Genomic DNA, 102,181 nt, shown 5'->3' with positions numbered 1-102,181 from the left:
ATCCGACAAAGGCTTAATATCCATAATATATAAAGAACTCACACAACTCAACAACAAAAAAATCAAACAACCCAATCAAAAAATGGGCAGGAGACATGAACAGAAATTTCTCCAAAGAAGATATATGGATGGCCAATAGGCACATGAAAAGATGTTTATCATCGCTGTGCATCAGGGAAATGCAAATCAAAACTACACTAAGATACCACCTTACACCCATTAGAATGACAAAAATAACTAAAACTAATAGTAACAAATGTTGGAGAGGTTGTGGAGAAAAAGGAACGCTCGTACACTGCTGGTGGGAATGCAAACTGGTGCAGCCACTATGGAAAACAGTATGGAGATCCCTCAAAAAATTAAAAATAGAACTACCATATGATCCAGCTATCCCACTACTGGGTATCTATCCAAAGAGCTTGAAGTCAGCAATTCCAGAAGTCCCATACACCCCAATGTTCATTGCAGCATTATTTACAATAGCTAAGACGTGGAAGCAACCTAAGTGCCCGTCAACAGATGATAGGATAAAGAAGATGTGGTATATATATACGATGGAATACTACTCAGCTGTAAAAAAGAACAAAATCATCCCATTTGCAACAACATGGATGGACCTTGAGGAAATTATGTTAAGTGAAATAAGCCAGATAGAGAAAGACAATCTCTGTATGACTCCACTCATATGAGGAATTTAAACATGTGGACAAAGAGAACAGATTAGTGGCTACCAGGGGAAAGGTGGGGTCGAGGGTGGGCACAAAGGGTGAAGGGGTGCACCTACAACACTACTGACAGACAATAATGTACAACTGAAATTTCACAAGATTGTAACCTATCATTAACTCAATAAGAATTTTTTTAAAAAGGAGACCTTTTGAAGGCACCCTTTAAAAATAATGACTTTAAGAATATTTTAGTAAATAAAAATTTCTTCTAGAATTTTAATCCAAAGCTTTTGATCATGTAAAGCAAAATATTACAACCATAAAAAAAAAAAAGTACCTCCTAAAACTTTAAAAAAAGAACTAAATTTATCAACATTTTACCAATTGGATCACTTTTAAAAAAAAATCCCCTGCCTCCCCCCGGATTCACTCTTCTAGCTGAAGTTCATCCTTCAGGTATCTGGGTGAGCATCTGTGAGTAGTAAGCTCTTTCAGTCCTTGTAAATTTGAAAACGGCTTTATTTTTACTTTACTCTTGAATAACAGTTCATACGATTATAAGGTTTTAGTGGCCAGTTACTTCTCCTCAGCATTTTGAAGCTATTGCTCTACCGTTCCCCAGCATCTATTACTGCTAGGAGACGTCTGCTTCAGTCTAATTGTTGTTCTTGTGAAAAGAATGTCATCTTCTTTTTCTTTGGTTTAAAGTTTTCCACTTTATCCTTGATGTCCTGCAGTTTCACTGAGGTCTATTTAGGAGAATTCATTTATCCTGCTTGGAATTCAGAGTGCATTTCTAATCTAAGCACTCACGTCTTTCTTGAATTTTGGAGAATTCTCACTTAGTACCTTCAAATATTGCTTCTCCACCATATCTTCCTATTGGACATATGTTGGAAACTCGATTATCAATTTATCCTTTTCTTAAAAAAAAAAGCTTTTCTGTGCTACACTCTAGGTGCAGTTCTCAGCACTATCTCCTAATTCACTTATTCTCACTGGCTGGATTGAGTCTAAAGTTTATCACACTTGTTCTTTTTCCATTTAAACCTCTGTACTTTGCATTTCTAAGGGTTCTAACTGGTTCTTCATATCCATCTGTTCCTGTTACTTCCTGTTTCATAATTTACTGTTCATTTTTAATAAATGTGAGTTCTTTTTCATTTGAGCATAAAGACACTTAAAAGTCTTTGCTGGATGGTTTCCTAAAGTTATTTACATCAGGATTGAATTCATAATATTATTACGAATCCTAATATTCTTGGTTGGGTTTTTCTGAACACTAGGCCTTTTTCATTCATTTTAGAATTTCAGCTGCAAGCTTATTTCAGAACAAAGGGTTATTTGTTTGGTTTTGCTCTCCATTCCTCCTCCCTCTATGCTTATTCCCTCATACAGCTGCCTCTCCTTTGCCACCTGGGAATGCAGTCCAGAACCAGGACTTATAAAACATAAGTTTGAGCTCTTCTCCCTCAGTGACAGTGGGGCTTATTACAGATCCAGTCAGTGAGCCAAAGTCTGGTTCAGTTTCTGGCTGTAAGACTGTGTCTTCCCACTTCGCTAGGTCTAGCTTCAAGCCATTAGATTCTAGCAGCAGTCAAGAGCAGTTTTATTCAGCCTCCAATGCTTAGGGAATCTCTACCCAAGGCCCTGACTTTAAGCCATAACCTTACTCCAGTCCTCTGTCTTATATGAAGTACTTTTAATCCTCATCACTCAGCAGGAGCCAAATTCTTGGCTGCCACTGCCCACTTCCAGAACAGCTACAGCTCCACTCATCACATTGTGCTTCCACTCTATAGAGACGTTTAACTTATTTATTATTCTGACTACATCTTTTTGGTTTTCTCTTTTTATATTTTATCGATTATTGCCATGTGCTAAAAAATGAACTTAATGTACCATTTTGATCTAAAGCCAATCATGAGTTTTTATTTCCTCAGATGCCCGATGCCACTGTAGTGGACATGACTGGTTGCCTACCTAGAATCTATTCCTGCCTTTTCCTGTCCCATTAGTACCCAGCACTATTACTCTTCACTGCTTTGAAGTGGTCAACCCTGCTTATTTTAAGCCATGGAACATATTACATCCCCCTAACTAGAGAGGTTTATTTACAGGTAGACATGTGACCAGTCCAGTGACTCTTAGCTTGGAATGCTAGAGCGATACATTCTCTTTTTTTCTGAAAATATGTTGTGCAAACACAACATCTAAAATTGCTTTAGGGGCTGGCCCCGTGGCCAAGTGGTTAAGTTCGTGTGCTCCGCTGCAGGTGGCCCACTGTTTCGTCAGTTCGAATCCTGGGCACGGACATGGCAGTGCTCATCAAACCACGCTGAGGCGGCGTCCCACATGCCACAACTAGAAGGACCCACAACTAAGAATATACAACTATGTACCAGGGGGCTTTGGGGAGAAAAAGGAAAACAATAAAATCTTTAAAAAAATTAAAAAGTAAAAAAATACATAAAATTCCTTTAGTTGTTTTGATATATAGACACACACACACATACAGGAAGCACACAGGGTAAAGGCAGACAGAGAAATAGAACCAAACCTTGATTAAACCTCACCTGAAGCTCGTGCTAACTCTGGCCTTTTCAAATACAGCCATCAATAAAGTCACTTTTTTATTAATACAGTTTAAATAAGGTTTTCTGTTACTTAGAACCAAATACTTAAATATTTGACACAGAACCTAAAGTCGTCATTACTACTTGATACCTACTGCTATATACGCCTGTCATTTCTTTCTAAGGAGAAAAATAATATTGCTTGTGTTGCACGTTTCAGCAAAAGACAAAAGTCAAAGGAAGTGTGGGGTGCAATGATACCCAACTCTCTTCAAGAAGTTGAAGTAAGGCCTAAGAAATCTCACATTTAAATGAAAAAAACAGCTCAGGAGATTAGACACTGATTGAGAGCTGGGTAAATTCTAGGAACTGACCAAGAGATAACCTGAAGAACAAGTTAAAAGGATAATCTGAGTAAACAAGTGAGATAAAAATAAGCTAGCTGTGGGACAATTCTTTCATAGACAATACGAGTTTTTGTTTTTCAAAAAAATTGGCTTAACAGTCAACAGGCAAAACACAGCCAAAAGATGGGGAAGGGGCAGAGAGAAATTTAAATGAAATAAGCAGTGTCATTTGGCTACTGGAAAAACTGACTGACATTAGGACTAAAACTGCCACCAAAGTGAAAATGCGTAGACAAACTGTTCCAACAATGTCACACTCAGGACATTTTTTTTTAAATTAAACTTAGGCTACAGGAAAAGAAAACATTATAATGCTACAGGAAAAAAATACAGGCTATCTGGCTAGTTTTTATATACTTAGTTTAAAAAGTAAAACACAGCAGAGTATCTAGTCTCATAAAAGCCCCATGTGGAAAAGGTAGCTACATAAACCATTTGTATTCTGCATTTGTTTCTGACCAACTTGGTATATTCCCTAAATAATAACGTGCATATATCTTTCAACTGATTGTAATTTGCCAAAAAGTACTGCTTATTGGATAGCTTATTGAATACACATAAATATCAGTATTTCTTTGGCATATGTTTGTTTATGGCTACATGACAGAGAGCTAGGGACCAAAAAAATGTCCGTTCTTCAATCAAATGGGTGTATATCTACTGTTTATTGAACAATGTTTTGGTCTTAGAATTGCTTTGTTTCTCTAATAATTACTGGCAAGTCAGAGGTTAAATTATTTAAGATTTCTATACACTGCCTTAGGGGAAGTGCTAACAATCCCGGTGAACAAAGAGAAGCTTCAGTTTCTAAAAAAAGTAAAAGTTTCCACTTCTAGGTATTGAGAAAATTAATAGAGAGAATTCTAATTTAAAATGGAGCCGGTCAGAAGGGAAAGCCTCCATGCAATATCACTGGAGGTCAGTTACAGGAAAGATAGTCAATTACAGACCCCAACAGAAAGACGTCAACAGGAAAGAATCACCAACTACAGGAAGAAATGTACACTGCATCCCAAATAGAAATTGATTACCCCAGGAATTCAGCCAATGAGAATCTATCACCACCTCGAACTCTTGCTTTTCTCCAATGGACTTTCATTCAAAACAAACCCTCCCAATGTCCTCCTTTTTCTCTAGAAAATAATGTTCTCTCCGCTGTTTGTTGGATTTGCCTAAGGCCTGCCATAGCATGCACATCCCAAATTGTGATTCTTTGGCTATTTGCAAATAAATTCAATTTGCTGGTAAAGTAACCGGCTGTTTTATCTTTAAAGTCAACAGCATACATCCACAGGAAATGAAATCACTATCTTGAAAAGACATCTGCACGTCCACTGCAGCAGTATTCACAATAGCCAAGATATAGAAACAACCTAAGGGTCTGCTGACATAAATAATAAAGAAAATGTGGTGTCTATGTATGTGTGTGTGTGTGCGCGTGCATGTGTGTGTGTGTATACACACACATACATAAATGGGATATTATTCAGCTATAAAAAAAGGAAATCCCGCCATGTGCAACAACATGGATGAACCCAGAGGACATTATGCCAAGTGAAATAAGCCAAACACAGAAAGACATACTGTATGATCTCACTTACATGTGGAATTTTAAAAAGTCTTAATTCATAGAACCAGAGAGCAGAACAGTGGTTGCCAAGGACTGGAGGGATGGAGGAAATGGGAAGATGCTGGTCAAAGCATACAAACTTTCAGTTATAAGATGAGTAAGTTGTGAAGATCTAATATACAGCATGGTGATTATAGTTAATAATACCGTATTGTATACTTGAAATTTGGTGAGTAGATCTTAAGTGTTCTTACCACACATACACACACAAAGGTAACTAGGTGAGGTAATGGATGTGTTAATTAACTTGATTGTGATAATCATTTCACAATGTATAAAGATACTAAATCATCATGTTCTACACCTTAAAAAAAATCATGCTGTACAATTTAAATATATGTAATTCTTATTTGGGAATAATACCTCAATAAAAGCTGGAAAAAAAGGAAAAATGAACAAGCATCTATTTAATTTGGAAATTAGCTCTCTGTCATTGATTTTATTCTTATACATAAAGTTTAAGCTAAGTTGATCATTCTTATGTCTGTTTCCTTGTTTGGAAAAAAGGATTTTATTACAAAGGTATAATCATAAACTTAAGTTCTAATAATACTGAAAATGATTTTAATTAGGTAAATCTTTCACAAACACCACAATAGAGTCCTCTATGGAATGTCTACACAAAATTCAATTCTCTAATTACTTTCTTTAAAAGAAATCTAGAGAAAGTCTTTAGCAGAATGGTATTGAGCAAATTTGGTGTGATAAACTCAATAGTACAGTGACAATCTCAAAAGTTCTTTCATTTTTAAAGGATGAATAATAAAAGAAAGTCAACATGGAGTCGATGAAAAAGTCCACCAGAAGAGAAGTTCATTAGCCCTACATGGAGAAAAGCACACCACTGAAAATTATTTACAATAAGATAGAAAAATCCAGAAAAAACTGTGCTTTTAGGAATATACAAAAAAATTAAGAAGTCAGAGAGAGAAAAAAATAGTATTCGAAGAAGACTGGATTAAAAAGGACTATAGTTAAATAAAAACATAGAAGAAATTTAAAATCCAAATTATAAGTAGTAAGGAACAGAACAAATATCACTGGAAATCAAATCAGTGATGGAAAGGCCTAACTTGAGAAGGTATGCAAAAGAAAAAAGTTAAAAAGGATGTGTGAGATGATTATGAGAACTAGACAGCAGAGCCAAAGCATGAAAATTCCGAGTAAAAAACAAGAACAAAACGAAAGGCACAAACTTAAGAAAATACTTTCCACAGCTAAAAAACAGATTTCGATCTGTAGACTGCAGGACCTATCATCTTCTGGATAAAATTAATGGATAAAAAAAAATCAGCAGCTATAACCCTAAACTTCAAAATATTTTATTTAATCACTTTAAATCTTTACAATGCAACAGATGGCTAATTTGCTATGGAAAAAGTACATGACAAGACCATGGAAAGAGCTTACATCTACAGTCAAAATGGTGTAAAATCTAGTTATTCTGTAGACCCTGAGATTATTTTGTATTGGAGTTGAGCATTACCTTGCTGAGGGCAGAAACAAGAACCCAAACTCATGTCTTGAGATAAAAAGTTGCACTCTTTTATACATTCGCTACCTTTTTAAACCATGCTGCCTTATTTAACTCATATTATTTACTCTCAATGAAGTATTAGTCTTAACATTTTATCACTAACAATAGACGAGTACGGTCTTATTGTGCTACTTACAAGTTAATTCTTATAATAGAAATGATGTACAGCAGCACTGTCCTTAATACTGAGAAAGCATACTTCAAAATAAATCCCGGTTCTCAACTTCCGTGTGCATGTTTTTTCGTTTTAAATGCAGTCTGTAGCACCTCTAAGTTAATTTCTCAGCCTAAGGTAAGAACAAAGATAAGTGACAAAGGAACACACTCCACACCCAAGCACTCTTATGAGCCCTGAAATTATGCAAAAAGGACAAACTTCATTGTGTATTGGTTTTCAAGGTTAATAATACTTTATTATCAGTAGGGTAGTATAGTTATTTCCACCAGTCATTGATAAAAATAATCCAACAGTAGTTGCTAAGTAACTGAAGCTGGAAATAAAATTATTTACTGTGGAAATGACTACAGTGGTTTCAAGTAATTTATATATGAAAAAACTATGGTTAACCTCCTCTAAAGAGCTGCCCATACTTGCAGACTCCAACTCCTCTCCTCCTATTCTCTCTTTAAAGCACACCAATCAGGCTTTTCTCCCCCACTATTCTCCTTGCATGGTCACCAATGACCTTCACATTGCTAAATCTAATGGTCACTTCACAGTCCTCATCTTACTTGACTTGTCAAATCAGCAGAAAGAGCCACAGTTGACCACTTTCTCCTCTTGAAACCCTCTCCACTAGACTTCCAGCATGCCACATCCCTACCTTCAAAGGCTTTTCCTCCTCAGTCTCCTTCGTGATTCTTAATCTCTCCAACCTCTGAATATGGAAAATTCCAGTGTTCAATTCTCATTCCTTTAGACTAGATCTCATACAATCTCATGGCTTTAAATAGTATCTATTTGCTCATGACTCGCAAATTTCTATTTTGAGTCAGGACCTTTCCCTTGAACTCCAGCCTCGCATAACCCCATGTGAACAGGCATCTCAAACCTGACATGTCTAAAACTAAACTCTTGATTCCCATTCCACTGACGACCCCATTTCTTTCCACTCTCAAGTCTCCCCCATCTCAGTAACAGCAATTCCATGGTCCCAACAGCTCAGGCCAAAAGCCTTGGGGTCATGCTTCACTCTCTTACTCTCATACTCCACATCAAATCCATCAGCAAATCCTGTCAGTTACATCTAGAATATGACCACTTCTTACTACTCTATTGCTACCACCTGATCTAAGCTGCCATCCTCTCACTTGGATTACTGCCACCTCCTAACAGATCTCCCTGCTTCCATCCTTGTCCCTACAGTGGATTCTGAACACAGGACCCAGAGTGATCCTTTAAAACTGTCAAGTCAGATCCCCTAAACTCCTCTGCTCAAAACCCTTGAACCATCTCCCTCCTCACTCAGAAAAACACCCCAAGTCTTTACCAGGACCAGTTAGCTCTGCAACATCTCTCGCCCTCCCCTCTCCACCTCAAACCCCCTGGCCTCCTTGCTGGCGCTCCACTAAGACTGGCAGTTCCCAGGCTTTTACTTGCCTGGTGTTCTCATCACCTGGAGAGCTGCGTGGCTGTCCCACTCTCCTTCAGGCTGTACTCAAGAGTCTTCTCCATGACACTGCTCCTTCCCTGGTGCTCTCTAGCCCCCTTCACTACTTTATTTTTCTTCTTAGCAACTGTTACCATCTGACTGGATATATTTTACTTTAATTTTTAAAAATTATTTTGTTTTTTGTCTTCACCCCCCGACTTCCTCCAGCAGAATGTCAGCTCTATGAGAACACGGATTTTGTGTTGCACAGTTCACTCTTGCATTCCTAGAGCTTAGAACAGTACCTGGCCATGGAAGGCACTCAATATACAAGTGCTTTATGGATGCTGACTATGCAAACTTTTAAATCCTGATAAAGCTGAGAGATTTAGGACACTATAACATCCAACTTCTTTTCACAATTGGAAATATGATTTCTCTTCTGGCATTGATAGGAACTGGGAAAATTCTTTATCTTCCATAGTAAGTAATTCAACTTGCTCTAATATGCCAAACATCTCTTTATTCCTCTTTACTTTGTCTCTCTCCAATGCCTTTCCTACATCCTGTAAAATATTAACCATTGTTGAAAAATTTTTCATTTCAGCACTATTGTCAAAATATTGCAAAAGCCAAGTGAACTCAATAAAAGTGGTATTGAAATACAGATAATGAAGAAAAGTAAACAAGCTCATTAAAAACCAAATAAACCCCTCTCTGTTTCAAACGAAACTGTCTTGGAGTGGTGAGGGCCCTAGTCCAAGCTTAACTTTATTATCACTAATGAGCAAACATTTTCCCCAGTAACTCCTTTTAAACCAAAAAGGAGTTGGTATAGGACTCTTGCATATAGCCATGAAAATTAAGCCTGAGACAAAGCAGTTCAGGATACAAATCACCTTAATAAACAACAACAACAAAACCTTATACAACATGTTTGGAAAAGTAACAGAAGCAGGGACACTGAAATAAGGAAAGGGAGGCTCAAACTCCATCTCACTCTTTGCTAGCTGTCTAACTTGGGACAAATTTATTTAGACTCTCTCTGCCTCAGTTTCCCTATCAGCAAAATGGAAATGGTACCTCACAGGGTTGCTGCAGGATTAACTAAAGTTCCTAGGTATTCAAAGCACTCAGCACAGTGTCTGACACGTAGTTAAGTACTGAAGAGAGCTATTACTATAACAATCCCTACACCACTGATACTACAGCTTTTTAAGCTAGGAGCTCCTTGACACCACCGTTATTTTTTAAAGAATGAGAAGTGTTACTATTCATTGGTTTATTTACTTCATTATGTTCTGTAGCCAATTCTGAACACTGTGGAATTTTTAAGAATACGTCTTTTACTCGAGGCAGAGTACTGTGGTGAAAAATCTGGGGAGTAAACAATTGGCTTCTTCGCACTGCATGTGAATTAAAGGGCAAATGCTGTCTTTTAACACGGGGACCCGGGGCCATGCGCCATTCCGGACCGTTCACGCACACCTCAACAGCTTCTGTCGCATACACTGCGGGTTCCTGAGGAAGGCCCATGCAGTGTCCGTGCTAACACCACGACAGCACGCTTTCGTCCTGGCCTACCGACGCCGGCTGCGGCCTTCGGCTGGCCCTCTGACCTCCCGATTAACCGCGGGCGCCCGCCACCACCGCAGGCCCGCGGGCTGCGGCCGGCAAACCCCAGCTGGCCCCCCTCGGCTGACAACCAGAGCCTTCCCCCGCAAACACAAGCGAGAACCTCGCTGGCCTTTCCCCAGCCCCCGCGAGCACCGCAGCCCCGCGACAAAGCCACCCCGGACCCGCGAAGCCCGGTCTGGCTCCCTCCGGCCGCCGCGTAGGTGCGGGGAGCCCGGGCGGCCGCGCCCCCCAGGCCCCTCGGCCAGGCCGAGGGCTCTCTGGTGCTTCAAAGCCTGCAGGGGAGGTGTAAGCGCTTTCCACCCTGGGGCCGCCCACCGGCCCGGCCCAGGTACCTTCGAGTCGGCCGAGCAGAGGCGACAGCTGCAGTACCTTCCCAGCGGGGGCGGCAGCAGCGACTGGCGGAGGTGAGGGGCCCGCCACCGAGACCAGCGGAGCCCCCGCTGGGCCAGAGCGGCCTCACGCGGCGGCGGCGGAGCGCCCCCTGGAGGCGGGCGGCCCGCACGGCGGCTGGGCCAGCTCTGAATCGGAAACTCCTACGAGTGGGGTCTGAATTAGGCTGATGCAAAACTGCGGCATGGGGAGTAGGGAAAAACGACCTAAAAGAGGTTTCTGCCGTCTGAGTCCAGGAGCATTTTGCACTTTTCATGCCCTTTTCTAAATATACATCCCTCCTCGTCAGGTAAAGGAAGGCTTCAAAGGCAAGGACAGTGTTATTAACAGCTATAGGCATCAATTAATGGTTGGTTGGCGGTCGCTACGTCTTCTGTATAAGCCAAGTTGATTTATTAGTAATCGCAACTAATGACTGACTAATTCTAAAATATGACCTTGAGTTTTTTTCAAAAATGGCTTCAATATTTACATCCCACTTTTTAGGATTCCCAGACTAAATGCAGCATGTATAGAGTCAAAACTAAAAATATAGGGGCCAGCCTGTGGCCCAGTGGTTGATTAAGTTCATGGCTTGGCTTTGGCGGCCCACAGGTTCTCTGGTTCGGATCCCCGGCCCAGACATGGCACTGTTCATCAGTCCATGCTGAGGCAGCATCTCACATAGCACAACCAGAAGGACCTACAGCTAGAATATACAACTATATACTAGGGGGGTCTGGGGAGAAAGAAGAAGAAGAAAAAATCCCTAAAAATATAGTGGGTGATGGGGTGGCAGGAAGTTCATTTACTGGAAACTTTTTGTTTTTTTAAGTTTACCAACTCTGGACCTACAGCCAAGACTTCCTCTGCACAGTGATCACTTCTTCTGAATTTGAGCATACTTACCCAACCAAGCCACTCTCTAGGATAGCTCATGTCTATTCATTCAAGGCCTATTAATCAGTCTAACAGTTTGTTCTTGCAAATGTCATGTAAATGTTTAGGATTATTGTCAAATTTGAGAAAACTATCCAATTTCTTTCATATAAGAATTATAAGATTTCAGGGCATTTCACATTTGCTTGTGCAGTGACTAATCACAAATATTAAATACTCTTAAAATCGATGACATTAACCGATTTGTTATGGATGTCCTCCTTGTGGTTGTGTGTTGAGTTTATAATATTTTTATTGATGCCTGTAAATTATGTCAAATCAGCAAAGGATTTGAACCTTTTCCCAATGTGTTCATATGATTCACTCCTCTTCATTAATTGGTTTATCAAACAATCTGAGAGCCTATTCAAATGTATCTCTCCATCTTCATGAATTATTGCTTTTGTTTGATCTGAAAAAATGTAGGGACTGTGCAGACAGCTTTTCCTCTGCTGGGATTAAGGGAATGAACTGCATGCTACCATATTCTATGACTCCTTCACGTCACCACACCTGCGGACTTTAACACAGTGGGCATTAGGGGAGTTCATGGAAGCCATCACCACACTCCAGCAATAACGCAATGCTGCATGCAAGTGACCATGAACCACAGGAACATGTCCAACTAAACACAAACCAAAGTATATCCAACTGCATTTCCGCTTAGCTAGAGCCCAAAAAGGTCTGTAACCGCTCCACGCTACTCAACCAGAGGAGAAGAGTGTCTTGGGAAGTCCGAGTGCAAAGAGACAGCAGCCTTAATCAATTATAGTGAAAATATTTTAATTTTGCAAGCTTTACACAAACAACTGACCATGTGAACATACTTCCAGGGTCTTGGAAGGGGTCTACACAAGGGGAGGCTGTATTAGTTCCCCGTTGTCACCATGACAAATTACCACAAACTTAATGACTTAAAACAAGACTAATTAATTCTCTTACAGTTCAGGAGGTCAGAAGTCCCAATCGGTTTCACTGGGCTAAAATCAAAGTGTAGGCAGTGCTGCATTCCTTCTGGAGGCTCCAGGGAGAATCTGTTTCTTTGCCTTCTCCAGAGTCTAAAGGCTGCCCACATTCCTTGGCTCATGGCCCCTTCCTCCATCTTCAAAACTAGCAGTGTAGCATCTTTTCTTCCCTCTGACCTCTGCTTCCATCCTTGCATCTTCTTTCTCTAACTTTCACCTTCCTACTTCCTTATAAGGACACTTGGATTACATTGGGCAAAACTGGATAACCCAGAATAATCTCTTCATCTCAAGGTCTTTAACTTAATCACATCTGCAAAGTCCTTTTTACCATGCAAGGTCACATAGTTACATGTTCTGGGGATTAGGACATGGCCATCTTTGAGGGGATGTTATTCAGCCCGTCCAAGTGCCCTGAACCTTAAACTCCATTTCCTTCAGGTAAATCTGCCTCCTCTTTCTCCTTACCAAAATCTACTTGGTCCTGAGTTCTGATTGTGAGAGTTCCAATGGGGAGGAATATGTGTAACTACAACTGGGATAGGTGTTAAGAAAGAAAGGAGAGATGCTATATGAGGGCAAATAATATGGAACCTAATTTAGACGGAAGAGAGCAGTAATGCCTTTGAATAAGTGAGATACAAAGGATGAGGAGTTAATTATATGATGAACAAAAGAAGTGTTCCAGACAGAGGGGACAGTATGTGTGGCCTGGGAATGATGATGTCAGAAGGTCAGTGCAGCCAAGCTGTATCCCGACCATTGAATCTAGCACTACCACAATGAATGGCTCATAGCAAGTGTTTAAGAATATTCGTTTAGTAGTCCTCAACCCTGGAAGCACATTACAATCACCACAGGAACTTAAAAATACCCATACTCAGGCCCTAACCAAGACCAAGTCAGAATTGTTTGGAAGTACAACCCAGCATCATATTTTTAAAAGCTGCTGAGGGAATTCTAATGTGCAGCCAGGGTTGAGAATCACCGAATTGGAGACAACTGAGTGAATGAATGGATGGATTACAGAAAACGTTTGTTCAGGGTAGGATTTTCTTTTAGGAAGTTTTCCTCTGTTTAAGGAAAAAAGCTTCGGCTTTACTGATTATATATTCAGTCTTAGAAAATGCAAAGACAACTTTCAAAAACATAATTGAATGCTTATCAGAACAGACTCAAAGTGATCTCGCAACCATCCCCGTGTAACCAGTTGTCCCTGTATAAAACAGACGTGTTGGAATGGGGAGGTGTTTAAAAAACACACAGTGCCTACAAAGAAGGAGGTATTCCTTCTTGTTTTTGAGTGCTACTTCACTTCCAGAAGGCATTTTGGTTTTGTGTAGTACTGCAGAATGACCATCAGAGGGAGACATGCTCCTGGAAAGCGTTGCTTCCACAAGCCTCCCATCTCACATACCAGACTGGCAAGAATCAGGCGTCTTAACAACACTGCAAGTTCTCAAGATACACTCATTGAATGAGTAAGTCACAGGTATGAGACAAGTAGCATGTATTTATCTACACCAGCGTTAGATTCATTTCAGTTCCCCAACAGTTTAAACATTTAAACCACCAGAAAAAATGAAGTGTGTATGTGTGTGCCAGACATTGTATTTGGAAACTGTTTGAGGAAAAAAGTTGAAGCCTAGGAACATATTTTCCTCCGGCAACCAGCACAACTAGAAATTAAATATTCAAGCAAAACTTTCAGAAACGGATCTCTCTGCCTTTGCTAATTGCAAAGTAAACATCTTATATGTCCTCGAATTTCTGGAGTTACTAACAGCTGGACTCCTGGAAAAAAAGAAAAGAGTTTGGCTCCTTGTTACGACACCCATTTGTTGTTTTTCTTTACACTTACCCACACATTCCAGAGCCACAGAGATTTTCACACATATATTAGACGAAACAATGTATGTGACAGGACATATTTAGTGCCTAGCCCCGATTAACCGTCCCTTCCAAAAGTTAAGTAACTGATCATTGATAAGGGAATACGTGTTGCACAGGTTTAAGCAAATGCATTGCTTTGCAAAGCCTTTAAAGGTGACTAGTGAGAAGCTGTGTTCAGTTAGAGAAGCAGAACTACTGTGTTATAGGATAACGGATTTATTATAGGCATTCTACCTCACACAGTTGTGGGAGGAGTCCAGGAAGTGAAGGTTTGGAAGGGGATGTTGGAGGATCAGATGAAAAGTCACAGACTAGTGTGTCTGAGGATTCCGGGAAGGCAGGCACGGCTTGGGTCTCACTGAAGTGGGCCCACTGAGGAGGAGCTCGTGGAGAGATCTATGCAAGCTGTTGCCTCTGTGTAGCTACTGCTTCGGTGAGACCCCCACCAAGCCTCTGGTGGTGGTCCTGGGGCTCTGCTGGTCAGCAAGGCCAGCAGACAAGAAGAGCTGGATAAGGAGTGCAGGGGGCAAGAACAAGCTACAAGCAGCTGAGCAGCTGGCATTTGCAAGTCACTGTATCTGACTGTGAAAAGACCTTTGGAAGGTAACAACCACTCCCTTGTTCTGTCTCCCAGTTCTCATGCCAGGTCCTCCTTGTGCTAATTCTAAATTGGACCCACACAGGAGAGGGGACTCTGGGAAACATAGTCCCTGACTTAACCAAGTTGACCAAAAAAAAAATCCAGCATACACATAGGTTCTTACAATTAATTTTATAAATGAGAAAAGTAAGGGCCATATAGTTAGGTAACTTGCCTAAACTCACAACGCTAACTAGAGACAGAAGCCAGCTCAGAATTCAGGTCAGAGGGGTCATTTTCCATTCCACCGTCATGCCTTTCATCCTGTGTGGAACTTAAATGTTCTTAAGTAGTTCAAGAAAATTGTAGAAAAATTTCATGCATCACTTCTGAGTTCCCTTCCTAGGCTGAGTCTCTGAGTAGCCTGTACACCATCACTCTATGTCAATCAGACTATCTTGGTTCCATAATCTCAGGGCACCTGGGTTACAGGGGCTCTTTGCTGAGACGTTATGCCTGTGACTGCCTGATCTCAGCATCACTGAGTAATGAGACATGAGCTGTGAGGCCTGTGAAAGTAGTATCTTCCTTGGGGTGTAGGATTAGGTGAGAACTTGGGTTCCAAAGCACCTAAGAAATGATCTCCCAAACAGCACTGCTGCATATCATCGAAAAAGTCAAGAAAAACTCCCCAAAATACATAAGAAAGAATGATGTCCACATATCCGATCATTTATTTTATACTTCAAAACAAGCACCAGAAACTCAGGAAGTCCATAGCTTTATAAATTTTCTCAGAAGTGGGCAAGGCAAGGCAGCAGGAGATAATGTGGGAAAAGCTCCTAGCCCAGGCTAGCCTTGCCTTCTCTCCATTCCTTTCTGGCCCTAAGCTTCCTTTCTAACTCTTTAATATTCCCACTCCTTAGAGACCATCCCAGTCAGGGTTTAAGTCTGGGCAAAGGAGAAGCTAAGGAGGGGATCATGCTCTCCCAAAAGGCCCTAGGATGTCTGCTTGCCCCAGATAATGAGCAGTTTAGACAACTTTAGCAATCTGGGTTGTTAAAGGGTCTGCTTCACCCATAGAATGGTGCCTAGCTCGCCCCAGGGGCTCAAACTGAACCGAAATTTTAGGCTTAGAGGGATCTTAACTCTCATGTTAGTCTCAAAACACACTCCTGGTGACCATTCAGACACAAGCAAAGCACATCTCCTTCTTAGTCTTGAAATATACTCCAGGAAGTGAACTTTATCAGAACTTGCCTCAACTCTGCTCTCTTCCTCTCAAAACACTGATCCTGTGGTTTCATTTCCACCTTTACAAAATCGTGATACTAAAGTCAGGACAAAGCCTGAGGCTATTCTACTCTGTTTTCTGCAAACACAGTTGGACCAATACATCTCGTGAACTTACACTCCTGACCAACATGAAAGGAAACTTGTGACAATCTCATGGGGAACAAAAAGGTGGACAAGTAATGCAAGTTGCTCTTATCCTATGCATGTGTTTAAGGCAAACAGAATGAGAAAAGATTTACAAAAGACTTCTTTTAAAAATCTGAAAAATGTATTTTACATGTCTATCTTCCAAACTCACGGGTACATTAACAAAAACAAATGGAGTTAGTTGCTTTTTATATTTGCTTTTGTTTTGTTAATCATCCAGCAGGTTTTTTTTTTTTTAAAGTCCCAGGTAAGAGAGTTTGCAATAGGGCAGTAAGGTTTCAGGATTTTTCTACAGTGAATTCACTGCCCAAGATCTCAGCTGATTTTCATCATGATCCCTAGACTGCATGTCGCCCGTCTTAATTTTAAACAAATGAAAAGGGAAAAGAGCTGATGAGGTAAGAAAAAAGGGGAAAAAGAACATCTATGACACAAACAACACATATTTAATTGCAAAAGGCTAATATTTACATATATAATTGACATAAATCCAGTTACCTGTAAGAATCTTAGGTTTAACCACTGTGACGTGTACTCAGTCAACCCGTGAAAATAAACTCTAATATACAATCTTCCTATTTTCTTCCTTAACTTAGTGCTATACAAGAGATGGGGGAGTGGAGCTGCTTTCCTTCTGTGCATAAGTAGGTGTGCTTTGTTGGTCCAGTGCCTCTGGAAAGCCTGATGCTCCACCAGCTATTGTGAAGCACAATCTGGGAATCAACTATACAATTAATTGACTTTTTAATAGAATTTGTCTCCAAGTAGTTGACTTTTGCAACATTTTGCAATTGCCATTTCACGTTTTACTCATCATTTTTATTCTGCTGAAAATCAAATTCTGAACTTCCCTTGATTGGGACCCAGCAGCAGTAGATTTAGACCAACTCTTCCTTTGCACACTAGACTCCATTACGAAAGATTGGAGCTCCCTACAAATTGTGCAGGACCAATTTCCAGTGAGAATAAGAGCACGCGTGTACACAGCAAAGCCAACTCACACGCACCAGTTTCAGTCTGCGGCCTCAAGCGCCTCCACCCCAGACAACTGCTGCACTGCAGAACCCATCAAATATGTGGACAGATGGAAAAGTCATCAGGAAGTACAGCCAACTCTGTGTTCCCACCTTTCCGGGAGAGAAACTACATTTGGTGCAGGAGCAGTGCAAAATCACTAGGGTCAGTGCCTTTAAATCAACTGAATGTCTAACCTCTTCCAAGATATTAAACAAAGCCCATATAGTTAACTAAAGACTTTGCCCTATAGCAAAGTGCATGCGCTAGAGCTAAACCAAAGAACCAAGGCCGCCGTGTACTTTTTCCATAGCTCTATCTAATTTGTCTTATCTGGAAAACTATTATGCAAATGACTTACTTCTTAAGAATACAACAAATAGCTATTATAAAGCAACTTACAAGCAAAGTACAATTATACCTCAATAAAGTGAGGAAAAAGTGCAATTATAAGGCTTAAAAGCCATCTTCTAAGGGATTATTAGTTAGCCATACTTTTTCTAAGTTAACTCAGAATGTCTTACTTCTGGGTGATAAGAACCAGCAAAATCTACCTTTTACTTGATTTGTTTTCTAGGATCACTGATCACAGGATAGAAAGCTGTGAGAAGAGAAGTACTTTCCACTCCATCTCCCACCATCCTGAGTACACACGGGCCCCTCCCTGAGCCTGCCTGGTGGACCACTGTCCACACACTGCGGGAGGAAGGATACTAAAAAGTATCTGGAGAAGAGCTGTCTCCATTGCTGAGTTTTCTTTCATGTTGTATTTTAGGATCACTTGGGCTGCTCTTTTCCCACCGAGACTTGGAACCTATTTGGTTTTCCACAAATTAAGATCACTTAGCTCCTCTCAAATTCACTTTGAGGGTGAACTTAAGGTCATTTCTAACTTACATATTTAGCACAAAATTTGCTTCCCAATTGTCCACATGGGATGTGTGCAAGCTGTGTGCGCACCACATGCTGCCCTAGACTGAGATCTGGCTTTGGTGAGCACATCAGCTCTTCCACAAAGCCTGCAGATGCTTCCCTCCACCGACCCTCAGGGCCTGACCACTATTCAATCAGCTCTGCCTTTTACTCTATTATTTTTGTGAAATTTTCATACTTAAGTGTTTGCCAGTGGGGCACAATGCTTATGCCAGTTATTTTAGAAGTATGAACAACAGTAGAAACAAATATGCATGTCTAGAAGGGGAGAGAAGTGATGTTGGTGAATGTAGCTGTATTGGGAGAAAATTTGGCTGACTGGGGACTCTCTTTACAGGTATATGAGGAGTGAATCTATACACTAAAGCATATGCTGGGAATTTCCCAAGCCAGGCCACACTCCTTAGGAGTTACCTGAAGCATATTAACAGTGGCCTACATTTATAAAGGTCATGCGCTGCTGATGTCCTCTCCTGTGCTGGGCGGCTGTGCTGCTGGGAAGGTCCCACCCCAGCAGCACCTCTTGAAGAGTGAGGTCATCACCCCCAGAAGTGATGAGGGATCTTCTCCCAAGGCCTGCAGCAGGGAAGGCCACTCTAGCAGTTGGAGTTCAGATTTTTTACCCAATGATGAAGTGTGTTGATGCAGAAGTGATTCAAACCTCCAAACTCCTTCTAGATCAAGATAGGCTTAGTAATCCCCAAAGGGGCTCATTACCCCTTCTTCTCTAAGGGGTAAGAAGTATGTCATTTTACAAAGTAAGTTTTGAATTTTGTTTTCTACTATCCCAGTTCCTTTGGTATATACTGTGTAATGTACTTCATCACGTGTATTTTTTTTCTCCTATTCTGATATTGATGATAATCTCAATGTCTTGGGAAAAAACTAATAAATACAATGCTTCTGTTTTTGCCATCCTCATATAAAGGACAAACTGCTCTGCTTATATTATAGGGATGCTGCATTTGTATACACATATATACTGATCCCTCTTCCCTCAGCTTTCTCTCCTAACTGCTTCCTTAACTTAAACCTTTGCTAACACAGGGTGGGTGTGCTCATCCTTTCCCAAACACTGTTCCCATTCTCCCATCAGTGTCTATCCTTTCCTTTCAGCTGCCCCCATCTCTGTCCCCTCTTGGCTCTACTCTTTCTTCAGAGAGTTCCTCTTTCTTCAAAGTCCCTCTTCCCCTCGGGCCTTCCTGACCGGACCCCACAACTTCCTCTGACACACAGGTCCACACTACACATTGGACACGTACTACATGCTGTCTGGGACTACTAGCCCTTATGTATCTGGTTGAAATATATCGAACTGACAACATTCAACTATTTTTTACCTAGATGACAGCAACTGCATATGGTTCAACCTAATAATACGCATCTTCTTACCCCAAATACAAAATCTCTTTGCATTCTTGTGTCTACAATAGTCCTTTACACAGTGTAGGTGTTTGCTATTAAAAAGAAATAGACCTCGACCATTCTTAAGTTGGCAAAATAGCAGATAAGCTTCCATTTTAATCTGAAAATGCATTCTTAATCCATTAATACACTCACTACAGATGATTTGGGATGCTTATGATTCCCCGCTGCCAAAATTTTCTACTACAGCCTAAAATATAAATTTAAAACTTTATGGCACCAGAAGTTATGGCTAGAGGCATTGCTTTATAAATATTATAGGGCTTTAATAGATTCTACACTTCAAAAAGATTATTCACAGAATTTTCATCAGTAAATTCTGTATTCAGTAGAATATATTTCATATTTATAATTAGTTACACAACCCAGTTAGAAAAGAACATTAGAATATTGCACTTTATCTAATTACATTACATAGATTCTTCTGTCCCTCTCCCTTATGACGCCTTAATTCTATATATAATTACATTAATTATCATGATAAACTGAAACTGGATAAGGAATAATCTAGTGAAAAAGTATACATATTTTTAAAGCTCAGAGACATAGTGTCTCTGATATCAAGTGCAGGGCCCCTTTGCTTTCCAAAATAAAAATATTCAAAATAGTATGATGGTTATTGAGCTGAATTCAGTATTTTAAAGACAGAATACAATCAGAAGAGGGGAGAAACAGAATGAGCAGCCTATTTCTTTTAGTACATCCACATTGACAGGCTCCGAATTACACAGGGAAACAAATCAGCAGTTCTTCACCTTCTTGCTCTGGTGCTGTCGATGGATCAGTGAAGCCCAGATTTCTCTTTCGATGATTTCATTTTCTAGACAGAGCCACATTCTCCTCAGCTGATGAGTCATCAGATCTTCAGAACTTAACCCCAAATGGATTTATAGTGTTTTATACTAAGCCTTTCAGTCATGTAATACTAGAACATATAAAAAACTTCATGAAGCTAGGCAAACATCTACTTTAGGAAAATACAAAAGAATGAGCTTCATACTAATTGATTTGGATTTGCCAATTGTCATTTATGAATCACTAAAAACAAACTATGTAACTTTGGTTTGTATTTCTTTTTAATCTTGAGATTAACAGAGTTCTCTTGAAGTAGTCTAGATGAATATGGTCCATCTTAATGTGAAAAAAATGGGAAGAGGTCAAATTTCTTCCACTGATGGTAGGAAGCCCACTTTCAACCCTCAGGCTCTTTCAGTGTAGGGACAGCCTTGGAGGACGCTGACTTTCTCTTCAAAGATCTTCTTCCTTTATGGTCCCAAAAACACAGTCAACTTTCTCTACTTTGATCTTGCTTTTTCTTGGTAGAAAACTAGAATAGTCTTTCTGTTGTGAAGTAAACAGAGGGGTCAGAAATGCATTCAAGAGGAACTAATTTCCATAATGACAACAACAATAAAAAAGTCAAGGATGTTACTATTAAAAAGGCAACAGAAAGTTATATTTGTTTAAGCAACGATTATTTTAAATGGCCTTATCCTGTAGAATCTTCATTTTGGGGGAGGTGTACATCTGTTATGGGGAGAGCGCCCCCTGCTGGTGTGCCGAGGTAGACATGTCCAGAGCACTGTTCCAGGTCACACTTGAACTTGGCCACTCTTGTCCTTTTCCTCTCTCTGAAAGCCATGGGACTTTCAATTTTACCCAAAATCTTTAGTGCCCACTCCACACAAATACAAATTTTTAACAAGTATTATAGGTATTCTAAAATATTTTTAATGGTTATGATTGCTACAAACCCTCAGTGAGTGAATAAGTGGCTTTTGGTATTTATGAAATCTCAAAGACAGGCCACGGAGAGTGGGCTTTGGCTCTGGTGAAATAAAGGTGGGGCATCTCAATGGGCAGATCAGCTAAAAAAATTTTTTTACGAGGGATTTGTCTTGATAGAGAGGCCCTACGGCAAAGTGGTTAAAGGAAGAAATGAACTTTGTTAAACAACAAATAAAGACTGCTTGGGTTTAGATACTGGCTCTGTCGTTTACTAGCTGTGTGACCCTGGGCAAGTTAGTTAACCTTTCTGTGTTTTCAGTTCCCTTGGCTGTAAACCAAGGATAATAATAATACCTGGGCTGTTATGAGGATTAAATGAGTTATATATGGAAAGCAATTATAACAGTGCCTGGCTCAGGATAAGCTCTATATAAAGGCTTACTAAAATAAGTTGGAATTCAATCTAACTGGACACCAGGCCCATTTCTGACAAGCCGGTCCTGCAGAGCATGAGGGAGGTTTGCCTGGTTTTGCCTTGCTGCTCATCCGAGAGGACAGCTGAATTAGCATCACTGTAGATCGCAGCTGAACTGTGTCTTGTGTTGTCTGTTGTTCTAGGACAGGGCTCTCAAACTTGGACATGCATCAGACTCACCTGGAGGACTTCCTAAACACAGGTTGCTGGCCCCTACCTCTAGAGTTTCTGAGTTTCTGGTTTGTGGCCTGAGAATGTGAATTTCTATTAAGTTCCCAAGAGATGCTGATGCTGCTGGTCTAGAGACCACACTTTGAGAACCACAGTTCTAGGAAATAGTTCCAGTGCTGGCTGTACATTAGACTACCTGGGGAGTTCTAAAAATTCTGTTGCCAGGCCCCAGCCATCATTAGTTTTCAGTGCTCCCCAGGTGATTCCAACGTGCAGCCAAGGTTGAGAACCACAGCTCTATGCCATCATCATGTTGCTGAAATGGATCCGTCTGAATGGATTGATTACTACCTACATTTTACAGGAAAAGAAATTGAAGCTTGGTGCAGTGTTTGCCATTGGGGTGCTTGTTATAAGTACCGATTCAGGACCTCCAACTCAGATCTACTGGATCAATCTTTTGGGGGTGAGGCCCAGGAATCTGCATTTATTTTTTGCTGTGGTAGATGTGCCCTAAACTAACATCTGTTGAGAATCCTCCTCTTTTATTGCTTAAGGAAGATTAGCCCTGAGCTAACATCTGTGCCAATCTTCCTCTATTTTGTATGTGGGTCACTACCACAGCATGGCTGACGAGTGGTATAGGTCTGCACCTGGGATCTGAACCCATGAACTCGGGCAGCCGAAGCGGAGTGCCAAAATTAATCACTCGGCCAGGGGGCCAAGCCCCTAGGAATCTGCATTTTAATAAGCACCCCAGGAGTCCCTTATACACACTTAGTTTTTTGATCTGCCTGAAGACCCAGAGCCATTAAATGGTAGAGTTCTCATCTCCTGTCTCTGATCTAAGCAGCCAGAAATGCTGTTATTATGAAAGATGGAAAGTTTTGCATTTACTCTATTTTTAATTTTTTTTCTGAGCTTATCCACTCAGAAACGCCCTTACATGCTTACATATTTATAAATATTGTGTTTATATACCATGGGACATCAGAATTGGTCACCTCAAAATGTGTCTCTTTGCATTGCCTTATTTTTAAGAACAAAAGACTCTGAAAGAAACTTTGACCTTTCCCCAAATGCTTAAAAGAAATGTAAAATAAAGGCTTCTTCCCAGGACAGGACATCACCATAGATAACCTGGTATCCTAGATGTGAGGGTCCTTGCTAAGCCCATTCTTATCTACCAAACATTTGCTTTTCCATTTCCAGGTGAATTGCCTTCCTCCTCTTTGAAGTCCCAAACCACCACCCCAGCACCCTCCTCTGCCTTTAGCTGAAGATGGTATCCAAGGAAACAGCCTCCGCCATTTTAGCCAGTTACTCAGCTTTCCTGGGTTTCTCCCATGTATACATGTTATAAAGCTTTGTTTTTCTCCTCTTATTCGGTCTCATGTCAATTCAATTCATAGACCAGCCCAAAAGATCTAGAGGATAGAGGATTTGTCTTCCCCCCCATAATGCTAAGGACCTTTATATACACAGCAGACCCTGTGACAGAAGCTGGACGAATAACAAATTTCATTCAAATGCTACTTAGAGGACACCTTTGTTTCACTCACCTCCACTGGGATTTGAGCCTAGCAAGGAAGAGTTAGCAAAGGTAGTCAAGGGCACGGCTCTGGAGTCAGACTGCCTGCTTCCTTCCACCACTGATGACTGTGCAACCTGGCACATCACTTAACCTCTCTGTGCCCCAGTTTCCTCAACTGTTTCATATGTTTATGGTGAGGGTAAATGTGTTAATCCACATAAAAGTGCTTAGATCAGTGCCTGGCAATACTGAATGTCAATATGCTATTATGATTTTTACTGTTTTTGTTATCTGCACCTAAATGCTCAACCTAAATGCTCGAAAAAGTATTTCATCAACTTAAAAGTTGTCTTGTACAGAGTTCACTGCAGAAAATCCGTGACACTAAAATAGACAAACCAGAAAGAGGATTTTCCAAAATTGCACAGGGTGTAGAAGAAAATCACTGAAGAATTTTGTGTTCTTGGAAATTTTCTATGTAAAAATTCAGGGGAGCATTTCTCCCAGCCCTATTGGTGCTACAGTTGAAAAAAAAAAAAAAATACTACACTTCTCTGATGGTCTTCCAATTGGCCCAACCAACACGGAGGAGCTTCTGAGAAAGAGAATTCTGGCTTATTCTTGAAAGTAGAATGACTTTGGTTACTTAAAGGGGAAAAAAGGAAAGTTTATCAAAATTATAATGTATCAATTACATAATTTTACTCACAGACCTGGCTTTGTTGAATGTGGTACTTTTTACTTTTGGCTTGTTCCGGAACTTCAATCTGCTAAATGGATTAGTAAAATGTCAGTCAGCACAACCTGGAGAAGCAAGCACACAAATAATCTGTTTAACTAGCACATTTCCCTCCCACAATAATCCTCTTAATGGTCCCGAAGGCTGCCAGGCGGCAGGTACACCTGCTTGTCATCTGCACAGTCCCCCTTCATTTGCAAGAGTCTCAGTGTTACAGAAACTGAGTCCCCAAAAGTGAAGGGAAGCTTAATGTTTAACACTGGTGGTTGCCTATGGATTTTGTGATTTAACACAGCTTTGAAAAAGACTTCACACAGAATGAAATGAACTCCTAAATCCTTAAATAATCCACGGAGCTCCAATCCATCTGCTGAATCAAAGCCAAATGGCGCTTTCATTAATGAAAAGGCATCATTAATCAAGTGAAGAATCAAACGGAAGTTCAAGAGACTTGAATGTACCTCATGTACATAAGGTGAACTTTACAACAGTCAGGGTCCCGGCAGAAAACAGATGGCGCACTCCCGGGGTAACTGAGGAGGACTTTTTAAAGGAACTATTTAATGGAAGTGTAGGTAGGATTAAAGTGAATCCATGAATGGATGCTGGAGCCCCCAGGGGCTAGCAGTAGGGGCTGGGAGGGGTGGGGGTAATTCTTACCACCTCTAGGCCGCAAGGGACAAGGGTAGCAGCTGGTAATGGAATGAGAGAAGTGGTAGCTGCAGGGAGGAGAGGCCACCTACAGGAGGGTGGCCCTCCATACAGGGCTGTGCCAGCCACAGAGACCCAGCAGGGGCAGAGTTGGAGAAATAAATGCCCCAATCTCACTTTTCTCCCACCCTCCAATTTTGCTGAGTTTCCCCATCAGTGAGCCTGGTCAAAGGCTGGAGGTCAGAGGGCAAGGTCGCAGCACACAAAAGTCAGTCTCCAGGGCACAGGGCAGGGTACAGGAGAGTGGAGAGTGAATGTGGAGAGGCAAAGAGTGTGTCAGGCACACCCTGTAAAGGTGACCTAGGGAGCATTTGGGAGAAAGGTTCTTAGACTTCTCATAGGAAAATAACTACTATTAACAACCATGCACTATGTGCATTTCTCTTACCACTCAGTAACTGTAAATGTCTCTGCTAATTGCCTTTCTCCTCCAGCAAATAAACCCCTTGATGCTGGAGCCTCAGTTTCTAGCCATTGAATGGTAAATGTAGGCATTGGTAAATGAGAGAATGAAGGGGTGAATTAATTAAGTTGTTTACTATGGCTTATTATTCATGAGAATATAGAGTGGGACATTTCAAATAAGAGGGATAAATCATATGACACTGCAACAGAGCATTATCTTTGAACTACGTTTAACATAATTTTGTTGTAAAATATATTGCTTTAAAGTATGCATAGGACTTCCCTTAGGTTCTTAGGTTAGTATTCTTAATAGAAAAGTTCATATATTTGAGATCTATCTAAATAATTTTAAAAAGTCAGTTAAGTCGCGGTAAATGAAAAATTAATGCGCCGATGTCTTACGTATTTTGCTATTATTATTTTAAATAATTGTTTACAGAGAATTATATTTACATATAGTTATTATTATATTGTAATATTATAATACATTATAGTTTATAAGTATTGTGCAATGAAATACAGACATTGGAGGAAAAGTCTTGGAATTTTTCTCTCTCCTAGTCTCCTTTCCCTCCCCCTCCCTATGTCAAAATAAATAAAATAGAACCCACTATAAATGTTAAGCAATTTCTGATACAATCTGTTTGGCTTATTTCAATAAGGCTTTAAATATTTTATATACCAGAGGGAATAAAGTTGGGGGAAAAGCTAATCCTTTTTCATAAGGCAGTATTCCTGCACTCTCTCTTTCATCAGTCGAGTAGTTTCTGTTAATAATCTAACCATTTCTTCCTGCACAGTAATTTCCCCCTGGCTCTCTCAAAGTCTGTCCTCCCGCTATGCTCAGGCCATTCTGGTGACGGCTGTAATATGTCTGTACTTCTGTTTTCTGAACTGAACCAGCAACTCAAAGGCTGACGTTCCTGGGACCATACATAGCACTGCCGCGGTGTGTCCTCTCCTCACCACGTAACAGGAACACACTTCAAAAGCTCCCATCTCTGAGCCCAGTGGCCTTTTACATAGTCTAATCTTACCCAAAGTGAAAGAGGAGTGGAGAGAAAAATACAGATGGTGATGGTGGTTGGGGATGGGGGTGAGAGGCATGAGTCAGGCCACAATCAGGAAGCCTTCTTGTTCTTTGCCATTTTTCAGAAAACCAATTTACAGATTCAGACCCAATTTTAAGTAAACCTAAGGAAACAATATACAAACTAATAAAACAATCATACTAGGTATGGAGTTGGGGCCAGCCCTGTGGCCGAGTGGTTAAGTTCACGCACTCCATTTAGGCAGCCCAGGGTTCACCGGTTCAGATCCTGGGTATGGATACGGCAGCACTCATCAGGCCATGCCGAGGCAGTGTCCCACATGCCACAACTAGAAGGACCCACAAATGAAATATGCAACTATGTACTGGGGGGATTTGGGGAGAAAAAGCAGAAAAAAACAAACAACAGAAAACTAGGTATGGAGTATTAAAAATACAAAGTGTTTTTCAATTCAGAAAATTATTCACCAGCATATTCCTGATACTTCTCATGCATTCAGATTACGGTTCAATATACAAAATAATAACAAAATGATACACTTTCAGAAATTCCTTAGGGACACATTTACTACATAAAATACATCTGCTTTCTTTTTTTTGATATCTTTTAGATTTCTTTACATGGCACAGATTGCTGGTAGCCTACTCCATTATCCATTCTGCCCTTCTTAGTAATAATATCCAAATTTATTTGAAGAGATAACATACCCTGCAAAAAGAATATATTTACCAGACTCCCTTGCAGCTAGATGTGGACCTGTTGTGTGATTAACTTTTGGCCAATGAGCTGTAAGCAGAAATTCCATGTGGGACTTCTGAGACCCCTCCTTAAAGAAAAAAGGCGTGATCCCTTCTTCATACTTTGTTCATACTTGCTGCCTAGAATGTGGATGTAATGACTGGAGCTCCAGCAGCCATCTTGGGCATGAGGTAAAAGCCACACGATGAAGATGGCAGAGGTGAAAGATCTCTGGTGACATCATGGAGCCATCATCCCAGCCCTAGACTGCTTACCTCTGGGCTTCTTTTAGATGAGAAAGAAACAAACTTCTATTTTGTCTAAGACACTTATTTTTGTCTTGTTTTGTTTTTGTTATATGCAGCCAAATCTACTCCTAACTAATACACTTTACTAGTTAAAAGTAGCAATTACTAACAAAACTAATTTAGGCTTTTGTGTAGGAGTATAGCTCTAAGTAGCATGTTACACTTTTTTTCCTCTTCTGGTTTGCAGTTAATACTGCCTTTAAAAATTTAACATGATTTTTCTGTTGTGTGTTTACGTTTTCCTTTAGTACACTTGTTTGACTTCAAATTTTAATGATCTCTTCATTAACGGTTTAACTTCTACCTTTTTTGTTCTATTAAAGGTATGCTTTTTGGTGAGGAAGACTGGTCCTGAGCCAACATCTGTTGCCAATCTTCCTCTTTTTCCTTCTTCTCCGCAGAGCCCCAGTACATAGTTGTATATCCTAGATGTAACTCATTCTAGTTCTTCTGTGTGGGATGCTGCCACAGCATGGCTTGATGAGTGGTACTAGGTCCGCACCCAGGATCCAAACTGGCGAACTCCAGACCACCATTGCAGGATACATGAACTTAACCACTCTGCCAGGGGGCCGGCTCCCTAACTCCTACCTTTGAAAGGATTGCCTAAAGCTAACCAAGCTTATTAAGTGAGAGATAAATGTTTTCTTTCACTCCTTCCTTATAACTAGCATAAACCATACTATTTAATCTGCTTCTAGGGGCCATCTGCTTTATTTATGGGGCTCATTTGGTTACAGTTTCCTCACTTTCTCTCCCCCTCCCCAGATTCTTCATGATTATAAAATCTTGAAATCTATTCTGCCTAGCAAAATAGAGACCTCTGTATCTTGGCCCATATAAGCCTATAAGCGACATCAGCTCAGCCTTTATGTGTTTACCTAGAAAATGAGTGAAGGTCACAGTCATACATTTACAGGGCACTTTAAGCTCCACAAGATGACTTCTTCTAGTCAACTTTACTTTGTGAGGAGGCCCAGATCTCAGCTGAAGTTCAAACAGCTGGTCTGTCTGTTTTTTACCTTCTAGGGTACCCAGAGGTTTGTAGATGAAATTCCTGACTGAAATGTGACCGTCCCTACAACATCCTCTTGAAAACGGAGTTTTCAAGGGTCTTAACTTGTCTTTTCAAGAACCAAAATAAGTAAAGAAATAAAATAAAGAGTTTGTGGAAATAAAACTTGTAATGTGTTTGGATAAAGCAATACAAGTACTGGCTAACATGCTGATTTTGGTACCAGCCACAGGGATAAACTATAGATTTCAATTTGTCTGCAAATATAAGAAATGTAGTTAGTGTGGTTGTTTTTCTTGAAAACTTTAAATAAATCAGCACCTTCGCCTAACACTGAGCAAACCCTTTAGCTATTCATTGTCCAAGCATTTCCTGCATCAAGTAGCTTACATTTTATTCAACACATTTGAGGGCTCTTCTCCCTTTTCATGAGGCTACTTCAGTTAATTACTTTTCTCTTTCTTCTTCTTCTTCTTCTTCTTCTACATATAATAATTGGAGCCTAAGGGGCTCCATGCTGCCTAAGAGGTTAGATTTTATTACTCTTTTAAAAAGAGCATCCTTGATTCTTTTATTGCTTTGATTTGGCTACTCTCTAGTACATTTTGAATTGTTGGAACACCAAAGAATTTTCTTTTCCCTGGGAAAATATTTTCAGTTCTAGAAGAAAGAGAAATGCAACTATTTTCTTGGTAAAAAGCTGCAAAATCAAGTAAAAATCAATGTTAGAGATGTCATCTATCCTCTTACAAAGGACTAAATTTAAATGAAAACATTAGAGAAAGTTTCCAAATGTTTTCTCTTGTATTTTTTAAAGATCAGTGTAATATTCTGCATTATGTTTATAAATGTCAACCAGGCATTAGTATTTGTAATCATTTAAAAAAATCAAACTGTACTGTCTCATTTGGGACATGCTGATATCATGATGATGGCAAGTAGAAAAGTTTAAAATCTCAGTAACGGGGGCAAGCCTGGTGGTGCAGTGGTTAAGTGTGCATGTTCTGCTTTGGTGGCCTGGGATTTGCCGGTTTGGATCCTGGGTGCGGACATGGCACCTCTTGGCAAGCCATGCTGTGGTAGGCGTCCCACATATAAAGTAGAGGAAGATGGGCATGGATGTTAGCTCAGGGCCAGTCTTCTTCAGCAAAAAGAGCAGGATTGGCAGCAGTTAGCTCAGGGATAATCTTCCTCAAAAAAAAAAAAGAAAAGAAAAAATCTCAGTAACTCTTTTATATAGCCTGCCATCAATTCTTTCAATGAGTTACTGGCCTTTACTGAAGATGCAGACTAGAAAAACAAAGTTTAATTTCACATTGAGAAAAATGATAGCCTTGAGACTTTCATTCTTTTTTGGTAAGGAAGACTGGCCCTCAGCTAACACCTGTTGCCAATCTTCCTCTCTTCGTTTGAGGAAGAGTGGCCCTGAGTTAACATCTGTACCCATCTTCCTCTATTTTGTATGTGGGACGCCTGCCACAGCATGGCTTGACGAGCAGTGAAGGTCAACGCCTGGGGTCCAAACTCATGAACCCAGGCTGCCAAAGTAAAGTGTGCAGAACCTAACACTATGCTACCAGGCTGCCCGAGAGCTTCTTTTAATCAATGGCTTCTCCCAATAGCTAAAGGCATTTTAATTTGGCACAGTCGAAGTATCAAGAGGCTGCAAGTTCTTTCTGGAGGCAAAACTGTAAAGCTTATTTAAGATCATTGTTGCTGTGTTAAAGACCTCTCAAGATCCTGACTTTATGACAAATCCAGAAGCTTTTATGGTAAATCCAGAATCCTCCATTGGGGGTAATGCAGAAAAACAAGGATACAGAGTAGAGGGTTAGAGAGTGCTCAGCAATCCAAGGACAACTTCCCAGTGGAAAAACGGCTTGAATTCTAGACTGAGCTCAAGGGCAGAGGAGCTCACTCCTGGGGTAGGCAGGGAGGCAGGATTCCTCACCTGAGGCCCAGACTTGCAGGCCCAGGGAATTCATCAGTGTAGTTTAGTGTCAGCTGCTGGTAGGAATTTTGGGAATTTAAAGTGAAAAACATACATAGATTGCAGCACTTACCATTTCTGGATTCTCTGCAACTAGCTTTACCATCTTTTCTGAGATCATCTTTTTCAAGCAGCTGCTCAGCAAGAAAGCCTAAGAAATCCAGAAATAAAGAACGCTCTCAGCTGAAGAGATCTTCATTATCTTCCTTCCCCTCCTTACACCACAAAGCAGATTTTGAGCTCTGCTCTCTCTCCAACAGTACACTGTCAAGTATTTAGATTTCTTCTTTAATTTCCATAAATTTGCATAAGATGTAATTAGCATGTAACCATAAATTTTCTCAATTACAGGAATATATTTATGGTAAATTTTTAAAAGAAAGATGAAAAATGGCCAGGATTTCATTACTAATCTGTTTCCCTCTTAAAACTACCCCCTTGGGGCTGGCTCAGTGGCGTTGTGGTTAAGCTGGTGGGCTCTGCTTCGGCGACCTGGGGTTTGCTGGTTGGGATCCCAGCACGAATCTAGCACCACTTATCAAGACATGCTGTGGCAGGCATCCCACATATGAAATACAGGAAGATGGGCACAGATGTTAGCCCAGGGCCAGTCTTCCTCAGCAAAAAGAGGAGGATTGGCAGTGGATGTTAGCTCAGGGATAATCTTCCTGAAAAAAACCCCAAAACAACAACAAAAAGTCCTCACATTCCATTTTTTTCTATCACTATATAAGCAGCTCATATTTTAAGAGCACAAAATAATAAAAACTGCTTATTGTAACCAAATAAACTGATGATGGTCAATCATATTTAATTGTAAGCATAATTATTGAGAGACCTATCATTAGGCATAAATAGTAATCTGTCTGTTTGAAAGAATATATTAGCACCTTATGACTTCTATGGAACTAAAAAAATTAGTTGTTTTTCTTCACTTTCTTATTTTTCTGGTATCTTTAATCATTCAAGACTGACAGTTGCCCCCAACATCACCTGTGGCTTATTGTTGGCTCATCTTTGTTAGTGCCAAGACACACATAAATGTGTGCTACACAAAAATGGCTTTCTTGTTCCAGGATCTTCATCCCAATTTGCCAAATTTGAGATTCTCTATGATTTCCCATAGGGAAATCTATGGGATTTGCTCCTTTCCCATGAATCCTTTTTCTCTCTTGTCCTGTTCTCAATTCTTGGCTTGCTCTTTCTTCTTCCAGCCCCACTAAGATTGGAGACAACTGAAGCCGAAAACTTGAGGCTATAGGACCTTGGTCTAAGTTTGTGCTCAAGGATGGTCACTGCACTGGGGTGGATGATGGAGAGGAGGAGCGGAGAGAGAGAGAGAACCAGACTGGGGTGGCAGCCAAAGTAGAAAACCCTTGGAGAATAGGACAGAGACAGTAGAATTAGACGGAGAGTGGGCTACATCTCAAAGTCCTGCAGGACTGTGAAGCATGATAGGAATTCATTTTATTTAAGGGAAGAGAGAAGAGAGGTGCTGCCCCTAATAAGGAAAAGAGTAATAGATGTGTGGTTTATACATGAAGACGAACTTTGCCTCCCTGGTTTTGCTAAGAACTAACCCTGTTTATCTGTGCATATGGGTAAACTACACAAACCAGGGTCTGAAATAGACAACAAACCCTGAGCTGATGCAACTCGGAAGGAGGTTTAATGGTATCTCACAAGGTGCAGACTGACTCCATATGCCTATACAACGTACATAGATATGTAGGTTAAGATTCTGCTACAAACCAGGCAAGGTTTATTAACTATAAAGGGACTAAGCTTCTGTTTAAAGAGCCTAGAAAAGATTTAGACCCAAACCCTCATTTGTATTTGCAAGGCACACAAGCCACATTTCTGCCTTTTACAGAAGTACACTTGGGTGCATGTCAATAAACCCACACTCCAAAGGAAATAAGACTTTACTAGGAATCCTTTAAGAGAACATTTATTGCACCTCTCTATAGTGGCTTAAACTCATTTGCTACAGACTAGATTAAAAGACCATAATAAAATTTAACTACTGCACTTAGCATTGAGGGCTAGGGGGTTCAATGCCAAAATCTCTCTGTGTCTCTCCAAGTGACTGCAAATCTTGCTTCAGCAAACCAGCTGACCACTTCCCTAAGGATGTTTCCTATTTAAGCTGAAGCTGAGGAGCCCTTTCTTTAACCTAGGATTTTGGTTTCGTACTTCGTCTTTTTCAGGGGACTCTGATATCTATTATCTCATGATCATAACTGTCCTAGAAGTAGAGATTTGAAAGGGAGCTTTGGTCCCTGAAACCAGAATATCCATGGAACTTAATATGATCACCAGGGACTCAAGTTGAATGTAACATTGATGCAAATATTACTGTTATTTTTATTTCATTTTAGAACATTTGTAGTTTTGATTCCAATTTGAAATAGCTTAAGTTAGTTCAGTAAAAAGAATTTTTCAATTGAATTTGGTTTTAGAAAATTAGATTTTTTTAGGATTTTTATTCCAATTTCAGTTGTAAGCCTGTGGCAGCTGTGGATAGTTTGCTACCCAACATCCTTTCCTCCCTCCTAACAGAACCCTGATTTTGTTTGGGATGACAAAGTGCCCAGCTCCAGGCAAAGACTCATGCTCACTCTAAGCTGATCATGAATCCTGATCCTCTTTGCTAAATACTTGATTCCCAGACTCCCTTGCAGATAGGAGTGGTCATGTGACCCAGTTCTGGCCAATGAGACATAATGGAAAGTCTACTGGGAAGCTTCTAGGATAAAGCTTTTCCTTTCCAGATAAAAGAAATAGCTTTTATCTGCTTGGAAAAGATCAAGACAATGATTGGGATGCCAATCATCTCCAATATTCTTACTAAGTGAGATGATAAAAACCTGTATTGCCAAAGGGGTTGGCAAACAAATCTAGCACCTAACCTGTTTTTATAAATAAAGTTTTATTGGAGCACAGCTGTACCCACCTGTTTACGTATTGTCTGTGGCTGCTTTTGTGCTACAATGGAGGTGAGCAGTTGTGACAGAGACCGTGTCGACCTCAAAACCTAAAATGTTTTCTATCTGGCCCTTTGAGAAAAAGTTAACCGACCCCTGATCTAGCCCCTGGTCCAAGCCACTGTTAGTTGAGTCTTCTGTTATGTGGTAACTAAATTCATTTCTAACTGATACGAAGGCCATAGTGACTAGTAAAATGAAATGAAACAGAAAACAAAAAAAATAAGAGCTATTATAGGCCAAAAGGAGAATGCATAGCATACTCAAGTGCCCTGCTCTGCCTGGGTCAGCGGAATGCACTTTGTCCACCCCAGCAGCAAGACAGATTTCAGCACAGAAGGTTTTCATGCTCTTCCCTGAGAACTCACCTGTTTGGTGTAAATAACAAACCACTGCGAGCGACTATCCTTGCTATACTGAACTCTGAGCTCTAAGTTCTGGTTGAGAGTTCGCTGGGGCCCATCCATATCCAGCAGAGTCCCCTATAGAGGAAAAGATATTATTCGATACTCAACAGAAATTCAAGTGGCTATTATGTGCTGGGCAAAATATCAAAACAAGTCAGACTGTCCCTATTCCCAAGAAGCTATCAGTCTATGAGGAGTCATAAAAGTAATCACCAGAGTTTGCTATATTAAGTGTTGTAAGGGAAGCAAACACAGGTCTATGGAAGTAAACAGGATGGGCACCTAACCCAGACGAGGAAGGTAAAGGGAGGCTTCCTGGAGCGGGTGCCTGAGCAGAAGAAGAAACTAGCCAAGTTTGTTGTGGTGGTCTTGTGGGTTTTTTTTGGGGGGTTGACTAGGGGGAGGAGGTGACAAGTGGTTCCTGGTAAAAGAAATAACAAGCGCAAAGGCACTGAGGCATGAGGGAACCCGACATGTTGGAGATGTGGCAAGGGATGGAGTGTAGCACAGGCTGCAAGGCACGCGGAGTGGTGAGAGGAGAGGCTTAGAGAAGCAGGGTGGGGCCAGGTCCTGAAAGCCTGGTAGGAACACCTGTGGTTTTGCTATACAGCACCTATCCCTTGTTCTCCTAGTAATGGAGTCCAAATTCCCTTGGGAAAACCCTCCCTCTTCCACTGTGGCTACCTAGGCAAGACTATCAGGGAACTCTGCCCTGGGGGAGGATGCAAACCCAAGCTCAGGCCAAGGGGACAAACACTCTCTGTCTCTCTCATGTGATTCCAGAGCAGGGAGACTGAAGGAACAAATCCTGAAAAAGAATTCCTGTTTCCTAGAAACCTTGAGCTCCTCTGGTTCCTGAACTTCCTAAGCCTCTGCTTCAGCTTTTCCTTTAAATAAGTGGGTTATTCCATATCCCTCCAAAAAAATCCCTTTTTTCACTAGAGCCAGAAGTGTTGGTTTCTATTGCTTGCCACCAAAGAGCCCTAACTGTTACAGGTTCTATAAGCTAAGTTAAGGAGTCTAGACTTTATCTTGAGGGAAATAGGCATTCATTAAAAGATTTTAAAAGCTGGATAATAACACAATTAGATTTATATTTTAGAAATACTGGTCTCACAGCATCCATGTAAAAAACAAAAAGGGAAACAGTTGCTTTCAGACATGAAACAGATGATTGTCAGCCCAGAGAGAAGGAAAACAAATGAGGTGAGTCCTACAATTACCCAGCTTACTGCCTGGAGGAGTTTCCAGGATGCAGCATAGAGGGGGGATCCCAAACGGAGCCCAGAGGACTTGCTGAGTTGAGGAGAAAGAGATAAAAGTCTGAAGAAGTTGAGGTTAGAATTTGTGGAGCAGAAGACTAAAGGTGAGGGCTTTATACAGAGAAAGCTTCAGACAGCTCCTTTCAAATCTTTGGCTGAATAACGATCTGTGCATGTGAGGCTGGGGAAAGAACCACTAAAAAGCAGTAGGTTGAACACTTCCAGGAGCTCACAAACCAGGCCAGAAAAGGCCTGTGTTTCTATCAACCAGAGTAGAGAGACCATTATAAACAAGACATTGGGAGAGTCCTAAGAATGGCATCTAATGAGTAAAGGACTAAATTAACACTAAAGACCTGCCTTAAGAAAGCTTGAAAGCAAGCCTAAAGAATTAAAACCAATCCCAAGTAACTTAATTGCATGCCAGAACAAAGTCTACTACTCTTTAAAAGAATAGTATTCAACAATGTAAAATTCACAATGTTCAGCATATCATAAAAAGTTACCTGGTATGCAAAGGAGGAGAAAATCATGCTGTGCAAACAGGAGAAAAATAATCAATAGAAACAGACCCAGAAATGACAGAGATGATGGACCAAAATGGAACTTCTAGAGATGAATAATGCAATACTAGAAATAAAAATACACTGGATGGAAGACACAACATATTAGACACAACAGAAGAAAAGACTGATGAACTTGAAACCATAGCAACAGAAACTACCCAAAATGAAGTACAGAGAGAAAAAATACTGAAATAAATAAAACCACAATGAAATACCACTTCACATCCACTAGGATGGCTGTAACTTTTTTTAACAATCAGATAATAACAAGTACTGGCAAGGATGTGGAGAAATCAGAAACCTCACACACTGCTGATGGAGATGCAAAAAGGAGCAGACACTTTGGAAAATAGCCCAGAAGTTCCTCACAAAGTTGAATAGAGTTACCACTATAGTAGAGTTACCAGCAATTCCACTCCCAGATATTTACCCAAGAGAAATGAAAACCTATGTCCACACAAAAACTTGTATACGAATGTTCACGGCAGTATAATTCCTAACAGCTAAAAGGTAGAAACAACCCAAATGTCCATCACTGAATAAATGGATAAACAAATTTTGATATATCCACACAATGGAATATTACTTGACTATGAAAAGGAATAAATTACTGATACATGCTACAACAAGGATGAACCTTGGAAATACTATGCTAAGTAAAAGAAGCCAGTCACAAAGACCACACAAGATTCCATTAATATGAAATGTTCAGAATAGGCAAATCTATAGAGACAGAAAGCAAATTAGTGGTTTCTTAGAGCTAGTGGGAATGGGAGAATAGGGAGGTGACAGCTAAAGGGCATGGGGCTTCTTTTTGGGTGATGAAAGTATTCTAAAATTGATCATGGTGATGGTTGCATAACTCTGTGAATATAGTAAATGTCATTAAATTGGGCACTTTATATGGGTGAATTGTATGGTATGTGAATTATATCTCCATAAAGCTGTTACAAAGGAAGAAAATGATTGTGTCGTATTGGCGGAGGGACAGATACATAGATCAGTGGAACAGAAGAGAGAATACAGAAATAGATCCATACAAATATGCCCAACTGATATGCCACAAACGTGCAAAAGCAATTCAATTGAGGAAAAAGTGCCTTTTCAACAAATGGTGCTGGAGTAATTGGACTCCACAGCCAAAAAATGGAACCTTGTTCTAAGTTTCACATCATATATGAAAATTAACTCAAAATGCATCAGAGACTTAAATGTATAACATATAACTAGAGACTCTTAGGAAAAAACCCTTAGAAAATTTCTTCAGGATAAAGGTTTGGTAAAGAACGCTTAGACTTAACATTATCGCACATCTATAAAAGGAAAATGGATGAATTAAGACTTCATCAAAATTAAAAACTTTTGCTCTGCAAAAGACCCTGTTAAGAGGATGAAAAACCACAGAGCGAGAGAAAATATTTGCAAACCACATATCCAACAAAGGACTAGTATCTAGAATATATTAAGTATTCTCAAAACTCAACAATAAGAAAGTGATCCATTAGAAAATGGGCAAAAGATATGAAAAGACATTTCACCAAAGAAGATATACAGATGGGAAATAAGCACATGAAAAGATAGTCAACATCATTAGCCACGAGGGAAATGCAAATTAAAATCACCATGAAATACCATTATAGACTTATCAGAATGACTAAAATAAAAAATAGCGACCACGCCAAATGCTGACGAGGATGCAGAGAAACTGGGTCACTCAAGTGTCACTGGTGAGAATGTAAACTGGTACAGCCACTCTTGAAAACAGTTTGGCAGTTTCTTAATAAACATGTGCTTCCATATGACCCAGCAACGACACTCGTGGGCATTTATCCCAGAGAAATAAGGATTTGTATTAAAAAATCTACATATGAATATTTATAGGAGCTTTATTCATAATAGCTGAAAAACTGGAAACAACCGGAAATCTTTCACTGAGTGAATGGTTACACATATTTTGGCTATTCCATACCGTGGAATACTGCTTAGCAATAAAAAGAAACAAACTACTGATACACACAACAATCTGGATGAATTTCCAAAGAATTATGCTCAGCAAAGAAAAGCCAATTCCAAATGGTTACATACAGTATGATTCTATTTATGTAACTAATTAATTAAGGTAATTAATTCTTTGCTTTTATTTACATTTTTATCTCCTAAATATGGTTGATTCTTATTATTCACAGTAGTCATGGTCTATAAAATCACCATAAACACTGCATTACTGAATACGGAATCATTTCCCCAAGGGAAATACAGGGTTAAGTTCCTTTAAAACTCTAGTCACAACATTTTCATCAACTGATCAATACACAATCTTGTTTTACGTGTGTTTCTGGTTTTCTTAAAAGTTTTATTGAGGCATAATTGATATACAAAAAACTGCACATATTTGATGTATACAATTTGAAGAGTTTGGATACATCCATGAAACCATCACCACAATAGAGGTAATAAATAGACCCATCACCTCCAAAAGTTTTATATAACATTCCTGAAATGACACAATTGCAGAAACGGCAAACAGATTAGCGGTTGCAAGGAGTTAAGGATGGGTGGGGCAGGAGAAAGTGGGTTTAGCTATAAAAAGCAAGCACAAGGGGTCCTTGTGGTGATGGAAATGTGACTCTTGCTGGTGGTGATATTATATTACAGTTTTTGCAAGATGTAACAATTAGAGAAAGTGGGAAAAGAGTACACAGGATTTCTGTACCATTTTTTACAACTGCAAGTGGATCTGCAATTATATCAAAATAAAAAGTTAGAAAATAATTAACTATTTAAAGTAAAAATACTTATAATGTAACATGAGGCTTATATATATGTAGAAACAAAGTATGGCAACAAATATCACAAAAGACAGAAAGGGCAAATAGAAAAACACTGTTGTAAGGTTTTGACACTTTTTGTGAAGTGGTATAATTTTCTAAAGTAGACTGCAATAAATTAAAGATGTGTATTAAAAACTCTAAAGTAACCATGAATAAATAAAATAGGTATAGCTAAAAACCAAAAAACAATGGTGCAAATGAATGGAATCATAAAATAGTTAATCAAAAGAAGGCAGGAAAAGAGGGGAAAAACTGAGAAAACTCAAAGAAACAGACAAATCCAGTTATATTTGACTGTCATAATGTTCCTCTTCTCTCAATAACTGATAGAACAAAAGAGAGAAAATATATAAGGATATAGGAGATTTGAACACTATCAACTGCTTGACGTAATTGACATTTACAGAACACTCCACTAATAGTGGCAGAATACACATTCTTTACAAGTACACATGGAACATTTACCAAGAGAGACCAAATTTGGGGCCATAAAACAAATTCCCATAAGTTTAAAAGGACTGAAATCATATGATGTATTTTATCCGACCCCAAGGGGCAAAGAGTGGAGCAGGGAGAAGGGTTAGGAGGCTACTGGATTTCATCCAGGCAGGCAATGTTGAGACAAGCTGTGAGGGTGAAGACAAAGGGAGAGTTCTGAGAGACAGCAGGGTTCTGGAATGGACGGGTCTTCCTCAGCAATTAAACACGCAGGGAAAGAGAGAAAAGTCAGAGATAATTTCAAGATTACAGGTTGTCAATCGGGGTGGGGGGGGGGGGGGGAAGTCCCATTTACCAGGATAGGGATCCCAGGAGGAAGAACCCTAGGATGGGCACGAGAGAGAAAAGATGAGTCTGATTGGGGGAAAGGTTGAGTTTAAGATGTCTGTGAGTAACCTGGGAAGATGTCCAGAAGGCAGTAAGAGATACTGGACCTTTTGAAAAGGATCTAGGTAATTGATTTCAGAGAATATGTAGAGGAAATACGCTAGAAATGGAACCCCAGGAAACACCAGCATTTCAGGAGTGGTCAGAGGGAGAAGCAGCCCACAAAAATAGGGGAGGAAGCAGAGGGAGTTCTGAGAAGGAAGAAATGGTTGACAGCATCAAATGCCGGAGAAGTCTCTTACTAAGCTGGGTAAAACATCCCCATGGATTCCATGGATTTAACAACGGGGTGTCACAGTTGCTCTCATAGTGTTTGTCCTCTACTAATTAACCTCAGTTTCCCGTGTAAAGGGGATAATCCCAACTTAGCTCACTGAGTTATTCTGAGAATTAAATAATACATATGGCAGTGCCTTGTACAGCACTTGGTGCAAAGTAAGCACTCAATAAATCTGGTCATAAGGGTTTCTCTTAGGAGGAGACAGCAGTTTAGGTATGATGCCAGGGATCCTTAAGTACAGCTCTGCTGTCAGCATCCAGTTTCCAAGGGTGGACATCTTGTCAGTACAGAGTACACATTAAGTGCTCAATAAATGGTAGCTATTTCTATATGCTGTTTCACTATGGCCACCCTTCAAGCCCTAGAGAAGCCTGTTGTTGGAACATGGGAACATTGGTGTCATTACTGCTATGAATGGAGAACCTGTATCAGATAACAAATAGGTTTTACCACTAGATGATACTTACTGTGGATCACATGCTAGTCCTCTCAAGGTACTGATTCAAATGGCAGATTTGTCTCTCTACTGCCAGCTTTGTCACCCAAGAACAACGGGATTTTTAAATCATGGATGGAGACTTTAAATCATGGGTAAGGCAGTGCCAAGATACTCACAAGGAAAGTGATCTGCCAGGACTTCACTCTGTTCATCTGGAAAATGACATCCTGGGTCTGGTTATCAGGCAGGGTTATGCAGCAGCTGATCTCATTATTGCCAACGGAAACAATGGCCCCACAGCCCGGTTCTAGGTAGTCACAGGTACAAGGATCCAGCTGCACATATCCATAGTGCTGTACGTCCCGGGACAGCTCCAAAAACTGCTCCAAAGGAGGAGGCAAAGACCACTTACAGCAGATGACAATCTCATGGCAGAAGTCACTGCCATTCTAGAACACAGGGAATTGAGTTACAGTGAAAGTGGTCACTATGAATGAAGACAACGGCCCTTGTGTTCTCTGACAATAAGGCCTGGGGACGTTCACGGTGTGTCCTGCCAGGGCAGGGACCATTTCCGCCCCATTCACCATTGTGTCCTTGCTCCTGCTACAGGGCTTGGTACATAATGGGAATGAAAATATTTGATGCGTGAATGATGAATGAAGAAAAGAGCAGAGTGAATCAAATGAATGAGTAGATCTGATTCTATCACAACAGATAACAGCAAAATAAAATGTATACACTTAGAATGCTGTCTCTTAAAAAATTAAGCTGAGATCTCCATAAGAGGAAAGTAGTTCATTTTTATAGACTGCTTTATATGATGGTGGTATTAATTGTCAGAGAAAGAGATTTTGGAAATGGCAGTGAAATGAGAGTAAGAGTGAGTCTGCTTTTTAAGCAGAGCCCCAAGACAGCCTCAAAGTGCCAAGGCACACTTTTATGTGATGTTTAAGGTTTAGCTTTTCCCTCTGCTTCTGACGTGACTTAAGAACAGAGGACAGGGGCCGGCCCCGTGGCCAAGTGGTTAAGTTTGCGTGCTCCACTACGGTGTCCCAGGGTTTCGCTGGTTCAGATCCTGGGCGCAGACATGGCACCACTCATCAGGCCATGGTGAGGCGGCGTCCCAGGTGACCACAACTAGAAGGATCCACAACTAAAATATACAACTATATACGGGGGGGGGTGGGGGGTGGGCATTTGGGGAGAAAAAGCAGAAAGAAAAAAAAAAAGAAGATTGGCCACAGTTGTTAGCTCAGGTACCAATCTTTAAAAAAGAATAGAGGACAGTTGTTTCACCGTGGTCCTGCCTGATGGTGTGTGAGATGTGTGCGCAGGAAAGGGAGTTCTCACTTTAACACATGGTTAAATCTGAAAGAAGACCACCCAGTGACAACCAGGCTCTTTCTTTCCTGCAGCAAGGTGACTCAGACCTTCCTTTCAGGCACCACATGAAGCGCTCTCTGATAAAGTAAAAAGTGCTGAGACATACGGGGTGAGCGACAGCGGATTGTTGGTACATGGTGGCAGAGGTGTTCCAGGTTACTGTCCCTCCCAGCCACATGTTGTACCAGTTCATTGTACTGCGGCCCATACGTTCAACTTAGGAGATGCTTTAATGCCTTCTGTCGGGTCCGTGGGAAACATCAGAAATGACAGGCTGTGAGCAGATGCTACCTGTGTGGGGGTGGGGGCAGGGGCTGAGTAATCTTACCACAGAGTATACAGAGTAGTTTCATGATCTTGCTACAAAAGTTTCTTATTATAATAAATAAGTATATGGTATAAATCTTTAATTGTTTATTTTATTATTTAGTAAAACTTTAAGAAACGTGTAATAAGTTTGGGCTGCAATGCTCTAAAAGAGATGAAAATATTTGTTTAATTAAAAGTTAAGCTCCATTTCTCAAGAAAGTTGGTGACAAATGTGACGCGCAAAATGCTTGATGGCATTTGTCATTCAACAAGGGGGTGTAGTGACGTTACTGACTACATGAAAACCAGGAGACAGAAATCTGCAAGGATTGTCTATCTGAAAATTAGTTCTTTTAAGAAGACTATAAACAATAATTTAACATGTTTAACTGAAGAAGGCATGTTTATATACTTTCATTTAGATCAGTGGTTGGCAAACTTTTCTGTAAAAGCCATATAGCAAATATTTTCGATTTTGCAGACATATGATCTCTATTAGAATTACTCACTTCTACCGCTCAAGCACAAAAGCTGCCTTAGACAATACATAAATGAATAAGCATGGTGGTGTACCAATAAAACTTTATTTGTAAAAAGAGTGGCCCATGGGTTATAGTTAGCCTATCTCTGATTGAGATCAAATGACTGCTCCTTTAAATTAATTTCACTCATCTCCAATTCCAAGTTTTCTTGGACATGAACGTAAAGTAAAGCAACAGTTGTTAATATGCTGGTTCCAGTAGCAGGAGAAGAACTTCACAAACACTGAAATAATGCTCGTTTTACATCAGAATTCTTAGATGCTTCAAGAGAAAATCAGTTAAATTGAATAATGGTTCAAATTTTTTCATCTAATTCATACACTCAAGACTACTATGACAAATAGTATGATAAAATCAGGTAAAATATTCATCATAGAAAATAAAATTTGTTTTTTGGAAAAAATACAAATTCAAATGTTGGTAGAGCATAGCACATGGTAATAACAATATTCTTACTAAGTTATTAAATTAAGAAGTTTATAGAGCAGAAATATAGTTGGAATTTGTAATTGTATCTAAAGTACCAGCAATATTCTATCTATCAAAATAGAAGATATAATTATCAAAATTTACAAATATACAGAGAAACTGAGCTCCAAAATTTATGTGACAAAGCTGTGGCAGTGGGGCTGGCCTGAGGGCATAGCAGTTAGGTTTATACGCTCTGCTTCAGTGGTCTGGGGCTTGTGGGTTCAGATCCCGGGCAAGGACCTACACACCGCTCATCAAGCCATGCTGTGGCAGCATCTCACATACAGAGTGGAGGAAGACTGGCACAGATGTTAGCTCAGCGACAATCATCCTCAAGCAAAAAGAGTAAGATTGGCAACAAATCTTCCTCACCAAAAAAAAAAGCTATGGCAGAATAACCAAGGAGGAAAAATACTAAATCATAGCAGTACATGCTTTTTCCTTTTTCTTTGTTTTTTCTTTTCTTTTGTTGTAGCTCATCAATAAAATTCTCAAAAGATCACAGACTTTGAAGAATTACTTTCTATATCAACCTAAGTATAAACAAGTCCTCTAAATTTTGTTAGCTATTTCCTCAAAATCAATGAGTTAGTGGTGAACACTGGCAAAGTTTAAAGAACAAAAAAAGACAACACAATGAAGCAGAGGCCATTTCTTCTGTTTAAGTATGTCTTGCTTGTCAAACTCACATACACTGCTTAGGGACAGGGTGTGTGTGAGTTGGTACCACCTTTATAGAAGCTTTAAAAATGGGCAATTTAGAAATACCAAATCCTAAAGAACAATAGAACACATACTCAAAGACAGAAGATATTGGCTGCAGTGTTCAGGGACCTGCAACCAGGAACCGTACCAGGTGTTGGGAACACACAGGGTTTATATAAATTAGACACAGTCCTGGGCCTCATGGTGCTGGCTGCCAAAGTGATTTATAGCAGCAAAAGCTGGAACAATCTGACCTCCAATAATAGAAAATTGGTTAGCTAAATGACAATCATAAAATAGAATACTCTGTGGTCATTAAAAATAATACTGAGGGTCTATACTAATTGACTTGGCAAAGAACTCACGTTACGTTATCTGTATTTTTTTAAATCTTTAAACAATAAGTCGTTATTAATTTTATAACCAGAAAAATCAATGAAGGTATTCTCATTTTTAAAAAGAGCCCCATTTTTAGTGCTTGGTGGGTTTATAAATTATAGAAACAGCTCAATTCCACTATGTTTAACTCCCTCCCAAGGGATTCCTCTTGGTGCAACATTTGACTCACCTGTGTCTGGTTGTCTTCTTTCTGGAGAGCCTCTAATTTCTGCCTCTGCGCAGGTGTGGGTTTGGTCCATCCCTTTTCAATGTCCTGTATTGCCTTAAAACAACATACACTGTAAAATTGACAAACTTAGCAGAAATGAATTAATCTGACAAAAGAACACTTCTGTATGAAAGGCTATAAAAACAGACCTACATAGACATATATAAGAATTTAGCACGTTATGAAGGTTAATTTTTAAATTAGTGGGTGTAGAAAGACATTGTTTAATGGTTTGGGGACAACTGGCAGCACTTAGGAAAGAAAATCAAGGTGCTCTTTCCCCATCCCACTCAATCAAATATTTAAAAGTAAAATTTTAAAAAGATTTAAAAGTAAAATGCCATAAAAGAACCAGAAGAAAATATAGACGAATATTTTTATCTGATCTTGAAGTAGGGAATATCTTTTTACAAAGACAAAATGTCACATAAAGGAATATACAATTACATGAAAACATAAAACTTCTGTACATAAAACCACCAAGAGAAAACTAAGAAGCAAATGGCAAAGCAGGGAAAATGAGTGCATCATATGAAACAAAGAATTAATATTTATGTAAAGCAATAGGAAAACTGTAAACATCACTCATAGGAAAATGGATGAAGGGTATGTATTGGCAACTGACAGAAAGGAATTCCAAATGAAAAATATATGTTGAACCTCACTAGTAGTTAAAAAAAAATTTTGCCACTCAACTTGGCAAAGACTAAAAAATATATAATATTCAGAGTTGGCAAGGGTTTAGGGGAATGGAAAGTTCCATATTGAACTGATGGGGTTTAAATTGGTACAACTTTATGCAGGTGGTTTGGCAATACAGATCTAAAACAACCCAAAGGAATGATAAACATAGACGTGGGGAAATGCATTGATAAGGCTATTACTACTATTGTGTGTAATATTGAAAAATTTAAACTCTTAATAGTGGCAAAACACAGGTATAGTGCTTACTATGTGTCAGGCAATGTTCTAATTGCTCTAAAACAAAAGTCAATCCTAACAGCTACCCTATGAAATAGGTGCTATTATGAAATGCCCCTAATTAGGTGATTGAGTTTGGGTACAACCAAATAATAGGTTATGCTATCATTAAAAATTATATAGAATATTTAACATGGGAAAATTTTGTGATGTTTTGATACATAAAAAAAATTTCAAGTTACAAAATAAGGGCATAGTAGTAGACCCAACTTTTGTGAAATAAAAAAAACATATAAAACAAAACACAGAAAAATTTTGCATGCATACTTATGAATCAAGGAAGTGGATTGCATAGAAATGAAAAATATAAGAAATAAACACACCAAAAAAGTTAAGCATTTATATGTATGACTGATTTGAGATTTGGGGTAACATTTACTTTTGTTTTTGAGCTCTTCTCTATTTGCAAATTTTTTATAAGATGAAAACAAATATTGCAATTTTTTAAAAAAATTAAGAGTGAATACATTGTTGGGCCTTGTCTGCTCAGGTTTGGGTAACTGCTACCAGCGAGTGGTCCCAAACTCCAAATTCATAATGGGTTTCTCAGTTCGTTTCCTACTCCACACTGCAGGTTTAAGCAGAAAAACACTGGGCTCAGAGGCAGAAATCACCTGAGGACAACTGCCCCCTGGATGGCCCAAGCTCTAAGCTCCTTCTTCTGTGTCTTCCCTTCTCCTCCTGGCACCCTGCCTTCCTTCCCCTTTGTCTGGCCTGGCCCCAGGGGAGGCTCTGGCATTAGCTGTCCATCTCATTAGCTGCATACACTTAGCCTGTGCTACTTCGATTTATCATGCTTTAAACGAGTTTCCCATTGGTCCCTAGTCAGACTGTTAACCCCTCAAACGTTGGCCCTGTGCCCTTCACCTCAGTGCATCTTGTCCAACGTCTTACATACAGCAAACACTCAGTAATTCTACCAATTACCAGGCGCTTATTTACCCCCTAGTCGGAATGTAAGTCTATGTGTTACATCCCTCAGTGATATTAGCAGGTTATGCCTTATCTCCAAGAGGAGAATAAATTTTTGACATTGCTGTTTAGATGGGGTGAAAAGGAGATGGGTTTAGAGAGAAGAAAAATAACTAATAGTTGTTGAGAACCTGTTTTAGATAGGTTTTCTCTGACTTTTTCCAAACTATTCTGTGGGATAGGAACATTACCCCCATTTTACGGATGGGTAAATTGAAGCTCAGAGAAGTTATGACTTTCAAGACAACCCAGCAAGTAAGTATCAAGAGTTGGATTAAAAACTGGATCTGACCACTACACCAAACCCTCCTACCCTCGCCCCAGCCACTGAATTCTTAGCATGTAGGCAGCTACCCACCCCAGACTTTCTCCTGGTCACCAACTGTTCTCAAAATTGAATCTAGATACTATACCAGATAGTGTCTGTCTAGATACCAGAATGGAATCAACATGGACACGAGGAATTAAATACCTTTCTCCTTCCTGAATTCTACGTGATGTTAGAGTCCTGTAAGGACTGTTAGCACAGGGCAACAATATCAAAGAGAAAGCATAGCCAAATAAAGAAGATAAACAGCAATCCTGGCAGTAACTACTAACTAACACATCATTCATCACTAGGACATCCAGGGCTCTCAAACACAGAGATTTAAATGTCCTGCAGCAGAGGTAACATAACTCTTTTTGTTTCACTACTTTTTAAAAGATTTGACCCTGATTGTGGGTTCACAAGTCACCACTCAAATACATTATATACAATATGTCGCTTCAGACCATGAGAGAGTCATGTTTAGACAAACGTCTCTACTCAGTTATATGGTTCCCTGAAGACTGGCTGATGGAGACTTATGCAGAGTCTAATTTTTAAAATGGAGTGAAATCATATAAGCCATGGTTTTCATGAGCTTCAATCACACATACTCCGGCACCCTCTGCAGAGGATACAGCGATGAGAAATGGAGAGAACTCTTTAAACAAGGCATTGACCACTCAGCTCCAGCCAGCTGAGACACAGCTGAGCAAGGCCAGGCCTGTGTGAGAAGGCTGGGCTCCCTGCATAAGGGCACTGGGGAATGGGGGTATTAGGAGGCTAATGGTCAGCCCAGGCTCCCCTCACCAAGCGACGGGCCCTGACGTGGGGCTACAGCCACCTGGAGGAAGGGTACCTTTTTCTAATTTTCACAAAGTAACCATACAGGCCAGTCATGGCCCAGATGAAATGCAGGCCCAGAAGTGACAGAGCTTCATTATTTTTGAGAAAATCCAGAAATTTATATTTTAACATGAGATCCTCCATTTTGTTAATGTCACTCAAATTTTAAAGAAGAAAGGAAACACACTGTGGGAGTCTACTTGGCTCCTGGGATATCATTGGGCACATGTGCTTTAGAAAAATCAAAAGGGTCTCCCCTAATAGTTAATTATGATGGCACTGTTATTGATCAGAAGAACCCATAAGAACTTTTTGCAATAACTTTATAAAAGGATGACTGCTTCTCACTCACTCATATATCCTAAGCACCAGGACACAGTCTACCTTTGGCTGTTCTGAATATAGTAAGGGAGATGAGTATTTACAATGCTGAGTGAGAAGTGTCATAACAGAGGGTATAAAAAAATACCATGGGAGCAGAGAGGGAGGGAGGCATTTTCTTTTGGAGGAGCCAAGGAAGGCTTCCCAAAGGAAGCAGCAATTGTGGTCCTGACCCTCCTGCTGACCTTGAGCCCCCATTTGACTTCTCGGCACCTCTGCTTGGATTCAGGGAATAATGATGATGCTGATGATGATAGTGGCACAGATTATTATGACATCAAGTACAATTTTTTGAAGACTTTGCCAGGCAAAAAGCTAAGACTTGAATAACAGTTTATAAAGCTGGGAGAAAACTTACAGACTGTCCAACCTCATTGCTTAACAGGGGGACATGTAGTTGTAGTTCCAGGATGAAATGGCTGGCCCGAGTTACACAGAGAGTGAGCCAGTGGCACAGCAAGGGACAGAATGCATTTCTGAAACTGCAATTCAGTGTGCTTTCCATGAAGCCATCTTTTTTCCGGCTATAAGCAGAGGAAATACCATCCATTTTTCTCTGGTTTATAACTCCTTAATGAAGACAGATAGAAATCATATTATGATGCTGGCAGTTCCTACCTCTTAACACACTATAACCTGGAAACCATGCCATAAGACTCTATATCCCACAGGAGCAATATTAGGATTAGGGACGCATTCTCAATCAAGGATATGATATCAAATAAACCAGACACAACTAATAACGTATCATAACAGCAAGGAGACGATTGCAGTGAGCCTTAGCAAATGTGTAAAATGGTATATTATGTTCCAACTCATATAACACAGGGGTAAGTACACTGAACACGATTATACATGGATCAAAGTATGATACGAAATGAACTCAAAACTATATTCTAGCCATAAAGGTAGTGAACACTAAACATTTAAGAAGTGACATTTTGATTTGCCTCCTTGGAATTTAGAAAAGCTTTGTGGACATGATACATTAGATGGTCTTGGTCTCTTTAAGAGTCCCCTAGGGTGGAAACGGCATTAAGGTTGTGACTCCTCATCTGACAATCTGGCTGCTGGAGCCCATTGTGTCTGCTCAGTCATGCATCCAGGTTCTCGGCCTTGTGCTGAAAAAGCCAAGGTCCCTTCCTGGGGCTGGTGGTATATGGGGGAGATACATGCATAAATGATGCTCTATTTTGACAAAGTAAAGATATCATTGATTCTAAGATACCATGATTTTGTGTGACACTAAGAAAAAACATTGCTAATTCAATTATGACACAGTGCCTCATGACAGTCCCATACAGTGCATGAACCACTCATGCCAGTGTCTCCCGGCTGGTTATTGCTTTCATTTCTTCTGAGGCATTTGGCGATCTCTCCTGCCTCCAGCTGCACCTTTTGCATATATCTTGGTATAAAATAGAGCAGTTTCCTCTCTCCAGGCACATAAAACACCTGGTTATTGCTTTGCAAGAAAATATGGAACTGTGGTCAGTTCTTCAAAGACGAACATTTGCTTTTCTAATATAAAAGGGAACCCTGCTACTCTGTCTTTGCCTTTCCATGTTACTAACTCCCACTCCATGCAGAATCATAGTGTACACTTTCTCAAGTCGTTTTAATAATAATTAGACTCAACACACATAATATATTAACAACACACATAATTCAACTAAAGAGAAAACAATAGGAACAGCTATGTATCAGTTTGCTGTGCTGCATAGCAAACCATTCCAAAAACGAAGACTTGCTTAAAACAATACAATTAAAGCAATGAAATTGCTTAAGACAAAAACAAAAATAAGTAAGCCAAACCATCAAAATCCATCCTTTTTCTTTTCGCTACACCTGCAGTACTACAGTAGGTTCTATTAACGTTTCCTTGGCCCCTTGAAAAGCCCAGTAAAAGCAATGACTGACCCAACACTTCTCCCCTCTCTTCAATTCCTCCCCTCAGTTTATGAAAAGTTACAGAGGGTAGCAGCTTAGAATCACACTCCATTAAAAGCCACCTGTAAAAAGTTTTGTTAAATCCCTTTCTACATCCTCTACCTCCAAGCCTACTCGATCCTTTATCAGCAAACTTTCTGTTTCTTCTTAAAAGTGTGCATGGTACCAACTGCCTTACAGAGTTATTATGAAGTTTAAATTAAACAATGCATTTAAAACAATTAGTACAATGTCAAGCCCACCGCGGGACTTAATGCAACATTGTGTCAGGAAGAATTCTAGTTTCTGGGGATACAGCAGCGAACAAACACACACCTGCTTCCACGGAGAAATCATTCTAGTATGGAGAGAGAAAGCAAACAAATTTTTCAAAATACATATACACCCATATACAAACACACATGCGCACGTGCGCACGCACACACACACAAAATGTCAAGCAGTGGAAATGTTAAGGAGAAAATAAAGCAAGTGCACCAGGATTTGGGGTTTAGTCTGAGCGAGATGGACAGCCTTGGAAGGGTTTGAACAGGGCAAGGATCGGACCTGCCACTCTGCAGTTGCTTGAGAACAGACTGTGGGATATTCTCAGCAAATTCCTTCAAAGAAGTTTTCTGCCTCCCAGAACTGTCAAGCCAGGCCTGGGAAAGGATCAGGCCTCCGACAAGGCTGGCTTGTGAGGGTAAGCCCTGGCAGGGAGCTGGTGAAGCAGGCAGAACTGAGGTGGGGGTAACTAGAGGTGTATCATGGAGGCGGCATCTGCAGACCACTCCACTGCTTACCAGAATCTTCACCACTGAATAGGGAAAGGAAAAGAGGCCAAACTCTAAATTTACTTTTATGGGGGGTGGGGGCTAGGGCTAGACAGGACCAACTACATGATTTGTAGGGTCAATGCAAAATGAAAACGTGGGGTCCCTTGTTCAAAAATTATTAAAAATTTCAAGATGCAATGGCAGAGCGTTAAATAAGGCTTAGGCCCTTCTGAGCACTGGCCCCAGTGCAGCTGCACAGGCCACTTGCCAGTGACGGTGGCCCTGGGGGCGGGTAGGCTGCTTGTTGGCTCAAGGAAAAGAAAATTATGCTAAAATGAGATTTAGGGACTAAGTGTGACTTTAAGTTATCAGAGAGATCCTTTCTAGGCTCATGTAAACTAGATGGCTCATGTAAAGCTAGATGATGGAGTGTCAGCTGCAAATATAGAGAGAGATTGTTAAAATGGAGGTAGAATGCTTTTTTTTCCTCTAAACTCCTCTACTTTTAAAATTTCTTTTACTGTGGTAGAATATATATAACACTTATCATTTTAACCATTCCTAAGTGTACAATCCAGCAGCAGTAAAAACATTTACAATGTTGTGTAACCATCACCACTATCTATGCCTAAGACTTTTTCGTCACCCCTAGCAAAAATTCTGTACTCATTATACAGAATTCCTCTGCCCTCCTGCCCCTAGTAACCTCTATTCTAATTTCTGTCCCTATCAATGTGCCTCTTCTAGATAAGGAGGTAGAATTCTTAACTACGACCAATTTTTTGAAAGTTTCAAACCCGAATGGCCTATAATATACGGTGTTCCGATGGTTCTTGGTCACCCTCACCTGCATATAGATCAAATCTACAGCTGCTCTGCAGTCCATCAGCATGGAATCGAGGGACGGATCCAAGTACCTGCGTAATTCAGGAGCATTAAGTTAATTCACATGACACAGCTAATGGCACACCTGTGAGCATGTGCTCCCTGAAGTGGGGCCCTCTACGCTATGAATCAAGGCCCCTTTCCTAACAAAGTCACACTCCTCTACTTGCCTAGCCTTCCATTTGTCCCTCCAGCTCTTCTGTTTCCTGTTTTCTTTATACCGTAAGCTCTTGCCTGGTGGGCTCTGAGAGTCAAGATGTAAACAAATAAAGCTTTAGGGGAATGGTCTGCAGCCCTGTTCACTCTCAGCCCCACTCTTGGTCACCAAGCCCTGCATGCCCTTCCCCCACCCCACAATACTTAGCACTTTCATCTGCCCCATACCCAAGTCACCCCCACCTCTTGCCTGAGCTGCTCCAGTAACCTCCTCACCAGGATTTCTGTCTCAGTCGTGTTCCCTCCATCCCACATTCCAATGTTCTAACCAGAGTGGTTTTTCCCGAGTAACCTTTCAGACTCTTGTAGTCCAGGAGTTAGATCACTTTCCCTGCTTACTTCCCAGGCCCTTCATGGGACACCGCTGCTTTCATTTCCAGTTCCATCTCTTACCTCTCTTCCTTCCTCCATACTCTACATTCCAACCATGTTTTATCTCCTCCCCCTCTGCCTGGAAGACCATCTCCTTCCCTGACTTATCCACCTCTCCTGCAAGCCTCATCCTCATGTCCCCTCCTCCCCAAGGCTGTGTTAGCAGCCCATCCTCTCTGCTTCCTAGCACCTGAGTTTATCCTCCCCACTGCTCTGATCGAGTGGACCTTGATACCAGGTGTGAAGACCCCTGAGCCCAGGGGCTGGGTCCCATTCAGAGTTGCCCCTCTGGGCCTTGGCAAAGCGACTTGCAAATAGCAGGGCTCCATATCTGTCTAACAGATCCAGAATCACTAGGAAGAACGGAAATTACAGTTACTATATAAGGACAGTACTATATAAGCTAAGAATTGACAGAAACAGTCAGGAAAGGGAGCCCTATGGTTGTCTCTTACCCATCTGAAGGCAGAGGTACACAGAATCACTACATTCAGAAGTGTAAGGTTAACAGACTGATGGAACTAGCTTAGACTAGGAAAAGGATAAAACTGTAGCTTGAAGTTCAACTTCAGGGGGGGAGGCAACTGATGCATTCCTATTTACATTCCATTTAGCTATTTTATCCATGACCCCAGGGGCCCCTGTATTGCAGAGAATAGCAACTGTTACATCAGAGTTAGACAGCCCCCAGGGCAGGCACCCTCTGGTCTGGAAGGAACCTTATCATCATCAGAGAGATGTACCAGGGAATTCACAGACAGAAAATTCCTAAAACTCCGACTAGGACTCACTGTAAGGCCTCACCTAATGGAAGGCCCACAGCTCTTGACAGTCAAGTTAGCCTCCCCGCTCCCACCCAGTAAGACCTCACTCTGGAAAGAGGACTAGGCACCTGTGGGATCCTATTCCAGGCTCCCCTCTTCTGGTGACCTGATCTTCAGCTCTAGCAATCAAAGTGGGACTTCCTTTCTCCCCAGTTCCCATGAGTGAAGGCAACCTGCCTGGCTCTGAGATGCTGGCTTGTAATGGGGTAGACATTTTATCTTGCACCTATGATCTAGAATTTATCTATTTAATGAAGACATAGGCAAAGCCCAATTTCCAAGTCAAGCTTCAAAATGAGGGACAGAATCCTCATCTCCCCTTTGATCTCAAGTTTTCTGGAGAGCTCATGTGCAAAACAGTCTAAGCCCCAGAGAATTTTTCTGTTGTTACTATTATAATTGATATAACAAGAATAAACATGACCAAAATTTATTGAGCATATGGGATTACTTTATTCAACTCTCACTAATTTTATGAGAGAGACTCTATTATTATTATTCCTACTTTACAGATAAAGAAACTGAGGCTTAGGGAGCTTGAATAACTCAGGTAAGGTTTTTAGCTAAACTCTGAGAGAGGTGGGACTTAGATTTACATACGCTGATCTGAAGAACAACCACACCTAGCCAACTTGTTAGACTAAGCAGCTTCCAGAACAGCTACTCTCTAAACTCTCAGAAAGAACTGCGTCCTCTTCCCTTCTCAGGGTTCCAGGCCACAGGTTTTGACCATTTCTCAGAATACTTTTGAATAGCAGTACATGAACTTCTAGGCTTGCTGGGAATATCCTCGCAAAATTCAAAGCTACAGACTGGAGCTCCAACCAGGCATCACCAGGTCAAGATAACGACTATTCCTAGATTTCAAAATGCCTTTTCTTTTAAGCTCCTGTGCTCAGATTACAGAATAACTGGGCTGGGAGGCAGTGAACCAAAGAAGCAATCCAACACAGCCATGGTCATAAACACTGGGAACTACAGGCTATAGGATGGGTGGGGTGGGGCGGGGGGCATGTCCTGCTTCTTGTTATTTCCTGTTTGTTTGCTCCCCAAAGGGCCCCTTGTTTCTGGGGGAAAATGCTAGTATGTTCTGCAGAGACCTTGTATCCTATCAATCTAGGAATATGGCGGGCGCTGGTAAACAAGCATTTATTGTTGGAGTCCTTAGGAATGAAGCCAAATACTGAGAATTCAAATTCTCTGCAAATTGGCTGAGTCCACTCTTTGCCTTTAGGGAATACCACAGTTCAACAGAAGAATCAGACTGGCTTGTAATCATCAACAAATTTCTTCAAAAACTAGATTAGAAATCCATTCCAAAGCAAACCCATGGCCAGTAATTCCTCACCACTACCTGCTTCAATCTCCATCACCAACCCCGACAAAACCTTGTTTTTCAAGCTTTACTTTCATGGTCACCATCCTCATGATAACGTCCCATGAGTATTTACTTGAGACCAGTGAAAGTCATCTTCAACATCCTCTTCTTTAGGACAAATATTCTGGTTCATTCTCCCCCCATCTCTTCTTCATTGCTTTCCTCTTAACCTCCCTGAAGCTCCTGATCTCTCTCTAGCTGTCGGACTGTGTGTCAGACATGGAGAGACTGTCAAGGTCTGATCAGCAACAGTAAGATATCTTCAAATATCTACTGTCACAATAAATGCAACTCACCACTTCCTAAGTCCAACCTTACAGTTTGCCTCTTCAGAACTTCGAAGACTAACATAAGGGAGTTCAAAGTCTGCCAATTTTTTCACAACTAGAGAAAGAGGAAAGTGAGTCTTACTGTTTGAAACAGCACAAATAGCGGTTTGTACAGAGACTTTAAAATGAAAATAAAGCATTACTATTGGAAAGAATAACATCAAAATAATAATATTCACTTGCATTTGTATGTAATTTTTAACTTTCTGAAGTTCATTCAAAAAATAAATAGCATTTGATCCTCATAGAACACCAGCAACTTGAGTAGAGGATATTTTACAGAGTGATACAGATGAAGAAACTGAGGTTCAGAGAGGTCCAGTACCTTCACCAGCATACCACAGTTCCTAATGGCCAAGTCAACACACAAACCCCTTAACTTCCAACTCAAAACCACCTCCCCACAGCTTCTTAAGAACATATGTAAACTACTTTGAGATAATTGATACCATTTCACAACTAAAAAACTTGTAATACCTAGAAATGCACTGTAGAGAAAAAAAGCTATGTGAAGTGTACTTTCACCTTTCATCTTTCACTATCTCATTATATCTTTTTCTTTTTAAGAATCTAAGAACTTATTTATATCATCCACATTTTATAGCAAACATTCCTTAACAAGGAGACATGATGCTGTAATGGGATGTACTGATGCCTGGAGTCTAGCACTCCATTCACAGGGGGTTGGGCATGGCTGGTGGTCAGCAGCCAGGGCACAAGGTAAAGGGGAGATGGACATCAGGATTGGGACTAGTGCACGCACAAGAGGAAGCACAGTTACTGGAAAGACCTGCTGCCTTGCTCCTGACCATGCCACCTCTCTGGAGCTGCTCGCCCCCAGCTCACCCTGAACACAGACGCAACCTACATTCCCCAAACTTTTGATCCAGTTGCTGAGGACAGTAGTAGGGACCGCACACTAGGGAGTTCCCCTGGGGGGTGACCAGCCCCCTAGCTGTGACTCCTGCATTTCCTGGGCTGAGCACCTGCCCATACCTGCCCTCCCCATCTCCTGGCTGCCCTAGATTCTTTCTCTCCTTCTTACCAGAGAACTTGCCTTCCTTGCAAAACTGAATGAGAAATAGGCCGAAGTAGCCCAGGAGCTCCCGACACAGTCCAATTTCGTGTGACACCATCTTTGATCAAAGACAAAAAGGAGGAGTGGGAGTTAGGAGTGTCTACCATGTTTACTGTGACATACAGAATTTGAAATTGCCCATAAACATCAGTAAAAAGTGCTTTAATGGGCTAGTGGACATTAAATGTTTTCCAAATCTAAAAATGGTACATACCCATTTTAGAAAATTTAGAAATTAAAAAAAATTAGAGTGAAAAAAATCAGTCCCAACACGGTGGATATAAACTGGCCTCAGCTGAGGCTGGTTGTCCCATCTTGGATGCGGACGTGCCTCCCCGATCATTTTGGTCTTTATTGTCCACTGGAGGGCAGCAGTCATTCTCCATGGACATCCGTCCTTCTGTAAATCTGCCCCCGGGCCCACATATTCATTTACTTTCCTCTGGGCTGGATTACGAGATATTGGGAAAAGGGACACTCCCCACTGCTTGGCTGGCACATAAAGGTGTACGAGCTACTGTCCGCCTTCCACCTCCCAGGCCTTCTCTAATGTCTCCTATGACGATCAAGACTAAGTTATTTGGCTTTTGCTCAGGGAAACTTCAGATCCCAAGCACTGGCTGCCCTCACTTCATGTTCTTCTGTGCGCTCTGCACCAAATGGCTTTCATTTCAACACCAATGGTTTTGTTATTACCAATGGGTCATGAGCTTGTAACCTCATAACATTTGTATCCATTCACCTTTCCTTAGCAGGAACTTCCACCTACCACAGACCCTCTCCCTCTCTACCACCCAGCCCAACCCCTCTTTATGACTGCGCTCCTGAGTGATGTCTTTGCACGCCTGGTCTGAATTCGCTAGATCACCTCTGTTCACACGTGAGGATTCACCTTTACAGCACTTTAATAACCTCTTCAAGTCTCAAGGTAGCAGTTGTACAAATACCAGGCTCAAAGGAGTACTTTTCTTGTCAGAGAGCTATAAATTACCTCGTGAAACAGTCTCATTAGGTGGATGGTATGGTTGAGCATTCTCAGCATGGCTTTAAAAATAAAGAAGAGCCTGGGAACTTTTCACAACTTTTATTCGATGCTTATCCCCATTCCCATTCTTTCTACCTCACTCTCCTCTCCATGCCCTTGTAAAAAACCCCAAACCAAAACACAGGGCTGTGGGTGTGGGTGAGTGTGTGCTGGTAGGGAACAGATTGTAGAGACATCTTTTCCTAGAGTAAACATCACCTGTGTCCACTCAAATGCAATCTCTCTCTTCTCTGACTCATTCTGTGAAAACAGCAAGCTTACATGCCAAGGCAGAGAGAGGAGGCAGACAAGGGAGGAGAAGCCTTTGTATTTACAAAGACACAAATACAAACACCTTCTTTTGAGAGAAAGACACAATACTATTTCATTCTTAGCAAATGTTAACGATGCTTCAAACACAAACACCACCAATAAAACTACATTAGCACAAATCTATAAAAAACAAAGAAGAGATTTTAGCTTGTTGCTTGTCTTGAAAGAGCCCAGCAGGATGGGGGTAAGGTGGACAAGAGAAGCAAAGTGAGAGCGGTGGTGAGTTGCTTGAGAAGATACAATCATTTTTGATTACAAAATTTAAATTACATTTTTATGCAAGCTAGAGAATTTCCAAGCCCCTGGAAGGGAATTCACGTCTCTGTCTGGCCAAGTGCTCACTTTACCTCTTATGGAAACTCTACCACTTGGAGGGTAGAACCTCCAGGTACACTTAGCTGATGTTAACAATATCAGTGTTGTGGGTTTGAATTCCTCACAAGCCAATGAGGCAAAGAGGGAAAGTACATTTTTCTACGATACAAATGTACCTCATTAAATTTATCCTGTTAGTTACAAGGGGACCTGGACAAAACACATGGTATTGTAGAACCCTAGACTTACCGCCCTACTCAATTCAGCACTCCCTCTGATATCAATACCAACACCAATAAGGATAAATAACCATAACCACCACTGTTGATGGAACATGAGTTACTTATATAACTACTTAGACATTGTCTTGAAAGGTTAAATAACTTACCCAAACTCACACAGCTATGACGTGGCAATGCTGTCACTTGAATCCAGGACTTGTCCTAAACCCAGCAGAGAGGAGCCCCAAACTTCACCAGCAGCCAACTTCAGCTGCAGAAATGTCTAGCTTGGCCAGTGAGCCAGTGTGTGAAAAATATGTCAATAATGATGTCGTCAGGCAGGCAGGTGCCCTCCAGTTCTTCACAGGCCTAACCATCTCCAAATTACCTAACAGCCAGCAGGTGCAGCCCTGAGTTACTTGCCTGGACCCAGAGATACCCAAGTTGTAGCCCCTCCCTCACTTTTCCTGTCCGTCCCCTCCTTCATTTACGTAACTGTCTCCTATTCTGTAGGTCCCAGGAGGGCAAGTGAGGGAGCCATGTTTTTGTGTTTTGTTTTCGTATAAATCCCCTCAAGCATTAAGCATCAGGGCATTTGATGCTTTTGAGAAAGATCATTCTGGAAATCAGCACAGGAAGATTGGAAGCAGGGAGACTAGTTTCGGGGCTGCTGTAGAAATCTGGCTGGGAAATGAGGAAGGCTCGAACTAGGCGGATGAGGACGAAGAGGAGGAAATAGGGAGAAGGGGATGATAGGAGAGAGACTTGGGATACAGTGTCTGTAGGACTGGGAGGAGGGGGGGAGGAGGAGCCCAGGATAACTTCTCAATGGCCTCAGTAACTAGGTGGCTGCTGATACCATTCAACCAGGTCAGCAGTACAGGAGCCAAGAAAAAGTTAGGGTGGGGTGTGTGCAGTGAGTTCACCAGGAAGAAAGGTCAAAAATAATCATTCTTGGGCAAGGCCAAGACCTAAAGAAGGGGCGTTTCCTAATCCAGGTGCTGCTCTTCTGAGGCCAGGAGGGCACGTAGGGCTGGAATCTCCAGGGTGAGAAGAGGAGCCAGGACGCAGGGAGGGAGCTCCTCCCCGTGGCCTCAGGTGAAGGCAGGCTCCAGAGCAGGGAGCCCCACAGAGAGCACTTCGTTGGCTTCCAGCTTAGAAGGCGTCAGATATCACCACCCCAGCGAAGGAATTTTCTGTCCTTGAAAAGGTCCTAGAAACTTTCTGACTTCCTCCTGTTTATAACTTTTTATTCTTCCTAGTATGTTTCTCTGGAGGATTAAAACTAAAGCCCTCCAAAGGAAAGGGGCCCGGGAGCTGACCTTCGGGAGCAATGTGTGGGTGTGAGAAGACAGTGTCCCCTCTGCAGCCCAGCTCAGAGGGAGGAAAGGCCTGAGGGGCAGAGCTGATGGCCACATCTGAAAGAGAGGGTGCTTTCTGGGTCTCATCCTTCAAGTCCTCAGAGAACTGACTAAAGCTCAGGTCTGGCCCCTGGACCCAGAATTAGACCTGCTAGGGCCTTGGTTTCAGGGGTCTTCCCTGTGCGGAGGAGGGGCCACTCTTTCAGCCTTTGAGAAATCCTCTATCCCTCTCTGCCAGAACCTGTCATTAGCTCCCCTGGGTACTGCTGTTCCAGACTCATCTGGGCCCCACCCTTCTTCCTGCTCCCAACTGTGGGGCATCCCATAACAAAGCATTCTGCATATTTCCAGGGCACATCCCGGGCTGAGTCCTAGGGAACTGACAGCTGCCTTAAGAAGGACCTGGAAAGTTGACGCCCAAGGGGGAGTAAAACCAAAGAGGCCCCAAGGATTGGTTGCAGCTCAGATTCCTCCATCAGTCTCCCAGAAAATCCCATCACTTCTACAGATAAGCCATCCAGGGTAAAATGATAGGCAGGAAGCTTCTGGAAGGTAACTGTATCCTAGTCCCTACCTTCAAACAGAATGATTGCTAAATTCAGGTCTGGAGCTGGAGTTTGGACAGTTTACCTCTAAGACTCTTTCGGCAGTGTCTGAGGTTAGAATTTCAACCTGGATACTCCTTCCATCGGGCAGAAACACATCCACAGAGGATTTCTTGGTAGTGATGCTAAATGTGTCCTGTGGGCAAAAGCAAAGCTCGATAAGCTTCGTGGCCCTTTAGGGGGCACGTCACAGCAGGTACAGGCAGCAGCTTCCTCTCCCTGGGTGCTGGGGGCATACAGTGCCCACAAGAGACCCAAGTGATTTGGGGGATGAGATTTGGGGGGTAGGGGGGATGGGGGGACGGGGAGGGGTGTGGAGAGGGGCCAAGGCAAAGTAATGACACACAGTTTGAATAATTTCCAAATAAACAACAAGGTACCCACTTTAGGAAAAAAGCTTTTGATAAAATCATCCATTTGACACTTAATTGTTTCAGATTTCACTCTCCCATTTTGAATATTTCTGGGCATTCCTAAAAGTCCATGATATGCAGTAATTCCTGATTCTGCTACAGCAAACATCTGAAGTACGACAACTATGAGGCCTCTATGGAGAAGCCAGTTGCTCTCTGGTGAGTGGGCACCCAGCTGAGGGCCCAAGACGCCAGCTCAGCACAGGTCTGCTCGTGCTCATGCATTTCTCAAGGGGAGGCATGTGCGCCAGAGGCAACTACAGATCTGGCGATCCATGAAGTTCTGGGAAGTGGTGCTCTAGAATGTCAAGAACACACTAGAGACACTGGAAGGCCATCAGAGTTTAGGAAGGTGCAAGGCTGAGATTGGTGCTCAGTTACCATAGAGAAAGGGACCCCAAGAGGAGGCCTGGCCGGTGACGGCCCAGGCGTGCCTCACAGAGCAGCTGCTCCGGGGGAGGGGGTGGGGCTATTTTCAGCACCTCCTGAACGGGATCCTGTCAGGCCACAGAGCTGCCTCATCTCTGGGAGGCTGATTTGGGGCACAGCCTTTCTCACCCCAGGTTCTGCAACAGGATTAAACCCTAATGCCCCAGTGGATCCACTGCACGCAATGAGTTAACTTCTCTCCTAGGCATTTAGAATGACACTAGTTATGAATCATCCTTGGGAGAACTGAGGAAAGAGTCACTCACATCATTTCCTGTGTTCTGAACCTACTATATAAACTAGAATATTAGTAATACAGCCCAGGTCACCTCCTTCCTGGTATCAGGTTAGGGGAGGGAAGATCTAAACGACCATTCAGAAGGTTGTTGGGAATCATGGAGTTGGGGCCCAGGCAAGCTGACCAACTGAGCCTCATTCCCTTCAACAGGCTATACCTCCCCTTTCTGTAGTCCTCCTGACGCACCCCCACCCCCACTCAGCCCCGACATTCAGACACAACAGGTTAGGCATCAAGCTTTGTAGGGAACCAGGGGACCCAACAACTTAGTCGCATTGTCTGGTTACCTCAAAAGGCCAATCACATTAGTGACAGGCTTATTTTTCCTAATTTTGTTATCAAAGGGCAAGCACTGACATTAAATTTTAACCCCCCACCCCCACATACTTATAATTACTAAGTCTATGATTCTGAACCTAAGCACTTTAGGAGAGAAAATCTGCAGTTTTCCAAATTCAAAGGGTTGGTCCAAAAAACTACATATAGTCACGAATGTATTTATAGCCACAGTTATATAGGCAACACGTTTATATAGCACATCATTTATGAACAAACATAATATCTATATATTTATTACATACAAATATATTGTAAGTTCATGATACTGATAATTGTGCTCTGTGCACCTGTTTCATTTAATTCTCATAACAATTCCTTGAGGCATAGACACTTAGTAAGCCCCCTTTTCCAGATGAAGTAAAAGTTCACGAAGGTTAAATAGCTAAATAACAAGGATACACCTCTAGGTGGTGGCAGAGGCAGGATTCAAGGCCAGTTCCACACGGCTCCTGGGCTCTAACTAGGGTGGACATGTCTCCCAGCCGGCCCAAGAAGGTTCTAGTATGAACCTGTCATCCAGCCTTGCTATGGACTGAATGTTTGTGTCCCCCTCAAACTCATATGTTGAAGCCCTAACCTCCAACGTGATAGTGTTAGAGATGGGCCTTTGGGAGGTGATTAGAGTTAGTAAGGTCATGTTCCTCATGATAGGATTAGTGCCCTCATAAGAAGAGACCCCAGAGAGCTTCTCTCTCTCCACGTGGGCACGAAGAAGAAATTTATTTCTCACAGATCTAGGAATTTCTGCTTTTTTTTTTTTTTTTTTTTGAGGAAGATTAGCCCTGAGCTAACTACTGCCACTCCTCCTCTTTTTGCCGAGGAAGCCTGGCCCTGAGCTAACATCCATGCCCATCTTCCTCTACGTTATACATGGGACGCCTACCACAGCAGGGCATTTGACAAGCAGTGCCATGTCCACACCCAGGATCTGGGGCGGTGAACCCTGGGGCGGCGAAACCTGGGCCGCCAAGAAGCGGAATGTGCGAACTTAACTGATGCCCCACCGGGCCGGCCCCAGAATTTCTGCTTTTTAAGCCACTCAATCTATATTTTTTTATGGCAGCCCAAGCAGAATATAGCATTCCTTTCACTCTCAAAATTTTCCAAGTTTGGATAAGGTATATGGCTGCCATGTTACCAGCATAACACCAGCATAAGGTTATGCTGCCTCCCTCCACATACAATAGGTTTCTGTCTGCCTGACTTGAATTTGCCACTTATTGATCACCGTGTTTGTCACTTTTCAAACAGTCCTGTGGCTTCTCCAGTCAGTACTGGCCTCAAAATGAGCACAGATTGAACCACCTGTCAGGTTTTCCCTTCAGGCGTCCAGTGCTGGGACAATCCACTTCTCAGCATCCTTTGAGAACTACTCCAAGCCCTTCCCCAGAATGTCAGGGCCACAGGTTTCCCTCCTCCACAAAACAGGCCCTGAGCTCCCCCAAACAATCTCAGGCCACACTTTCTTCACTTGACCTTTCCAGGGGAGTTTTAGAAGATTTTTCTAGTTCCCCTGCAGTTATGATAATTGATTGAGGTGAACCCCACATTTAGCTGAGATACAGGTTTCAGAGACAATGGGCTCCCCCAGGGCAACTGTTGTGAATAGTTCTTTTCAAGGTACGCCTTTGCCTAGGCCCTGGGTTCTCAAAGGATTTTGGCCCATAATCACAAACATCTCCTACCTGAGGGGAAAACCACTCACAAAATGAATGGAAAGAATGTCACTGCTTTTTGATAAGATTCTAAAGTAAAGCCTAGCATGAATTTATATTACTCCAATGCAACTCCAAACTCAGGCTATCTTGCAGACCAGTAAGATATCTAAACTATATAAACAATTAAAATGATACAAATGCATATCTTTATTAAATTCTTCTGCAAAAGCAGAACGAGGGAGCAGACTAGATTAGTGGAGGGAATCAGATTATAGATGGCCCTGAAATCAGACATTTGAGAATTTTATTAAAAAGGCAAAAAGAACCCTCATACACTGCTGGTGGGAATGCAAACTGGTGCAGCCTCTATGGAAAACAGACTGGAGATTCCTCAAAAAATTAAAAATAGAACTACCATATGACCCAGCTACCCCACTACTGGGTATCTATCCAAAGAGCTTGAAGTCAGCAATTCCAGAAGTCCCATGCACCCCAATGTTCATTGCAGCATTATTTACAATAGCCAAGACGTGGAAGCAACCTAAGTGCCCATCAACATATGATTGGATAAAGAAGATGTGGTATATATACAATGGAATACTACTCAGCTGTAAAAAAGAACAAAATCATCCTATTTGCAACAACATGAATGGACCTTGAGGGAATTATGTTAAGTGAAATAAGCCAGATAGAGAAGGACAATTTCTGTACGACTCCACTCATATGAGGAATTTAAATATGTGGACAAAGAGAACAGATTAGTGGCTACCAGGGGAAAGGGGGTGTGGGGGTGGGCACAGTGTGAAGGGTTGCACCTACAACATGACTAACAGACAATAATGTACAACTGAAATTTCACAAGATTGTAACCTATTATTAACTCAATAAAAATTTTATTAAAAAAAAAAGGCAAAAAGAAACCATGGTGGTTCTGGATCAGGGAAATGGAAGAATGGAAATGGAGTTATAGAAAGATTTGTCTGGCAGCGGGGTGAAAATAGACTAGAGGAGAGACTGGAGGATGAGGAAGACTCAAGAGAGGTGGCTGCAGTAACCCCACGCGAGGTATGGAGGGACGGAGGGATGGGCTAGACCATGTGGTTAAGAAAAGCACAATCCACAGAGCAGACTGCTTGGGTTCCAAGCCTAGCTCTGTCACTTACTGCATGTGACCCGTGTAAATCCAGACAGGTTACTTCCCCTCTGTATACCTCATTCCTTCTGCTTTAAAATAAAAGTAATAGTGCCCTCATCATCAGGCTGTGACAAGGACTCAAGGAGCTAAGACGTGGAACATGGAAGAGCATTCCTTACAAACACTCAAATGGCAGCTTTATTGTTCTGTTATTGTTAGCAATAGGAATGTGGAGGAAGTTTCTATATCTTTATTTTGAGTCAGTGGCAACAGATAAGAAATAAAAGAGTCAAAGGTTTAGGAAGATGTTTGCAATGCTCATATCCAATCTGGTTCTGAGTCCTGTATATTTTACATCTTAAACTATCTCTTGAATCCATCTACCTCTCTTCATCTCCACTGCCAGCACCTTAAACCCAACTGACATCCCTCCCCTACACTTCTGCAACGGCCTCCATACTGGTCTTCTTACTTCCATTCTTTCTCCTCCTACAAAGCACTCTCCACACAGCAGCCAGAGACATTTTTAAAATGTAAACTTAAAAATGTTCCTCTCTTGCTTAAAACCCTCTAATGTCCTTACATTGCTCACGAGACACTAAAAGGAAAAACACTGTTTTTCTCTACTCTACTCACATCAACACCTCTGACACTAACTGCCTGGAGTTAGCACAGACCCCACAGGTCAAGGCCTTGGTCCCACAAGACTGCCCCCCTCCCACTTCAGATGTCAATCACAAGTTGCGCCCTCCCATGCTTCTGACCCACCCACTACAAACCCAGATTCACACAACCCCTTCCCTGAGTTTCATACTTTCCTAGCGGGGCTCACAGAACTCAGGACAACTATTTACTATCACCCATTATAAAGGATACAACTCAGTGACAAATAAAATGGCAAGCAATAGGATATATTGGAGTATATGAGGAAGCCATTTGGTATAAACCTAATTCAGCCTGACTTCTTTTTTTTCCTCCAAAAGGGCCTGACTGGCTATTGAGCACGCATTGCATATCTGCTTAGACATTTCCTATGGCCAGAACAAAGGCCCTTGAGATAAAGATGCAACTTCCCCCCAACATTAGCATTTTTCCTTAGGCTAGGAACTGATTGCTACACTCACCTCCCAGCTCACCTGTGACCACCCAGCTGGAGACAACAGACTGCCACCCTGCTGTGTTCACCGAGACAGAAGACCTACCTGCTATTTCCATCAATCGCTGTGCCGACAGAGTAGTCTCGCGACTATTGTAAAAGGGACATTCCAATCATATGTGAAACATCCTCTTTGAGGGTATATAACGACCCTGTATTCCCCCCCACCTCTTTGGAGTGCTCTGTTCCTTTGTGGAAAGACTCTCCCGGGTTATAATCCTCAGATTTAAGCTCAGAATAAACTCACCCAAATTTTCACTTATAGATTGGATATGGATTATTTTCGTCATCAGGAATACCCAAATGGAAGAGATGCACAGGGTAAGGTATGTGGAAAGGTGTACAGAGCCCTCCCAGGTGCACCGCCTACATGTTCACCAACCCCAAAGCTCTCTGAACACCATAGTTTAGGGATTTTTATGGAGGCCTTGCTATGTAGGCGTGATCAATTAACTTAATCTCCAGCCCTTCTTCCCTCCCCAGAGGCCAGGGGGTGGGGCTGGAAGTTCCAACTCTCTAATCAAGCTGTTGACCAGCTCCCATCTTGAAGCATCTAGGGGCCCCCAGCCACTAGTCATTTGATTAGCAAACAAAAAGACACTCATCCCTCCAGAGATTCCAAGGGTCTCAGAAGCTCTGTGTAAGACAGGCCTATCACCCCATCACTCAGCAAATCACATGGGTTTTTGGAGCTCTGCATCAGGAACCCGGTTCAGAGACAAAACATACATTTCTTATTCTGTCACAGACACCCAACCCTTTGCCAATGGTTGGGATGAGACAAGTCAGTTGACAACTGCCCCTCACTTTCCTTTCTCCTTCTCTCTAGTAATCACCCTATGGGCTCCCCCATCCAATGGAGTTCTGACTTCATTAGCAAGGAGGAGGAAGGAAAGTGAGGGCACTCTCCTCCAGCTGGGGCTGCTAATCTTGAAGCAAATGGCTATTTTTCCCACAGCATGGAGAGAGGCTCTGAGAATGAAGTCAATATACAGAAAAGCAAAGCTTGAAGTAGGGAGTGGGACGAGAGCGCCAGCCAAACTTCCCCAACTTGTCATTTAAATGAATAAATTTCCCATTTATGATTTTGTCCCTTGCAATTGAAAAAGGGCTGACTAATATGGAAGTAGAGTTCCACACTGCCTACTCTGTTTATTTGTTGAATGTTCTTGGCTTTTTTATACTTAATTTGTTTAAAGCTGGGTTAGATGGTTGCTTAGATGATAAGCTCCTTCAGAGCAGCGATTATGCAGTAAATTTATTTTGAACAGGGCCCTGTATAAATGGGTATTTGAATAATCTTGATGCCATATTTCTCAAAATAATCCAAGTGAGAGGATAAAAAGAACTAAGAGGCATCTAAAATGGAGCACTTAAAAATCGATTGTTTATATACATCTCTCTCTAGCCCTCTACTGCATATTTACCCTACCTATGTTTTAGGAAAGAATATTAAGGTTAAAGTCTGCAATGTTCTGTTTGACACAGCAACACTGGTTTCAGTTGAGACAACCTTCTCTCAGTGGGTAAGCTCCACATCAAGGGAGGTAAAAGGTTCAAGGACCACCCAACTCTTTGCCATTGGTGAGAATGGGACACACTGGTTGGCAACTGGCCCTTGACCTCCCTCCTCCTCCCCAGCATGTCCCACTGGTTGCCTCCACCAATGCAGTTCTGACTCGCACTCTATTTCAACCTTCTCCACTTTCCCCAAGACTCCAACCACATCTGCCTCTTTCCTCATCCCCACCAGTTGACCTCACCTCTTCTAAGCCACAGAGGAAACACGGAGAGGGGACTCACTCTACTTATACTCACAAACCTTGCACCACGCCTGTAGCCTCACCCAGTCTTTCTCCTTGTCTCACATTCAGTTTAAGAGTGATCTTTCCTCCACCCAGTCCCAGCTTGTGTTTAATCCTCCGGCCTCAAGGACTTGGTGCTAGTAACTATCAAGGCCAATCCCACCCACTCCCATATTCAAACTCTCCTTCTCCATTGACTCCTTCCCACTAGCAGGCAAACTTACTCAAGTCTCTCTCCTCTTAAACAACAGAAAGACAGAGACTCTGGGTAGATCATCTCCAGGAAAAGAATCTGATTGGTTTGACCATAGGGAAAATTCTGTTCTCAGCACTGTGATAGGTACGGAAAAGAGTCATACTTAATGACAACTAAACATATTTTTTTCTTTTAAAAGATGTCATTTTAACTCTAAGAAAAATAAAAGTTGTTCAAGAGAGTAAAGGTAATCTCAAACATTATTTGGCTAAGTAATAAGAAATATTTACATATTATAATAATTAAAATATTGACTAAGGATTTAATTTTTAAAAATTTGGACATAAAATTGGGCAGAAGGGGTGAATGGAGGAAGTGATATAAGCAAGCTGAAATCCTCATCCCCCATAACAGTCAGTCGGTGGATAATGTCAACACATTGAAGAGCAAGAGAAAGTTAGAGATGTAGATCATTACTCTCCAGATTTTTAAATATATGAAGAAAAAGCTAAAAGATTTGAAACCCATTGCCTCTGCAGAGCAGGAGATGGTTATGTTATAATTCTTTCTAGCACTATTTTACTTTAAAACTATGAGCACATTTAGCTTTGATAAAAAAATAATTTTAGAACAACATGGTAAAGAGAAGAAATAATGGCATCAAAAAACATTTATATTATGATATAAAAGCAAGTGCACAAGAGGTGAAACATTCTAGGTTTGGAGTGGTGATCAAGGAGGAATTTGGCTCTATTTGTGACATTTGAATTTTACTAGAATGTATATAATTAAGAAAATGTAAGAGCCATACAAAAACACAATTAGAGGGAAAAAAGCCAACTTGGTGGATTTGGATTGTAGAAAAACAAAGCCTTGACTAAGCTGTCATCTTGATCTAGAGTGGATCAGGAATCAAAATGCACAATTCACACTAGAAAATTGAATGCATTTATCTTTAAGAAATCTCAAAACCCTCCAACACCATGGGCTGCCTTAACACTGTGGGGGCCTAGAATTGGCCACCCCAAGATATTTCTCTTTGGCACGAGGATTATTTGGGGCTAGTTACTTTTAATAAACTGCACAAAGGAAAGCAACTGAAAAGTAGAATTTACTTACCCTTTGTTAAGAGGCATTTACACTGTAAAGGAAATTTCCATCTGTAAAGTTGTCTCCCTCTTTGTACCACGAAGAAGGGGGATGACCTTATCTCTAGAAACTCTTAATCACTGCCAAAGGCAAGGACTTAAATCTGCATTTATTTACTGTACTTGTGTGGTAATCTCCCATGATCGACTCCCCCTCCACCCCCAACATCCTCCTTTGTCATTAGCTGAAGATGATATTTAAGGTGGGGGCTTCAGCCATTTTGGCGAGTTGCTCAGCTTGCCTGAGCCTCTCCCGTGTATACATGTTATAAAGCTTTGTTTAATTTTCTCCTGCTATTCTGTCTCATGTGAATTTAATTCGTTCTCCGGCCAGACGAACCCAGAGAAGGTAGAGGAAATGTCTTCCTCCCCTACAACACATTTTAAAATATGTGCTAATTCTTTTCAAATCGAATTTAACAACCTGAGGAATTTTTTAATTTCTCAAAGAAGGATCAATCAATGTGCTTTATGGATATTCTGTTCGGAGGCAGAAATGTCTGATAGCCATGGGTACTTATTCCTGAGGTTTCTTATCCAAGAGAATCCATTCTTGGACTCACCAAGCTCTAAATTTCCATTGCACTTAATGATGGACCCTAATCATTTCACTACAAGGGAAATGGGAAACATTCTTACAAGGAAATGGGGAAAGAGTCACTTCCCAGAACCTCCAAACATAGCCACAGTGGGCAAAACTTCTCCAATACATGAACTGCCGCTAACCAAAGCCACTCCAAATACCTTCTCAGTCTTCTTTTTCTCAAATACATTGTTCACACGAGGCCATAGAACACTACAGTTTAAGAACCGGGAGCATAAAGAATGTTTAGTCTAAAGACTTCGGTTTTGCCTTTTCAAAAGTCCCTTCATCTAAAAGGCCCTCACAGGGCAAAAGCACAGAGCATACTAAGGGGTCTAGACCCACAAAACAAAAAGTACCCAGTGGGGCAGGGCTGGGTGGGCTACCGCTGCCCTAGAAATACCTCAGTGGAGCAGGGCTCTGAATGTAGGCTCCCTGGGCTCGGACCCCAGCTCTGACATTTACAAGATATGTATCCTTGGATAAGTTACTTAGCCTAAAAAAGAGACACCAATAGCACCTCCCTCGACAAGCTGTGAAGGATTAATGAGATACTGCACATAAAGCAGGGCCCAGCCCACATTAAAGGCCCTGGAGAGGCAACCCCTCTGATTACCGGAGCTTGCCTTTGGCCATCCTCCAGAGAGGCTTTCCACAGAAGGGCTCCTGGGAGGTCGCATGTATTCACGTTTCTAACATGGTGTGCCCTCGCCCAGAGACTGGAAGATCTTCTTCTACTTGCTGAGCCTTGGCGAGCCAGGCCTGTGAGCATAGGATTATCTGGCAATAACCACTTGGAAACTGCAGGCCAAGCACTTATCAGATGCAATGAAGATATCCAGGTGGGGTCTGTAAGATACTGAGTTGGGGAAACTGCCTAATCCCTGCTCCCTGGGCTCCCTTCATGGTCTGGAAAATCTACACATCACCACTGCTCATGCCAGTCCTCCCAGCTCCTACCAGCCCTGCAGGAGCAATCTCATTGCAAGCTCAGCCAGCCAGTTGCATTGATTGCATCCATTTCAGCCCATAAGCCACTGGCCCTGGATAGTGATCAGGGAAAGGGTCTACTGGCAGCTGGAACAGACTCCCCATCCCCACCCCCATCCCCATAACAAGTGGCTATTGCTTTCCCTTTCACTAATATCAGTCCTGAGTCTCCCAGACCTCCAGATATTATGTGGTTTGTGGTATTTTCCCCAGCTCAGTGGGGGAAAAAACCTATAGTCATCCCTCCCTGCCCAGAAAACTTCAAATACCAGTTTAGATGTCACTCTCTAGGTCTCCCTGACCAAGGTACCCTCCACATCTCCCAGACACACACTCATCCTGTGGCAGTGCCTCCCAGCCCTCTTCTCACAGGGCACACACAGAGAATGATACTATTTGTACTGCACACTGGGGTATGTGGGCACAGAGCCACTAGAGGTGGCAGGGCCCATAAATGCTGTACCTGGGCTGAGAGGATGGAAATCTTGACATACTCCTAACCCCCTCCTGGGACATGGTGCTGTATCACAGTGCTGTGTCCTATATCCCTGTGCTTGGTCCTGCATCACAGTGCACGATGCACAGTCCTGTATCACAGTGCACAATGCATAGTCCTGTATCACAGTGCATGGTTCTGTATCATAGTCTTATTTATAGATCATAATATGCAGTCCCATGTCATGGTACATGGTCCTGTATCATGGTGATCATTACATTTAGTGACTTGCCCAGTGACTTTTCTGTCTCCCCTACAAGACACTAAACTCCATGAGAGGGACTGGGTGTCGTTTGCTGGTATCTCCCCAACTTCCAGAGGAGGGTTGGCTCTGAGCAGTGTTCAATTCATATTCATTCAACGTATGAACAATAAAGGAAAGCAGGACAGGGGCACAAGAAGGTAGAACAACCTTCTTGATTTAAACTCAATTTCCTTTTCAAAACCGTAAAGCAAATCTCCTTTATAAACACCTTCAGGAGTAAAGTACCTCTATTCTGCTCTCCCTCCCTTTTGGAGATGAAGAGAAAACAAAAGAAAAGAAAATCATGTTTGACGAAGTTGAAAATGGTCCCCAGCCCGAACAACTAGGTTTCCAGAAGGGCTACCAAGCACAGTGAAAATCGGACCTGGTCAGGGAGCGGGGAAGCAGAGGTAACAAGGTGCTGGAACTCAAGCTACAAGCAACGCAGAAGCTGTCTTAAAGCAGTTCATCTCGAGGGACTCCGCAGTCTGGGAGCACAACTCTGGGTGCATTTGACACCACCTAGTGGGCAGGGAGCCTAAGAAATGTGCAGATGTGCCATCTTTGCTGAAAGCAATCTCTCAGCATGGCTGGAAAGGGAAAAGAGGATGGGCATTGATAACAGTAGCGAGTACTTCATAAGTGTTAATGTGCCGGAAGACATTTAAGTGGTTTAAAAGCACAGGCTCACTTAATCCTCAAAACACACCTCTGAGACAGGAGCTATTCTCCTCATTTTACAGATGGGGAAACTGAGACACAAAAAGGCTAAGTAAATTGTCCCAGGCCACACAAATCGAAAGCAGGGCAGCCAAAATTTGAACCTTGGCCTGCACTCCTGAGCCTGCACAATTACCCACTAAGCCAGTCCTGAGGCTACTCAGTCAACACAAGGGTTTAAAATGCTAGATCACGATATGAGGAACTGTGGGTATGACTTCACTGCTCGACACTCTGCTTGGGTCTTAGGGCAGAGTGAGACAGTGCTCAGAAACAACAGGCAAGATCCAGCAGTACAACAGACAGTCAAATGACTCAACTCCAGCTCCTCCCCAACCCTGTGTTGGCAAACAGGTGGCTCACAGAGCAAAGCCCCTTTCACAGCGGAGTGATGCCTAAGAAGAATCCTGGCAAGGGACCTAGACAAAAACCCTGCAAGAAGGGAGGAAAGAAATGTGACCAAGTAAGGGTAAAAAATACATACCCCAAAAGTGATGCCACGAAGGAGATGAAAATGGATGTATTAATAAAAATATGGTTTGTCTGAACTAAGACCCCAAAGAAGAATAAAGGCCTCAAAAGAGAGGTAAGACAACAAAAGAATATAAAAGGACGTTGACAAAGTTCATGGGAGAAATTGAAAAGAACAACAAAGCCATTACACGAGTGAAAATGTCATCAGAAGAAGCAAGAAGAGACACTACAAACGGAGCTGGGGCATTCAGAGAGGCTTCTGTATAAAGCGATAAAGGTAAGATAAGAAGAGAGCTAACATCAAGCCAAACTCTTTTAAATTGTCAGAAAAAAAAGACACTCAAAACAAAACTGCAAAACATTGCTACCTCCTGAATGAATTTCAAAAAGTATTAAAAGCAAAAACCACAATACACACAAAAAAAGATGATAGAACCAAGGCTAAACGTACCTCTGTGTACTGACACAGAATGATGTGCAAGCTGTAGATTTTAAAAAACAAGGTTCAGAAAGTGGGTAGAGTATGTGTTTATTTGAAAAGGAAAATTAAAAAACAGGCTATGCATTCATGTGAATGCTTGTATGCATACAGACACATGTGGAAAGAACACAGTTAAACTGTAGACAGACTGTCTCTGAGGAGGGGCACTGGCGGTCTGTGGCGGCTGCAGACGTTACTTTGACCCTATACCCTTTTGTGCTGTTTGAATGTTACCACCACCACCACCTCAACAAAAAACTTTTCAAAGAAAAGGATATATCTTTTTGACCATCAAGTATATGTGAAAATATGAATGACTACACAATGGGGAGCTCTAGGGTCCTTTCTTGGGTTGAGTGGACCAGGAAGTATATCAACACAGTCAAACCACTCAACAAATGCAATGTGCTCCCATTTTTTACAAATCTGATCAAGGCATCACTCTTCCCCTAGCTGGGGATCCAGTTCAATAACATCATATCATTGTACAGCTTCAGTCCTTTCATAGCTTTTCCATTCAGTCAAGAACATACATGCAGGCATAAAAATGTCCCCATATGTACAATTAGAATGAGTGATGTACTTAATAAATGTGCTTGGCAAAGTTCTAGCCTCTAGGGGACAAGTAGCCAGTGGTTCTTTAGACCTATAAAGGAAAGAGAGTTGCTTTGTGTCATTCTGTTCAGACCGAATTTTCTCCATGATCCATTTACAGTAAAGTTAGGAGCAGAGAATATATAAGAAATAGCTGGCATGGCTATTACTCCTGTCCTGATGGCTTCATCGTGGCACACTTGGAAATCCCAGCTACCCAAGCAGGGCCCCAGAATTGTCATGGAGGCCCTTAATGATAAAGCTTCTCTTCTTCAAGGCCAATTTTGAGAGTTACAATGCTACAGAAAAAAGGTATCTTCTTAATTAAAATGAGCTAAAGGCCAAGTGACACACTTAATTTTCCATCTAGAATCTAAATTTCTAAAAGAACAAAATAGGAACCATCTTCTAACGTACTCCAAATGAATGTATTTGACCTGAGTTCAGGCTCTGTGGGGCAGACGGCCAGAAATGCACATGTGGTTAACTAAGAGACATGTTCTGCAGTGAAATAATGACTTTCGTAAAGAAGAGCAATCTTACCAGCTGCACCAGTTTTAAAAAATCAACGAAGACATCACTTCTCAGCATTTTTGGGTCCACAGTTACTGAAAAACATGGACAGCGAGCCAGGTTAGCACAGGGCTTGGTGGAAGTCTCTATTAGACTACTCTGTCCTCCAGGAAGCCCTCCAGGCCTTGCCAGTGCAGCGCTGCCTGCTTGAAGGCGTGCAGCCTGTGACTTCTGAAATACATGAAAATCCACGGTCTGCTTCTCCAAGCAGCTGTGACGACAACAAGGACCCACCCCACCAATCTCGGTTGACTCCTTCCGGGGATCTCACTTTCTGCAATGCATACCTGCATCGCTCACTATCCACTTTGCTGCCCTACCAGGATGACGATGAAGCTAATATGAAGAAGTGAAAGATCTTAGAACTTGGACTTAGACTCCACTTTAGCAAGACACTTAGTAATTTGAAAATTTTAAGTCGAGAGCACCTCTTTTAATGATGGCCACTCTCAAGAAGTTACCCAAAAAAAGGGCAATTGTAAGGGTGTCGGAGAGATTTAAAGTCTTCCATTCTTCTATATTTATAAGAGTATTTTCCCCTTAGTTTTAAAACTCCAGATACCAATACCCAGGTGCTGGGGACAGTGCAGACGGGGCAGAGACCCTCCCCTGAGAACTCCATGCTCATGCATGAGGTGCTCCTCAGCCCACCTCTGCATCGCCTGTCTTCCTTCCCACAAGTCCTCTCCTGGACCTGCTCCTTAGCTAGACTTATGTACTTAAGAAATCTGTATTACATATCTTTCTTCTTTCTTTTCTTCTTCTTGTTGTTTTACTGATTTCATCAAATAACTTCTATCAGCATTCAAAACCAGCACTGACTGAGGTCATTTCAGGTTGTACCTTTCTCAAACAAAGCCATGCTTTTCAAAATAAAGTAACTAAGACAGAGTCTCTGTAACACGAGAAACTTTTTATAAAAGGGTATTTCTGAGGGTATAATTTTAGGGGGAAAAAGCCTTTGTCTTATTTTCTGGAATACATGTGTTATATATGCAAACTAGTTTTATAGTCATTGCATGAATTCTCAGAGATGGGGAAAGCTATTGAAAAAAGTGTTCAAGGACCAGCCTGGTGGCATAGTGGTTAAGTTTGCAAACTCTGCTTTGGTGGCCCGGGGTTCACGGATTCGGATCCCAGGCACAGACCTAACACTGCTCATTAGGCCAAGCTGTGGCAGCATCCCACATAAAATAAAGGAAGATTGGCACAGATGTTAGCTCAGCAACACTCTTCCTCAAGCAAAAAGAGGAAGATTGGCAACAGATGTTGGCTCTGGGCCAATCTTCCTCACCCCCAAAGAGAGAAAAAAAGAGTGTTCATCCAACTGTACAACTGTTAAGTAGCAGGTACTATGCTAAGCACTTTGTATATTTTAGCTGTTTAATCTTCACAACAAACCCTGAAGTAAATATTATTTCCATCCTACAGATAGAGACATTGAGGCCCAGAGAAGGTTAAGTGTCTGGCCCAAGGTCACACAGCGAAGAGCAAACCTGGAACTTCACTCCAGGTCTCTAGAACTGTGCTCTCAGTCACGACACTAAGCTATGCTGTCTCCTTGCTTTACCTTGCTGAAGAAGATGCACAAGACATCCTGATGATGTCGTGAAAGACCAGGCCTGGAAAAGTGACCCCTTAAGCACCACCATCATTTGTGAAAAGGCCAGTTCATAAAGCAATACTTACTGAGACGTGATAAAACAAACTAAGAGACAATGAAAATTCAAAACGCATTACATTTTGAGCTTGAAAAGGCTAATTTAACAAGTCTACAACAGGTATATTCTCGACTACAAAAGACAAATGGGGAATAGATGACTTCTAGAATTTTTACGTACTATGTTTTTAAAAAAATGTGCAGCCATGAGAAATAATGAGGTAAATCTATAATTGCTGGCCTAGAATGATATGTAAAAAATATATTTTAAGAGGAAAAAATCGACATACCGAAGTAAAAACTTTTATTCTTTTGCTATGAGGACATCAGTGGGGTAGCTGGTGAAGTTTGAATCAGGTCTCTAAATTAGATAACATTACTGTCTCAATATTAATTGCCTGATTTTGATAACTAGACTGTGGTTATAGAAGAGAATGTCCTTGATCTTAGGAAATACACACAAAGTATTTAAGGGTTAAGTGGCTTGTGTGTGCAACACAAGTACCTCAAAAAATTATATATTATATATGTGTACGTATATATGTACATTCATATATAATATGAATGTATATTTACATATATTCATAACACACACAGAAAAGCGAGAGAGAATGCTAAAGCAAATGTAAAATGTTAACATTTGGGAAACCTGGGTGAAGAGTACACAGAAATTCTTTGCATTATCTTTGCAACTTTTCTGTAAATCAGAAATTCATTCAGAATGAATGTTTTTAAAAATCAGGTACAGAAAAGTGTGTAGAGTAAGTTTCAATTTGTTTTTAACAAACACGGATGCACATACACACTAGTAGGCACACAGATAGTTTCTGAGGATACACAAACTGCTTGTAGTAGTATTTTCTTCTAGACGCCTAGGGCTCTGGGGTAAAAAGGAATGTACCTTTTATTGTACACTCTTTGGACAAGTTATATTTTTAAAACATTTTGTGTATATACTGTTTCCCCTTTTTAAAACCCTTAAATATTTCAATGCCAAGTTTGCTATTTCTCCCCAACTCCCGCTTTTTGTGAGAGCTCAGTCTTGCTGACCACAGTTTTGCTGTGCACAGCACTTTCAGGACACAGGCAATGGGCCAGGACTGTTGTGCCGCAAGCCTCCTGGGGCCAGAGCAGACCTCCAAGTGTCCCTGGTGCCTTGGCTCAGCTTCCTGGGGAGGACAGAGAGGGAGGTGCCATCCCTGGCACTGCCAGTGAACCTCTCTGATAGCTCCTGAGAGCTCGGGTGTAAACAGTTCATCTTATCCTTTGTTCGGTCTTAATCCATGTAATATCTCTTTGACTTCTACAATCAAAGCCAACAGATAGCACCCAGGGGCAAATATGAACATAAAGCATTTTTAAAACCAAATACAAAGACCACGTATTGTATGATTCCATTCATAGGAAATGTCCAGAATAGGCAAATCTATAGACAGAAATTAGTGTAGTGGGTGACAGGAACTGGTGGGGGGGAGGAATAGGGAGTGACTGATAATAGCTATGAGGTCTCTTTTTGGGGTGATAAAAATGTTCCCAAATTAGATTACAGTTACGGTTGCACAATCCTATAAATATACTAAAAACCAGTGAATTGTAAGCTTTAAATGGGTAAATTTTATGGTATGTAACCCGTATCTCAATAAATCTGTAAAAAAATACAAACACATACCATTTTGCAAGTACTGTTCCAGCTGATCCCTCCTCGCATCAGCCATAGATGTGGTCATCGCCAAGTAGTACTTCGGTGGAAAGGGTGGCAGGCAGTTTCCAAAGACCCGCCTCAGCTGAAAGATCCAGAAAACACACAGTTTAAGACAAAGAGCCTCCAATTCAAGGTTGGTGAGACAGCAAAGCCTCCTCTCAGAGTAGGTCTCAGTCCAGCACTTTATTTAAAATTAACCCTTCCTGTTGGCCAAAAGGAGGAAAAGGGGATACTCTGATTTTCTTAAGGAGGTATTTATTTCAGTATGCGTTTCTAGAGATACTATTAGATGTATCACAGATGGATGACTCCAGTCAGAGTTTGGTAGACTTGGGGTAATTTTAATTTTTCATATGTTTCTATGAGACTTCCCACCACTCACATCATACAATACTTCCTTAACTCATACCCCAGTAGTATCTGTGATACCAATGAGGATGGTTAGAAATTTAATTCCCCCACCCCACCCCCCCTTCACCAAATCTGAACACAACAGCAGGTATTTACAGCTGTGTCAGCTAATACAGTAGCCACTAGCCACCTGTGCCTAAGGAGCACTGGAAATGTGGCTGGTTGGAATTTTAGATGTGCTATAAGTGGAAAACACACTGCAGACCATGAAGACTTAGTAAAAAGAAAAGAGAAATGTAAAATATCTCACTAATAATTTTTATACTGACTACATGTTGAAATAATTTTAGATATGTTGGATTAAATAAAAAATATTACTAAGATTAATTCTGTTTACTTTTAATGTGGCTATCAGAAAATTTAAAATTACATATGTGGCTCACATTACATTTCTATTGGACAGGGCTGGTTTATAGAATTCCTACACGTCTGACATATGATTCTAACAGAAACCCAGTTAAGCTCTTCCCTCCTAACTACCCATGTATGACCCAAGACTACGGCGGTAATTATTTTTATGAAAGCTGATAGTAGATGCATCAAAAATAATTTTTGGTTATTTTAACCAAATAACCAAAAGTGCATCTTCCTTCACTCCAACCCCAAACTCAGAGTGGTGGCTTAAAGATAAGGCATAGCATCCTTCTCTTTAAAATGGGAGAAAGAAAACCAGTCAGAAACCCAGTCAGGTTTTAACCTGGTACTTCTGGAGCAATAGGGCTGAAACTCTCACAATTACTGCAGTCAGTGGCTTACAGAAAATGAAAGCAGATCAAAGAGAAATGAGAGTGCAAACAGGTAAGAGTTTTAATTCCATGACCTTTGTCACTAATACAGTGTGTATTTGACAAATATTTACCTTCCATAAGCCCTAACTTCAAAATACATCAAGAATTTGACCACATCTCTCCACCCTCACTGCCATCACTCTGGTCCAAGCCACTGTTGTCTCTTTTCCAGTTTATTGTAGTAGCTTTACAATAGGTCTTGCTGTTGTCTGTCCTTTACCCTCTTCATTCTATTCCTAATAGAGCATCTAAGGTGATACTTTAGAAATGTAAGTCAGATCTTTCCACTGCCCTGCTCAAAATCCTTCCTGGCTTCCCCTCTCAGTCACGTAAAAGCCAAAATCCTTAAAATGCCCTAGAACTGTGCCATCCAATATGATGCCCATTAGTCACTTGTGACTATTTAAATTTAAACTCAAATTAATTAAAATAAAATAAAATTTAAAATTCAGTTCCTCAGTCATACTACTCACATTTCAAATACTCAATAGCCACTCAAAATGTAGCAAATTGCTACTGAATTGGGTAAAGATATAGAGCATTTCTATTAGCACAGAAAGTTCTGTTGGACAGTGTTGGTCTAACATCTAGAAAGGTTATTAACTGCCTGCCCGTAGGTAAGATACAGCTCCCTGATGTGTTTTGTTTGGTCTGTTAGGTTGTTGTTTGTCTGATATATAGAGAATTTGGATTTGATGCCAACATTTATTTTTGCAATTACAAAATTTTTAAAGTTATGTCTTGGAGGGAATACAAAATAGTATAGCCTCTTTGGAAGATAGCTTGGCAATTTCTTACAAAGCTAAACATAGTTCTGCTATATAATCCAGCAGTCATGCTCCTTGGTACTTACCCAACAGATCTGAAAACTATGTCCACAAAAATCTGCATGCAAATCTTTATAGCTGCTTTATTCATAACTACCAAAAGCTGAAAGCAACCAAGATCCTTCAATATGTGAATGGGTAAACAAACTGTGGTGCATCCATACAATGGAATATTATCCAGCACTAAAAAGAAATGAGCTAACAAGCCATGGAAAGACATGGAGGAACCTTAAATGCATATTTATAAGTGAAAGAAGCCAGTCTAAAAAAAGCTACATGCTGTATGATTTCAATTATATGACACTGTGGAAAACACAAAATTATAGAGATAGCAAAAATATCAATGGTCACCAGGAGTCTGGGGTAAGGTGGTGCTGAATTGGTAAAGGACTTGGAATGTTTTAGGGCAGTGAAACTACTCTGCATGATTACTGTCACTATGGATACATGACACTATGCATTTTTCAAACCCACTGAACTTTACAACAAAACCTTAATGCATGCAAATATTTAAAAAATCATTTAGGAGGTTGGAGGAATCCCAGGATGGAATGCAAAATATGACAAAACAATCTAACTATATTACAAATGTATGAAACAACTTCATTGAAAGGAGTGAGGGAAAACAGTGTTGACCTAAGTAGCTTTGGAAATGAGTGGAGTCTATAAAACTAAAGGCAAAAGAAACTGTACATAAGCACTGTACTCTATCTGATGAAGTTTTTTCCCATGGGGGTACAGGTAAACAATTCTGATACTACATGTGTGTACAAATTTAACAATTAAATAAATGGATGACAGGTGGTGCGAGTTAGGTTTCTCACTGCTGGAGTGGGAATTTTCAGGTAAGTAAGAGGAATAGGCTAGAACAATCCTGTGGTAATGGATTATAGTTGGAGGTATTGGTCTGAACTCATGTCTAGCTTAATACAGATACAGATAGTTACATAAAGAACTATTTACAGACACGCATATATACCCACATTAGCATACACACATATTTTCCTTGCTTGGTCAACTGAGAGGACTTAGAAGCAACAACACTTCAATAGCATTGAACACACCTAGCGCCCAGGTCTGGGTTTCCAATATCGTTCTCCAATAAAAGCAACCAGGGCTCCATGGAGAAAGGGTTGATTCTAGGACAGAGGCAGGAAATATATGAGTCAGGAGCATATTGTAGCACCAGAAAATAAGGCAGAGCTCAAAACAAAAAAATCAACAATGGGTGTATGTCAGAGACACAGGAGTACACTGAAAGAGCTCCCGTAGGCCAAAGCTGGAACAATTAAAATGACAAAATAAGGCAGTATTGAAGCATAACCCTAAGTATAAATATCCAGGAACCATATAGATATAATTTATTGAATAAATAAGTAGGAGAGAAGAAACAAATCTCCTGTGCAGAAGAATCCCAAATAATTTATGTAGATACTCATCTGCAAGGAGATGGAACATAAATCCCACTCTTTAAGTGTGGGCTGCGTACAATGACTTCCTTCCAAAGTGTACACTATGGAAAGTAAGGAAAAGGAGCAACTTGACAATGGTGAAACCTGACACAAATGACCTCAGCCAAGTGATCAAGGTCAACATCAAGAGTGATAGGTCATGTTGATAATAGGTACCTTGAAAATATGTGATTAGAATGGCACTTGACTTTTGCGGTCTTCCTCCCAAAAACCCATAACCTCAGTCTGGTCATGTGAAAAACATCAGATTCCAATAGGGGGACATTCCACAAAATAGCTGACCAGTGCTCCTCAAAATGGTCAAAGTCATTAAAAACAAGAAAAGTCTGAGAAACTGTCACAGTTAAAAGGAGCCTAAGGAGACAAAGCAACTAAATATAATGTGATATCCTGGATGAGATCATAGGACAGAAACAGGACACTAGGTAAACGTTAAAGAAGTCTAAATGAATTATGGACTATAGTTAATAACAACGTGTCAATACTGGTTCATTAACTGTAACAAATGTACCATACTAATGGAAAACAATGGGGAAACTGGGTGTGGGACATATGAGGATTCTCTGCACTATGAGAAAAATTGAAATTTTTTTGTAAATCTAAAACTGGTCTACAAAAATAAAGTTTATTAAAAAAAACCCCTCTGATTTCTGGCTTTTCTTGAAAAATCAGAAAGTCTAGAATCACTGGGTTCACACTCGCCTGGCCACCGTCCTCTTTAGAGGAGACCTGAGCAGTCCCCACCACTCCCCATTGCCTCTTACCTGGCCCATGCCTCTCAGTTAAATTACCTGCCTGACCCCTGCAACCATTTAAGTTTGCAACCTTTCTTCTAAATCTAGTAGTATCAATATTATAGCAATAATTCTGTTTCTTTTAAATTCAAGGAAATTTTCCTGCCATGCCAAACACCATCCAAAGGCACCCCAGCTGGAGCATCATCCCAGGAATCGCTGCTCAAACAACCAAGGATTTATGGACCCCCATCTCTGCTAATTCCATTAAATAGAAGCAGAAATTTGTCTTCTCTACATGCAATTATTTCTTCATTAAGTGATCTTTTAAGACAATTGTGTTTCTTGGCATGCGTTCATAAATTTCGCAGATGCTTCCAATTTGGTTCAAATCACAACAGCCTTGAGCCACCAGATCTGCCTGGGTTAGCCACCTGCGGGAGAGCATCCCGGGGGAAGCCCCTATGCTAAGGCCAAGAACTGGGGAAAAGTCAACAAGGATTACAGTTCTAATACCCATCACAGCAGCAAAGAAACTCTTCCAGCAGGTTTTACAACCTGAGCTGACTTCTCAAGAATCTTGCCCCTCCTTTTTCTAATACTGGTCTAGGGAGAAGACAAACATATAATAAATCAAGTAAAGTCTGCCAAAAGTCAGTAATCAACTCCACAAGTTCTTCAACCCCGTCAAAATATAACCTTATCATTGGTCTCAGATAGCACATAGTTTAGCATTAAAATCACTAGCATACTGAGAACTATCTGGTATTAGAGTTTAGTCCAATCACTGTTTCAAAAAATTGTTTAAAGAGATCAAAACGAAAATATCTCTCTTCTGTTCTTTTCTTATAAGGTGTTTTTATTTGTTTGGTCTTTTTTGTTTTTAAAGACCATGTTCAGATAACGTATTTTTCTTAACACCAGCACAACCTCCTGCACCGATTTCTCCATTGTGCAGTTCTGCCTTTTCACACGAAGAGATGAAGAGGACTTTACTGGCCAGTTGAAAATACCACCTCCTTCCCGGCCCTATAAGTCATAGCCCCCCGTAGCTATCCCAGAGCGACAACCTGGGTCAGGTGGAATTACAGACACAAACGGTGTCCTTTCTATAGTCTGTTTCTAACGTTGACTCGCTCATCCCACCTCTCCAAGATGCCTCATAATCAAACCTCCAGATTTACCAGGTAAAGGGCCACAGCTCAAAGCAATCTGGGCTGGGCATCTGGTACCAAAGAACATTAGCATGGAGCTTGTGTATTATCCCATTTGCCCCTAAAAATATCCTTGTGAGGTAGATGATCATCATCACCATTGACATTGTCATCCTCCCAGCTTGACGATAAGAGTAACCTGAAGCTCAGGATGACGAGGAGACTCAAATAAAGGTCCTACAAGGTAACGAGCGGCAGAATTTGGACACAGTCTTTTCACTACTTTTTCCTTCTCCTCTCCCTCATTTTCCTTCCCTCTTCCTCCTCCTCCTTGTCCCTCACCAAATCTCTACTGAGCATCTATTAAAGTAGGATTCTGTGCTGGGTATGCTATGCCTACAGGCTTCATTTATTCCTTCATTTAAATATTTGTTTTTGCAACTACCTAATCAGAGGAGACAAAATATGCACACAAAAAGAGGAATACGACAAAGTCTAAACACAAAGCGGCACAGGAATCAGAGAAGGCATCTCGTGCAATCAAGGGAGACTTACCAGAGGAGGCAGGGCTTGAGGTGGATCTTGAGAGAGAGAGAGCTGGGCCCTGACCAGTGGGTCAGGAAGCAGGAGGGGGAAACGAGCCAGGCAGAGGCACTGAATCAGCCAGCCTGATACAAACAAAGGGTGTGAGTGGGGAAAGAGGGCAGATCAGGCGAAAGGGGTGAAGGAGCCAGGCTGGGTCAGCACCTGGAAGGGAGGAAGACTGAGCCAGTGTGTATGGGCTCGCACAGCCCTCCTCTCCCACTGAAGGATCCTTTACAACCTTCCACGGCTTGTCCCCATTGCCGTGTCTGATGCTGGCAGAATGTCTGCAAAGAGGCAAGCATCCTTTTCATAGAGTCCAGTATCACTTACACAGATGGCCTCATCTTTAACACTTGGCCAAAATAAGCCAGCGAAATGTTTCCTTCACAGATTTCTTTAAGTCTATTTGCAGGAGGTGGTGTAGGGAAGGGCAGGGGCATACATCAAACTGGTTTTATTCATCTAAAGGCAAAGAAAAAAGTCAAGTGAGGCAGTTCACACAGCAGAGATAGATGGGCAGCATTCAGCAGCAGAGGGGCAAGCTGCCAGACCTCGAGGGAGCCTCAGTGGGGGACGGGGCTGAAGGCCATGACTTGAGTGTGCAGATCACAACCGACCTCTGGGAAACACAACCATCTCTCCGCAGTTCAGTCTTATACACATTAGCCTCCTCAGAGCTTGGCTGAGAAGGAGCAGGGGCCACCTCACCAGCGACAGGTGCTCCTCCTCCGTCGCAGAGTTATCCAATATACAAAGTGGAAACACAATTGTTAAAGCCAACAATGCACTCAAGTCAGGATCTTCACTTAATTTAAAACAGCACATGGCACGTAATAGAAACTTAGTAAATATTTAAGTAAACGAATAAGTCAGTTAATTCTATAACATGAAATGTTTATTCTATTGAGGTGCAGAACTTTCCAGGGAATAAAGTAGAAATTAACTTATACTCACAAAACACATACACAGATGGGGCCTTTATATTGTTTCCTATTTTATAGTGCTTTGTATAAAATCAGATTACAAACTCGAGCAATTTCACATCTCCATGGAAGAGAAGAATAAAAACATGCTGAGAAGTGGCTGGGAGAGGTCAGCCAACCTTTCAGTCTCAGACTTAGGTTGCCAGATCAAATACAGGATGCTCAGTTACTTAGGTCCCAAACATTGCATGGGGCATGCTTACACTAAAAAAGTGTTAGCTGTTTATCTGAAATTCACATTTAACTGGGGATCCTGTATTTCTGGTTGCTAAATCTAGCAAACTTACTCAGACTCTTTATTTATAAAATGGGAGTAATAACAACAATTGCACTACTGACCTTAAAGGGCTTGCTGGGCACCTGGAATAAAATCCTGTGCCTGGAACTCTGAGGACAGAAAGCAGACTTTGGTTGTCTGGGGCCAGCGGTAGAGGCAGGGGATCAAGGGCAAAGGGGACAAGGGAACTGTTCTTTATCTTGATTATGGTGGCACTAATTGTACACATTTACTAAAATTCACCACACTGAACACCTAAAATTGGAGAATTTTATTATGTTATTCCAAAACAGAGTAAAAGCATGTTACTTTAAGACTTAATTAACTGTATTTACTGATACAATTTATTTTGTCAACTTTAGTAAGAAACCACAAAATGTAATGGGTCCGAGCAGGCTCCAACACTTACTAGCAGCAAGACTTTGGGCAAGGTGTGCCTCAGTTTTCCCATCTGTTAAATGGGGCTAATTATAATCCTAGCTCATAGGACTGTTGTAAAAATTAAAGATGCTATCCTATGCAAAGCTCTTGGCACCAACCTTAGCACACAGTAACTGCTTAACTGTTAGTGTTTTAAATTAATAATAAATACCAATAGCCATCTAAGATCTAAATAGTTTCTCTAAAATGAAGTTGTTCCTACAGAAAGGGGTAAAAATGATAAGTGCAAGGTGTAAGGTAGTTGGAAACTGCATAAAGAAATCTCCACTTTAGGATTTTGAAAAACCCGAGACAAATGTGAAGTATTCATTAATATCTATTGTATGTGCCTCAGAGGGCACTGGGCTTGGCAGTTCAATGTTTCAGAGTCCACTATAGGGAACAGCCAACGGTTTCTTGTTCCTGGCTTCCAACACAGAAGATCAAGAACAAATGTTTACTCACTTTACGTCTCTGCTTCTGGACCTGCTAGGACTTGACAGGTCTGGGTTTTTCTGGAAAAAAGCATTTTCGTAAGTCTGTTGGTTAAGGAGGGCCAGATTCAGGAATTCCTCCAACCTCTGAGGTAATAAATCTTTCCTGAGTGTGTACTAAGTGCCAGGCTCTGTGAGAAACTGGTCCGTCTTCACAAGTAGCCTGTGAGCTGACATCCATAACCACCTATTTGCTCATTATTTCTGATGAGAAAATTGAAGGTCAGAGAAGAGGTGAGGTGACCAGCCAGGAAGTGGTCAGTCACTTCCACCGATCTCCCTCCTCCCTTCTGCTTCTCACCTTCTGATGGCTACCTCCCCAGGCCCACCTCACATTATAGGCAGACAGAGGAGGGGGAGAGAGAACTCAACTTCCTCCTCCAAATGCCTGGAACACCTGCACTTTCTCTTCCTTCCAGATCCTCATCTGCCCACCTCTGCACTCCTCCCAACTCCCCAAACATGTCTCGTCACAAGCAGCTTCTCATCTTTCAGAAGTCTGAATCCATGCCCTTCCTCATTCAGTCATCCGACCATCAAACCTGTGGGCCTATTGGGTCACAGGTACTGTCCAGGTGCTAGCAACTCAAAGACCACCACAGAAATTAATTAACAACCACTTTACAACTATTTTCTGTTGACTTCAAAGATAACTTAATTATATCTTGAAAATGGACTTTTCCAATGCACTATGACGTACGAGCAAAAAGGCTCGCTGCAGTCATGTTTTCAGTTGTAGAAAAGTGGAACTGAGCTGGCCATCAACAGAAGATGGTTAAGGAAATGTGGTCAATCTACTCACTCCAAACCAGAGACTGTCAGAAAAGACTGTCCCAGAATTGTTAATAGCTGTTGCCTGGGCAAGTTACTTCTTTCCTTTCCTTTGTTTCTCTCCTTTTCTCTGTTTCTTATACTTTAAGTATGTGCTCTTTATAATCAGGATACAAAATCTAAAAAAAATTTTAAAGAACAAACTGTGTGGCGGTGGAGGTGGGTGAAGCTTATTTCCAAACTTCCATTTACTCCTCTCACCCATTTTGAAGACTCACAGCCCTTCCTTATTAGGACAATAAAGCCCATGAGAAGAGGCTAATAAATCAGTAAGCCTGCAGAGAAAATGGCATCAGGACCTCAGAGTGAGAAACCATGTGTGAAATGGCCTCCTGTCTTGATAAGTCATCTGTCTCCTGCGTTCCCCGCCTGCCAGTACTTGAAGCCTATGAATATAGTCATTTGAAAACAGAAATAGACACCTTTTTAAAGGGGGTAAGCTTAAACTCTGGGAGAAAAGAGATTAAATACTCATGTACAAGATTCCTCAGACTACACCTTGGTCTAGACTCGGTTTGGTCATTTCGAATGGGGACATTGTCGTGGGGAACAGCTGGCACTGAAACGGAGGGCACCACTGCCCAGCACCGTGCCAGGTGGGGCCGGTGGGAGCACTGCGCTGGAAGGGGTTGGGAGAATCACCTGCGTGTGCCCGGTCCCTCATCTCCCAGCTGCAGATGATTAAGAACGGCACCACGTATTCATTGAGCTCTACGGCAAGCAATTCACAATCCTTACCACGACCCTGTTTGACAGACTAGGAGCCTGAAGCCCTCAAACGGCCCAGTGTGTTGTTAGAGTCACGGGTCCAGAGCCCGCTGGGCGCGCTTTTCCTCACCCGCCTCGGACCCGCTCACCTGTTCGTTCCAACGATGCAGCTGGCTGTAGCGCACCCTGCAGAAGAGGAACCCGTCCAGGTACACGGAGTACAGCTGCAAACAGAGACATCCCGTCCCAGATTAGCCGAGCGAGGTGAGTCCCCGCCAGGTCACCGGCCTCCTCCCTGCCCGCGCGGACCCTGCCCCCGGCGCACCACGTAGCGGCCCCCCAGCGCGTCAGGCCGCTGCTGGGACACCGGGATACAGAAGTGCATCTTCATGGCTCGGGCGGCGACTCCAGAACAGCGCGGGGAACCTGACCTGCGGCCGCGGAGCGCGGTCTGCGAGTTCAGGCTCGGGCTGCAGCCGGGGAGGCGGACCGTGGCGGCGCAGCCCTCGCCTCGAGCCCCGGAGCTGCGAGCGCAGCGGGGTCGGCCACGCCGCCCGGGGCGGGGCCCTGCTCCCGGCTCCCCGGCGTCCCGGCGTCCGCAGGCGGGGCCAGGGGCCAGGCCGTGCCGCCTCCTGCTCGCCGGCCTGCTCCGGCTGCGCGCCCGGGTCCCCGGACGGTGGGAGGCGGCGAGCGTCTGCGGCCCCAGGCCCAGCGCTGTCGCCGCCTGTAGCCGCCTGCGCCCGCGGCGGGGCTCCCGGGCCGGTGGGGCCTGGACGGAGCTCAGGGAGAGAGCGGCCCTAGGGAGCGCAGAGCCCTCCCTGGGCCCGGGGTTTCACCCGGCGCTCTGGGGACTCCTGGGGGAAACTGCGTGGGTGGGTTGGATGGCGGAATTCTTCTGGGGAGAAGGTCCAGGCTTTTCGTCAGATTTTCCAACGGGTTCCTTGAATCCGCAAAAATTAAAAATCGTTGCTCTAGGCGCGGAGATGTCCTGTACTCGTGTTAAAGGAGTCATTCGCTTACTGCTCCTCACCTCATCCCAACATGGCGTTGGGCTACTTGCTGGGTGAGGGTAGGTAGTGGGGGTGCACAGCCTACGAGAAACTGGCTCCTCCAGGCGTCCAGACCCTCATCTCTGTGGCTTGCCGAAGGCCCAGTTCCCCTTCCTGTATCAGGAGAGACAGATCGCATTCGGACCCACCCTCAAGCTCAAAATGCTGACATCTTCGCCAAGTAGGGGCCCTGACAGGGTTGAAAAAGTTTGTGCTCCATGACCTGCCGACACTGACTGTGGTGTGCTATGAATTAAGATTTTGGGGGGCCGGCTGAGTGGTTAAGTTCGCGAGCTCAGCTTCTGCGGCCCAGGGTTTCGCGGGTTCAGATCCCGGAGCGGACATGGCATGGCTCATCAAGCCATGCTGAGGCAGCGTCCTGCATGCCACAACTAGAAGGACCCACAACTAAGGATATACACCTATGTACCCGGGGACTTTGGGGAGGAAAAGGGGAAAAAAATATTTAAATATATATATATTTATAAATCTAGTAACTACCTTATGACTAGCACAATTAGGTTCAGTTTTTTAATGTTAATATTTGTTAAATGTAACACTTAAGATATGCCACAATATTTGTACCCTTACGTTAGTATTTTTTAAATACCAAATATTTTTCCTTTTAAAAAAATACCTTTTTGGGGCCTGGCCAGTGGCAGTAGTGGTTAAGTTCGCCAGCTCTGCTTTGATGGCCGGTGTTCCCTGTTCCAGTTCCAGGGGTGCACCTATACACTGCTCATCAAGCCATGCTGAGGCAGTGTCCCGTGTACAAAGTGGAGGAAGAGTGGCAGGAATGTTAGCTCAGCCACCATCTTGCTCAAGCAAAAACAGGAAGATTGGCAACAGATGTTAGCTCAGAGCCAATCTTCCTCACAAAAAGAAAAGAAAGAAAAAAAAGAAAATAGTGTGAAAGATGAGATTCAAATCAAGCAAAAGTGGCAAAAGTAAAAAAAAAAAGAAAAAACTCTGTATTTCCCCTTAATATACCAGAAACCTCAGCAATTATTTATTTATTTTTTTAACATACCGGAAACCTCATCAAATGGAAGCACCTTTGGGCCGCTCCTGATTCCCAAGAAGACCTGGTTTCACAAAGGTGCCAGCACTCAGGTAGCTAGGTTCATATAAACCGTTTGTTCTCTGGACTAACCGTCCCAAGTTCTTTCAACAGTCTCTCATTTTTAGTTGCTATGGAAAGTAATTCTCCTAATTCTCTTCTTCTAGTTAAATCAGGATAGGGTTCCTCCACCTTGCCACAGTCACTGGGGTGGAGGGAAGCAGCAGTGACGTGTGTCTGTCACAAGGCGGGCCCTGGGCTGGCTCATGCTTCCCCCTGTCCTTGTATCCTCCCATAACCCTTCCAGGTCAAGGTTAAGAGCAACATCCCACCAATGACAGAACAGCCCCAGAGAGTAGGGCAACTTTTTCCAAGGTCACAGATACTTTTTTTTTCATCTTTCTGAGTAGTTTATTCCAATTGGAATCGTTGAAAGCTCTTTAAAATGCAAGTCATCACCAAGTGACAGCTGGTGCCTGAAATGGGAATCTGAGGCTAGGCAAGGAGAAGCAGCACATGCGGGACACCCATTACTTCCTGCGTGCTTACTGTGCGCCCCGCTCTGACATACATCATGCCGTTTAATCTCCCCAGTAACTGTGAGCCGGGAATCATTGGTAGCTCTAGTTTTACAGACAAGGGAATTGAGACTTAAGGAGGCAATATAATGTAGTGGCTAAGAGAGTGGTAACAGGAATCCAGATCCCGGCTCAGTGGCATCTAGGCGAGGGTCTTGGGGCAGGTTAGTGTACTCTTAAACTGTGCTTTCCTCCTCCGTGAAGCCATGTGAATAACTGCTCTCATTTCAAGGGGATTTTCACTTCAGGGTAGATGGGTTTTAGGGTTTTCCCCCTGCCTATGGGCCATCTCTTATCTGGAGGGCCACCTTATACCAAGGCCAGAGGTGTCCCTGACTGTCCCCTGGGGCAGAGACTGATCAAGTAGGCTCTGGGATCTGGCGCAGTCTTCAGGGCAGCAAAGCAGAGCATCTGCTCAGCTTATCCTGGGAACTTTCTTCTACCTGTTCGAGCCCTGGCTCAGCCTCATAACCTTATTCAAACAGAGCCATTTCCTTCCTTTCACTAACGCCCCCCCTGAAGCTGAAGTGGAACCAGACCAGCCTCTGGCAAGTCCCTGTCCTCCATCTCTGATGTCTGCTCCTGCCCGTCAGCTCTTACTCACTCATTCCGACAATGAACATTATTAATTTTTTCCAGAGTATTTTGGGTTTTTTTCGAAATTCTTTGAGATATAATTGACATATAACATTGTATAAGTTTAAGGTGTAGAATGTGATGATTTGGTAATTATATATTGTGAAATGATTACCATGAAAAGGTTAGTTAACACATATATCTTCTCACATAGTTACCTTTGTGTGTGTGTGTGTGTGACCATTTAAGATCTACTCTCTTAGCACTCTCAAGTGTACAACATAGTATTGTTAACTGTAATCACCATGCTTTACCTTAGACCCCAGAACTTATTCATCTCATAATGGAAGTTTGTACTCTTTGACCACTGTCACCCATTCCTCCACACCCAGCCCCTGGTAACCACCAATCTACTCTCTGTTTCTATGAGTTTAGATTTTGCAGATTCCACGTATAAGTAAGAACATCTTTCTCTGACTTATTTCTCTTAGCATAGTCCCCTCAAGGTTCAGCCATGTTGTTGAAAAAGACAGGATTTCCTTCTTTTTTATGGGTGAATAACATTCCATTGTACCTATATATATCACATTTTCTTTATTCATTCATCTGTTCATGGACACTTAATTATTTCCATGTCTTGAATATTGTAAATAATGCTGCAATGAACATAGGGGTGCAAATTTCTCTTTGAGATATGATTTCATTTCCTCTGGATACATTCCCAGAAGTAGAATTGCTGAATCATATGGTAGTCCTGTTTTTAACTTTTTGAGAAACCTCCATACTGTTTTCCATAGTGGCTGCACCAATTTACACTCCCACCAACAGTGCACAAGTGTTCCTTTTCTGCACATCCTCACCAACACTTGATATTTGTCTTTTTTTTTTTAAAGATTTTTTATTTTTCCTTTTTCTCCCCAAACCCCCCCAGTACACATGACTTGGATCTGAACCTGCAAACCACAGGCCGCCAAAGCAGAGCTCACGAACTTAACCACTAATGCCACCAGGCCGGCCCCTGTTCCTTCTTTTCTGATCGCCTAGTCTTCACGCACCAGTAGTCAGAGCCATGGACTGTATGAAGAAAGGTACCTGAGCAATTTTCTGGTTGCTGGGCAGCTTTTTTGAGCAAACACATCAAGGCATAGGAGCCGTAAGATGAGAGGTGTGGAGTTAAATCTTCCCACTCTGTCTTAGCTTTCTTCATTTGTCAGCAACTTCTTTATTCCCTTTGAGGTTCAGACAGTTGTGTCAGAAAGGTAAGTCTGAAGAGCTTGGGCTGTGTGTCTGTCTTTGTTGCAACTCAGCCTGTCCTGGGCTATGTTGAGTCCTTAGGGTCCTTTGGAACTTGAGAGAAGATACAAAATGATAGGAAACATGAGACAGCTGCAAAATTGCACCAGTAATGTATAGTTCTGTATTGTCCGTGATTCCTGGGTAGTTTTCTGGTCTGGAACACCTCAACCCAGAGACTGACTATAGTCAGTTGGATAGTGTCCTCCAAAAATTCATGTACACCTGGAATATCAGAATGTAACCTTATTTGGAAACAGGGTCTTTGCAGATGTAATTTAGATAAAGATTGAGATGAAATCCTTCTGGGTTAGAGTGGCTCTAAATCCAGTGAGGGGGTCTAATAAGGCACAGAAGAGGACACACAGATGCACACAGAGGAGAAGACCATGTGAAGGTGGAGGCAGAGATTGGAGTTACGCTGCCATAAGTAGAGGAATGCCTGTAGCCACCAGAAACCAGAAAAGGCATGGAAGGATTCTCCCCCTAGAGCCTTCAGAAGGAACATGACCCTGCTGACAACTTGGTTTCAGACTGCTAACCTCCAGCACCATGAGAGGACACATTTCTGATGTTGGAAGCTACCAAGTTTATGGTACTTGGTTATGGCAGCCCCAGGAATCTCATACACTGACACTGTGCCCACAGTCGGCCTTATGCCAGAGTGTGGAGGGCTGTGCCCTCCAGGCCATGTGTGTGCCTGGGAGGAGATAACACAGAGCAGCCAACAGGAAAGGAGACCTGTGATTGGAGGCACAATGTCCTGAAAATAGTAAGATCGACAAACTCTTAGACAACGTTCACTGTGGGTGCTGTGGGTGTTTACATAGACAAACCCATTCAGCCATCACAGCAACCAGATGAGCTCAATGCAGCTGTCACCCTTGTTTACAGGAGGCACAGCTGAGGGAGTTTAAATACTTGTCCAACGTCTCGCAGCTTATAAGAGGGGAGTGGGGACTCACACGCAGGCAGTCTGGCTACAGGGCTGTGCTCCTAATCACTTCTCCAAACAAAAATACTTTTCAGTTCATACTTGCTCATGGGAACAACTTAAGAAAATTGAGGGCCCCCAGGTTTGGGCACTGACATCGGGAAGAGATTGCCCTATGGAAGTGAAACTGCTGGGGATCGAGGCATTGCCAGGGGTGAGCCCCTCCGAGGACACCTGGAAATGGGCTGCCGAGAAGCTCAGTTCCATCCATGCGGGCAGAGCTATAGGGGTGGGAGTTGAAAGATGGATGGGACTAACTACCAGGCCTCACTGCCTAGTTGGGGGAGGCAGACAGAGAAACAGCTAATACCAGCATTATGGTGACTTCAAGGACAGAGTGACGTCCAATGTGCAACAACAGCACAAAGGAGGGACGTGAGCCCAGCCAGCCTGGAGAGGGGGAGAGGCAGAGAAGGCTTTCTGGAGAAAGTGAGGTTTGACAGGGCTCCTTCAGGATGAGAAGTTAACTAGTAAGAGCATTTCAGGAAGGCAGAACAGGAAAGGCCTAGGATGATTAAAAGAACAAATCAAGCAAGCAAACAAAAACAAAACACAAGGAGTTGGTTGTTATAAGGGAATAAAAGTGAGGCCCAAAGAGGCACATCATGAGGCTGGAGAAGGAGGAGGTGAGATTTTAAGGGCTGTAGCTGCTGGGCCAGGAAGCTCGGAGTTTGTGCTGTAGATGAAGAAGAGTTTGTAAATGGGGGGGTGTGTGGGCAGGGTGCGTTTTGGGTGAGTCACTCTGGTGACTACATGACTAGAGGCAGTCAGACCTGCAAGGAAGTCTTTTGCCGAAAGAGATTATAGAGCAGAAGTGCTGTAAGGTGCTGCTCAAAAACTAGGTGCCCTGGTCTAAGAGCTCTGGGTGACAGTGGTTTTGACAGTCCCCTCTTGGACATTCACACAGTACTTTAGTGTGTTGAGGGCTCTGAGAAGTCTGCAGCAAGGAAACCTGGAACTCGTGGGTTGAACCTGTTTGCTCTGCAGGGAGCTAGTGTGCTGGGAAGTGCTGTCATTGTGCAAGAGAAGACAGGGCAGTGGCGAAAGGGGTAGATTAAAAATATTAAGGAGCATAGCACAAATCATATAATTAGAAATGGCTCCTGTCCTCAAGAAGCCAAGGAACAACCACTTAAGGCACTTTTAACTTTTTATCTGACGCTAAACTGCTTTGTAATCCTTTCACAATGTATTGCAAAGTTTGGCTACTTTACTTGATCCAAATTTTGGAGGAACTTGTAGGTTTTCATTTCCTTTCTCTTACATCATCTTCATGTGTACTGGTTGCTTTTAACAACTGGTCGCTGATGTGACCCTGCTCTGTCCCGGTCTGGTAGCTAGTGTAAGGAAGAAGTGAACTAGGGATTGAATTTTGAAGAAATAAAGGTGCAAGAACAAACATTCAACAGTTGCTCCCTCACTAATGAAGCTCGTGCAGACAAAAGGAAGGCACATCACTGTACGTTGTACCTTACAATATGTAATACTATGTTAAATTGTTAAAAAAAAAAAAAAAAAAAAAACCTTTAGGAGGGAAAGGTATTCAGGACTTGGATTGATCAGGCATGGGAGGTGAGGAAAAGAAGGTAAGGGAGACCCAAGGCTGCCTCAGGGTTTGGGCTGCAAAGGCCTGATTGACAATGGGTCTGCCATCTGGGGAAGTAGCGGGTAGGGGACTGGGGAGTCCAAGGTGAGTGTGGGCAAGCTGAGTTGAATGTCCTGGAGGGAGATCCAATCAGAGGCTCAGATATCCAGCCTAGGGTGGAGGGATGAGACTATGACTGGGAATCATGGGAATACAGGAGGAAGTCAATGTCGCAGGAGAAGAGGTGGTCACTGGCTAAGGCACAGAAGGTGAGGAGAGAGCTCAAGCAATGGAACCTTGGTAAAAACATGCCAGGTGTGGTCAAGGCAACTAGAAGACTTCCCCTGGAATGAATGAAGTTAGAGCTGTAACCTAGCCAATTTTACTGTACGGCAAGAGTCTGAAAAAGGATGTGGAATCCCAAGGGCCACTGGTTGGTGGAGTGTCTAGGAAACGGCTGCCAACAGGCCTGGTCTCCTCCTCCTGCCCCTCCAAGTTCTGTCCAGGGGAAGAAGCAATTCCTATGTCTCGTAGTTATGGAGATTCTAATTGCTAGAGTTGTGGGGCAGGGAATGTTCATCAGGCCTTTGTATGGCCAGGAGGAGATATCCCTGAAGACCCAATTTCCCGTGCTTTGACTTGATGCTCACCAGCCTTCTGATTAGTACTTTGGGTTTCTGAGGAGGCCAGCTGGGGCGGGGGGGAGTGGCGGGGGGTTTGGGGGGGTGGGGGCGGTGCACAGTCTGGAGAGCCCAGGCAGGAATATCCTGTCACCAAGAAGTGCCCTCCCCCGGTAGTTCAATAAATCAGAGCCTGGCCAGTACATCAGTGTCCTGTGAGTCTGATTCGTATGTCCTCTGTGAGCCTGACCGATTCTAGGTACCCTGGCAGGCCCATGGTGACCGCAGGAGACACTTGCTGTGATGCTGTGTGAGGCCCACAGGGGACAGGCAGCAAGCACCACTTTGGCAACTGTCTCTGAGGGCAGCACAGCTTTTTTTGGGAAAGATAGGTGGTTTTAATGAGAAGGATAAAAAAGAAATGACCTTAGAGAAATGGGATCTAAAGTGGAAGGTCAGATAATGGGTCATGTAGATGTCAATCAAGATTATAACATAAACACAGACCTTGAGCATCAGAGATCGAAGGAGCACCCGAAGCATTACCCAAAGGTACAGTGGAAAGGAGTTTGTGCCCTCTCAAAGGTGAGGGGAATATTATTGAGGAAAATTTCATAGGTTGTAGAAGAGTCTAAATAACCATTGCTGCTTAATAATAATAATATTGACAACAACAATAAGTACAACTAACCCTGTAAAGCTTTTCTGAGTACCAAGCGCTGTCTACTTTACAGACACTGTACTAACCCACTTAATCTTCACAATGACCCAGAAGTAGGTACTGTTAGCCCCATGTGACATTTGAAGGAACAGAAGCACAGTGAGGTCGAGGAACTTTTTTAAGGACACACACCTCACGTCCCGCCCTAGTGGCTGCCCCCACGTCTTCAGAGCCCCTCTATGGCTTCCTTCTCTGCTTCATGGCACCGCTTCCCAGCTCACCTTCAGCAGGTGCTGGAGGGTTGGTTATTTCCCTTCATCAGTTCTCCTCAGTGAGACACTGACTGCCTCGAGGGCAGGACCACTTCAGAGACTGAGGCTCAGGCCTGCTTTTGCCCAGCCCTGCCTGAGGACTCATGCAAGCAGTTCTTATTTAGAGCTGGGTGGGGTTTATCAAATAGGAAGGAACTGTTCCCTTAAACCCTGTAAATTACGAGAACACAAGCAGTGCTATTTGGGGATCCCCCAAACCAAGTGTCTTTCAAAAAGGTGAGAGGATACTATGGAGCTTTGACATCGTAAGGGCCCCATTCCTGAGCCTTTTCTGGCCCCAAACTTGGCAGTTTATTAACATCTGCTTATATCTTTAAATATGACCATACATTAGCCACCACCTATGATCCATTACCATTGTGAAAACATTTACAAATCCATGACATTTGGTTAAGGCCTAGACAATGCTTCTCAGTCTTGACTACACATTGGAATCACCTGGGAAGCTTTTAAAGCCATCCTGATGCTGAAGGGTTCCACCTTCAGGGATCCCAGTTTAATTGGTTTGGGGTATAGCCCGGGCATCAGCCTTTTAAAACTGCTCATGTGTGAAAGCTGCTGGAGAGTAAATAAAACCCATTATGGTCAGAGCCCCCTACAGCTCTTAGAATTCTGAAGGTTGAGATTTTGGCCCCAACTTGCTCTTTAAGAAATGAGATCTAGTCCTGGAAAAATGCCTCTCCAGGAAGCTGCATTCAGAACTTCATCCAAGTAGCTTCCTGGGATAAAACTGAAGTCTGAAACATCGCCTGGGCGTTTGTTCAATGTCTTTTTCATCCCTTTGCAGAATGAAGATTTGTTTTACATGCTGCTGGGAACCTACTGAGGCACAGAGAATGGATGCTCAAAAGCTGAGCAGAGGCGTTGGCCAGTAATAAAAATACTGGCTGACATGTAGTGAGCACTTACTCTGGTCCGGGCACTATCAGAGCTCTGTGCAATATTAATTCAGTTTGTCCTCACAACAACCCTGTGAAATAGATACTATTGTGCCCATTTTAGTGATGAGGAAACTGAGATGTAGAGAAGTTAGGTATCTCACCCAAGGTTGCACAGCTGGTAAATGTCACAGCTGAGATTTGATGTTTGATTGTTTGAGCTCCTCAGTGAAATGTAAGACAATAGGACAGTGGTGGGCATGGCCGGAGTGGGCTTTGTGTGCTTCTCGGGATCACCATACCTTTTTAAAAGGTTGTTTGCAGTGGGGCCAGGTCTCTGTTGAGCAGAGGGGGCCATGACCCAGCAACAGCTGTTTCCTCACTCTTGGTGGGAACTGGTCTGGACCCATTGGCTGATAGGCTTGGGGTACAATATACTTAGTTTCAAGTTTAGTTGTACAGGCAGAAAACATGCTGATTCAAGAAGAATTTGGATTCCTGTATTGGTTACAGAGCAAGATCTAGCGTTAAAGGACATAAGGTGGCTGTCCTTTTCATTTGGGTATCAAGGGGTACCAGACCTTCCTGAAACTTCCCTGTGGCCCAGCTCTCAGAGACAAGCCTGAGCTGGCAGACCATACGTAGGCCTGAGGCATTTTAATTCTCTGTTTATAGTTGATGGTTATCTTTACTGGTTAGAGGGTAACAAGAATGTTTCTTGCTTTTCTGAACAAAGGTAACAATTCCATTCCAGAAATACTTCAAGTTTTTGTGGGTTTTTTTTTAAGTTTTCTTATTGCAAAAGCGATATCCACTCATTGTAGAAAATTTAGAAATTCACTAAGCCAAGAGAAGAAAGTAGAAGCTTTCCCAACCACTAGTCTAAAAGTAACCACTGTTAGTGTTTTGATTTGTACCTCTTGGCACACATTTGGTACAATTTTAGTTTGTATGTTTCTATTCTTCTTTACTCTGGGTTTATCAACTCCCTCCCACCCCCAAAATGAGGTCTTTTAACAGATGCTGTTTCCTACCAACACCCCTGCAGGCTCTCTGGAGTGATAGTAAACGCTTGTTTTTACACAGGACATCAAGCCCAGCTATGACACCCAGCACAGGCTTTAACTCATCAAAGGGCGGAGGCCCCCGGCCAGAAGAAAGAAGATTCCATAGGCGGCAGACTTTCCTCTGGAAAGTTCCTGTACACAGCAATCCCCGCTGACACTAACCAGGCCTCTCCAAGTGGCCTGGCTTGGGTCCCTCAGAATTTGACATCTGTGAATCCCTTCTCTCTACAGCCCTGATGATTAACCATAAAAATGAGCTAACAAAAGTATTCATAGAAAAATCATAAATCCAAATAATATTTGCAACAGACCTGCTTCAGGAGATACCTAGTATCAAGTTCAAGTGCTGGCGAACATCAAATGTTTAGACTCATGCAGCACGCCTCACCCGTCTGTCTGCCTCACTGCACAGTGTTCTGGAGCACTTGGAACAGTTTCACATTTGACCTTCACAACAATCCGGAAAGGCAGGGAGATATTATAATTTCCATATTACTGATGAAAACATTGAGGCTCAGGGAGTTTCAGTGACTTGTCTAAGGTCAGAGGACTAATAAGTTATAGAATCATAAATTCTCATAAGTGAGAGAGAATCAAAAAGTTCGTCTAGGGCAGCCCGGTGGCGCAGCGGTTAAGTTCGCATGTTCCGCTTCTCTGCGGCCCAGGGTTTGCCAGTTCAGATCCCAAGTGCGGACGTGGCACTGCTTGGCATGCCATGCTGTGGTAGGCGTCCCACACTATAAAGTAGAGGAAGATGAGCATGGATGTTAGCTCAGGGCCAGGCTTCCTCAGCAAAAAAAGAGGAGGACTAGCAGTAGTTAGCTCAGGGCTAATCTTCCTCAAAAAAAAAAAAAAAAAAAATTCGTCTAAACCAGGGATAACCATTAAGATTAGAAGTAAGTGTTGACTCTGATCTAGTAGTGACCACTAGGACACTGTGTTAACAAGGATAGGATTAGTGGGAAATGGTAATGACTGATATTTCTTTTTTTCTCAAACAGTTTTATTGAGAGATAACTGACATACAACTAATCACACATTTAAAGTGTATACTTTGATGAGTTTTGACATACATATACACTCGTGAAACCATCACCACAATCAAGATAGGAAACATATCTATCACCCATGAAAGTCTCCTCCTGCCCCTTCGGAATCCTTGCATCCCCCTCTTCCTGCCTCCCAATTCCCAAATAACCTCTGATGCGCTTTTTGTCACTGTAGATTAGTTTGTCTTTTCAAGAGTTTTATGTAAATAGAATCATATGCTTTTTTGGTCTACCTTTTTTTGCTCAGCATAGTTATTTGGAGATCCAGGTTGCTGTGTATGTTAATAGCTTTTTCTTTTCATTGCTGAGTAGTATTCCTTTGTATATACCACAATTTATCTATTTGCTCGTTGATGGGCACTCGGGTTATGTATAGTTTTTAGCTTAAAAGCCTAGTATTTCTTGAGTACATACTTTGGGCCAAACACTCTTTCAAGTGCTTTATGTATATATATATATATATCTTGAATCATTTAGTCACTCAGCCAATCCCATGATACAAGGTAGGTACGCTTCTTTATCGATGAGCTAACTGAAAGCATGCATGGTCAAGTAAACAGCTCAAGGTCATGCAGCTGTCAGATGGCAGAGTCAGGATTCAAACCCAGCAGTATAATTCTGCAGCCAACTTTCTCAACTGTCGTGTGCAACTGCTGTGATCACTCAGCAATGCCTGTCGTGGGCAGGGCTGGGGAGATGGCTGTCGTACCTTGCATTTGCAGTACCCAAGCTCTTAATAACTGTCATCATTTGTCATCTAAACTGTCCTACTGCCTGTTAAAGTCTCCTTACAACACCCATTCCAGCTGTTCACATGGAAAACATTTCTAGGTATGAATTCTTTCAGCACTAGAAATTTCTGTTCCAACAATAGAGTATCAACACAGTTGGCTTTGTTTTTTTAAAGGAATATTTTTGGCTTGTGAAAATCAGAAACATACGATTGTCACTGAGCAGTATTTTTGTATTTGAGAGTTAAGAAAGAGAAATAGCTCTTTTCTGGGTAGTACAGCTGGAAATGACCCAACCAGCCCTTTTGTGAGTACACAGGGCTTTCGCGGAATGCCTTTTCAGAAAAGTTGTTTTGTTTCTGCTTTTGATTCTTTTTGGCTCCTCTTCCTCAGTTGCAAGGATACCGTGTGAATTACAGTGATGCCCCACAGCTCTGAAACAGAGTGGGGCTCTCCCTGCCGCTTGAAACTCTAATGTTTAAGGGTTCATATAAAAGAAGATTTTGTTTCTTAACAGAAATGAGAGCCACAGCTCTGTGGCAGGGGATAAAGGAAGGGTATTACCAGCCATGCCAGGATGCACTGTAAATAATAACATGCCTGGGGACGTCCCTCCTGCTGACCCTGTCTTACTATTCAGCTATCACACTTTGATTTCATTAAATAAACATGAACTTGAAGACAACCAGATTTTCCGTGTCTAGTCAGGGAGTTGTAGGAGTAAGGTTGAGCTTGTGGTTGCAGCAGTGAGCTGGTCAAGCAAGGTGGACTGGTATTCAGCCAAAATGGGCGAGAATGCTTAGTGGATATCTACTGTGTCTGGCCCTGTGCCTGGGCTGTGGGTACCATAGTGGACATGCCAGATGTCCCTGTGTTCATACAGTCTCATGGGGAAGCCGGACGTCCTTCAAGAAAGAACACAATTGGAATAGACTCTCAGTGTGATCCAGCCTATGAAGAACAAGCATAGAGCACAGAGCAGGAGCATGCGTGGGGCTGGAGGTGGAGGGAGCAGCCCTGAGTGGGAGGTGTGGGGGACTGGAATTGGCCACCCCAAGATATGTCTCTTTGGCATGAGGATTATTTTGGGCTGGTTACTTTTAAAAACTGCAGACATGAGAGAAACTCTGAAAAGTAGAAGTTACCTTTTGTAAGAGACATTGACATTTGTAAAGGAAATCTCTATCTGTAAAGATGTCTCCCTCTCTGTACCAGGAACAAGAGGGGATGACCTTACCTCTGGAAACTCTCATCAATGCAGAAGGCAAGCCCTTAAATCTGCATACTAACCTTACTCTTGTTTACTGTGCTTTTCTGGTAATCTCCCATAACTGATCCCCCCCACCACCAACATCCTCCTTTGTCTTTAGCTGAGGATGGTATTTAAGGTGAGAGCTTCCGTCATTTGGGTGAGTTACTCAGTTTTTCTGGGTCTCTCCCATGTATACATGTTATAAAGCTTAGTTTAATTTTCTCCTGTTATTCTGTCTCATGTGAATTTAATTTGTTGTCTGTCCAGAAGGACCCAGAGTGGGTAGAGGAAATGTCTTCCTCCCCTACAGGGGCATAGGGAAGGCTTATCTGGACTAGGGACATTTAACTGAGACCTGAAGTCGGAATTGGGATTAGCCAGATGAAGAGTCTGGGTAGAGGGTTAGAAAGAGGAATGTTTAAGGCAGAAAAACAGGAAGTGTGAGAAAGCCTCAAGTTCTCCTGGAGAAACAGAAATAAGGCCATTGAACTGGAGTGGAGGAGCAGAAGGAAAGCAGGGCCAGGGGACCCCAAATTTCCTAATGAGGAAAATGAGGCCCTGAGAAGTGAATTAATGTGCCTAAGCCTTTGTAGCTGGAACTCGCAATCATCACTCATCTCCATACAGCATTTCACCACATCGTCCCTCTTTATTCCTATAGGTCCTTAAAAATGGCCCATTTTAGAGATAAAGAAACTGAGACTCAGAAAAGATTTGCTCAAGATAACGTAGCCAGAAAGCATCAGTGCCAAGACTTAAATGCTGAAGTTCCACCTCCAAAGCTTTCAGTGCCTTGGCAGTGGCTCCTAAACTTGCGTTGAGTGTGAGAAAATACTAAGGAGCTTTAAGGAAAAAAAAAAAAAAAGGCAGGTTCTCTGGCCTCAACCCGGGATTATGTGACTCAGTGGGGCCTTGGGAAAGTCACTGATCTTGAACCACTTCAGCTTCCTGATCTGTGAAATCAGGGAGCAGATCCTCATTTTCTGTAGTGAGAGGTCAATAGATAATGCCTAATCCCCCAAAATAAGCGGTGTTCCAAGCATGGTGTTCGGTGGCATGGAGGTTACCAGCCAGATACAGGGAAAGACGTCCTCTGGTGGCCCGGGGGTTTGGGGGAGGTGATGGATGAGGTCTAGAGACTGCTGTTTGTCTTCATAAACCTTATAGAATTAGTTGACTCTTTAACCTATATGCAACTCTAACCTTGACAAAACTTTTTTTAAATTTAAAATAAATGAGACAGTTGTGGGGTTGGACTAGATAATTTCTAAGACCAAATCCTTCTCCATGATTCTGTGCTTTGTCTGGATTTCTGATTAAAATTCAAATCCAAGAGAAGTATTGCCTATTGTGCTGCTATTCTCAGAACTAGTTAACTGGTTAACAGTTAAGGAAGAGCAAAGTGGCAAAGAGGAAAAGGGAGGGCGTAGGAAAAACAACGTTTACTGAGCCTGGAGGAGAGCCAGAGGCTGTGCTGAGCATACTTCTGTCTTCTTTTGTTTAGCTGTCATTGCATCCCTGGGAGGTAGGTTGTTATTATCCTAAGGGTAAAGATCAGGGGAGTTAAGTAACTTATCCCAAGAGACACAACTGACAAGGGTCAAAGCCTTGATTTGAATATGAAAGCCTGTGGTTGTTTCTTGTGTTGACCTTTGATTAAAGCCAAGGGCAACACATTACCTCCCCACCCCCACTCCCAGCCCCTGGAGGTCGTTCTGCAGGGGATAGCTCACCCCCTTACCCTCAGCACACTGTGTGGCTTCCTGGTGAGCTGGTTTGATGTGAGGAGAGAATTTAGGATACCTATAGGAATAAGGTATTACTTTAGAGGCAAGTAAAGAAACCCACTGGAGACAGAAACAAAAAATGGAAATTTGCTTAAAGATACAGGGCTTCTTGAAGAACCCAAGGCAGGGCAGGATATGGTTGGATCTTGGGAAGGGTTGGGTCTTGGAACTGGAAAATTTCTGAAACTTTGTGCCTCTTTTCTTCTTTCTGAACATCTGCTAATCAGTTGGGGTTTCCCCCTACCCCTTAAGCACCTGGCAGAATATAGCACCTTATAGCTCTCCTCCTCCCCAAATCTAGCGTTCATGTTACTTTTTTTTTTTTTTAAGATTTTATTTTTCCTTTTTCTCCCAAAGTCCCCCAGTACACAGTTGTGTCTTTTTAGTTGTGGGTCCTTCTAGTTGTGGCATGTGGGACACCACCTCAGCATGGCTTGATGAGTGGTGCCATGTCTACGCCCAGGATGCCAACTGGCAAAACCCTGGGCTGCCACAGCGGAGTGCACAAGCTTAACCACTTGGCCACAGGCCAGCCCCCTCATGTTAACTTTAACAGCTTCATCCCTAGAGACAGTGATTCAGTCCACTGGGCCCTGGGTTGAAATT

At 42.1% G+C, this 102,181-nt stretch overlaps 2 protein-coding genes across 6 annotated transcripts in view; both read right to left on the bottom strand.

Moving 5' to 3' along the window:
- The window catches only part of ANKRD46 (ankyrin repeat domain 46), a 53,154-nt gene extending 42,673 nt beyond the window's left edge, over positions 1-10,481 (bottom strand). For 2 of the 4 annotated variants that reach the window (XM_046642567.1, XM_046642570.1), the window contains exons 1-2: positions 10,381-10,481; positions 6,955-7,105 (exon numbers count right to left, since the gene is read on the bottom strand). The gene's annotated coding sequence lies outside the window, so the exon portion shown is untranslated. The remainder of the gene's footprint in view (positions 1-6,954; positions 7,106-10,380) is intronic. The other 2 variants (XM_046642565.1, XM_046642569.1) reach the window with 2 other exon arrangements.
- A 9,204-nt stretch (positions 10,482-19,685) lies between these two features.
- On the bottom strand, positions 19,686-86,338 carry SNX31 (sorting nexin 31). 2 transcript variants are annotated; one of them, XM_046642298.1, is made up of 13 exons: positions 86,213-86,338; positions 76,347-76,461; positions 72,988-73,052; positions 59,311-59,421; positions 55,394-55,484; positions 54,316-54,403; positions 51,192-51,261; positions 44,114-44,206; positions 40,309-40,512; positions 33,831-33,944; positions 30,549-30,626; positions 24,231-24,287; positions 19,686-20,950 (listed from the first exon to the last, which is right to left on the bottom strand). In XM_046642298.1, exons 2-13 carry the CDS (start codon positions 76,402-76,404, stop codon positions 20,858-20,860), a joined length of 1,122 nt encoding a protein of 373 aa, XP_046498254.1. In that variant the 5' UTR covers positions 76,405-76,461; positions 86,213-86,338; the 3' UTR covers positions 19,686-20,857. The 2 variants fall into 2 exon arrangements, with proteins under 2 accessions (XP_046498254.1, XP_046498253.1); XM_046642297.1 differs by lacking the exons at positions 59,311-59,421; positions 72,988-73,052; positions 76,347-76,461; positions 86,213-86,338 and adding exons at positions 47,998-48,209; positions 49,905-49,926; positions 57,487-57,585 and having other exon boundaries at positions 40,309-40,581.
- Between the last annotated feature and the right edge of the window lie 15,843 nt (positions 86,339-102,181).

Source organism: Equus quagga, chromosome 16 (genome assembly GCF_021613505.1).
Source record: "Equus quagga isolate Etosha38 chromosome 16, UCLA_HA_Equagga_1.0, whole genome shotgun sequence".
Classification (NCBI taxonomy): Eukaryota; Metazoa; Chordata; class Mammalia; order Perissodactyla; family Equidae; genus Equus; species Equus quagga.
Note: the sequence above shows the minus strand (reverse complement) of the source record. Positions and strands in the feature narration are given on the sequence as shown.

What these genes read in the sequence shown, in the direction of transcription:
- SNX31 (XM_046642297.1), bottom strand. Translation starts at nt 55,484, where the DNA reads ATGGTGTCACACGAAATTGGACTGTGTCGGGAGCTCCTGGGCTACTTC. An exon ending in AAGAAGACAACCAGACACAG is followed by an intron (nt 40,582 to 44,113) that starts GTGAGTCAAATG and finishes CCTGTGTTCTAG; the next exon opens with AATGGCAGTGACTTCTGCCA. An exon ending in CCTGGCAGATCACTTTCCTT is followed by an intron (nt 33,945 to 40,308) that starts GTGAGTATCTTG and finishes TTTCCTCTATAG; the next exon opens with GGGACTCTGCTGGATATGGA.